At 33.3% G+C, this 132,971-nt stretch overlaps 3 protein-coding genes and 2 long non-coding RNA genes across 5 annotated transcripts; 3 read left to right on the plus strand and 2 right to left on the minus strand.

Moving 5' to 3' along the window:
• Positions 1 to 14,172: 14,172 nt before the first annotated feature.
• LOC131607377 (probable zinc transporter 10) lies at positions 14,173 to 15,448 on the minus strand. The gene is made up of 3 exons (XM_058879389.1): positions 14,861 to 15,448; positions 14,620 to 14,769; positions 14,173 to 14,526 (listed from the first exon to the last, which is right to left on the minus strand). The coding sequence occupies exons 1-3, from the start codon at positions 15,446 to 15,448 to the stop codon at positions 14,221 to 14,223; spliced, it is 1,044 nt and encodes a 347-aa protein (XP_058735372.1). The 3' UTR covers positions 14,173 to 14,220.
• A 13,047-nt stretch (positions 15,449 to 28,495) lies between these two features.
• On the plus strand, positions 28,496 to 29,233 carry LOC131605460 (uncharacterized). The gene has a single exon (XM_058877811.1). The coding sequence runs from the start codon at positions 28,496 to 28,498 to the stop codon at positions 29,231 to 29,233; it is 738 nt and encodes a 245-aa protein (XP_058733794.1).
• A 15,932-nt stretch (positions 29,234 to 45,165) lies between these two features.
• Positions 45,166 to 46,572, minus strand: LOC131602515 (E3 ubiquitin-protein ligase BOI-like). The gene is made up of 4 exons (XM_058874650.1): positions 46,314 to 46,572; positions 46,127 to 46,203; positions 45,859 to 46,027; positions 45,166 to 45,746 (listed from the first exon to the last, which is right to left on the minus strand). Exons 2-4 carry the CDS (start codon positions 46,180 to 46,182, stop codon positions 45,231 to 45,233), a joined length of 741 nt encoding a protein of 246 aa, XP_058730633.1. The 5' UTR covers positions 46,183 to 46,203; positions 46,314 to 46,572; the 3' UTR covers positions 45,166 to 45,230.
• A 19,136-nt stretch (positions 46,573 to 65,708) lies between these two features.
• On the plus strand, positions 65,709 to 66,176 carry LOC131607378 (uncharacterized). Its single transcript, XR_009285275.1, has 2 exons — positions 65,709 to 65,861; positions 65,939 to 66,176. It is a non-coding gene; the product is annotated as an uncharacterized LOC131607378 (long non-coding RNA).
• Positions 66,177 to 72,346: 6,170 nt separating this feature from the next.
• LOC131607379 (uncharacterized) lies at positions 72,347 to 72,853 on the plus strand. The gene is made up of 2 exons (XR_009285276.1): positions 72,347 to 72,511; positions 72,589 to 72,853. It is a non-coding gene; the product is annotated as an uncharacterized LOC131607379 (long non-coding RNA).
• The last annotated feature ends 60,118 nt before the right edge of the window (positions 72,854 to 132,971 follow it).

A 132,971-nucleotide genomic window follows, 5' to 3' on the forward strand; every position in this document is an offset into this window, starting at 1 on the left:
AAGCACTTTGCACAATCAAATAATTTCACACACATAAATATTCTCTAACATAAAGGAAATTAGGTTCAATGACAATAGCAATTCAGGGACACCCCCCTAGCATTGGGGGGTTTAGCCGCTCATAATATTCAAAGAAAATACAATAGGAAGATTAGACATTACAAGAAAATAGGATTGCTTTGATCTTCAATCGCAATTGCTCTTGAAGATCTCTATTCTCCAAAACCCTTGAGAGCTCTCCTCTTTCTTCTGCAATTCTTTCGTACGTCAAAAAGTGTCTCTTCCCTCTTCCCAATTAGGTTTTAGTAGTGTTGATTCAAGTTAAAAACATGCGAAAAGTCCGAACTACCCTTAATGAAGTTGAGGCCTTTAAAAATATAAAACTGGCAAAATTGCTCGCGCCTGCCAACACGGGCTGTGTCCTGTGACACGGGCACCCGTGTTGCCCCTCTGTCCATGTTATTTTCAAAATTTCCCCCCAGGCTTCCTGACACGGGCAGTGTCACGTGACACGGGTACCCGTGTCAGGCCACTGTTTTACATGTTTTCTTTGCTTTCCCCCAGGCTTCCTGACACGGGCAGTGTCACGTGACACGGGTACCCGTGTCAGGCCACTGATTTCTCCATTCTTTTGTTTCTTCTCCTGCTTCCTGACACTGGCCGTGTCCTGTGACACTGGTACCCGTGCCAGGCCACTGTATGCACCAAATCTTCACTTTTTCTTCGATTCATCTTTGTTCAGCCCTGCATTCTTCTCATGGACTTAAACGCATAAACCTGAAACACAATCACTACCAAAAACAAGCATCAAAGCATCTTAAAAACATGAGTTCTTAGCATCAAAACAAAACACACAACTTAAACGAAACTTTCAAAATAAGAACGAAAACTATAAATGACGGGCCATTGTGTTACCGAATTGACGAGATTTATGCCGAGAGATTGATGAAAACACCATACAAATTGGTGACCGATCAGATCCCATCAAATACGTGTTCGAAAAACCTGCTCTCTCTGGAAGAATAGCGAGATGGCAAATGATCTTAACAGAATATGACATTCAATACACTTCACAAAAAGCAATCAAAGGAAGTGTGGTAGCTGATCATCTGGCTCATCAAGCAGTGGATGATTATCAAGCATTGAACTTTGACTTCCCAGACGAAGACATTATGCTAGTCAATGACTACAAACAACCAGGACCAGAAGAAGGACCCGAGCCAGGATCCCGGTGGACTATGGTTTTTGACGGAGCTTCTAATGCACTTGGCAATGGCATCGGAGCTGTGATCATTTCCCCCGCAGGAGGTCATACACCATTCACCATGGTTGTCAAACTCGCGAGTAGACTCGTAAACTCGTACGAGTTTACGAGTCTAGGGAGCATAAACGAGTAGACTCGCGCATAAAATCATTTTTTGATAGACTCGAGTAGACTCGGGTAGACTCGCACAAACTCGTATAGACTCGCGAGTCTATCACGAGTTTACGAGTCTATAATTTTATTTTGTTTTTTAACCAAAAAGGCCCAAATTCACCAAAAGATTTTATTTTATTTTTATAAAAACCCTTATTTTGTTTTGCTTGTACGGAAATTAGAAAGTCTCTCTCCTAGTATCTTGTACGGTATTTCTATGGAGATATGACTCAAGAATTAATGAGGTTTGCAATTCATGTTCAAAGCTTAACTTGTAGCTCATATGTTTGTGGACGAAATTGGAGTTCCTTTAAAATGGTAATCAATTATTATTTGTTTGTTTATAGACTTGATTTTTATTTTTTTTAGAAACATTGAGTTGAATTGTTATTTTCTTTGCAAGTTCATTCAAAGAGAAGAAATATGTTGTATAAAAATATAATTTGGTTCATTTCATGTGCAATTTGAAGTTAAAAAGTAGAAAAGGAAAAGCAAAGAGGGTTGTTATTTCATTTGAAGATATTCATTTAGATGCTGAATAGATAACTAAAGATTCTAATGAAGAAATATGAAAATTGAATTTAATGTTGAACAAGATGATGTTATTATTAATAATATTATTGTGGAAGCTGATGTTGTTGTTACTAATATTGTGAAGTGGTGGCTGTGGAAATATTATATATATATATATATATATATATATATATATATATATATATATATATATATATATATATATATATATATATATATATATATATATATATATATGTATTTGTGTCATATATGAGGAATTTACAAGTTTAAAAATATAGGAGTGTGTCATATATGTGTCACTTACAGGTTTTTAAAAGTAATTTTTAAGTTTCCATAGACTAGTACGAGTTTGCGAGTCGAGTCTACGAGTCGAGTCTATGGACCATTTACGAGTCTGAGTAGACTCGCGAGTTTGACAACCTTGCCATTCACTGCCAGGTTATGCTTCAATTGCACTAACAATATAGCCGAATACGAAGCATGTATTCTGGGTCTTAAAGCTGCAATCGATCTAAGAATCAAATTCCTGGAAGTCTACGGAGACTCGGCCTTGGTAATCTACCAAGTCAAAGGGGAATGGGACACGAAGCACCCGAATCTAATTCCTTACAAAGAATATGTGCTGAGTTTGATTCCTTACTTCGAAGAAATCACTTTCGAACACATCCCACGCGAGGAAAATCAACTAGCTGATGCTTTAGCTACCATGTCATCCATGTTCAAAGTCAGGTGGGACAACGAGGCGCCTATGATCACCATTTACAGGCAAGATGAACCATCATATTGCAATGAGATCAATACCGAGGGAACAGAAGAAAAACCATGGTTCCATGAAGTAAAAAGATATCTCGAAGCTCGGGAGTACCCTGAAGGGGCATCCATTAACGACAGAAAGTTTCTAAGGAGATTTGCTGCCAAATTCTTTCTAAGCAATGGAACCCTATACAAACGCAACCATGACTCGACTTTACTTCGCTGTGTAAACAAGAAGGAAGCAGAACAGATCATGGAAGAAATACACAATGGTGCCTTCGGTACTCATTCCAGTGGACATACAATGGCTAAAAAGATCCTGAGAGCAGGTTATTACTGGTCTACCATGGAAACAGACTGCCATCGTCACTCCCGAACATGTCACAAATGCCAGATATACGCTGACAAAGTACATGTACCTCCAGTTCCATTAAGCGTCCTGACGGCTCCTTGGCCTTTTGCAATGTGGGGTATTGATATGATTGGAGAAATCAAACCTACTGCCTCCAACGGACATCGCTTTATCCTGGTCGCTATTGACTACTTCACAAAGTGGGTAGAAGCAGCTTCATTTGCTTCTGTCACCAAAAATGTGGTAGCCCGGTTCATCAAATACAATCTCATTTGTCGGTATGGCATCCCTGAACGGATTATCACGGACAATGGCACAAATCTGAACAACAGAATGATTACTGAACTTTGCACACAGTTCAAGATCAAACATCATAATTCCTCTCCATATCGACCAAAGATGAACGGCGCGGTGGAAGCTGCCAACAAGAACATCAAGAAAATCATACAAAAAATGACAGTAACCTACAAAGACTGGCATGAGATGTTACCTTTTGCTCTTCATGGTTATCGCACATCTGCGCGTACTTCAACAGGGGCAACTCCATTCTCCTTAGTCTATGGTATGGAGGCAGTTCTTCCAATTGAAATTCAGATTCCTTCCCTAAGGATTATGAAAGAAGCCAATCTAGACGAAGACGATTGGATTCAAACACGGTTGGACCAGATAAACTTGATTGATGAGAAAAGGCTCGCAGCTATTTGTCATGGTCAGCTATACCAAAAGCGCATGATCAAAGCCTTCAACAAAAAGTCAAAAGTCAAGCATACCAAACTGGTGGCTTGGTTGTCAAACGCATCATCTTACCACAAGGTGATCCCAGAGGCAAATGGACTCCCACCTACGAGGGACCATTCATAATCAAGAAAATATTCTCCGGCGGCGCCATGTTGCTTACCACCATGGATGGCGAGGATTTCCCACACCCTGTGAATGCTGACATAGTCAAAAAATACTTCTCTTAAAAAGAAAAAAAACAGCTCGCTAAGTTGAAAACCTGAAAGGGCAACTTAGGCAAAAATGAGCGTCTCGGTGGATTGAAAACCCGAAAGGGCGGTCCAGGCAAAAATTAGAGACTAAACAAATACTATCCCGGTAGGCTGAAAACCTGAAAGGGCGGCCTAGGCAAAAGTTAGGGAATGAAGCATACAACTATGTTCCGTTCAGCTGCCTACTCACCATCAAGATTCAACACCTCAAAGACACCGATCAGTCTAATCACTTTCTTCCAACAAGTGAGGGATGAGATGCTCGAAGACAGATTGGCAATAGCAGAGTTGAAACTTGACTGGATCATTTTCACATAGCTATTTATCTTCATAAATATTTTTCAAAACTTTCTGACAGTTTCCTACTTCTAGGATTGTTGTCTCCCTGTGCTAACCCGCCTATCATGGCTCTTTCCAATGCAGCTCTTTCAAAAATCACTATTTTCACTTTTTCTGTTTTAAATACGTAAGCGTCCCAATGATAATTTTGAATGAACATATGCATTTGAATGTGATTGATGTTTACCAGGAAAAACAGGAATGGCATTCAGGAAATGTCCCGATCATCTGGACATCATTCCATCAGAAGGAAATCACCAAGAGAAACGCATTTCTCAGCAAATTCCTCAAAAAGATTTTCTCTTCAAAAGAAGTCTTATTCCCCAGCAGGGTTGTTCCAGATTACTATCTTCAGAAGATGTGATCCCCGCACCCGGACTTGGTCAGATAGTGCATCGGAGGATTATGCATCTTCCTCATTCCCATTTGAAAGGGCATCAGAACTTCCAGTTACCTTTGGTTCCCCAAGCGGTAGTCAAAGATCCTTCGACGGGATACCCGGGTTCTCAAAGAATTTCCCCAGCCGTGGGTACTCAAGCAAGACAAAAGATCATCAACGATCACAATACATTCATGTCCAGCTGACTAGTGGGAATTTATTTTTCCAATTAGAAGCTTGACATCACATTCATACATTCATACATTCATACATTCATACATTCACATATTCATACATCATACATCATACATCATGCATCATGCGCATATTCATACACAGCATAACATGCATATTTCTCCGGGAATATCTCACATTTACATGCATCATAAACATTGCATATCACTAACTTGATTTTTCAGGTAGGCAGATATCTTCAACAAAGATGTTCTCAATCACATGCCGTGTTCACCTGAATTCCATGAACGGTTCTCTCAGATATAATCAAGCCGAAGATTCATTCTGATCACTTACCAACTCAAAAACAAGCGTTGCAGATCTAAAGCGATACCTCAGACGGTTCCAAAACGATCTAACGTTGCAGATCTAAAGCGATACCTCAGACGGTTCCAAAACGATCTAACATTGCAGATCTAAAGCGATACCTCAGACGGTTCCAAAACGATCTAACATTGCAGATCTAAAGCGATACCTCAGACGGTTCCACAATGATCAACTTCCAAAATCTAAATCGGAAAAACTTTGGACAAGTTCCGTAACGATTATCTTCCAAGACTTAAAGCGGTAACCTTGGACGGTTCCGAAATAGTCAACACAAAGACTTTCAAATCCTTCATCAAGATATAATCAATGAATTCATTCTGATGAACAAACCATCAACACATTCACCAGGTGGCATATGAAAGCCCATCTCAGGTAATGTTTCAATCTGCCAACAACATTTCGCAGACGACATTCAAATGCCACTTCCAACATCTCTTCTGATCAAGGTAAGTGCAAATTTTCAGGGCATCTAAATATTCAATCATCTTCTACCTTCAGATTTCATACAATCTCTTCAGGTTTAAGAAGATTGAATAGGGGCAACTGTTATACCCCAAAATTTGCCCACATATTTTTCAAGAAAACTCCAATCTGAAAATTAAGGGTCTCATATAATCATGGATTTTTTATTTCAACAAATATCCTGACATATGAAATACTTAGTTTTTAGAATTTTTCTTATACAGTAATTTGGCTTGCAGTTGAATTTATTCTTACGCAAACACCAAATACTGTTTATTACTTCACACATGCTATTTATTTATTTACAGATAAATAGTACTGACACAATTGGTACAGAGTTAAATCTTTTTGCAGGCGCAGAATCAGGAAACTCAGACTGTACTGGTAACAAGTAGATTATTATTATCTTTTGTTTCCCACTAATTTTTGTACTATATTCCATTATTTGCAAAAATCTTTTCAAATCTCTTTTTTCAAAAATCAAATCTCTCTTTTTCCAACACTATCATACACTTTCTTTCAAATCTTACTTCCACTCAAATTTTCCTTTTTGTACGGAATCACATCATTCCCCAACGTCTCTTTCCTTCTTTCCATTCTATAAATACCTCTCATTTTCTTCCATAAAATCTCACATCAAATTCCAACTCATCTTTCAAATTCCTATCTCATATCTATTTTCTCTTCTTCCCTAACAAGAATGGCAAAGTGGATAGAGACACTGTTTCTTACAGTCATCACCGTTGCTACGGTGATCATGACTTTCTTCTGCCTGCATAGTCCTGAAGAGTGTGGACCTGCAATGGTTGCACTCCCAATCATCTACATGTTATTGTTCATAGCATGGGTCATTAATCGTCATTCTTAAAATTTGCCGTATTTCTTATTTCTTAAATGTACCGTTTATTCGTCGTACTGTTCAATATAGTATGTGATATTTGTACTGTCAGTATTAAATGTTGTACTATTTGTCATAATATTGCTTAATTACTAAGATAATATTTTGTGTGTTTTCTGCCAGTCAAATATTCCTATTTCTGTGCATTAAATGATTTTCAGGGTTATTATCGGTAATTTTGCCCGCATACCGTAAATATTAGTTATTTATTATGTCTGTGTTTTTCTAACAAGTCATGTAAATAAACTTTCATTTTTCACATAAAACAAAAACAAAAAACAACAAAAAAGAAAATTAACTTTGACTGTTGATTTTTCACTCTAACTGCTACATCAATACCTGAACAGTCAGTCGACAGCCAAACTGCTGGCAGTACAATTCTCAGTGTTTTGTACCATCAATCAAATCAATCTTTCACAATTCAAAATTCCAAGATTTTTGTTCTAGAAGTCTTCTGAATATCAAGCGATTAGCAGAGACTCAACACTGCACAAAAATCAGGTACGCTTAACTATCTCCTACACAAACAGTCCCTAATCAGGGTTTTTCTTGTTTTTACAGGAGCAACAAGTTTTGAGAGCTCAAATGGATTTCATACACATCCATATATCTCAAAGTACCATCATACAAATTTTCAAACTTCAATTCACTCAGACGCACCGTCAGCAGCTCAAACAGTCAACAGACGACCCGTTTGACCAAAAAAGTCAACAGACAGTCAAAAATGAAATTTTTTGTCAAAGTCCATATTTTGTCAAAGGATTCATCATTTGATCATTGGATGATCATAATTCATCAAGGAAAGATCAAAAACCAACAAAACCCTAAGATTCAAAATTAGGGTTTTTGCCTGAAAAGTCAACTCAACTTTGACTGATCATAACTCTCTCATCCTTCATCCAAAAAATTCAAACCAAAGCTTGTTTTGAAGGAAATTCAATTATATTTCAAATGCCATTGATCCCATGGTCATTGGATTCACCATTTGAAAAATATGATCAAAGACATTACAGGTCATTTTCAAAGTCAACAAAAAGACACTTTTTTCAAAAGGACACACAAGGAGCTTCAAAAATCATTTTGACATGAGACCAAAGGCATTGGTTAGAGGACTCTTTGAGGTTTCCAAAAAGTGCAAGATCTCCTTCATATGACAAAAATTGAAGGATTTACACCTTGTTGAAGTTGGCTAAATTTTGGGAAAATACATGAAATCAACATTGTTCAAAATGGCATTTTTTCCAAATGGGGCCAAGTTTTCAGCATTCAAACATCATTTCCATGATGTTATGGGCCTCCCACGACCAAGACAAAGCCCACATCATTTTTCTCCATTTTTTGATTTAATTTTATCATTTAAGATTAAATTAAAAAGGAAAAAAAGAAGGATAAATCATAGCTTATTTTCTAAGCTAAAAGCTCACACATGTGGCTTAATTATGCAGCAAGAAAGCTGCAAGGAAAGGCTAAGGAAAGAGCAAGCCAAGGTTGCTTGAGTTCCAAGCTTGAAAGTCAAAATTCAACAAAAGCAATCATTGCTTTTAGCTTCAAATTTAAGCACTCCAAGGCCTATAAATGAAGCTGCATATTTCACAAACAAAGAGGAGCCAAGAGAGCACGAAAATTATAAGCAAAAGCATAGCAAGAAACTTCATAAATTCTCTCAAAATTCCACAAACTTTGTAATTTTCGTTTTCCATATTCCAATCAATATCAATACAAACAATCACTTCCAATCATCTCCTAAAGCAATATAGAGTAAGAATAAGCTCTTTGTTTGGTCCCATGAGAGTCGTAGCATGTGTATAAAGTGTTACATGAACATAACTCATAACTTTTGTTTTCGTATGCATGCTTAACTAAAATGAAATTTAACTATTTGCATGGACTCATGGCATGATATAGAGTAGGTTTGAGTGATCACATGCAAGCTTTAACGTGGATTTGAAGCTCCACCATTTTTTAGCTTCAAACATGTGAAGCTTTCGTTTTCCATGATAGAGGCTTCAAACGAAAAAACTAACGACGCTATCATGTTCAGAAGGGTCCAATTAGGTGATCTGGGTGGCCTTTGTTTTTTTTTATTTTCATTTTGTAGGTCGTTCAAAAGCATGGAAAAAGAAAGAAAAATCCGCAGGAAAATCCGCAGGTAAATCTGCAGCAAAATCCGCAGGTAATATGAAGAAGAAGATGAATAGTGAAGTGGAATCTTTGACCAGCACGCGTGGCAGATTTACTCCCTCTCATTCGTTGGTCAGCAGCATGTGGGTCCCATGTTGGACTCTCCAAATCAGCATAATCACATGTTGTCCCTCTATCCATGTGCATCATGTTACTTTAAATCTGAGCCACAAGATCTCCTAGTAATCTGATCCAACGCATCAAAAAAGCGCAGCCACACCATAACCCATCATAAATGACCACACATGATCACTGCTTTATTTATTTTTCTATTTTATTTTAATTTCTTTGTTAAATTAATTAAAAATAGTTTTAAAAATCCAAAAAATACACAAAAAATATTTTTAGACTTCTAAAATAATATATTATTTTCTGAAATAAAAATATTTTATTTTTCTTCAAAATTTCAATATTTTGCATAATTAATTAGTATATATTTATATATTTGCTTTTTAATTATTCTAACCAATCAAAAAATCATAAAAAAAATTGTTCTTTGTGTTAAATATTGTTTATATATTATAAACTAATTTTGTACATATTTTGAATAATTTTCTTTTTAAGTTTTAATTATTTGTATAATTATTTGCATAATTATGTTTTAATTAACTTAAATCAATTTCAAATCAATTTCCAAAAATTCCAAAAAAATTAGTTTTGTTTTAAAATTAATTAACAAATATTTTGTACATATTTTAAACTTAATTTCTAGGTTTAAATCTATTTTCATCTTTTTTTTCTTCATTTTAATTTAATTAATCATGCATTAATTATAATTAAAACCAATCATAAAAATTCCAAAAACATGCCTTTTATGTTTCTTGCAATTTAAAATTCCTAGATAAATGTATAGGATGTCAAATTCATGTAAATAGGCTAGTTTACATTTCCCGCACAATCGATGTAATAGCGTAGATTTACTTTCCGCACTTTACATTTCCGCACTTTAATTTCCAGCACATATAAACTGCGTGTATGTCAAAGATAAAATTGAACCGTTAGATCACTAACTTCAAAGATAAATATCTGAATCCAATCACAATCACACTTGCACCTCTTAAGGTAATCCCTTCTCATTCCTTTCAAAATCAAAGTCAAAATTCCACTGTTTTGAGTACAAAATCGAACCTTGCTTTTATATCCGGTGAAAGGATAGATTTTTAAAGGAAATAGGATAAAGACCTTACAACTCAGGGTAGACCTCCTAATTTGCTTGCTCAAATCAAAACAAACAAAATTCTCATACACTGTTGATTTTTCAAAACTTTCCAAAAGACAATACTTTGTATACATCCAAACACGGATTATTACAAAGTTAACGTTCTTTTCAAAAACATCTTTCGAAAGATAAACAAGCATTTTGTATACATCCACACACGGATCATTACAAAATTCAATTTACAAAAGTATTTGAAACCACATATGAGCAATTTCAGAGCAATTGAAAAGTGATCGAAAAACAAGTGAGCTAAGCAAACTTAAGAGCCCATGGATAACCATGGATACAAAGGGTGCTAACACCTTCCCTTTGTATAACCTACCCCCTTACCCAGAATTTCTTAAAGGTCTTTTTTCTGTTTCTTTTATAAACCTTTCCTTAATTGGATAAAATAAAAGGTCGGTGGCGACTCTGTGATATTTTCAAAAAAAAATGCGAAAGCGTTAAGCGACAAAAAAGAGTCAGTTCACGTATCTCTACAGATCAGAGGTATGGCCCGGTATTAAAAAAAATCGGAGGTCCACAAAATGCATATCCTTTTATAACATTCTTCAGCTTGGGTCTTGTGCCTTATGATTATCCAATGGTTTAAGCCCAAGGAACATGGTATACTCCTATATTTGCTAGTATTGGTACTGTGATAGTATGCATCGCATGGAGGAGACAACACGATTTACAAGAGACATGCGATAACTCCTATACAACATGTGGCAACACTTGCAACAACTGATACTACTTTTTCCTTTGACGCTTATCCTTATCCTTTAGTATTTATAAATCATCTTTAAATTCTTTGTTTGCAATTGTTCCTGGTAAGCTCTAACATTATCTCTCAAGTTCTACACCAACTTCTTCTGGCTTAAAACTAGCAGGGTATTGGTCTTATACTTCTTGTGTGACAAAACTAGTCAACAAGGTTACTCTTGCACATCAATAAACACATAAAAACTAAAAGAAAGAGCACCTAGTGTGTTTATCATTAATTAAGTTAAGTGTATATAAAACATAAAGAAGTAAACCTACTTAAACAAGACTTTGATAAATAATCCAATTATTAAGGGATTAAATATCTAATAGTAAGTGAGTTATCAGTCCATACACCAAGTATGGAGCTCGAAGAATACTCGAAAGGCGTGGGCGAGCTCAAACTAAACATAATATAGTTCAGAGATTGGTCCGCATTTGCTGACTCACCTACATATCATATCATACACTAGAAGATAGACAAACTTGGCGACTGAGATAAGAAGATAAGACCTTTATGGTCATAAAAATATCGCTCAGATTAGAGGACATGACCATTTAATAGCCATAAAGCAACAATTATTTGACAGGTTATACACACATGTACACGCTTACACACATACACAATGAACGAAGATAGGAGACTCAAATCTCATGTGACTAAGTTTCACTGGTTCTACACCAATGAGGTGGCAACAATGTATTTTTTACGAGTACAAGACAAAGTTTAATCTATGCTTAATACTAGGGGTATACATGGGTTGGGTAAACTTAGAAAACCCGGTCAAACCGACCCACAAAAATGAGTTGGGCCAAGTTATTAGGTGAACATGGTTTTCAAAAATAAAAATAAAGAAACATTCAAAACATTTAAATTTCATGTTAAAACCGAACTCAACCCATGAAACCCATGAGTTATTGGGTGACTATTTTTTTCTCTCTTTCTTGTAATAAAGTGTCTTTGATTTGTTTATATTTGGTTGCTTTAATTTTAGACTCTTGAACATTGGTTATTTTTTGAGTCGTGATTCTAACTTATTTAGGAGATTTTACTTTGATTATTTTGATGTTAAGGTTTGTAAATCATAAGTATTTTATACAATTTTAAGTATTACCGTAATGCCACTTTGACTTTTGCAAATATTTTTATGATAATTTTCATTATATGTTTAGACATTTGATACTAAAAGAAGTGCCGTAATAAGTTAAACCATTTTTTTAAAAAAAGTATAGTTGGAGCATTTTTCAAAAAAAATATGACATATTATTTATAATTATATAAAGGGTTAAATATGTTTTTTTCTCTATAAATATCTCAACTTCATTTTTAATCTCTATTAAAATATAATTAATATTTATCCCTACAAAAATTTTATGCATACAATTTTAGTCCTTGCTATTTTCTAAAATTTTGAAAACCGTTTAATAACCCTTAAATGTTCAATTTTTTTATTTGGGTGTGTCATATAGAGTTGTCAAAATGGGCTACACGGCCATAAACGGGCCAGTCCTGACAGGCTCTGGACTTTTTAGGGTTGGGTCAAAAAGGCCATGTGTAATATGGACTCGAGAATTACTATCAAAGCCCGGTCCTAGATGGGCTTCGGGCTACCCGACCCTAAATGGACTTTTTTTTTAAAAAATTAAAATAAAAACTTCATAATATTTATTATAAATTAAATTAAAAATTATATTAAATTAAAAATTATATTATTTTTAAGTACTATATTATCTCTTATAAATACTATAATGTGTTTCTAAATACAATATATGTCTAAATTGTATAAAATAATACTTGAATACTTAACATAAGAGAAAAATTAATATAATACGATGAGATAATGTTATTAATGTATAATATTTAAAAGAGAAAGATTGAATATAATAGAGATAAAATTTAGTGAGGTGAGAAAAATGAATGTACTATTCGGAGTAAGACAATATAAATATTAATATATATTTTTTAAATTTTTTAATTATGCGGGCTTGATGGACTACCCACGGTCCATATGAGCTAGTCCTAATGAGTAGCGGATTTTTCAAGGCTGGACTAAAAAGACCCTGAAAAATATGGACTCTAATTTTAAAGCTCAAGCCCTATAATTTTTTAGACCCATATAAACTAGCACATTTTGACAGCTCTAGCTCTAGCTCTAGTGTCACATATGGTTGGTTTCTATAAACTATATCTAATGACTCATACACCCCCTACTTAGTACTTAGTACTATCATAGGTAAGACTTAACTTGTTTGTTTGATAATCCAATTGTTTATATGATCAAGTGATCTATACCAGAAACAGAAACAATGTTTGTCTTGCTTAGATATTAGAATGTCCACGTACTTTAATACATATCAAAACAATCAAATTATTCTCAAATTCTTTGTTATCATCAAAATTAAGAATCATTGTTGTTCAAACAAACTTGATTCTTACACAACACTCATTTTCCTTTTGGAAATTTTACTAAATTGGTCTGCAAGAAATAAAGAAAGAGATGATCCTTCTATAAACACCATTCTTTGTAAGCACTAATAGATGATTTCTAACTGTAGATTGACATTTGTGTATATCAACATTATTGACATGTTTTGATGTTATATTTACTTAGAGTAAAAAAATGATACACAATTTTATATAAGTCTAATTTGATAATAGGTAAAACACGAGAGTTATAAATCATAACAAATTAATATAGATAGGGTCTTCTAACGAGTGATCAGATCACTAAGCATATTAAATAAAGAATGGTCTTGCTAACCGGTGCCCTCAAGGCAATGGTTAAGCATTCCTAAAAAAGAAAATATTCTATAGAAATTTTAATATTTCAATTTCTAAGACATTAAATATGCAGATTATCGAGATAAAGTTACTATTTTAAAGTTTTAACCATTGCCTTGAAGGCACTGGTTACCATTTCCCAATAAAGAAAAGATTCTTTATAAAAGTTATGATTTCAATTTCCAATGTATTTTCAATACTTTGATTACACATATTTTTAAAAAAACTTATCATTTTAATCATTTAAAAAGTGTCTCAAGAACACTGGTTAGTACTCTCTCTGGTTTCATTTATAAGAAAAGATTCTCCTTTTCGATACATTGAATAAATAATGTATCTGGACAACATATTGTCTAGATACATTATTTATTCAATGTATCTAAAAAGAAAATCTTTTCTTATAAATAGGACCGGAGGTAGTATTTTTCATATAGATAATAGAGCTAAATATCACTTTAATTTTCATTTATTTATTCAATCAAATATGAACACACCAAAGTGGTAAAACAAACTGATTTTACCTCACAACAATATGAAACTAGAAGTAATACATGAAAATTTAGACTATGCAAACTGTGAAGAGATTCTTAACATTACATCAATAATTTTAAGCCCATTTAGCCATGAGAGACATGCCCCCAGCACCAAGAAACACCGCAACATAAGATTTTAATTGAAGCTTAATACTACCCTGCATCCTCTTACTCATGAAATCAGCAGCAAGAAGATCAACCAAAGCCATGTAGATTAAAAGACCAGCAGATGATCCATTAAGCAATCCAACCGTTATTAACGCTTTTGGACTGTTCTCTTTGTAACTACTAGACATTGCAATTCCTATTGCAATTCCAAGTGGTGTTGTAATTGAGAAGAAAAATACCATTATAGCCTTCTTTACAAACTTGTACTCCGCCTGTATTTCAAGAGATCGAAACGCTTTTAATAATTTCACAATTATTATAAATAATTGATACTGTAAAATATTTTTACACTCTCATCATCGTACCTGGAGGATGCAACCACCAAGACCCATGCCTTCGAACATTTGATGGAAGCAAAGTGCAGCAACTAGACCTTTTATCGAGCATGTGTTATTGGAGGATCCCATGGCAAGTCCTATCACAATCGAATGAACTACTATTCCAAGTTCTAATACCTACGTTCGGACACGAGAGGTTCGGTAAGTAAAGTCTGATTAAAAAATTTGTTACATTTATAATATTAGGAGGTTGTATATATTATATTACCATGGCGACTACGCGATATCGTAGAAGCTGTGACTCCTCGCCTTCTGTCTTCGCCTCAAAATGGTGATGGTGACCGGCATGGACAGCACCCATCTCTTGATCTCCTCCACCTTCAGCCGGAATAATAACATTTTTCTTACCCTTTTGACTATAATAGCTAGTAGCCAAAGAATCCACCATCATTGTAACCACAGCAGAGAGCATAGCTGCGAACCCCGAAAACGGAAACTCATGCCACGGTTTCTTATCCAAACAATCCGACCACAACATGTCAAATGAATCAGGTAGTACGTGCATGAACCCGGTTCCAAGAATAATACCGGCCGCAAAACACTTCACAATCACGAATAAATTTCCGTCCGGGCTTAAAGCCGGGACGGAACGTGACACCAAGGGTAAGCTCACTCCAATCATGCTGGTTACTAATATTGCGAATATTGCTATGATTTTAAGAGAGAGAGCTTTTTCTTTGTTGTTGCAAGTGTTTGTGCTTTCGCTTTCACAATCAGCTAGGGCTTGTGAAGTGAAAAGAGTGATTAAGATGAAAATAATGGAGATTAATTTTTGTTTAGTTACTAGATTAGCCATTAATTGAAGTTTTCTAATGTGTAATGCTCACTGAGCTATCTTGCGTTGGTTTTGATCGAGTAATTAAGCTTCATTGTAACTGATATATATACAGCTGAGGTGCTAAAGTTTTAGTCATAAATATATAATAAAATTATTTATGATAATGTTACAAAACACCAACTTGGATGACTATACCGTACAGCATTTTTTTATCAAGAATAATTGATTATCTTACAAAATTAATCGGGTACGAATTAGTACTACGGCAAGGACCATTTATTAATTTACAGGGACATAAGGATAATATATAGTTTTATAGGATTGGTACAAGTAGTAGACATTTAGAGCTTAAGGTCTTCGGTTTCATTTTGATTCTTCTGTAAATAGAAAATTTGGTTAAAATGAGAGAATTGTTTGTCCCACGTATTATGTGACGAATATTAACCATAATTAAATACGTATTTAGAACACGATATAAAAATAAATGGGGAATTAGTCAACATGTATATGGCAAGCCCTAATGGTCAACAATACTAAGCAATTATAATTGTTAGGAGTGGGAGTGTAGTGATTAAGTTCCAACTAGATATGATAATCAGCCGGGTCAAGGGCGGGTTTAAGCAGACCTACCTCTGCCTCCACCCTCAAATTTGGTAAAGGATTAATAATTAGTGCCCCTCCCTGTTCTCAATGATGAATGGGTTTTTCCGTCCCGCATTTACCCCATCTACATAAAATATAATTTTTGTAAATGTATATTTTTTATTAATAATTAATCTTTAAACTAAATAATCAATTATTTTAAAATTAATTATAACGCTTGATATTTTTATTTAATTTGTATTTTCAAAAAATAAATAATAATTCTAATAAACATAATATTTTAACATTAAGAAATAGTAAATGAGTAATAAAATTATTAAAAATAAAAATAATAAATTAAAATAGATAGAAAGAGGCAGGGTGGATGAAGGCGGGTACTAGCATCCCCCACTTTGCCCCCTCATCCCCCACTTTGCCCCCTCCGTCGTAACTAAAAATCGGGTTTTCCCCGCATCCGCACCCACCCCAATAAAATCATAATTTCTCCGTTAATTTCTCCGTTAATTTGAACTTTAGTCGTCACATAAGTTGTCCATACACTTTCAGAGAGAAAGAGAGAAGAGAGAGTAATGTGATACATATAATAAATTTGTTAGAGCATCTTAATGTTGACTGGTTAAACAACCAACTAATTAACTAACTAACTAACTATAAAGCTACTAACAAATCCTAGCAGCCTATTAAGGATTAACAACTAACTTACCTTATTAATTCATAAACCTAAACATACATCGCATCAATCATAAGTATTCCTTTATAAAAACAAATATATCAATCTTCAAAGCCTATGATTGATCTATTATCAATAATGGACAAACTTGTTTATAAAAACATAATTATTCCTTTAAGTTGTTTTTGTACGATCCTTACTTCAAAAGCTCTTTATTATATCTTATTTCCTTGCAAAGCTCATTAAAATTTTCTAAAATAACCAAAATGCCTTTTTCAGTTTTTCTTTCACTAATATGTCTTGATCTAAAATATCATAGTTTGTTCTTTTCATGAAAGTCTTCACTAGATAATGATGCATGGCCAATAACAGTGGCACCATCTAATATATATAACCCTTATATCTTAAACCTGTTAGCCCTAATTAACCCACCTTGTAAAAATATTCAACACCTCATGATCAACTTTAATGCAACATCATAGACCATCAAACATATTCATAAACAATAAATTTTTCCTGAGTTCGAGAACCTATCTCACATTTTATAAAAGGAACACAGGATAATAGATCATTCTAAGTTTGACTGTACCAATACCATGAACTTTGCAAGCCTTATTGTCATTGAGTCAAAAGAATCCACCTGTTTTTAGTTCCAGAGTCTCAAACTATTATTTTCTTTGGAACATGCGATAAGATCTTCCTTAGTATATAAACCAACTCCTTTTCAGTCTCCACAATGGATTTGTTCTCTACAATTTACAATGGATAGAGTTGTTGTTTCAAAAATACTATGTGAACCAATTATTTGATCTTATACAATTATTCAAGTTTGGCCCACATAGAAGTTACATTCTCTCACTTAACTACTCTTTGAAATTTATCTCCAAGGCACAAGATAATGACACTTCTAGCCCTACCCACAATCTCATTCTTCTGTGCTTGTGTTAGACATTCATCCATCAATGCCTCGATCTTACACGCTTTTACACATTTTTGTTGAGTTAATATTTCTTGCATCTTCATGTTTCATAATAAAAAATTCTTGTATATGGAAAACGTCTTGCTATCCCAATTAAAACACATGGTACTCACTTGTAAACATAACCTCTATGCCTTTTAGTGGATGCCGCTTGTGAAATGAAAAGTTCATAGTGTGACATCACCTATGTTGACTTTATACTTATCAATCAATAAAATATTTTACCTATTTGTTTGACTACTTATTTAAAGGCAAAGTAAACTTAATGAGGTAGCTTATGTGGCAATTGGCATAAACAATGTAAAATTGATGCTTCATGCTTGTATGCGTGTCCATGTAAGGGTTTAAGGCATGATTAGAGCCTTGCCAAATAGGAGCTCGTGTTGAGTCTTGTTGGGTGGTTGTTAGGCACAAGTTTATAAATGCCACGTTGTCTGCTATGTGCCAGCCACAGTTATTAATCAGAAATTAAGAAAAACACCACAGGCAGCAAAACAACCTTTATTTTTTTTCTTGGTCCCGAGTCGGCTATTATTGCTGAGTTCATGACAGCTATTTTGTGTATAGAAGCTGCTGAAAAGAACAACTATAGGAAGTTCTGGGTTGAATCTGACTGCACTCTAGTTGTTAATGCTTTTAAGGATCATTATTTAGTCCCTTGGAAAATTCGCTCTCGCTGGCTTAAGTGTTTGGAATACACCTTGAAGATTGATTTTCTTTGCACTCACATTTTTAGAGAAGCCAATTTTTGTGCGGATTCTTTGGCTAATTTCGGTCTTACTTGTAAAGATATGCAATGGTTTAATTATGTCATTAAGGATATCAATAGGGATTTCTTGTTAGACAAGGCTGGTACTCCCAGGGTCAGGCTCTATCGTTAAGGGGTTTTGGTCTAGTCCCCCCTTGTGTAACCTGTTATTCCTTCTTTTTGTTTAATGATATTCCTTATTTCAGTTTAAAAAAAAAAACCTTTATTTTTTTTCTTCATGATTTAATATATTAGAGATAATTTTGGTAATTTCTTTACTGACCTCCTAACCTTCTTGGTCACTCCGGCGAAATTCCCAGAATGCCCCTATATTTCGGAAGTGCATTTCCGAAATCACTTTTTTTTAAAAAAAGTTGATTTCAGAAGTGCACTTCCAAAAACACAAAAAAAAATGTGTTTTCGGAGATGTATCTCCGAAAACACAAAAAAAATGTTTTCGGAGATGCATTTCTGAAATCAATTTTTTTTTTTTTGAAAAGGGGGTCTCTTCGGAGATGCATATCCAAAATATTCCAATTTTTAGTCTTGGAATGTTTCGGATATGCATTTCCGAAAAAATTCAATAATTATTAAAAAATTAAAATAAAGGAGAATCAATAGTATAATTAATTGTATTAATTAAAAGATATTATTAAATATATGTCATTATCAATAAAATATAATAATAATTATTAACATCTTTTTTTAAATTAAAATATTTTGTAGTTATTATTTATAATTAAATTTTTTCAACAATTTTTTATGCACTATTACTTTATTTACAAATAAATTATTTGATACTTTATTTTAATTCAATAGAATAGAATTTAATTTTAATAAAATTAAAAAAACAATGAGAATATTTTAAAAAAAAATTAAAAGAAACTTTTTAACTTTAATCTTTATTAATTTATTTTTTAACTATAATTAACTATTTAAAAAGTAAATAGTTGAATTATTAAATAAATTATTTATAAAATTGTAAATATTTAACTAAATTATTGAGATTATCTAAAAGTTATTACGTTAATTATAAAATAGCTAAATTATAAATACAAATAGTTTAATAGTTAATTACAAAATATAATTTTAACTTTAATTAAAATTTATTACGTTAATTATAAAATATCTAAAAGTTATAAAATTTATTAAAAAATACAATTAAAATTTTAATTTTAATAATTAAAACTTAACTCAAATTTATTAATAAATTAATAAAATTTAAAAATTAAATAAGAAAATTATTAAACTAATAATAATTTAAGTATTGATGAAATGTCATAAAAAAATCATTTGAAATACACAAGTGCACCACGTGAAACTTTGCAACAAAAAAAAAATTAAATTAAAATAGTAACAAATAATATAGAGAAATCAAAATTTATAATTTTTTTAATATACTAAAAATAATAGTTGATAGATTCAAAAGAATAAAGAAAAAAAGTATCAAAATGAAAAAATTTTATTAATTGATAGAAATAAAATGAACTGAATATGACAATTTTTGGGTCATTCTAATATAATAAATTCATTCTAATTTTGTGTATCATTATTAATTCAATATAACAAATTTCCAAAATTATTAACATATTTTTTTTATTCTAAAAGGAATGTACTTATTCTATTTATAAAATGTTTTATTTGATCGGTCCAAAATTTGAAATGGTTATTCCCTATAATTAAAATCGATATATTTGTCTTTATTAACTAATAAATAGTATAAATCTTTGAAGATCTTAATTTTAAACCACCATTTCAAAATAATTCTATAATTCAAAACTTCTGCGTTTTTTCGGAAGTGTACTTTCGAAATCCCAAAAAATGGGATTTCGGAAATGCATTTTCGAATTCTGAAAAAATTTTAAAAAAAAAATTATTTCGAAAATGCATTTCCGAAGTAAGGATATTTAGGGGTTTTTGCTGGGGGTCAGCCCCATAGGGAGGTGAAGAAAGAAATTCTCATTATTTTTAAGAGCTAAATCTACCATCCAATTGGTGAAACATTTGAGTCACGGTTCGATGATTAATTGATTTAATTGTGATTGAGTTGATTGATAATAGTATATGCTTATATCAAAGTTAGAGGTCTTTTAAGGTTATTGATGTGTCTCTCCGTCTTATATGGGTTGAAGATTGAGTTTAATCATGGACGTCCAAATAGATGAGTGGATTAAATTAAGAGACAAAGTGTGTCATTAACATTGAAAAGGATTAAATACATATTAGGAAGGACCAGTTATTATTAACTGCCGTTCGATTGGTGGGTTTGGTGGGTTTGCGAGTAAAGACATTAATACTTTATATTAGGAAGATCCTTAAGTCCCATATTGGTTGGAGATAGAATATTGAAAGAGTTTATATAGAGTGACATTCTTCACCTTACCAACAGGTTTTGTAAAGATGAGTTAGGTCAAACTCTAATATGGTATCATAGCCTATCGATTAGACCATGGGTCAACCACCGTTAATATCCACGCACCAAGCCCAAAAAGAATGTTAGGTGTGAGGGAATGTATTAGGAAGATCCTAAAGTCTCACATTGGTTGGTTGGAGATAGAGCATTGAAAGAGTTTATATAGAGTGACACTCCTCATCCCTGTTGCTTCATGGTGACTTTAAATACGTGATATTGATTATCTTGATGTTATATTAGACGATGACGAATCATATCATTTTCTTCTTTGTTGGTAAGACGATTCGATGTCCATACTAGGTTTCGGCCATGATAGACTCAGTGAGGAGGACAGGGATGGTTTTGAGTTTTAGAATAATTTCGTATTTGAACGTTATATAGTTGATGGAGTGTGAGGAGGATAATTTGGCAATTGACGTTTATTTACATAAGTATGTCTTATTTTATGCATCAAGTTCTTAGTTATTTATTCTCCTTTTAAACCTTGATGTTTTTATGTAATGAAGATGTCCTCCATCTCAGTGTTAGAAAAGAAAGGGTTGTACGAGAAGGCAAAGGCAAAGAGAGTTAAAAAATGACCCTTATGATTTTCTGACTCGTATTCTAAGAAAAATGAAACTCGTGGATAAGAGAAAGATCATTCGGGATACACATATCTTAGTCATGAGATCCTCGTTAAAAGACACATCTGTAAGAACAAGATTGGTTCTGCATCTGGCCTTAGGTTTTGATGACAACTTTACATGTTATCTTAAAGAACTATTGAATACACTAACGGTTTTCTTTCTAGGGTGTGATTGTTTCCTTGTAGGTCCTGACTCTGGTAAGAAGGCGTGTGATGTCATCAAGTTCTGAACTGTACACTCTGGAAGAATACTAGTGTTCTGTTACAATGGAAGTAAAAATTTTGGAAAGCTACTTATGCAACGGTTCTAAGAAACGTTAGTACAAGAGCTTTTGATCGTGACTTTGTAAGGAAGTTTTGGAGGCCTTCTAAAGCTTTACTTCTGCGTCCCATATTGTGAAGATGCTAAAGACGAGGTTCTGTTGAACAATTTCTAAGGATCTGAAGACATTTGTTTTGAAGACAAAGTGCTGAAGACTCTAAAGACAAGATTCTGCTAAACAAGCTCTGAAGACTCAAAGACTTAGGTACTGAAGATTCAAGTTCTAATCATCTACAACATGTTTCAATCAACATACAATCTAAAGCCTCTAAATACTTAAAAGATCAAGGACGGATTGCATATGATGATGAGCATAAAAATACTAACATAAACTGTGACCTCTACTCTCACAGGGTGGCGTAAGAATAGTCCAACCTGTACTTGTTATCTACTATTCTCACCATGAATGCTGGGGAATTTACAGCTGTACTTTGCATTTCCTATTCTACACTCTAACGGATCTATGCTTCTCTATAAAGTAAGCCATTGGACGAATTTGAAATCAACATGCCAGTTCTACAAAATTACACAAAAGCACTGCATAAAGTATGGTAGATAAATCTTTGTATTGTTTTGTATTTTAGCAAGGATCTTTTGTTCGTATCTTGCTTATCAACACTTTTGTGTTGTTGTACTGAAACATTGTATAGTCTACTAATTATAAGCATCTTTGTAATACACTCTTGTAATCAACTTGGTTGATTGTTTCCTTGGGAGACTAGGTGCTAGTCAGAAGCCTTGAGAAGATTGTGCTTGCGATTATAGTGGTTTCATGATAAGGATCGACTGAACTTGTTGGGGTTGTCAACAAGGTTGATCAGAAACTTATTGTGGTTGTTTCATAGAGAGACTAGGTGCTATTCAGGAGTCTCAAGAAGGCATTGGTTGCGGTCAATGTGGTTGTATGTAATCATTTTAGTTATAGTAGATTGAGTCCTTATTGAGAATGCAAAATCACATTGGTGGGTGGACTGAAGTAACTTTATTAACAGTGAACCAAGATAAAAATAATTGTGTTCATCTATCTTTATTCACTTGTTAACCTTGTGTTTTGAGTTGCAAAAAGATTAAATTTGGTGCATATGAATTCAAACCCCCCTTTCTTGTGTTTCTCGCACCTTTAATTGGAATTAGAGCTCCGGTTCTGGTTGTATACACTTAACCGTGTCAGATAAAGATTCAGACAAGTTTCAAAAACATTATGGTTGATCATACGCCACTACCACCACCAGTTATCAATGAAAGAAATCACTACAATGCTAAACCTCCAATCTTTGATGGAGAAAAATTTGATTATTGGAAATACAGAATAGAAATTTCTTTTTGAGCTATGATGTTGATTTATGAGATATGGCAGTTGATGACTACGTACATCCTATCGATGCCAGAGGAAACAAAGTCGAAAGATGAAGAATGAATGACCGACAAAAGAAGGAGTATAAGAATCATCACAAAGCTAGAACTATTATGTTGAATGCAGTATCCTATAAAGAGTATGAAGAGATAACAAATAGAGACTATGTCGAGTCTATATTTGAATCCTTAAGAGTGAATCATGAAGGTAATGCACAAGTCAAAGAAACCAAGGCCCTTGCCTTGATTCAAAAATATGAAGCCTTCAAGATGGAGGATGATGAAACAGTTGAGACAATGTTCTCAAGGTTTTAAACCTTAGTTCCTGGACTGAGTGTTCTGATCAAGGGTTAATCAACTTCATATCACATGAAGAAGATTATCAGAAGCTTGCCATCTAAATGGAGGCTTATTGTAACTGCACTCAAGCTTGCAAAGGACCTGAACAACACCTCTCTAGAGGAACTAGTGAGTTCTCTAAGAAGTCAGGAGATTGAGCTAGAGCAAAATGAACCTCTGAAGAAAGGAAAATCTGTTACGCTCAAATGTGTCAAAAGTTCTAAGAAGTCCAAAGCTCTTCAAGCTGAAGAGATTGAGGATTCGGAAGAAGATTCTGATGGAATAAAAAATGAGGCGTCTCTACTATCCAAATGGGTTAACCGCCTATGGAAGAGAAATAAAGTCAACAAGTTCAGAGGTACTAGAAGGAATTATGGTCGCTTCAAGTCTACTTCTGGCCAAAGGAAGTCTAGTGGCAAAGAGGTCAATTGTTATGAATGTAATGAGTCAAGACACTTCAAGTACGACTATCCTAAGTTACAAAAGAGCAAGAAGAAAGGGTTGATGACAACTTGCGAAGATTTTGATTCCTTAGAAGATAAGTCTCAAGAAGAGCAGGCCAACGTAGCTCCAATGGCTTGTGTAGGGACTTTAGAAGCAGAGATCCATTCAAAAGGCAAAGCAGGCTTAGAATTAGGTGAAGAAGAGGTAATCTTCAAAGAGGTATTCTCTAACTTGTCTCATTTAGAATTATATACTTCTTTAACTGAAATTCTGAAAAGACATGAGTTACTCAAGATTGAATTCAAGGAACTTAAAAAATCTTATGAATTTATATCCTCTGAAAAAAACAAGCTCAAGGAAGATCTTTTCATTCTAAGTGAAGAAATTTTCTTTTTAAAAGATGAGAACTCTGGCCTTAAAGGCACGAGGGCTCTTCTAGAAGCTTATAAGAGTAATGATGATGTCATTAAAAAAATGATAAAGCTTTTCAGAAGTTTCTAGCCAGAAGCATAGGGAGAAGCACAATGGCCTCTATGATCTATGGAGTGAGCAGAAATGTGACACATGGTATTGGTTATAACTCCTATGACGAATCTATTTCTGATAAGGAAGACAAACCTAATACCCTTCATTCTTATCTTGTTTCTGTTGGGTCGGTGCCAAAAGACAAAGGAAAAGAAAAAGAGAAATCATATTCTAATCCTAAGACAAAACCTTCTTGTTTCAAATCCTGTAAACATGACTCCATAGACATCCTTACCTTAAGTGCTTGTGGTGGGATTTAATGGAACACAAATATGGACCATTTGAGAAGTTTTGCCTTTAACATTGACTAAGGGAATGTCTTTCAAGTCGAGCTTACTAGTGTTATGTACGCGGTGGAGTTTGACGTTCATAAAATTGGAGGAATATTTGGTTTGAATCTAATTATATGTTGGCAGTGCAAGCTTTCTTAATTCTTTCTTTGGTGCCTTGGCAACATAAATCTAGACCGCTCAACTACATCCATCACACTACCTCCATGAGTTTCATAGTCTCTCGCATATTTAGAGAAATGAACTATTATATTGACAAACTAGTTAGCTTAGGCCTTATAATTACTTGGTTGTATACCTTGCATGATACTCTTACTATAGATTTCTTGATAAGCAAGTAAGGGTTACCAAACAGGACCGACCTACCGAGCATGCATGTTTGCCCATATTTTTTGCAAGCAGTGCCAAGGTTGTAGGCCCTTGCGCTTTACTGTGTATGGCTGCCCATTTTTTAGCAGGCTTTTGCGAGCATGGGCTTAAAATTTTTTTTTGTTGCAATTTTTAAGTTTCAGGGGTGTAGGATCCGCCAGGTCCGACACATCCTATCTTTATTTTTTGTGGAACAAAGCAAGATTTTGAGCTTGTACTCTCTATTATGTCCACTCCGTCATTTTTTTCCTTCAGAAGTTTATGAATCGAGATCGACATATTCGTTTGTCACTCATAAATCTTTATTTTAGGTTTAGATTCTAGTTTGGGTTTTGGCATATCCCTTCTTCGTCCTCTTGTGTGTTTGATTCTTTTGTATTTAATATATTCTTCGCCTTGAACTTTTGTATTTAATATACCGGATTAGCCATTAATTAAAGTTTTCTAGTGCGTTACATGCTCACTTACCTATCTTGTGATGGTTTTGATTGAGTAATCAAGCTTCATTATAATATATGGACATGCGGTGCTACAATTCTATTAGTCATAACTTATATAAATAAATAAATTATCCATGTGATGATACAAAACACCAACTAGAGTATTTTATAATAAAATAATTTGCATTTCATCATAAAACACCAACTAGAGTGTACAACAATTTTTTATCATGAAAATAATTTATATAGTTACAAAATTAGTCGTGTACGAATTGGTACTACGGCAAGAACTAATATTTAATTTACAACATGAATGAATATAAGGATAATATATAGTTTTATAGGATTGATAAAAAAAATAGTACGGAATTCGTTCTCTAACTTCTATACATAGAAATTTTTTAAATCTAAAGAGAATAACTAATTTTATATGTTGCACATATTGTTTGTTTAGTATGAGAGAAAAAAAAATAATATAAAATATTTTTACACTGTAAATTAATTTAAAAATATTAATATGATATTATTGAATATTATAATTTTATTGAATGATGATGTAAAATTAATTTACATTGATAATAAATTACTTTTAACCTCTTAATATCATAGCAAGGAAATTTATCTATTACAAAAAGTCCAACTTTATTACTCTATTAAATATTTTTTGATAATTTTACTCAAAAGATTCGTCTTATTTAAAATGTCTTATTTATAATAGGGAGACAAAATCGATAATTGGATAAATTTTGATTGAATATTTCTAAAATAATTTTATTTTTATTTTTACGTTATTTAAATATATATAACTATTTTGTTTTATTCTTAAAATAACTCACATTTAATTTATTGTTGTTTTAAAAAGTTAATGCGATCATAGTCCAACAAAATAGCCACAAATATATCTTTACTTATTTTAAATAGAAAATTGAGAGTTAAATAAGTTTTTAGTTCTTTAAAATATTTCAACCTTCATTTTTAAATTTAAAAAATTTTCTTTTAAAAAAAATATTTTTTTAATATTTTATGTGAACATTTTTTTGTCTCTCTAATAATTGATGTGGCACACCATGTGGCAGTGATAGCGTGGCAACATGCAGACGTATCATGTTACATGGTTAAATTCAACATCATACTTGAACTCATAAAAATTCATAGTTAATCCTAATCTAATGTCGTAACTAACGCATTATAAAAATTTTGATATGAAAAAATACATAAAAATGCATTGCAGAATTTCTGGTTATATTTCCTAACCTCAATTATATTTTAAAGAATACAGCATTCAAATTAAAACTGATTTATAACCAGAATTTCAAAAAACTTGTAGAATAATTTCAAAAGAGCATATAGAGAATAGAGAATATGGCAGCTCTATAGCACTATGGCATAGTGGAATTTTAACAAACCGCTATTATTCTGCTAGACATGATCTAATAATACAAAGTGTTGTCATATAGCGGCGGCATTAGCATTTTAGTATAGCAAAATTTGAACAAATCACTAATTTTCGCAATTAAGTGACAGCATTGGGAAAGGCTGCAAACTTTGTTTGTTATGGTCCTAAGAGTTTACTTAATACAAAAAGCATATTTGGCGATGAGCACGGCCAACATCCTACAAAATACAATATAATCAAATTTTAAAAACATTTAGTTATCCGTTATATTGATATCTACACAAAAAAACAAAGATCCTTTTTAGAATCTAAAAATATTTTAATGAGATGGTAATAGTCTCTTTTAACTTAATCAAAAATTGATGTGGTTAATGCTATCACATAGTGATTCAGGAGCAGCACCATGTTTAAAGGATTTAATAGTACTTTTGTAACTCTCCTCCCCAAGACATCTGAGGCTAAAAATATGAAAGACTATAGGCCTATAGCATGTTGCTCCATAGTCTACAAGCTTTACTCCAACGTTTTGACTAACAGGCTAGCAAAAGTGATAGGTTCCATAGTTGGGCTCAACCAAGCTGCTTTCATTCCAGGTCAGCAGATTCATAAACACATTCTCCTGGCATATGAGTTGATAAAGGGCTATACTAGGAAGCAGGGACCTCCCAGGTGCATGATACACCTTGACTTGCAGAAAGCATATGATATGCTTAGGTGGAAGGCTCTGGACACAATCCTTCATGAGGTAGGTATTCCTGACCTTTTTGTGAGATGGATTATGAATGGGGTGTCTACAGTGACTTATAGATACAATATAAATGGGGAACATTCTCAAATGCTTAGAGCAGCCAGAGGAATAAGGCAGGGAGATCCAATCTCTCCCTACCTATTTGTGATTGTGATGGAATATATGAGCAGACTCCTACATCAAATGCAACTGGAACCTAATTTCCACCATCATTCTAGATGCAAAAAGCTGGGGCTGACCCACCTCACCTTTGCAGATGATGTCCTACTTTTTGCTCGAGAAGACACTGACTTAGTCCAGCTAATGAAGCTAACCCTGCAAAGATTCTCTGACTCTGCTGGGTTAAGTGTTAACCCTATGAAATGCTTTGTGTATATGGGGGCTGTGGAGGAGCAAGCTAGGCAGTAAATCATGGAAATAACAGGTTTTAGAGAAGGAGTTCTACCTTTCAGATACTTAGGAGTTCCACTCACTAGCAAAAGATTGTCTGCAGATCACTACTTGCCTCTTATTGAGAAGATACTCAAAAGATTACAACACTGGAGCACAAGATTCTTAAGCATAGCTGGTAGAATACAACTTGTATAGAGTGTCAGCTTTGCTATAGCGAACTATTGGCTCCAATGCCTGCCCTTGCCCAAATGTGTGATCCAAAAAATTCAAACTGCCGGCAGAATATTTGTATGGACTGGGGGCACTACTCCCAGTAGGAAAAGCCCTGTTGCTTGGAAGAAAATATGTAAACCTCGAGCTAAAGGTGGGTTTAATGTAATTGATCTTGAGGGGTGGAACAAAATAACCATGATGAAACTTCTATGGGATCTGAAAATGAAGTCTGACTGCCTCTGGGTCAGATGGATACACTCTTACTTCATCAAAGGACATGATCTGTTTCATATGGACATACCAAATTCTGCTTCCTGGGTCTACAAGAGCATACTTAATACTAGACCTCACATTACAGATATACGTGAGCAGTGGGATAATAGTCTGGTGGCAAAGAAATTTTACATGAGCAAGATGTATAGAGGTTTATTTCAACTAGAGCCAAATGTTGTTTGGCACACTCTTCTGGTGGGCAATATAGCAAGGCCCCGAGCTCTGTTCTTCCTGTGGCTCACTTGCCATCAGAAACTTGCCACTAAATCGAGACTGAAGAAGTTTGGTATGGCTATAGACACTAAATGTTGCTTTTGCCAGGAAGAGGAAACTAAGGAGCATCTCTTTTTCTGTTGCGAGCCTATGATAGCTATCTGGCAGGATATCTTACTGTGGCTTGGGGTAACCCACACGCCTATTCATTGGCAGGGAGAACTTGATTGGATCATGAGATACTGTAGTGGAAAAGGTAAAAAATGTGGCCTAATGAAGATGGCTACTGCTGAAACTATATACTTCTGCTGGAAGTATAGAAATGACACATGCTTTGGGGATACTTATGATAGAAACATAGTTGTAGATAATATAAATAATACCTTCATACATAGAGGTTGGAGAATTAGGAAATATAGAGATAGTGTGGCTCAACTATTGATGTAAGAACTAGTGTGAAGGTTGGATCATTTTGATCACCTTGGGTTGTAACTGTTTTTTGAATTAATCCAATATTTTATTGATTCAAAAAAAAATTATTACTTCAAAATTATTTTATATAAAGGTAAAAAATTTGAGAGAAGTTTTGTTATCTATTATAATCTACACCAATTTAAAAAAATTGTCTCTACATTTGCACAACATAAACTTGTTTAAAATGGGTACAATTTTTTATGGAATAGAGAACTAAAATTTATCATGACGCAAGAAGAACATTTAATTTTTTTTTAATATTATTACATCAAATACTTTTTACAACCTATCTATTTATACATTTTTACAAGTTTATACGATTACTTTTTCATATTGTTTCAATAAATAAATTAACAGTACACACACACACACACACACACACACACACACACACACACACACACACACACACACACACACACACATATATATATATATATATATATATAATTGACTAAATATCAACTGCATCAGAATAAAATTTTTACAAAAATGAAATTTTAATATATATGAATATATATGAGAGAGAAGATTATTCCTTATTATTTTTAATTATTAGATTGAAAAGAATTAATAGTCAAAATATGGAATAAACTATAAAAACTTACTCTTGAAGTAAATATATCCCTTCTCATACTCTCTCTCTCTCTCTCTCTCTCTCTATATATATATATATATATATATATATATATATAAGAAACTGATGGAAGAAAAGATGAAATTTTGTAGCACAAGAAAGATATGACTCTTGAAGACTTATTAATAGTCATAAATGACTTATCTCGGACAAAAAGAGAAGGGAATTAACCCATATTGAATGACCTCAGGGAGAAATAGTGACACATGCATTTATGACTCATAAAACAAATTTACAAAAGTTGAATGTGCAAAGTAGTATATAAACGAATTATATTCCAACAATTAGGACATCTAAACATACATCACTCACAACAGAATAACCTTGCAACCCTAACCGACTAGCTCTGACAGGGTTATTGAATAGTGTACTCTACATGTCGATTTGGCACCCACCATGAGCTTCGGTAAAAACTTGTCTGAGCTACACACTCTCATTCCAACGACAATCCAACCTCATTTCACGATAACGATGGTTGCCACTAATAGAAACAACCAACCACAACCACAATAATGCCAAACTTCCATAGAAGAAACGTTGGCTGTTATGGAAGAACTATGTCACCAAAAAGAGACACTGCAAGATAACGTGCGAGATCTGCAACAACAACAACAACAAATGCAACCTATAATAGACGATCAAGAAGACCTACTAGACTGCTAACCCCTGTCTGTAGAGATTTAGGACGTACATATGTCATTGACAAAATTAAAATCGACCTCCCTAGATACGTTCGATGACATGAGTGATCATCAAGAATACATTATTTCCATCAACAAACAAATGGTCATCATTGGAGCTAACGACTCCCTAAAATGTAAGTTCATGGAAGGAACACTGAAAGTGGCGGTCCTTCGATGGTACATGAGTCTCCAGAGGCTCTCTATCACCAATTATTAGTACTTGACGATGAATATATGAAATTACATCTCGCTGCTACATCAAGAGGGAGACAATTCACGTCTCTATTACATGGTTTTGTAGCATATCCTTTAAGCTTTGGTTTGGTTTTAATTTATACCATTGAATATCCTCTTCAATTGCGCATTTCTGAATCGAGTTTTAGATTTGTATATTTTAGTATGCATAATTCAAACTGTTTGAGTTTGAGTATGGCCAATGTACTTTAAGTCAATTAGTTGATTTTTTGGATCAAGAACCATATTTGAGATCGGTTCCAGTATTACATCAGTGGAATCTAAAAATAACTTTAAAAATTGAAAATTTTGAGATTTTAGGCGTGTGATTCGAACCACACACCCTGTGAGTCGAATCACAAGTTGCATATGAATCAATCATGGAACACTATGACTCGAATTACAAGTTGTTCATGAGTCGAATCATGAAAAGTTGGTTTGCCATTACCTTGCTTGAGTGGAATCGTAGTTTGTTCTTGACTCGAATCAAGCTATGCATGACTGAAATCACATATTTTGCTTTGACTCACATAATAATGAAATGGATTTCTCATATGTATAGATCTCAATCCAAACTACTTTGCCACTTGACTCAAATCACTCATGTGCTGCTTATGATTCAAATCGAGCATGATTTTTTTTCACTTTTTTTGTGCTTAATCTCTAACACCTATAAAATCATTTTTCTCTCAAAATCTTTCACAATGTTAAAAAACACACATTTCTATTTTTGGTTTGTAAACTCACAAATCACTTGTTGTTTCATTTTTCAAAAGAAATTTGGATCTTTTGTGAACACTTACAAACGGTTTCTTTCATCTTCTACCTCATTTTTTTACATTGTTGCATGTATTTGAATATAATCTTTAAAGGTTCGTGATTGTTTAGGAGATTCATTTTTAAATTTAATGTTTATTAAATATTTGATTAAGATTTTAGAGGTTTGGAAGGTGTATGGTCCTGTGACTGGTTCTGACAATTCCAGTGGAAAAAAGGAGGTTTTTCTCTCTAGGTAGACCTTGGTAGTGCAGTGTGGAAGCCTACAAACAGGGTAGAAGTTCTTCTAAATCATCAGAACGATCAACACTCAAGATACTCGTAAAATAGAGTAAATATTATCGTAGCACAGAGACATAGGATGTGTTTCGTTTAGGGTAGATTGAGGAGAGGGGAGAGAAGAAAGTATTTCTAATTAAATGTATTTGGTTCCAATTTTATGAGGGAAGGGAAGGGGAGAGAAAAGGAGCAAAACCCCCTCCAAAACACATTTTTTGCGTCCCCTCCAAAACACATTATATTTACTAAAACATCCTCAATTTTATTTTAGTATTTTAAATTTATTCATTTTCTTCCGTTTACTACTTCTCTTTTGTGTGGTTTTTCTCTATTTCTTCAATCAATCTATTATAATTACCTTCAAAAATTTTTTTTCGTATTTTTATTATTTAATATAAATTATAATCACTTCATTTTTTTTATAATTTTTTATTTTTATGTTTATTAATATTCAATTTTTTGCTAATTTTGTTATCCTATTATATTTTTTACATCAAATTTAAACCATTCATTTTATATTTTTGTCAATTATATTGTAATATATACAATATTTAGTAATAAGTTATTTTATGTATTTTTTGAATTCGATGATTCATCATGATTTAATTTTTTTTATCAACATATAATATAACTTGTGTTGAAGAATTATATTACCAATCAAATGTACTAATTTTTTTTTAACATTATGTAGTAAGTAAATTTTTTAATCACTCAACAATATATATTTTCTATTTAGTTATTTATGCATATGTTATTACCAAAAAAATATTTATGGAATTTTCACTTTTTGAATATCATTTGACTTATATAAGATCATAAGGACAAAAATGTAAATTACTAATAAAATCACTCCCTTTCCCTTATGAATCAAACATATTTTGAATTAAAATCTCTCTCTTCCCCTCCCTTCTTTTGAACCAAACATATATATAATTTTAAAAAATCTCTCACCTCCCCACCCCTCCTTTCTCCTTTCCTTTATTTAAAACTCCCCCCTCATTTGTACCAAACAGACTCTTAGGAGTATATTTTTAGGGTTTGAAGATTCTAGAAGTAAATTCGAGTAAATATTTCGCATAGAGTTCAGTTCGTGAACTCCATACAAGTCAAAGATCCAGAAATAAAAAATTTATTTTTTATCGTTTAGTTTGAATATTGTGATTGTACAAACTCTTGTAATTTTCTCACAAATATAATTGGATGACTAACAATTTTCAATGGGCAGCCATTGGAGAATGGATTAGGAACAAAGCAAGAACGAACGTGATAAACCATTATAAATCATGGTGTACTCTCTTCTCTCTCTCTCTCTCTCTCTCTCTCTCTCTCTCTCTCTCTCTCTCTCTCTCTCTCTCTCTATCTATCTATCTATCTATCTATCTATCTATCTATCTATCTATCTATCTATCTATCTATCTATCTATCTAACTCCTTTTTAATTTACATAGAACATTACCTGATAGGCTTAAGAGACTTTTTTATTGCCTGAGGCCGAGCCTTTTTAACTAAACAAACCTATAAAAAGCTCAGGCCTTTTCTATTTAAAAAAATTATGGCCTGTGTAGGCTAGATCGTATGCCTCTGTTGGTCAGTCTGGCCTATTCCCGCCCATACATGTAACTGAATGTGTGTTGTTGATTTGTGTATAAATTATATCCTTGCATTCTTTACACTATTAATATATTTAAGCGTATTCTCACTCCTTTCTTGTTTGTTTTTTGTGGCCTTATGCAATGTTGAACAATTACTCAGGAGAAGTAAGTACTGAAGTGAGTTGGAAGATGACTTTGAAGTTCTTTTTATTTATTTATTTATTTATTTATAGGTTTTCTCTATTAGATGAATTTTTCTGTTATTTGTAACATCGAGGAACGAGACATTTAACTATTTTGAGTTGATGTTGAATTTTGTTAATTTAAGAATTTTAATTAAAGAGATATTGAAAATGTATGTTATTTATTTGAGTTCCGATACAAGTTTTGAAATTATTCAGAAAGTGTGCATGTGTGTTTGACTAGCATCCTAAAATAATGATTTTATTCTTTTAAATTAAGAGTCGGGGTTTTAGGGAGTTACACCCCGCTCCTGGAGCCGCAGTTGTGAACCACCATCGACGCTGTGGGTGGAAAAACGGACCGACCACCCCGCCTTAAGCCCGTCAAAAAGAGAGCGGGGAGGACAGGTCCGCCAAGTGGAAATGAGAATAAAAATCTATCCCACCCCGACAAGGTGGCAGATTAGCGGACAACTTTTTACCTTTCAATTAGATTTTTCACTTATTTTTTAGAATAATTTTTTATAAAGGATTTTTTAACCAAATTTTACTTTAAAAACTATTGCATATATTCACAAATAAATGTATATAATAAAACCATAAAAAATTGGAATGACTAGAATTAACTAAAAAATGGCGGGTTTAAGGCAGGACAGTTTGAACGAATAGGCGGAGCGGACTTTGGCGGGTGGCGGGTTTTTGCGGGGCAAGCTTCGGTAGGTGGCGGGTTTTTATGGGACAAGCTTCGGTAGGCGGCAAGGCTAAAATTCCAACCCAATACTTCATTTTTTGGCGGGTGCGCGCCGGCCCTCCGGGCCACGACCCATTTTGCCACCCCTAGCCGATGCAGCCCCCTTACTTGATTTTTCTGGTTTTTCTATTTATCTTATTTTTGACTTTTTGACCTTTTCATTATTTTTGCGCTATTGAACAGATCTATAACTCAGTGACAAACAGCCATAACAAACATGGTACAATTATTTTAATTTTATACTTTTGTCTTATGGCACCACCACTGTTCATCAATCAACACCAAGGCATCAACAAGGCAAACCTGTTTAGGAATTATACAATTTTATATGGTCTCGCCTTATGGTGCGCGCAACTATCGATACTCAAACAACTTTGTCTTATCAAAGACATCAATTCATAAACACACCAATATACTTGGTCAATGATAAACCAAAACTCAACAATAACAATAACATATCACATCATACTAAAAAAGAAAAATATTATCATTGATCGCCTCAAAGGTTTTGCCTAAACCTTTTTGGTCACAAACATCAAACACAAGTAAAGGAAGGAAGAAGGCAGGAGGGTAAGAACCCCTCATTATCCCTCTATTTAGTCACTGATACATAAATCATTCCCCCTTACCTCGAATTTGTAGATCAACAAAAGTTTTAGATTTTTCCTCACTCTCTAAGGTTTCTCGTATGTCTGCCTCTTTTTCCAAGTTTTACACGTATGGTACAAAACTATACCTCACTCTCTATATTTATTTACCCTAACATATCCTAATTTCTTTCCACCCCTCAATTCTCTTACACCCCTTACTTCCCAATTTTAATAAAAATTTTATTTTTCTCCCAACTATAAAATATCTCTAATTTTCTATTATTTTATTATTTAAATAATTCAATTAAAATTAATAATAATTCTAATTATATCTTTACCCCCTCCTCAAATAATTAAATCAATCCATCTAAATTATACTTTACTAATAACCCATAATTTTTCACTTGTACATTAATTTTAATATCATAAAACTCTAGTAAAAAAATTTTAAATTAATTAATTAAACTAAAATACTCAAAACTCCATTAAAAATAAAATATTAAAATTGGAGTGTTACAAAAACAATCTAACCGTTGAAAACTCCTAATATAATATCTCATCCACTATTATCCTAAGTTCTTAATCTATCAATTTAAGATATCTTTTTATTGGATCAAAATTTGTGACTTTAGCGAGATCTTGATGTTTATCTCAAATTGCTAAATCTATTTTTTACCATCCTATTTATTATTGATGATTTTTTAGTGGACAATATCGTAAAACTATTTTTACACTTTCTATGTTCATTAAACTCCTAATATTAAAGAGAATGTTAAAGTAAAATCTATAGTTGTCATTCTAAGTGTATATTTGGTTGCTCTCGTGTAAAATTGATTATGTTTTTCAGAATTGATTCTATTTAAAATCAACTATCTACCCAATACTATTATGTTGCCCAATCTTACTAATATACCCTTTCTTCAAATATTTTTTACACTAACAAAAGGCTATCTAAGTAATTAACAAAATAAATATTGCTCAATGCCATTTGTGTGCTTCTCATTGGTCACTTCTAAAAAGTTTTGTACTTCCATTTCACTTTTGAGCAAATTTCGTTTCCCTCCAATTGATATATACCCACTCCTCTGCAAAACAGAGCTTCACCATTCAAAATTCAAAATTCAAATAGTTTCCCTCCTCTCTCACTCTTCAATCATTTTCTCTCTCCATCTTCCATAAGCTCTTCTTTTTCATTCCCATCTTCCGTAAGCTACTCCTCTCTCTTATCCTTCACCCAAATCACCATTTAAAGAATTAAAACCATTGGAACCTTCACACTCTCTCTTTGTTTCTCTGCTACTTCACTCTAGAAAACTTCAAATCTTATCTCATCAAACCTCATTTTTTGCCAAGGTTCTTTCTTTTCTCCATTCATTTCCTCTGCAACTCAAGAACATCTATATGTGTATTTGCCTATTCATTGTTCTTTCATTCTTCTCTTCTTCTAACATTCTTTCTTCTTATCACCATTCTTACTTCTGCATTCATTTTCATCATCTAAATTTATCTTTATTTATTGTGTTTCATTGGTTATCTTATCATCCATATGTGTTAGTAGGGCTGGAAAAGAGTCGAGTTGAGTCGAACTCGCCTCAGCTCAGTTCAACTCGTTAAGAATTGGCCGAGTTCGAGTTCGAGCTCGAGTTCATGACGAACTTTTTTTTCAGCTCAAACTCGACTCGCTAAGAATTGGCCGAGTTTGAGTTCGAGTTCGAGTTTATCTCGAACTTTTTTTTTAGGTCAAACTCGACTTGTTAGAAGTTCACGAAAATCTCGATTCAACTTGTTAGGTTCAACTCGCTTATTTCACGAACTTAAAAGTAATTTTTTAAAGTATATATATATATATATATATATATATGACATTTTAAATTAATATTTTTTTAATTAAAAAATATAGAAATAAAATAAAAGTTATAAGATTAGAATTTATACGATGTTAATTTTATTTGTAGAAATATTTTGCTCACTAGAGAATATAAATTATCAATTAAAACTGTTAGATTAAGATAAAATATGAGACTAAGATTTAAAGAAAATATACAATCGAGTTGACTCATGAACCTAACGAGTCGAACCATGTATAGTTCAAGTTCAGCTCATTTAGTTAACGAACTTAGTTTTTAGCTCATACTCAGCTCATTTGGTTCATGAACCTAGTTCAACGATTTAATTTTCGAATCGAGTTTCAAACTATTTTCGAGTTAGTTTGGTTCATTGCCAGTCCTATGTGTTAGTTTAGGATAAACAAAGAGTATAAAAAATAGGTTTTTATTTTCATAGGAGCAATATTTTTTATGACACTTCGTTGCTCCTTTATGTCTATGTTGATTTGATATTTTCAGTGACCTCCATTTTATGTTCATTGTTTCATATTTTTCAGACCGGGTATTTGAAAGAAAACTGAAAAAGCATGGGGGAGAACTCATAATCCATGTTTAAATTGTAGGTACTAATTTGTTTCTATTAAACCAAAAAAGCAAGGATGAACTAAAGAGCATATCATATCCGTGTTTCTAAAGAGTGGGTACTAATTTTTTTTCATTGATGAAATATTTTTTAAATACTACTTAGCATTGGTTTCTATGTTCTGCTCTTTGCATTTGTTTTTAAGTTACATGCATAAATTGGAAATCTTGTCCTACAAAACTCCATAAACTCCAAAACATGGAAAATATTTGGCAAAGGAGTTTTAGTCCTAAGTAGTTTTTATAACACCATAATGAAAACATGATAGAAAATATGCATATATAAAAGTAGCATGGAAGATATGGCAAGGAGTTATAGTCCTAGGAGGCACATTTGTTCTAAGGTTGCTAGCTTTTTGTGTGTGTGTGTATATATATATTCTTTTTATCTTCTTCACATCTACTATAAAGCTGATATTGTTTGGCTTAAACGCATCATATTGTAACAATTTGCTGCCAACAGTGTTTGTAACTAACACTCTAAACTCTAACTAGAATAGTTTAACTCTGTTATATGTTTGTCAAGCAAAAGCATAGCTTAATTCTACTATATGTTTGGCTGCACTGTACAATATATATATATATATATATATATATATATATATATATATATATATATATATATCACTACAAAAAAAACTCAAATTTGCCAGGTGGAAAGCACCCCGCAAATGTAAATATCACCCCGCAACACAATAGTTGCAAGGTGACCTACCCACCCTGCAAAAACGATAGTCGCAACTTTTTGCCAGGTGATTTGCACCCCACAACTTTGCCAGGTGCTTTTCACCCGGCAACGTTGCCAAGTGTAAAGCACCCCGCAAACACGCTTTCCAAGAGTTGCAAACAACTTCGTTTCTTGTGACAGCTTTGTTCAGAGTAGGTGCACAGTTGAGCCAGAGCAGGGGTAACAGTGACTTGCGGGGTGAAATTCACCTAACAATATTTGAATATTCAGAAACTTGTAGGATGCATTTCACCTGGCAAATTATAACGTAGATAATAAAAAAAATCTATATTATTTTAAATATTAAAATTAATATTTAGAATAATATAAATATAATAAATAATTTAAAATATAATAATTAAAATTGTAAGTACCCATTACAGTATCAACACACTTTCTATACTCACAATTTTTTTTCTTTTTTTTTTATAGATTTGTTTATACTGAATCAATGTGTTTGAAGTGAATCAAACTGGTTACAACAATTGCACGATAGACAGTGCCGTTGGAAATTGATCTAGTGGAAAAGATTTCATTTTACTGAATAAAACTATCAGATATTATTTCATTTGTGGTAATGGCCAATGCTTGAATGGAATGAAGGCCATTCACAAATCAGAATCATATAAATTTCATATTCTAACCAAAATTGAGAAATTCATTTAACTAAATGAAACTGCTAAATAGAGGTAGATTCACATTTATATACATACAATGAAATTAGGATTATAAATGAATGTTTGAAATGAAGACTATGAATAAATGCCATTGCAAATTATAATAGCAGACTAGTAGTGTTTACCTATAAACCAAGTCGTCAACAACAACAACCAAAGTGTTGAACAAACAAAATATCATACAAAATTTAACATATAATAGCTAAACGAACTAGTTCTAACCAAAATCAATTAATATTCTAACACTTTAACATATTTATAAACAGAATCATATAAATTTCACCAACAAATTTCTAAAATATCATACTCAAATCATTTCATTCATATAATCAATTACAAAGAAATTAACTCATATGTGTACCTTAATAATGGATTGAAGGTAGAAAATGCAAAGAAATTTGAATGTAGCAACTGAAAGTGTGTTGATTTGTAGAAAAAAAAAAGAGGGTTTTAGGGTTTATGTGTGTGGAATATGTTGGTGTGTTGGTACAAAAGAAAAGAAAGAGAGAAGGTAAATATGTTTCTGAAATTTTACGTTCCAGATCTATATTTCCCCAATTCTATTAGAAAACTTGCGAGGTGCAAATCACCTCGCAATAAAAAGAGACATTGCACCTTGCGACGTGCATTCCACCCCGCAATTAATTTGTCTGACAAACTTACCTGGTACTCTGTGCTATCATTAATTGCCAGATTTACTTTTTTTCAAAATTTTCAAAAAAACTTTGCGGAGTGGCTTTCACCTGGCAACGTACAAAGACGTTGCAACTTGCGGGGTGTTTTTTACTCCGCAACATTTGTGTCAGTAAAAGCATCATATGGTCACCTACCACCCTGACGTTTCAGTAAAAGCAATTTTTTATTTTCCAACAACTTTTTTAAAACAATGTTGCGGGGTGTTTAACACCCTGCAACTTTTTTTCCAAATTTTCAAACTTTCTTCCCTCCTTTGCGAGGTGGAAAAACATTAATATTTAATTTTCCAAAAAAACTGAGTTGCGAGGTGTTATGCATCCCGCAAGTGCAATAATTTGCAAGGTGTTTTTCACCTGGCAAATTCACCCAGCTAATCAGCAATTTTCTTGTAGTGTATATATATATATATATATATATATATATATATATATATATATGAAAATTTCGTGAACTGCGTCATATTGAACATAGAGCCTAATTGTCTCAATTACTAGCCGGTAAAGTGTAGCCTAACTTTTTTTGTAGTTCAGTCTAGCTGTTGTTGTACAAGAAAACCAAACTTTTGTTGTAATTTTTTAATATTATAATGCCTAGCTGGTGTAGTTGTTTCTTGCTAAGAAAAAAATCATCATGCTTTTGTTCCCTGCTGTGAAAAGTAATTCTTATCCCTGATGTTGACATTGATTCATACCCATGCTGCTTACATTATTTCTTATTAAAAGAACAAATTCTTTGGATATTAACTTAATTTCTTTATTTGTCAACAACAAAAACTACAAATAAGATGTGTGAATCACTCAATCTTTCGCAGAGAAACGGGTCAGGAAGATCTCTGACATTTCCTTGCTACAAGTCTTTTAGGCCCTCATCTTGTGTTGCAACGCATGATGGATAAGATATTGAGCTCCAATTTTGATGGTCTGCAATTTTAAATAGAGAAAATGATGTAGGATCAATTTATCATCCACTGCTATATTGCTTATGCAATTCCGTTATTTCAATTCTTTTAGTTCTATTTTTTGTCGATATGTTTTCATATGCATATATGAATTTAGCATTAAAGAAACTGGTTTTAGTTAGATGGCAATTAATCCATGAACAATCACTATGAGAACAACATTAGATGGAAACGCTTTTGTTGGAATGAGAAAATTTGTTTGAATTTTAATTTAAGAAATTCAAGAAAACAACCTTAAAAGATTTAATGGTTGTAGTTACTAGATCAGCTATCAGTTTTCTTAAATCCAAAATACACTATTAAAAACTATAATATGTTTTTCATCTTCAATATTTTTCAATATTAAATTAATACAAATAACCTATTAAATTTTACTATACAAAAATAAATGTCATCTTTAATTAGGCAAAAATAATGGTGCATGAAAAAAATTCAAATTTGAAATTATAGTGTATAACACAAAATAATATAAAATTTATTTTAGTTTGTCAAATATATTAAAAATATAATAATTGACAAGTAGTTTAATTTAAAAAGATGTGCATTAAAAATATTAAAAGTTATCACTAACACAACTAACTTTTTATCTTACGGGTCACTATCAAATTATTACCTTTTATTTGAAGACAAAATTCTTATTTCCAAATATTAGTTTTTTTATTCTTTTCCAAGTGACAATTTTTTTTAATTATTTAATACAATTGAGTTTATATATTAATTTTTTATCTTACATTTATATAATTTAATTTAAATTCACATATGTATTTAAATACATCATTTGTCAAGTTTATCATTATATTTTGTATAATTATATTATTTGTTGTAATATTTTATTTTTATAATTTTTTATAATACTTTTTCAATAAAAATAAATTTTTCATATATATATATATATATATATATATATATATATATATATATATATATATATATATATAAAATTATTTAGTCAACATTTAAATAAATTCACCCGTGCTCCCGCACGGGTATCTTACTAGTTAATATTTATAACTTTTGAATCTAAACATGATTTTTACATTGAAATAATTTATCAAAACATAAATTAATTTGTCTTCAACTCAATTTTAGTTAGAATCAATTTTAAATAGTGAATTAACTCAAATTCATTTTTTTTTTTCATTGCAAAATTGAACACGCGTTAAAACCAGTTAAAAAATAAATTTGAGTCTAAAAATAATTGTTACAAACAAACTACAAAATTTTCTTTATTTCAAAATGAAATTTTAATCCATAACCATCCAAGTTGTCAAAATCAATTGTAATGTTTTCGGTGTACCATATATTGGTTTCTTGGGCATGATCATTATTCTTAACTTGTTATGTATCTGTCTCTATGTCTGTCCCTAACTTGGCTTGGCATTTTCCATTTAATGGACGTGGTTCTGATACAAATCTACAATAAACAATAGTAGTAGGGCATCATTTTTGTATAAATGCTACCATAGTGGGAGTCCTGAAAAAGTGTCAGTATATGTATTTTAAAGAGCTGTGTGATTGTGATATGTCAGGCACAATCTCCCGTTAATGCCCAACAACACATGTAGTATGTACCATTGGTAACCTTATATTGCTTTGGACACTTTTTCCTATTTCTAGTGCTGCCACTTTCCATAGACTTAATTGGAAGCATCCTAGCAATAAATTAAATTCTACCTCCATTATGGAGGAAAGGTATCATCATGGGGTCCCCTTACAAATTGTTGAATATGTCCTCATCTTTTATATTGGTTGTTCTTTAAGAAATGTTTATATTTTAATGTTTCAAGTATTTTGAATTGGGATGAAGTAAGTAAATGTAATTGAGTGTTGAGATAATGTTCATAGAGGATTGAAAAGCACTTGAAAAGATGTGGGATGTGTGATGAAACATAGAACAATTGATTTCTTTATTGTGGCAGAATCGTGCATGTTGGATCACCTTGAGTCTTCTTAATCGTAGAGTGATGGACTGTGTGGCAGCCTAGGATAAGGCCATGGTGTAGGCAAGGACAAACACACGTCTAGATGTATGGGGACACGTGCCTCACTATGTTTCAAACTAAATTCGACTGGTTGTATTATCCCGGCACTATGTTTCAAACTAAATTCGACTGGTTGTATTATCCCGGCACTATGTTTCAAACTAAATTCGACTGGTTGTATTATCCCTACGCCGTCTATAATATTACTCCCGAGCAATTCTTGCATGGACACGAACCTAAATTCATATATTTAGGAACAACCAATAAGAAGAGAGAATTTAAATTTATTTAAAATTTAATTTCGTTTTTAATTACCAATATGGAGGGTGGTTTTGATAATGGAGGAAAGAGATAATTTTGGTTTTATTATTTAATTAATAAAAAAATGTGATTGATTGTGTGTAAATGCAGGTGTTATAGCTGTGTCCATCTAAGTATTTTCCATTACTCCCATCCTATTTATAATTTTTTTTTGAATAATATAGTATATATATTTTAAGTCTTTAGATATATTAATTATTCAGAAAAATTATAAAATAAATTCTTGTTTATAAATAGAATCAAAGAAGGTATTATCTTAAAATAATAATTGTTATTAATATTCATGAAAACAGAGAATGCATTATGTGTATCATACAAAATTAGGAAGATATTTTTTAAATTACTTGCATAACAGATAAATAATAATAGAACTCTCGGCATTAATATAAAAAAAAATCTTAAGTCTTGATCATTATATAAGTAAAAATTATTATTACATTTGTCCATAAATATAAGATTCTATAGAATAAATTGCGAGAATTAAAAAACAATTGTAAGAGTAATAAATTTATTGATTATTCAATATAATTTTATAAATTTATCTTTAGGAGAAAGAAATAGTTAATGTGTATGTAAATATATTTATTATATATTAATATAATTAAAGATATGTTTAAAAAAAATTAATTAATTCACTTTAAAAGTTGAAGATTGTATCATAAAAAAAGGGCACACGAATTTTTTTTAGATGATCTTATAATTAATGACAGGGTAAATTCTTAGACTAATTAATTCTTGTATTACTATTCTATTCTTAATTTAATTCAAAAGTATTTAAAATTGTTAGTGATTCATCAAAAATAATTATGTTAGTTTATAATTGTGATCGAAGGGAAGAGAATCATTTATTATTTCCTATTTATTAATTGTATACAAATATTTAATACAAATTGTAAAAAATATACAAATTTACAAAGATATATGGCTACAAAAATTATTAATATAATTTGAAATTTAAAAAGAATCTCTTGTAACCAAAAAAATAAAGAAATTTAAAAAGAATCTTATTAAAAGCGACAGAGAAATATTCAAAGTGTTATATTTAAGAACAGAGTATATGGTAAGTGTTAACCTATTTAAATTTTCAATTAATTAACTTTAGGATTAAAATCAATAAACTGTTACAGTACTATTTTTTCAAAAGTATTGCGCACTGATAATAAAACCGTGTGGAATATGAAAAATTATCAAACCGTGTGGAATATAAAAAAAATCCAAAAACGACAGAGACTAGTACTAGCAAAAAGAAAGACGCAAGGGGAGAAAGCATCCCTTTAATGGGCGCAGCGGCACAAGAAACAAAACGGTGCGATAGCTTACTAGTATGGGCATTAAAAACTTTTTATCCATCGAAGCCCGTGTTATGATGTTTACACATCTCACCAATCTGCAACAATCAACACAGACTTATGTTGAGTTTTCTTTTTCCTATGTTTGCTTTCACTTTACGAGGATTTTAGGTCTGTCCCAACTCAACTTTAAACACTTTTCATTATGAAAACAAACAAAAGGAAAACCACTCATCACTATCACACCCGTTTCCTCAATGGATGCCTCTTCATAGCCATTTCTTTTCCTATCACCTCTTCTGCTCTGTTGTTCCCTTTTCATTCATATCCTCCACCCTTTATTCCATTGGACAATAAGGATTCTCTCTTCTTTCTCTTCCTAAAGTGGGAGACACGTCTCTCTTGCTTCCTGCTTTGTTTTTGTTTCCCATTCTATCTAACTTTTTTACTGCATCACTATTATTCTCCTACATTTTTTCTATAAAAATATCACTCTTCTCCTTTACTATAATGCTTAAATTTTTATTCTAAATGAGCTAACACACCAATAATATGATGAGACAATAGATAGTTATGCAGAGACATCAAACTGTTTAATAGATGATTGTACATAGACGTCATACTAGTACCACTTAATTGATAATTATATAGAAATATTAAACGGTAAATATAAGTTCAAATTTTCCGTATCCATTTTTGAATGGTAATAAAATAAAATTCCAAATTCAACTTTTTCCGAGCATTATGCTTCAATGTAAGCCTATCAATTTTGAATAGGACAAAATCTAAGTAAATCAACAACAAATAATAACAAATACCGTATCAAATATTTCGGTGGAGTTATAAATAAATCATCAATAAATAACAATAACCGTTTTTTTTAAAAACAACTCACCACAACCGTTTTTACCAAATCCAATTTCAACAATTTTATGCTAATCCATTTTTAACCATTATTTATGCTAATATTTGCTGGCACTTTTCAAGTCGGTCGTTCCATCGGTTATTAAGTAATTAAATTGCATCAATGAATCAAAATAAAAGACTACAAAATCAAAATCATGAATTCAAAATTCAAAGTTTCCCTAACAAAAAAAATTGATACTAAAGTATATTGAATAAAGTCATTAACAGAAATTAACCTGAACACTAGCATTAACAGCAGAAGCACAAAGAGGGCAATTGAGAATCCCGGACCCACAAACTGTACACAGACACAAATGCCTACAAGGAAGTAAAAGCAATTCTGACCTATTTACCCCACATTGCTTGCACATCCATTTTCCCGCCACTTTTTTCTCAACCTCCACGTGGCAGTTACTCCTGCAACTAGATTCCGCTTCTTCCGCATCATCGCAACCGTTACGCTGCTGGTGGCTCTCGCTATCTTGCATCACTTTTTCCAATTCGATACGTAACGAATTTACAGTAGTTTCGTTCGTCATCGCCATCTCCCTCCAAATCTGATTCTCCGATATTAACGTTTTCACTCTTTCTTGAAGCATTAACTGCACGTTTGCAAGGTCCTCGATCGCTTCGTCTTTCTGCTTCAGTTTCTTCACCATTGAATCGTGGATCACGCACTGTAGCATTCTTGCTTGCTTCATTGTTAGCTTGTGTATTTCCGTTCGCAAATTCTCCGTCTGTTATTCAAAAATTTTGTGTCAGTTGTTGTAACTTCCTGTGAACAGTTACTACAAAAAAAAATTAAAATTAAAAAAAAAAAAAAAAAAAAGAAAAAGAAAGAAGGATTACATGTTGTGCGATTAAAGAGTTGATTTCGGATTGCTGTGAATTGCGAAGATGGAGAATGGATTGGTCAAGAAAATTTGATTGATTTGGGAGTTGAAATTTCTGTTGTGGTTGAGGTTGAGGTTGAGGTTGAAGAGTGTTTGATTCGGTTGTGGAGTTTCTGAGTCGTTTCCTAGAATCATGAATATGGAAGGTAAGAGTAGAATCAGGTTTATAGGTTGAGATTTGTTGATAGAAAGGAAATTGATGAAAAGGTGAGAAAGATTCATACATTGTTGAAGGCTGCATAGGCATGGCCATATCGTAGAACGGTTGATTGGATCTCATGGTAGGTAACTTGTTATCTCTCTGAAGAAAAAAAGATGAAAAGTTTAAACCATGTAACAGAAACTTGAAGAAGAAGAAGAAGAAGAAGAAGAAGAAGAAGGTAAAGAATGCGTTGTAGAATGATAACTAACCGTTGGCTGGTAACTGTGGAGGAAGAGATTCTGAATGAAAGGGGTTTGTTGCGTTGTATTTAAGAGTTTGTTGGAGGAGTTTTTGGTGTGATATTTTCGGTGACTATAGAGACAATTTTGCAGGAAAAGAAGAGAATTAGAATATGAAAGGGTGAGTATACTCGTGAACCACGGAATGAATGAGTCTAGTTTATTTAAGGCTTTGGCTCTTGTTAGAGATGGACAGAAAAGGTCAAAACTTGTGAAAATTTCTTTTTTCCTTGATTTGTGAGAAACCTAATCTATATTTACTCTTTTATTTTATGCTATCATAATGTACTTTTATTTCATATCATTATAGGCTTGTTGTTTTTTGTTTTTATGGAGTAATTATGAATCAATTTATACAATTTTTTTAAACATAATCAAGGGCATTGATTTCAGATAACATAAAATAACGTATTTTTTTAAAAGATATTTTTCAAAAATAGTTTTTATAGAAAGTTATTTAAAATAGATATAAATTTCAGTGATTTTTTTTTAAATAATATAAAAAACTATAACAAAAGGATATAAATATAATATCCAAAATAATATTTTATATAGTATTATTTAAACTAAATTTGTATTTATTATTTTATTAATTTTTAGTTTTTTTACTAAAAATATAAAATACTATAAAAATTAGTTTTAAAAAACAAATGTGGAACAAACTGACGTATATTTTAACAATAAATTAGTGTAAATGTTAAGGGATTTAGAGCTTTAAATAAGTAGTTACCTATTAGGGATTTTACATTTTAAAAATAACGGATTTCAAACATGTGGACATGTGGGGTCCACGTTATTTTTTTATAAATTCTTAATCGTTACTCTTTCCAAATATTATTATAATAAAAACTTAATATTTTTATTTATTGAATAAAAAATCTATATACAAATTAGATATATTAATTATTATAAGATTTTAATATATATTGTTTACTTATAATATATTTTTATAGATATTTTTTTGTAGTTTTGAAATTTTGAAATTAACAAAATTTGTTTGCTCATTTAATTTTACAAAATTATTTCATTTACAAAATTTGTTTGATTAATGGTGTATATTTTATTTAATGACATATTTGTAACGTTGTGCAACTTTATAAATATATATATATGAGACGACTCAAGTGAAAACTTGGTTAAGAAATGAGAACAATTAATCTTAACCAATCAATTTCGATTCATTGAAATTGATGGATAAGATTGATTTTTCTTTCCATAGTCCTCTTTACTAGTAATATATATAATCTTCAAAGAAATTAATTCACATTTATATTTTAAGAAACAAAATATTTAATTTATTGTTTTTTGGAAATAATGAAAATTGATAGAAAATAATTCTAAAGATGATATATTTTATTTGATAATTAATCTTTGAATAAATATTATCATACTATCACAAATTTAATAATATATTCATCCAACAAATTATTTACGGCTAATATAGTTATAAATATATAATTTATTTATATTTTAAAAATAAAAATTAATATAATTATGAATCAATAAAAATAAAAATATTATCATATATTAATTTGTATATTAATAATATTGTTATATATATTATAATCCTTAGTATATTTATATGAATTGTTTCTTTATAGAAGAGTGAAGTCCTATTTTAGTCCCTTACAAAAATTGTAGAGGTCAGATTAGTCCCTGAGAAAAAAAAAAGTTTCTGTTAAATCCTTTACAAAATTTAACCAAGCCATATTAGTCTCTCAACTAACATTTTTTTAAAATTGGTTTTTTTGTTACCTTTGAACCGTTACTGGACTGCTAATAAAGACTCATTTTAGTCCTTCACAAAAAAAGGAAGAGTCCAAATTAGTGCCTAAGAAAAAAATGTCTATATTTAATCCCTTACAAAACTTAATCAAGCCATGTTAGTCCCTCTTTTAGTATTTTTTTCAAATCATTTTTTTTAAATTGTGACTGGACTCCTATTTTACAACTGTTGAATTGAAATTATTTATGAAGGGATTGTGGATAAATCATCGCAATACCACTACGTTCTTTTCTTTGTTTGGTTTATTATCAGTCTTATGGGTGGGTGACTATGGTTTTTGATGTTATGTATTCTTGTGTATTAGGTGTCGTTAATGTTTTAGTTGTTAATGATCTTTTAGGAAGGTTTAGTTTTGTTACTAAGGTGATTTAGGATAATTCCTTGCTTTTCTAAATAATACTTGTGGCGAAAATAATACACATGGTATGTTGGAAGAAAATTGGTTTATACCATATCACTTAGGTTTTGATGATAACAAAATATTTAATGAAGGTACTAACATATGTTTAAGTGTGCAAGATCATTAAGTCAAAGAATTTATGGGACTCTAACTCTGATAGGAACATATGAAGAGAAGCTTGAGACTCAGATTATGAAATATCAGAATATGATGACTCAAATTTTGAATGATAAGATTTTAATGTCTCACATCTAGGGAACCCAGCTTCTGGTGGAAACTTAGACTCTGAAGACCATGTGCAAAGGAACTCAACCTCTGACCTGTACTCAATTGAAAGCAAGTCTATTTTGTCAAGTCCAATCATAGTTTAAAAATACGAAAAAAATCGTTTGAAAAAAATATTAAAAGAGGGACTTACATGGCTCAGTTAAATTTTGTAAGGGATTAAATAGAGATTTTTTTCTCAGGGACTAATTTGGACTCTCCCTTTTTTGTGAGGGATAAAATGGGTCTTCACTGGTGGTACAGTCACGGTTCAAAAGTAAAAAAAAAATCGATTTGAAAAAAATATTAGTAGAGAGACTAACATGGCTCGGTTAAATTTTGTAAGGGATTTAATATGGACTTTTTTTTTCTCAGGGACTAATCTGACGTCTAAAGTTTTTGTGAGGGACTAAAAGGGGACTTTACGCTTTATAGAAATACTAAATATTTTCAATCGTATATCATTATTTTAAAAATACAACAATTCAAATATTTTCAGGACCGGTCCCGACTTTTTAGAGGTCCAGGACAAATAAATAGATGGACCCCTAACCAAAAAAAATTAATGTTTTACTCTCCTCTAAAATAAAGAAGAATCTCGGAGACAAGATCAAAAATACGAAGTCTTGGTTGTTTCTAACCATAAAAGGAATTTCAATGCAAATAAGTAGTCATATGCAAATCATTAAAGAATTTAAAATCGAAATATGATTAACTGAATTAAGAATGAGAATTTTTTAAGTGTCTTAATTGCTCTAATTTCTAAGCAACATCCACCTCTCAAAGAAATAAAAGTGGCGTTTTTTCTTGCTTTAATTGTAGAAAATCAAATGCTAGAAAATATAGGAATAAACTTAAATCATATTGTGGTCCTAATATGCAAGTTTACCTAATTGATAAAAAGATTATTTCTATGATAAAAAAATAATAAATCAAAGCATAAGTGATAATAAATTTGATTTCATCATAAAAATTTGATAACAAATGAGTTAATTGTTGATAAATTTTATATATTTAATTATAAATATAAATAGTTTCTGAATTTTACACTATAGTAAATTAAAATAAAATTATAAGAGTTACAATAAATAACTATGAAAAATAAAATTTGATTATAAATTTAATTGATTATATATATAAAAAATTTAATTAAAATTTAAGAAATGTTTATTGTCACAAAAATTATATCTTTTTAAAAGGATGACTTTACCTCTCTATTATTTCTAAATGATCCGTAATCAAATATTAATTAAAATTATATTTTTTTAAAGGATGACTTTACCTCTCTATTGAAATGAGAATTTGCATTCTCTTATCTAATTTGTGAAAAGAGAGTATTTATGTAAAAAATTAACGTTTTTAAAATATGAAAGTTATCCAAGTTATGAAAGAGGGTATTCTAAGTGAAAATTTCTTTATACATTTCCCTATCTTTTTGGTCACCTCTGGCGAAAAACCCAAAATACCCCTAACTTCGGAAATGCATTTCCGAAGTCACTTATTTTATGAGAAAAAAGGTGGTTTCGGAAATGTACTTCCGAAAATATGTTTTTTTATGAAAAAAACTGATTTCGGAAATGTACATCCGAAATAATGTTTTTTTCCAGAAAATAGGTGAATTCGGAAGTGCATATCCGAATTTACCCCCTTGGAAGAATTCGGAAATGTACTTCCGAAATAAGGTCTGATACAGAAGAAAAATAACAAACAACAACGATTCGATTTATTTAAAGGATTAAGATTACAAAGATCACATTACATAAAATTAAAATTACATAAAATTAAAATTACTTATTGTTAAACACGGGTAGGTGAGGATGAGTCAAAATTTTGATAACGTCGGCCCCCGATCTTTGAAGTTTCGCATCCGACTCGATCGAACCCTTCGAAGAAAATCGGTCGAAAGTTGACCACAAAACCTCCAGATCCTCGTCGTTCTTGACTTCAAATGGGGTGAACTCAACGTCTCCCTCGTCGTTAAGCAAAGGCGAGCGGTAATCAAGCTTGACAACCTTCCGATTTTCCGGATATTGCAATAGCGTGTTGAGCGACGTTATCAGTTTCGCAAACGGCGTGTCACGCGATAAATCCGAAATAACATTCTTCTCTTCGCGGGAAAACCGACACGCCATTGGATGCCCATGTAGCTTGGCATCCAAGGCATGATTATGAATTCCACAAATGACGCTTAAACGCCACAAATCATCAACCCTCCGAGTCACGCGCAACTTAAACGGACACCCACACTTTCTCGATCCCGTGTCTTTGTGTTTTAGCAACCGGTTTGTTGGTACATACCTCCCACCCCTCTCACAATTCAAAACGACAAAAGCTTTCCGTCTACTATTTCCATTGTCGGACCTTAAAATAACAATGCCAAATTCAAGTTTACTAGCTTCGCTACGAACCCAATCAAGCAATTGTTCACGACAAGCGAAGCTCCGATCATTTGTAAATTGTTGTCGTACATCTACCGCATCGATCATGGATTTAACATCGTTAACCAGATCGTTATTAACGTTGACATATTCTGGGACTACTACGTCATCGTCGACAATGTTGTCCGGATGCACCATACCTAGCATATGCAAAAATTAGCGAAATTGGTCAAAACTATTTTTTTACTGCCAGACATAATTTCGGAAGTACATTTCCGAAATTTGTTAGGTAAGTTATTTCGAAAATGAACTTCCGAACCATCGCAGTTTTCTTCACAGAATGCACAATCAATGTAGTGAAATAGGGGATGAAATGAGAGATGTTTACCTCAAATTGTAGCTTTCTATGCTCCCTTTAACGTGATCAACGGTTTGAAACTTGATTTTGAGACGAAAAATGGATTGATATTGATGGAAGTTTTGGAGAGGGTTTGGGTTTGTTTTGGAGAAAAATGATGAAATAGTGAATGAAGGAAAATGGTATATGAACACTTTATTTCGGAAGTGCACTTCCGAAATAATACCCGACTGTTAAAACCAACGTATTTTTGAATTTTCATGCATTTCAAAAATGCATCTCCGAAAACACCAATTTTTTGTGTTTTCGGAGATGCATTTCCGAAGTCTGAAAAAATCTATAAAAAAAATTACTTCAGAGATACATCTCCGAAGCAGGGGCAAATTGGGGTTTTCGCTGGGGGTCAGCCCCATAGGGAGGTGGATAAAGAAATTTCCTTCTAAGTTTTGAACCGATACCACTAGGATTCTAAGAAAAGTGTTAGCCGCTAGGCTACAAGCCACGAGATGTTAGATATTTACGCTAGCCATTATATATTTTATTATTTCAGTGTTATATTTTTTTAACTACACCTCTTAAATTTGAGGCCCCTATTTTTTGAGGTCCTAGACTGTAGGCCTGCTTGCTCGGGCCCAGGGTCAGCCCTGGATATTTCATTTCTTAAAATATAACATATCTTAAATTATAGAAAAGTTATATAAATTACAAATATAAAAGACATTAGAAAGAGAAATCAACAATTACGTTTTTAATTTCTTAAAAAAATTGTGATTTTTATCTAAAAATTACTAATATAATTATATTATAATTAAAATATTATATATTTAGTTCTATATAAAAAACAATTAATATAATTATATATTAATCATTGGTTCGATAACAACAGTTTCATCGATGCCAGTGCAAGGGGCTATACTTTCACCATAACATGGGGTTCACCTTTCAACTCTTCTAGGTCACTTTTTAAATTAGGTTCGATGCCACCTCCATGGTATTATCAATATGGCATGCCACAGTCAATGATGGTTAGCCTTCAGTCAAACTTGTCAACATATGTTGATAATACAATGGTTAGGGTGTAACACCCGTATATTTTTAATTTTAATTTAATTTGGAAATTTAATTAAAAATTAGAAGTATTATGAGTTTTATGAAAATAATTGGAGAAAGATGATTTATGGCATTTGGGCCATGCGAGAGGTTAGCAAGGGAGGGGGTGTTGTGTAGTAAAGCCCGTTAATAAATTAAAATATTACTTTTCATAAAATAATAAGGAATTGGGAACGAAAGAGCAGAACGTGAAAAAGAAGAAGTTGAAGGGAAGAGCTGAAGAACGTAAAGAGGAACGGAAGAGGAAGAGACCAAAATCAAGTATTTTGCTAAGGTAAGGGGGGACTCTCCGGTTAACATTTTTTTATCGTGTTTGGATAGTAACATGGATTAGGGATATTGTCTAGGTTAATTGGATTATATGTTAGGTTTAGGGAGGTTATAATTGATGAATTACATAGATTATTGGTTAATAATGTGTTGTTTTGATGTGTGATGATGAATAATGACGCAATTGATGATTAGCTGTCTGTAAATGATGTTTAGAATCGATTTTGGACCTAGTAGGTGTGAGATCGCAGGGTCTGTCGCAGACCTGAGAATTGGTAAAATCGCAAGTCCGCTAAGCGGAGGGGGTCCGCTAAGCGGAGGACATGGCCTAGCTAGTTTCTGTTCAGGGTCGCTAGTGGTCCGCTGAGCGGAGGTCTGAAGGAAGTTCGCTTCTGTCTAACGTAGCTAGTGGTCCGCTGAGCGGACCTTGCTGTGTAGAAAATTGTCCAAACTAGAAAATGACGTATCTTTTGAACCGTTGGTCTATTTTTAGTGTCGTTTTGAATACGGTGAACCTCATGAGATGACCTATGTGTATAAATGATGAAATGAGGTGTAACTCGAATTATTTTGAAACATGATTTATTTCTTGACGAATGATGTATTATACATATATGTGATGAGATATGTTTATTACATGCTATGTTTGAAGTAATATTCGTGTGATGACTTATGAATTGTATGATGATGATAATTGGATGATATTTGAATGATGCTAATATATATTTAAACATACTTGATGATGATGATGATGGTGATGGTGATGGTATAAGTATGTTATATATGTTGCATTCATTCATAGTCATTGTTGAGGGCTGAATCCTGATGATGAGAGGATTCAGTGAAGGGCATAATTCCCATTGTGTGGAATTTGTGCTGGCAGGGCCGTATCTTGAAGATGTTAGATCGGTCGGTGGGTTATTCCCATTGATGATGTTTGGTACCACATGCATAGTGTTAGTTCATTCATATGCATGATTTTCTTAACATGATTGAATGCGTTTCAGTGTTATGAAGTGATGATGTGTTGGTTGTGTATTTGTGGAGTTGTCTGAACTATAATGCAATTGGGTGATTAATATAACTATGATGTGTTATTATTTAAGATGCAATATTATCTGTTAATTGTGATGAGACTCACCCTTACACACTATTTTTCAGATTAAGGATAACGGCTTCGACTTGGTGAGGATAAGCTCATGAGTCTTTGTTTAGTTAGCGTCAGGTGTCATGCTCTGATAGATGTAACACTGGGGAACATTATATTTTTGAAATTGATTTAATTACATTGTTTGTAATATTTTGGCTCATATCTCCCAAATGAAGCATTTTTGGCCTTGGCTTTAGAAAGACAAAGTTGTAGAGAATTCAATTTCCTTCAAAACAGGCTTTGGTCGGGAAATTTATGATGTTCCATGTGAAAATTATGGTTGGTCAAAGTTCAGTTGACTTTTAGGTCAAAAACCCTAATTTAGAAACTTTGGGTTTTGTTGATTTCTGAACTTTCCTTGATGAATCATGATCAATCCTTGATCAAATGATGAATGAAACTTCAAAATGTCGATGTTGACCAAAAATCAGGAATTTTGGCTGTGGTTTGACCATAGTTGGCTTTTAGGTCAAATAGATCGACTGTTGACCATCTGAGCAGTTGACTGAGCAATCTTATGAATTAGAGCTTGAAACTTGGCACGAGGATCCTTTGAAGCATATGAGAGGTCATGGGATCCATTTGAGGTCTTAGAACTTGATTTGATCTTGAGAGAAGCAAAATCCTAGTTGGAGGCTTGTTGCTTAGGAGAGAGATAGTCAGACTTATTTCTTAATGATTGAGCCAAAATATTTTAAAATATGATGGGAAAATTTTGGGGTATGACACCAGGACCAATGTAAAAAGTACTTTGTGCACTAGTGAGTCTAAATATAACTCCTTTTTTAGTAGAGGATATTACACCTTCTTAGAGTAGGCAACCCTAGTTAAACCTGTAATTTCATATAGAAAAGAAAGGTATTAGTAATTGAATTGTCACATTCATGGAATCAAACAATGAATTCAAGGACCACCATAAATCCTTCAACCCTAGTGGAACCTACATTATCATATTCTTCACACATAAAAATCGATATCCTTTGTATGATATCACAAAAAATATTAAAAATGTCAATACTAAGATAAGGAAAGGCAGGTTGAATAAAATGGAACAATTGATTGCCCCATCTTGTCCCAAGTCATCCATCATACATGCACTATATCCGTTTTAAATTCCCTCACAAACACGCACAAACATATGAAAAGGTATGTATAGGAAAAGCAAAAAGTAACGTGTGGTGTGGCATATAGTAAAGAAAATGTTAATGCAAAAAAGTAAAGTGGCATATAATATAGTAAAGAAAATATTAATGTGACATATAGATTCTTATTTTATTCACCTCTCATTTCCACTGCTGCGACTTTGTTATTATCGATTGTTTCCATTCTCAACATGTCACATATTCCTTTAAGTCATTCTTATCGATTGTTTCCAACCTTTTAAGAATATGAAATTTGGTTTTCCAACCTTGATCATATCGACAACTCCATAACCTTACCATATAAACAAAATGTGGTTGCTTATTTTCTTTTGCATGTGGGTTTGAAATTCGTATGGAATCAAACAAAATTCCAAGTGTCCTAATCCAATAAGTATAAGTACTTTTACTACTTTGAATTGGATGTCAAGAATCCTTAACGTGGAAAGATCGCATACATCTTTTCAATTGGCATAAAATAGAGATTTTCCTTATAGCTTCCAAACAACATTTTAACTTCTACTTCTAGAATTATAATATAGTTTTTCTCTCTCAAGAAACATCAACTGCCACTAATCAATTGTTTGCTTTTATGTGAATGCGTGTGTGAAAGATAAAGTTGGATTTTTTTATGCCAACCAAATTGGAAAATTTATGTGGTGGTGATTCACAAAGTCCTTCAAGAATCCGTGTGTTGTACAGTGTGTATTAATTTGATGTTGAAATAAAGAAAGAGAAAGAGAATGGAATTTTCATTAATATAATTAGACAAAAAGGATGACTATGGCTCTTGCCAAAGATAACCATGCATGGTGTTTCATGTGAAAATAATTTTTAAAATATATATATTTAATTTTTTGTTTAAATATATATAAAAATAAATAAATAATATTTTATTAATAAAGTGGTAACTAAATATAGAAAGAAGTATTTGGTTACAATTTTTATGACAAAAATATTTTAAATATTTAAAAATCGTCACCAAGTATAGAAATTTATAAATAATATATAGATTTATAGTCACCAAATACTTCTTTTTTGTCATTATTAATATTATAAATAAAAAAAGTGTTTAAAATTTTGGTGACTATTATAAATAAAAATTACTATTTTTATAATTTTATTCAAAAATATTTAATACTCATAATTAATTGATTTTTTTTAAATATAATTTTTTTTGTAAATCGACATAAAATTGATAAAATTGATTTAATAAATTAATTGTAGTTAACAATAGTTCTTAGGCTCTGTTTGGTAAAATTAGCGGTTGGGTGATAAGGTAGTTTATGACTGATAGTTTATAGCTGATGGCGGATGACTGAGGATTGATAAACTAATTAAAGTGTTTGGTAAAATTAACGATTTAAGTAACTGATAAATATAAAATGACATAAAAATATATTTTTTAATTAATAATTAAATATATATTTAAAATAATTAAAATTTATAAGAGTAATAATGGAAAAAAAAAATGATAAGCTAAAGCTAAAATGCTATTTAAAATAGAATTTAGAAAATAAACTATAAGTTAGAAAAATAAGCTATAAACTTGTGATGAAAATATCGTTATCAAACAGGTTTTTTATTATCATACGAACTTCAAATCTATAAACTATAAGCTATAAGCTCAAAATAGGACTTGCCAAATAGAGCCTTAATCATTACAAGAAATAACTAATTTTATTTATAATTATTTTTACTTATAAATAATAATAGTTTTGAATTGTAGTTAACAATAGTTCTTAATCATCACAAGAAATTAGTAATTATTTGTAGTTAACGATAGTTCTTTGAGTTTTTTTTCTAAAAACTAAATGTTTTTTTTTATGATAAAATATGTTTTTTTTAATATTTTATATTAATGAAAAAACAATTATATTCTCAAAAATAAAAAATGTATTTAATAATATTTTTATAAAAATATTTTATTTTGAAAACATGAAAAATACAAAAGATACTCAATTGCAATTTTCGTAAATATCATTTTAAAGCAAAAATTATTAAAAAAAAGAGAGTATACATCCTTAGCCGTTTCCATCAAGAAAAGATGAAATTCAAATAAAACCGCAATTAATTAAGCTGGCCTAGAAAATGGACCAAAAGAGAACAATAAAAGAGAACCAAACTGATGGCAATTGCTTTGTGTCACTTTGCTACAATTTTTCTTTTGTAGACAAGCCAGATGAGCACAATAGCTAAGAATTTGTGCATATTATACAGATAAGGTTAAGAAAAATAATACAAATTCCTAGTGTTGTCAAAAGGTGGACCAATCTTAACATCTATCTCTTATTGTGTGATGTAGATGGATGATTGCTAATTTTCTGTCTTTTTTCTGAGTTTGAATCTGCTTCTCAATTTATGATAGCGTATTTGATTGGCTTTAATGATGAAATTAATAAATTTAAATACATTTTGTTAGCTTAATACGTCCTGGTTTATGACACAGTTTGAATACTATATTATTGGATTCTTTCATAGACTAATCACATGGTTTAAGATAAATTATAAAACTCGGAAAATTGTTTTGTTAGAGTTTCAGTTTGTATTGTTAGCGTGGGGATGGAAACAATATGACATATTTGCATGCAAGTGTCATAAGCTTAATAAACATTAATAAGTTATATAAAATAATGAAAGTAGGAGGGGCTTAAATCATCATGCATGTTCAAGACATTTTTATATTTATTTTACATGTGGTAAAGTACAGTGCAACATGCATGTAGAAATTTTCAATTGTTAAAATTGCTATAATATTGTTAAAAAATTTCAATAGTATTTAAGGAGGCATTTCGCGATTGTTGGCAATGTTAAATTATAGAAACACATTCAAAAAGTATTTTAAGAAATATTTATAAGTTTTTTTTGGTTTAAGCAAGATATATGGATAGGAGTACAAAGGATAATCAATCTTATTACAAAAAATTTAGAGATATCTTAAGAACGAAGAAATTATCAATCAATAAATTTAAGATAAATAAAACAAAGAATTTTTTGTTAAACTCGTATAACTTGCAATTGAGGTAAGTAATATTTTCTATAAAAGACCATCTTGTGTGTGAATTGTCTTGACAACAGATAACAATAAATTATTTTGTCTTGTTTTTTTTAGACAACAATATTTATATATTATATAAAAAAGTATTTTCAAAAGCAGTATTTTTAGTGAGGATGCAACTATTTAAAATTATAGTTGACCACAATTCGTCTGATGATGGGGAAGAGGAAGAAATCAATAGTGCAGATGATACGAATACTGATGTTGAAGTTGAAGTTGAAGTTGACACTGATACTGAAGCTAGTGATGACACTGCTCCTTAAGATCTTTTCTCGTTAAATGCCCTTGATATGTTTAATATTCTAACTATATGCTACTATTGGTGGGGCTGTTTTTTTGTGTGTGGTTACTTACACACCCTGATTTGTCCTATTATGGCTAAAAGGGGGAGTAATAGGTGTGTGTGATTTTACACTAACCACTGACTGAGGGAGAAAGAAATAGGTTCTTTTTGATGTGTTGCTGATTAATTGTTGTTGTTGTTGAGGGGAGTGTTTTATTTGTCTTTAGCAGGTGTGAAGAGTTGGATTGGCATGTATGCAGTGATGTCGTATACCAACATGTCTTGATATCATACTGGTTGGTTGGGAAATTACATCTCTCAACTTCTGAGTAGATTCCACTAGACAACTAACATGTGGTTGCATGTTTGTTTCTGTTGCATCTTTGATTGTAGAACTGCTGGTGTGTATTCTCTACAGGCCTGAGAATTGTTTGGGTGTTTGATTTATTTTCATACACTAGTTTGATAAGTTGTTTTAGCCAAAATAGGCCAAAGGAGGAGATTGTTAATTTTCTGATTTTTTGTTGGCATTATGTTTGGTAAAACTAACTTATTTGAAGATGTTGAAAAAGATGCCCTATCTTCAACTAAGAAGACATGTCGAACAAAGATGTCCTATTCTGGATCATTCGACATTGCGTCCAAGACAGTTGGGCTGGGCTTTTTGGATATGTTCGTTACAGTTGCATAAGATTCAAGGAATATTATGCAATCATATGTGGCTCTTAATTTGAGGATAAAAGATTTTATCTGTTTTTAACATATTTGATTGGTTTCTAAATTTTGAGAAGATCTAGGAAACTAATATTTGAATCCCTATCTTGATGGAGAAGATTGTAGAAGATTTTATGGAGGGCCCTGCAGCTATTTGAAGCTCAAATCCAGACCAGAAGATTATTATATATAGCAAGCATCAAAACTATTACTTTGTGGAAACTTACATTGTAGTTTGTGTTAGGGTTTGTGCAGTCTTGTCTATTGTGAACCACTCCTATATCACATTGATAGAAGAGTTTGGTGTTTTCATCGAGTTGTAAGTTATGTGTTTATTCATAAGCTTTTAAGCATTGAATGACTGTGTTTTAAAAGTGAGTCTTCTAATATTTGTAATTGTATTGAGGGGGATTTGAGGTGGGCCTCATACCTAGGTGAGTCTTAGGTAGAAGTTAGCATGGGTAGTGATTAAGTGAAAAGTCAGTAAACCAGAGGTTTTTTACGTGTAAACTGGAGGTTGTTTGCATAGTACTTTGAATTGACATTATTATAATGGACTTATCCCTAGCTTAGTAGCCCCCATAGTAGATATTGTTGATACCGAACTGGGTGAACAATTACTTGGGTTCTTTAAAGTTTCTACACTTTTATACCTTGTCATTGTGTGTGTTTGGAAAACGATGTCTCGACATCTTTTAGGATATCTTTAATCAGAACGCCAAATGTTTAAAAGTGTCTACAACATTCCGAATCATTTGATCAACCATGGACTTTTGAAGATCAAAATCATGAATATGAGATTATTGAAGTCATTTGATCAAGAAAAATCAAGAAAGCCGATCAAGGAATCAAAAGTCAAAGATTAAGGTTTTTACTTTTTTTCATAAAGAAATCACATGTTTGTTTGCTTAACTTTGAAAGTTCATAACTTCTTCAATAAGTAACCATTTTTTGTGCTCCAAAGCCTCAATTGAAGAGGAAGTCATGATCTATATCTTTGTCCATGTGAAGATTTTTCCAAAAATGAAAGGATTTCAAGTTATGAAGTTATAAAGTTGTTGACTTTTTGAAACACTTAGAAAAATTTCATGAAGGCAGGTTTGTTCTCTAAAAATAAGCAACTTTGAGGCCAATTTCCATCAAGATCCTTTGGGAATTTGAGAAAACACCAAACATGAAAGTTGTAGAGGATGTTTAGGGCTTTCTAAAAAGTATAAGAACTCCTCCACAACATGTTCTAAAATGGATTAGGCACATAATTGAACTTCAATTAAGCTTGCACAACAAGTTTAATTGAATTTGGTGTTTTAAAATTGGACATTTCTTCACATTCAAGCAACTTGCTTTAAACATAAGGTTCTTTCAATGCATGAAGCTTTTTGGAATGAGACCAAATGCATTTGAAAGAGGACATTTCCAAATTTGTAATGTGACTTGAAAGTTTTCATTGGGCATGTTGAGCAAAATTTTATGTTCCTTCAAAGTTCAAAAAAAATAGTGTACAAAACACATAGCCATTTCAGCATTTTTTGACACTTCTAGGCAATCCTCCTCAACCTTAGGCCCCAAGCAATTGGTGTGTACGTTTTGAGGGATCTTTAGGCCATTAATTCTCCTCATTAAGATGAACATGATGCAAAAAGAATCACCTCCATAGGACTCGTGGATTAAGAGATATGAATTTGGCAACTTGGGCAAATATAAGGCAATTTTGCAAGGGCATTTCATCAAACACTTCTAGGTATGACTCAAATGAACACTTTAAAGCTTGAATTGATCAAAAGTCCCAACATGAAAGTTGTAGAGAATGGAAAAATAAGCTAGTAGCCAAAAGTTATGCGAGAGAAAGTTAAAATTCAGCAATTTAGTCCTATGTTAATTTTTTTGCACACAAGGCATGCTTTAGGCCTAGGCATCCAAAAAATGACTTGTAATGTTTTCCACTCTTGCATGATCCTCCACTCAAAATTGGCCATTGACCCTAAAATATGAATTGAATTAGACTCGTTCAAGATTACTATGCAAAAATAGTGGGCTTAAAATGATAAAATTTAAGCAAGTTATTATTCTTTGAAGTTGACACAAACTTATTTGAACTTTCAAAGGAGAACCTATAATGTTTTCAGATCTTTGATGACTTTCTTTACAAAATTTTCTCTTGAATTATGGAGAAAAGTTGTTGATGATGTCAAGGAGAGTCATTTGCAAAAATAAGCACTAAAAAATGTTAAAAATTGAAAGAGTTATGCCCTTTTGATCATAGGATCAAGAACTTGCCAAATTAGGTCAAACATCATAAATCAACTTTGCATATATTGAACTTTTCTTGAATTATAAGGCATGAAAAGGTACATAGGACCTTGAAATGATGTTATCTTGGAGCATACTTGATGATAAGGCCCATAGCTTAATAAAACTAGTTGAAGAAGGCATGGAAATAAACACATGAACCTATGGAGTTTATTGAAGAATCAAGCCACATGATCTTGAGATGAAATTGATCAAATGAAGTTGGAATATACTCAAGACATGACACTTTTAGAATGAGAATGTTTCTTTGAATTTTAAGCCATTGAGATTCAATGGATAACCAGTTGATTGAGAGTAGATCCTCAAAACCCTTGTTTAGGAGAGGAGATGAATACACTTGGCTCAACACCTATAATGTATAGAGCTTTGAAGGCAACAAGATATCTTTTTGTATTTTGATTAGTATAACATAGAAAGAAGCATTCACAAGACAAAACTTGGGTGCTTGGTGATTCCCCCAAAGGTAAGATGAGCACAAAGCTAAAAGTGAAACTCAAGATTGTGATCTTGATATGTGGTAGGAATGAAAAATGATTGGAGAATCTTAGGGTCAAAAAATAGGGTATGACAGATGCCCCTACTTAAATTTCTTCTATCCGGGAATATGAAGATTGAAATCTTCGTCTCAACATGATCGAAGGAATTTAAATATAAAATGCATGATTTTTGGCTCTAAGATGCCATGTGATGCTCATGAATGTATTGGATATGGTTACCTTCAGAAGGAAACACAACACCACTGAGGAGAGAAGGATGGACTCCGTCGGGGAAAGAATACTCCACTAGGGAACACACCTTGCATAGATGTAAAAACTTAAAATTATCACCGAGTCGTAATCGATGTAAAAAATATAAAATGTTAAAAGAATAATAATCATCACCGAGTCGTAATCGATGACAAAAACTAACAACTTTCACTAAAGATAAGGAAACAAAGAATACACCACCTTTCACTGAAGGTGAACTGGTGACTTTCACTGAAGGTAGAGGAATATCTTCGTCTACATCAACTTTTCACTTGGAGATGCAAGAAGAACATAATAAGAACCTAAATACCCACTTTTCACCTGAAGGTAGAGGAATAACTTCATTTGAACATCAACTTTTCACTTGAAGATGCAGGAAAACTTCATCTGAACATCAACTTTTCACTTGAAGATGCAGGAGAAAATAATAAGACCCTGAATACACACTTTTCACTTATAGGTACAGGAAAAACTTCGTCTTAACATCAACTTTTCACTTGAAGATGCAAGAATAATGGGATAACTTCTTGTGAACATCAACTTTTCACTTGAATATGCAGGAAAACTTCATATGAACATCAATTTTTCACTTAAAGATGCAGGAAGAAAATAATAAGACCTTGAATACCCACTAATTCTAGTTTATTTTAATTAACATTTTTTTACAAATCTATAGACTTTCATATTTTCTAAATAATATAACGATATGAATTAACTTTATCAATAATTAAAATAATTTACGACATAATATTATGTTCTTACATATGTCAAAGAATAAACCAACCAATCAGGATTCCGAATGCATGTTTTGGATTAGTAATTTTTAAATAGTATTTAAAAATATAAACAAAAGTTATTTTGATATTTTGAACTCTATATTCGAACTTGATTAAGAAACATAAAAATTGGAATGGTGCTCCTAAACATGACAACACAACTTAATACCAAATCATTGACAATCCTTGTTTATGACGAGGGATAAGAATAATTCAGGTCGAACTACAGGGGTCTATAGTCTAAAATATTTAAGGTTAGTTCAAGTCAGGCCTATTTGATAAAAAAAGTCAAGTTTATATATATTTTTTAAAAAGCTCATTTAATTAAATAGGCCAGACTTAGGCTATTTAACAAACCTATAAAGTCTTATAAGCCGATATATATATATATATATATATATATATATATATATATATATATATATATATATATATATATATATATATATATATTAAAAATAGTCTAAATATGTTGGCCTATATATGCATATATATTAGAAAAATGCTAAATAGATTGGTCTATATATGCATATGTATTAAAAAATGCTAAATAGGCCGGCCTAAATATTCATATATACGCCGACCTATAAGACTTCTTAAGTAATATGAATTAATTGAAAACCTTAATGAGAAAGATACTTTTAAATAGCCTTTCAGGCCAGGCTGAACTTTTGAAAAGGCCAGGTCAGGCTGAAAAAAGAGCCTATACTAGGCCATAGGCCAGACTCAGATCTTGTAAGTTTATCGTAGGCCAGACTCAGGTCTTCTAAAGCCTAGTCTAGCATAGCCTAATTCCACTCCTATTTATGACTAGCCCTCACTAAAGAAACAAAAACAGAGAAAACTAAACATGGCAAGTTCCATGAGCAACTCCCAACTTAGATACCTAAAAACCTTGTGCCATGCTAATATGGATAGATCACAAACTAGGTAGGACAACTTGACCCGTTTTCAATGAATACCCGTAAAAAATTATCTACAACGAATAAGATAAAAACTCAAAAAAGTGGGTACGAATATGGATACAAAAAATTATCACTAAAATAAGAGAGTATGGGCGAGGTATGTATCTTAGTATATATATTTTTATTTATGTTATTATATACACATTATGTTTATCAATTTTATTAAGTTCATCACTATTAAACTTGTACACATATTAATATATGTGTTTGTTTATTTTTTAATTCAACTATAACATTCTTGACATTTTTTAATATTGTTAAAAAATTTAAATGACATGATAAATTGATCGACAATTTTTTATTATTAAAGTGGATAAATGATTATGTGTATGGGTACTTAGCTACTTATAGGAAATGAGTGTTGGAACATACACAAAATTTATGGTGAATCAATGGAGGAAACATGGTCATTGGAGAAGATGAAGTGGGAAATTAGAGAGAGAGAGAGAGAGAGAGAGAGAGAGAGAGAGAGAGAGAGAGAGAGAGAGAGAGAGAGAGAGAGAGAGAGAGAGTAATCGAGATAAGAATATAATTTGGCATTAAACAATCAGTATTACAATTGAGGGATATTTTTGAAGAAAAAGACATGTTTGCACGATTTAGAGAGTGGATCTATATAGTGTGTACTTGATTATATAATGAGTCCATTTACTTGGTTTTTTGGTTTTATTTTCAATTTGGATTAAGCCTAAGGAGATCCTTGAATCATGATTTGAGCCATGGAATCATGTTTTGACCAAAAGTCAACTGCCTTAGAGAGTTGGGTCAAAAACCTTAATTGTGTACCATATAAATTTGAAAGTTGCTGATCTTGAATTGAACCATCCTTGGGCTTGGATATAGATGAGGGGAATCACATGAGAATATGAGAATACTTGAGGTCCTTTGTGAGCCTCAAAACCCTAATTTGCCTGAGCTCCTTGATCAGTCACCTATCTTGTGAAACAAGCAACAAGCAAACATAATATTTTTTGTATATTTTTTGTTAGCAAATGATGCATTTATGAATGATGGCAATGATGATAATGAAAATCACACCTTTTCAAAATGAGGTGGGATCTCAGGGTCAAAATGGGTGTACAACACGCACTTCATGATATCACCTTCATCTTGGGTAAAAAAACATGATTTGAAACCAAATCAAACATGCATGCAAACGATTAAAATATTCTTATTTTAAGAATGCATCAAATTAATTTTTCATAACTCTACAATATAAATAAATTTGTAACACAGAAATTAGTTGTTTTTTGTATACTTCTCTCTTCTCTTGCCAAATCCATACATGAGTCATATTCGAAACTCCTTGTAAACCAAGCTTTAATTGATGCTCGTTGAGTGAACATTCAAAGGTGAATAGGGGGCCTGTACTTTGATCTTAATAGATTGAAATGTGGGGATGTGGATTCTTTCAAAAATAAACTAAGAGACTTTGTGTGCTCCCAAGTTCTCATGAAAGGTTATACAATAATTAAAACTATTAAAAATAATAAGAATGAATTCTGATGATGGATAAGTTTTCTAATTTATCTCCTAATTAAATGTATTAAATGGAAAAATACACAACGCATTGATGTTCCTAAAAGACATTTTATCATATTTAAAATTTAGGACTTATTTTTCTAAAACTCTATCATTCCAATACATCAATATAAATATCTATGACTGAAGCATGAAATTTTAATTATAAGCAATACAAGCTAATTCTATTTGAAACATACAAATGGGAAAAAATATCATTAAGGTTTTCAAAATTGTTTATTTTGTGATTATTTTTATTTTTCTATTTCTTGATGCAAACGAAGGTTACGGTAAGCGATTTTCTAAAACTTTTTAAATTTATTCATTTATTTTCTACTGATTTAGTACATTAATCTTTCTCTCTCAGGTATTATTACAGTTACAAATGTTCCATGTAAAAGTCGTAAAGATTGTCCTATAACTGTGTGTATTTTTGGTTTAGCACGAAAATGTAATGGATCAGGTTTTTGTATATGTACTTCAAGGGCTTTCCAATAATTCAGTTTTTATTTAATTTTTATTATTTTATGAAACTTGTAGTTACTACTTGTACATTAGAATTATATAAATAAAATGAAATACAACATCAATGACTATTTTATCAATTGTCTTCGTTTCTCTTAATTTTGAGATATTATCACCACCATTTCTAATTGCCTTTTCACTTCCAATGCTTAATAGATTTAGTTTTGTAGCACTTTAAAAAATGTGATTATTATGTTTATTTTCAAATCAAATAGCCATTTCAAAAAATATGTGATTATTATGTTAATTTTCATTTAGTTTCTAATTAAATTTCTTTAATAAATTTCATAAAAAATGAAAAAAAGGTCAATTTAACCTTTAAATTTTAATTATCACTATATTTATTATTTTATTAATTTTTACTTTAAGATTTAAGTCCACTCTACTTGATCCTCTCCCATGCCTCCTTTGCAGTAAAAGCATTCCCAAAATCACAAGCAACCTCTCTAAGATTAGATCAAAGTCTCCCAAGCATGCTTAAAGCTATGTACTTTGTTATGGAAAACCAAAATTCTTATTTCTTCACAATCAAGCAAAAAAGTACAACTATCACATGGGAGCCCAATTGATCAGATTTCTTCTCCCCAAATCCTAAATTGTGCCTATAAATAGAGGCCCTTGCCTCTTGGATCAAAAAAATCAGAATTCTCCAAGTCCCTACCTCACTTGAAAATCTCGTTTTTAACCATTTGCATTTTTTTAATGAATTTGAGTTTCAAAAGTTCTGGGTGTGAACCAATGGTTTAGACAAATTCTAAATATCATTTAGAAATTGTCCATACCTTCCCCAACCTCTCAAAGGACCCCTAACAAAAAATCATCATTTTCACTCTATTAAAGGTTCATTCAAGGTCGTAACTTACCAAAATTCAGATCATACACAAACCTACCAAACTACCACCCCAAATAGTTTCTATATACCTATTAGAAGCTATCCAAACCATTAAATTGGATCAGTAACCCCTCTAACACCAACTTCCATTTTTTCACTCATCACTTGCACTTAGAGTTGAGTTGAGCCATACAGATCATTTCAAACCAAAACAAACACTCAAACACCTCATATATTAGTTATAGAAGCTATCCAGATCAGGAGATAGCATCTGCAACATCTTTTTCATCATTCACCATTTTTGTTTGTTCATGTTTTAGGTGGTAGTCGTGTTTGGAGTTGCAGGCATCCTCAGCTCATTCTAAGCATTCCATTAGCTTCAGGGAAGTCAAAGCAAGCTATCCAGGTCATCAAATCACTTCTGGAACTCCTCTAAGGCACTCTATGATTTTTCAGTTCATAGGTAAGAACTTCAAATTTTGCTTATAGACTCATAAATCTCCAAACATGAAATTTGTAGATCCTGATCAAACAAACAACTTATCACATTGCAACTTGTGGCTAAAAATGATTATTTTGAGAGATATGGAATTTGTAAGTGTTTTCACTTAGATTTTCCCTCACTTTATGGCCATTTTTCTCCATGATCCAAAAAGAGTTTGAGGAAACTTTTAACAAGTGGATTGAAGTATGTAGCAAGGGATTTTCAAAGATATCAATAGCATGGAATTTCATCACTTGAGCTAGGAGATATGATTTTGTCAATATGGCTCCATGAACACTTGAAAATGAAGAAGAATGTTAAGAACATGAAGAACCAACTTGCAATTTTGTTCAAATCTAAATAATCTTCCAAGTACAAGCACTCTAATTTGTTCAAGGCACCAAACTCAGAAGATTACACAATCTTTTAAGCTATGATCCAGATGTTCTAAGCATTATCCAAGCTTCATGCCATTTATGTACAAAAGTCACCACTTCCATTATAGAAAAGCATGGCTTTTGCAAAGTCCACTCTCCTTGAGCCTCTCCCATGCCTCCTTTGCAGTAAAAGCATTCCCAAAATCACAAGCAACCTCTCTAAGATTAGATCAAAGTCTCCCAAGCATGCTTAATGCTATGTACTTTGTTATGGAAAACCAAAATTCTTATTTCTTCACAATCAAGCAAAAAAGTACAACTATCACATGGGAGCCCAATTGATCAGATTTCTTCTCCCCAAATCCTAAATTGTGCCTATAAATAGAGGCCCTTGCCTCTTGGATCAAGAAAACCAGAATTCTCCAAGTCACTACCTCACTTGAAATTCTCGTTTTTAACCATTTGCATTTTTTTAATGAATTTGAGTTTCAAAAGTTCTGGGTGTGTACCAATGGTTTAGACAAATTCTAAATATCATTTAGAAATTGTCTATACCTTCCTCAACCTCTCAAAGGACCCCTAACAAAAAATCACCATTTTCACTCTATTAAAGGTTCATTCAAGGTCGTAACTTACCAAAATTCAGATCATACACAAACCTACCAAACTACCACCCCAAATAGTTTCTATATACCTATTAGAAGCTATCCAAACCATTAAATTGGATCAGTAACCCCTCTAACACCAACTTCCATTTTTTCACTCATCACTTGCACTTAGAGTTGAGTTGAGCCATACAGATCATTTCAAACCAAAACAAACACTCAAACACCTCATATATTAGTTATAAAAGCTATCCAGATCAGGAGATAGCATCTGCAACATCTTTTTCATCATTCACCATTTTTGTTTGTTCAAGTTTTAGGTGGTAGTCGTGTTTGGAGTTGCAGGCATCCTCAGCTTATTCTAAGCATTCCATTAGCTTCAGGGAAGTCAAAGCAAGCTATCCAGGTCATCAAATCACTTCTGGAACTCCTCTAAGGCACTCTATGATTTTTCAGTTCATAGGTAAGAACTTCAAACACTAACTCTCTGATTTAAGCATCATTTTCAAAAAAAGCTCGATACCATTGTGTTCAGAATCACGTAGGGACAAAAAGCCCTCAATCAATTGTCATTTATCATGTATATATGTCATTTAATTTGATTTTGAAATTCTAGGGTTCTTAACATTTTCTGAAAAATTCTTGCTCTATAGTTAAAATAAATCTACATAAGGCACATATCTGAGCTCGTGATTAAATTTCGCACAACTTTCATGTTTATAACTTTTGAAATGGTTGAGAATTGGTGAATCACGATTTGAATAGCCATGGATGTTGTTGTTGTGTTCACGTTGCTGGGTTGAAGAAGATGAGTTGAAAATTTAAAATATGGCGCGTGTTTTTAAAATATATTAATTGGTTTTCATTTCATTAATGAATAACCGTTCTAGCACAGTTGGTAATGTGAGTTTGTGTGTTGCACGTGCCTAAGGTCTGGGGTTCGAATCTCCCTCGCCCCAGACCTTTTTGCTATTTTTATTTTTTAGGTTTTTACAACTTGTTATGTGTTAAAACCAATTGGGACACGTTTCTAGTCACCACACGCGCGCAGCTCAGTTGGCCATGGTTTTGTGCATTGAGTGCAAGGGCGTGGGTTCAAACCCTAGTGACTACACTCCTTTTTTTATCACTTGCCTGTTTTAGTTTTTTATAAAACTTCAAAAATTCATAAAAAATAGAAAATAGGTCTTTTTAACTCCTTCTTTTTTTGTGTGATTTATTTATCTTGTCTATTTTCACGCCATGTTAAAAAATACCAAAAATATTTAATATTTTATCATTTAAAAATTAAATCAAAAACACGTCTTTTTTATTGAAAAATCAACTAAAAATCTTTTGTTTTGATTATTTCCTTAATAGAACTTTATGCATGTTTTGTAAATATTTGTTTAGGGATAGAATAGGATGTCTTTGAGTTCTTCATGTACCCTTATACCATTTCTCTTAAAGAAATTTATATTTAACAATTAAAATTAATTAGGTTTAGGTGTTTATGATTAAACCCTAAATTGAAATCCCTAATTCAAAAACCCTAGGTTTTAAACCCTAACCCAAAAAGAAACATGTTGGTCTTTGTTTATCCACGATTAATTAATTTTGTTATCTTGTGCATACTTGTTGATTTTAATCCTTCTCTTGTACTTAATTTTTTATCTTAACCATTATCTTGTTAATTTCTTATCACATGTTATGTATATATGTTGTTTATCTAGCCCCATGTTTATTCATCATATCAATCATTCATATTTCATACATGAATTTTAATCCAAGGGTTTAGATAAATTCATCTCTCTTATTTATTGATTATCATAATCGCTTGTTTGTTTGTGTCACATGAAATCACACACACACACACACACACACACACACACTTGAGGTGCCCATTGTTGAATGCTTAAGTTTGTTATTTTTATCCAAACGGATGGGAATGATATTGACTAAAATTTTCAAGGTACTCAAACTCCCTTTCCAATCTCTTTTATCTTATGTTTAAAGTATTGTTAAAGCTTTTTACCTTGTCTTTTAATTGGTTTAGTATTGTTAAAGCTTAACCCAATCCTTTTATTTTTGAAACCTTGGTACTAAGAATAGAATTATTTCCGGTGAAACTATTCTTAGTCCATTGACCTTGTATTTTAAAGCTTGGTCCTCTTGTTTTGAAACCTTGGTATTGAGAATAGAATTATTCCTGGTGAAACTATTCTTACTCCATTGACCTTGCATTTTAAAGCTAGGTCCCTTTTTTTTTTTATGTTTTTAAAAATTGTTAAATATTTTAAATCTTAACCTTTTAAAACTTGTTAGGTATTTTAAAGCCTAATCCTTTTTCAAAATATTTTGCTAAGTTAAAGCTTAACACCAAAAAAAATTTGGGCACTTTGGCCCCCTTTTATTTTCCTTTTTAAGAGGAACTACAAAAGCTCTGACTTCCCTTTTTTTTAAAAAGGTATGTAGGCCTAAGATGCGATGTCTTATCGAGCTTACTTTCAAAAAAACTTATTTTCCCATCCCTACCCTCTATTTTAAACAAGTTTCACATATGATTTACAAAATACATGACAAACAAAATAATAAAATTTTCAAAGAGGTTCCCATGGAGTACCATGAATATGAGGGGTGCTTAAAACTTTCCCCTTGTATAACAAACCCCCTTACCTAAATCTCTGATAAGTTTATTAGTTTTGATTTTAAAAACTTATGTGGGTTTTATTCGCTCTTTCTCCCATTCCTTTTGGAAATAATAAATCGCGGTGGCGACTCTGTTTAAAACAAATGAGCTAAGTCTTTCCCATGACTTTAGTCTCACCAATTTCACCGCTACAGAAAAGTGGCGACTCTGCTAGGGATACTGATCAAATTATTAGGGTATCTTTGGAAGGGTTGACTCTTCCTTTTTTTTTTGTTATTGTTTGCTTTTTTACTTTTTGTATATATACATTTGTCTTTTATTGGGTTGTATTGGGAAAGGCCTTATTCCCCTTGTGGTGAGATAAATCCTGATCCGGATTAGAGTGAAAACTTATGATAGGAGATGGTATAGTCATTTTGATCTCGCGGGAGTAGTCCCAAAACCTTAATTGTGTCTCAAATAAATTTGAAAGTTGCTGATCTTGAATTGAACCACCCTTGGGCTTGGATATGGATGAGGGGAAACACATGAGAATATAAGAATACTTGAACTCCTTTGTGAGCCTCAAAACCTTAATTTTCCTGAGCTCCTTGATCAGTCACCTATCTTGTGAAACAAGCAACAAGCAAACATAATCTTTTTTGTATATTTTTGGTTATCAAATGATGCATTTATGAATGATGGCAATGATGATAATGAAAATCACACATTTTCAAAATGAGGTGGGATCTCAGGGTCAAAATAGGTGTACAACATGCACTTCATGATATCACCTTCATCTTGGGTAAAAAAACATGATTTGAAACCAAATCAAACATGCATGCAAACAATTAAACTATTCTTATTTTAAGAATGCATCAAATTAATTTTTCATAACTCTACATTATAAATAAATTTGTAACACAGAAATCAGTTGTTTTTTGTATACTTCTCTCTTCTCTTGCCAAATCCATACATGAGTCATATTCGAAACTCCTTGTAAACCAAACTTTATCTGATGCTCGTTGAGTTAACATTCAAAGGTGAATAGGGGGACCTGTACTGTACTTTAGTCTTAATAGATTAAAATGTGGGGATGTCGAATCTTTCAAAAATAAACTAAGTGACTTTGTGTGCTCTCAAGTTCTCATGAAAGGTTATACAATAATTAAAACTATTAAAAATAATAAGAATGAATTCTGATGATGGATAAGTTTTCTAATTTATCTCCTTATTAAATTTAATATATGAAAAAATACACAACACATTGGTGTTCCTAAAAGACATTTTATTCATATTTAAAATTTAGGACTTATTTTTCTAAAACTCTATCATTCCAATACATCAATATAAATATCTATAACTGAAGCATGGAATTTTAATTATAAGTAATACAAGCTAATTCTATTTGAAACATACAAATGGGAAAAAATATCATTAAGGTTTTCAAAATTGTTTATATTGTGATTATTTTTATTTTTCTACTTCTTGATACAAACGAAGGTAACGGTAAGTGATTTTCTAAAACTTTTTAAATTTATTCATTTATTTTCTATTGATTTTGTATATTAATCTTTCTCTCACAGGTATTGTTACAGTTACAGATGTTCCATGTAAAAGACGTAAAGATTGTCCTAAAACTGTGTGTATTCTTGGTTTAACACGAAGATGTAATGGAGCGGGTTTTTGTATATGTGTTTCAAGAGCTTTCCAATAATTCAGTTTTTATTTAATTTTTATTATTTTATGCAACTTGTAGTTACTACTTGTACATTAGAATTATATAAATAAAATGAAATACAACATCAATGACTATTTTATCAATTGTCTTTGATTCTCTTAATTTTGAGATATTATCACCACCATTTCAAATTTCCTTTTCACTTCCAAAGCTTAATAGATTTAGTTTTGTAGCACTTTAAAAAATGTGATTATTATGTTTATTTTCAAATCAAATAGCCATTTCAAAAAATATGTGATTATTATGTTAATTTTCATTTAATTTCTAATTAATTTTTTTTAATAAATTTCATAAAAAATGAAAAAAAAAGGTCAATTTAACCTTTAATTTTTAATTATCACTATATTTATTATATTATTAATTTTTACTTAAAGATTTAAAAAAATTCAAAAAAATATTTTTAATTAAAGAAAACAATAGAAGAAAGAAAAAAAAAGAAAAAGATAGTCTTATAACCTCAGTTCTATTTATAAAATATATGTAATGAATAAAAACTTAACATGGAATCCACTCATTTATAAACAACCACAATAATGTCATTTATAATAACTCCTCTTGGATGTCCATCAAAAATATTTTTGTTGGACCCTAATTTTTCATCCTAAGATTCCACCTCATTTGCATTGAATCTTAAAGAGTGTGATCATCATTATCATCATTCATTCATGCATCATTTATTAACCAAAATATACAAAGAAAATTGTGCTTGATTGTTGCTTGTTTAACAAGGTAGGTGACTGATCAAGGAGCTCAGGAATATTAGGGCATTGAGACCCACAAAGGAGCTCAAGCTTTCTAATTTTCTCAAGTGATTCCCCTCGCCAATATCCAAGCCCAAGTATGGTTCAAATCAAGATCAACAACTTTCAAATTCTTCTGGTACATAATTAGGGTTTTTGACCCAATCCTTTGGAAGTTGACTTTTTATCAAGACAAGGTCATATAGCTTAAAAAATGATTCAAGGATCTCCAATACCTCATACTTCAATTAGTTTGTTCTTTTACTCACACTTTGGTTTTAAATCTTATATTTTGACATAAAACTTACATTTTTCTCTAACATATTTGAAAACGTGACACCAACACAATATGAAATAGGCTTGAGGAAAACTTTGTCAACATTATTCATCAAAGCATTATATTGGTCAATCAAAATTAACATGGTAAACGTTTTTGGAGATTTCCAAACAATCACGAGACATCTTTAATGCTAAAATGACATTTTGTTCCTTCTCAAACACCGTATAAGCAAATGAAATTGAGTATTTCATCTTAGTAGAAGTGGCACTTATAAACTTTACAATTGTAGAAGATTCATGGAATATAATGCAATCCTAAGTAGCACTTAATTTAAGGATAAAGTATTTTATCTGTTTTCAACATATTTGATTGGTTTCTAAATTTAGAGAAGATTTAAGAAACTAATATTTGAAGCCCTATCTTGATGGAGAAGATTGTAGAAGATTTTATGAAGTACCCTACAGTGATTTGAAGCCCAAATCCAGACCAGAAGATCGTTATTATATAGCAAGCATCGAAACTATTATTTTGTGGGAACTTACATCGTAGTATGTGTTAGGGTTTGTGCTGTCATGTCTATTGTGAACCACTTCTATATCACATTGATAGAAGAGTTTGGTGTTTCTATCGAGTTGTAAGTTATGAGTTCATTCATAAGATTTTAAGCATTGAATGACTGTGTTTTAAGAGTGAATCTTCTAATATTTGTAATTGTATTGAGGGGGATTTGTGGTGGGCCTCACACATAGGCGGGTCTTAGGTAAAAGTTAGCACGGGTAGTGATTAAGTGAGAAGTCAATAAATAAGAGGTTGTTTACGTGTGAACTAGAGGTTGCTTGTATAATACTTTGAAATGAAACTATCGTAGTGGACTTATGCCTAGCTTGGTAGCCCCCATAGTAGGTATTGTTGATACCGAATTGGGTAAATAATTACTTGTGTTGTTTAAAGTTTCCGCACTTTTTACCTTGTCATTGCGTGTATCTGGAAAACGGTGTCTCGACATCCTTTAGGACATCATTAATTTGAATGCCAAAATTTCACATAGTGTTTCACAAAAAAAGGATCTTTATCTGACATAGTTAAGTGTTTGATAAATAATCAATACCAGAATTAGAGCTCTTTTTGATGAGGGACAAGGTCCCAAACGCCATTCCTTTCAAATTGATTTAATTCAACTTGAGATATGAATGCAAAGTGATAACAAGAACTACTTATCTTAGAGAGAGTAGTTACTCCTTTGGTGATGTCTCTAAGAATGTTGTCGATTGGATGGTCCTTGGATGTTCTCCACTCAAGGGGAAGATCATCCTTGTTATTTTGACTTTCATCCTTATCCATTTCATGGTCGTCATCTTCCTCCTCCTCCTCCTCCTCCTCCTCCTCAAATTTTACCGATTTAGATGATCAATTCCTTCTCCAGTACTGTCCTTGAGTATGTCTTTTGTAAATGAATCTATATCATAAAAATAAATACCTTTCCCAACAATTCTTAGAAAAGACTCATCAAAAGTAACATGTACCAACTCTTCAACAATAAATAATCTTTTATTATACACTCTATACACTTTACTTGATTAAGAGTATCCAAGAAAAACATGTAGATACTATTTAACTATTAATTAACACATATAAATGGCCCATGCATTAATGGTTATGACATGCACATGTAAATGGACATTTTTTTATGATTTCACATCAATAAGCATGCATACACACATATGCAAACATAAGATATTAATAGTAAGGTATACATGTGAGGATATTAAAGTGAGGTCACTACAAACGTATAAGTTGAACCACACTTTGGTAATCAATTGAAATTTTTGAAAATGAACACTCATAACATTTATCACACATCAAGTAAATCACATACTTTTTTAGGAATAAACAAGTGAAAGAAATGACTTGCGCACAAAGCTAAAATTAAAATGATATAACCTCATCGTACGAAAGATGGAGTATGCACAAGCATTTCATAAGGAACTCTCGAACGAAATTTGAAACAAATGAAAACAGTTACAAAAAAGCTTTTAGACATCAACATTTTCACAACTTTTCTCTTTGTCGAAGTACCATATATCTTTTACCAATTTATGGATACTTGTTGTTGCTTCCTAGATCACAAATTCCTTCTTAATTGCCACAAAGTAAATGGGTAGGGAGATGTTACCCATCGTATGCCTTGATCTACCATAAATGAGAATCCATATTCTCTTATAGAGCCAAAACATTTTTTCTGCAAAATCAACAAGAAATACTAGGTACCCAATTTTCATTGGGTCCTTGAGGGTAAGTGAAATTGTGGTTGTATTTAGGAAACCATTGATAAATGCCCTTAGGGACTAAAAACCTCATGAGTTTGTGTTTAGCAATGATATGGCCTTTCATACAACAATTGTGATAAGTAAAATTGTGAGAAGAATGGTCTTTGCACTTTGGATTCTTTTCAACCAAAATTATACTTTTTCACAAACAGCCCTGTTTCTTCATCATACAAATTCTCATTGTCACTTGTTTTAAGATCACTTTGCTCATTTCTTGAGGACCTCGACCTAGAAGCCTATAGAGCAATACACTTCTTTTCTACCTCATTGTCTTTACTTTTCTCTTTCCTAAGCTTATTCTCATGCTTTTTTTCTTGTTTCTCTAAGCAAGTGAGTTCTTGCTCATGTTCTTCAAGCTTTGCTAAAACAATATAGTGGGGTCAAGTATGTTGAGATTATTTACTTCCTTGATCGTCGTAACCTTTGGTTGCAAATCCTTAGTAAGACACCTTAAAACTTTTTTAGTAGCAATTGCATTGGAATTTGGATTCCCAAGTTCATTTAAACAGTTATGAGATGAGTGAACCTCTTTTACATTTCGAAAATGGTTTCACCATACTTAATACGAAGTAGTTCAAACTATTGATTCAATATGTTAACTCTAACTTGTTTGACTACATCAGCTTCCTTATGGGCAACTTGTAATGTGTCCCACATAGCTTTAGCGGTTTCACAATGAGAAACATGATAAAATTCATCAACATCGAGAGCAGATACGAGAATATTTTGTGCTTTCCAATCATAACCCACTTCTCGTGATCATTGTCATCTCATCGTGCTTCCGATTTAGGTATGACAATTCCATAACCATCAGTCATAGTAATTTGAGTTGGACGGTTTATAATAGCGTCCCATACACCCTTATCATAGGAACTTATATTAATGTGCATATAAGCTTTTCAAGAACCATAGTTCTCACTAGTGAAAATAGGCGCTCTATTATACGCCCCTTTAGGTTAGGTTGCCATTATCTTATAAGTGTTTCAAGCACGAAATGAACTAGAGCTCTTGATGTCACTTGTTAGACTATGAGACCTTATCTATAGGGGATGAATAGATCCCCTAATTCAAAATTTAAGTTTTAAGATTTTGGAAAAGAGTTTAAACTTTGCCTAGCGGAAGTTTTGTGTTTAGATAGAAAGTCGTCTAAATCAAAAAAATTATTGGAACTCGGGTATGCACAACCGTGTATGGTATGAAAATGAGACAATCAACGTTAAAAATTGAATTCTCAAATTAACTGTTCAAGTAGGCACAAGCGAATCAATTTCCAACCAATTAAAACACAAATCTATAAAGTGTCAAATTATCCAACACTTGGTGTGCGGTTGATTTTTCAGAAATTTCTTTCAAGTTTTTTGATTGCAAAACTTTCAAGCTTTTACAATCAAAGTGATTGAAAGACTATCAACAACTCAACAATGATCAAAACAATTTCCTAAAATTTATTACTAATCAATCTCTCAATCTACGTGCTTAATAATTTGATAATGGAAATTTAAATGCAATAGATAAAGATAAAGATATATATATATATATATATATATATATATATATATATATATATATATATATATATATAGAGAGAGAGAGAGAGAGAGAGAGGACACGGGGAGTTGTTTAGGCAGTTCACCAATCATCCTTGCTAGGCTATATCTTCCTCCAGTTCCAATTTGGAATTAAGATAAATTCTTACTATGTAAATATATTGGTTTTACAAGAGATTTAAGCAACTCAAACCTACAAACTCTGAGTTTGTTGTTGACCCTTACAATGTCTCTCCCCTTGATCTTGACTCGATCAAGTCGCCCAACAATACCAATATGATTCACTGTCGTACACTATCCCTTTTCAAGAAACTACCATTCTTCAAAGATTTGACTCAGTCAAATACAAATTATGAATTGTTGTCACCCGATAATACCAATTAATTCACTGTCTCACGCCAATCCTTTGCAAGACACCATCGTTCTTAAAAGCTCTCACTCGGTCGAATCCAATTGCGAATTATCGTCACACAAGATTTACCAAATTAATTTACTGTCTTATGCTACTCCTTTACAAGAACCTCTCGTTTTTCAAATCCTTTCACTCGATCCAATCCAATTTACATGGTCATGTCCAAAACCTTCAAATCCCATTGATATTGAAGAAAAACCCTGGCTTGGTTTTCTCGGTGAAATAACCCCAAAATCCAAAACTATCTTGGAGGACAGACACTTGCTTTTTCCGGATGAAACCCCTTATGATTTTCAACCCAAACTTAAGTTACAACCAACCTAAATTGAATATTATCAACCAAGTCTAGATGGCACCCAAACAATAAATGATTATGTATACTTTGTTTATGTGTATGCATAGATGAGAGGATGAAGATGATGAGCAAACTTAGTATGTGTTTAAAGTTCCATCAAGTTAAAAATGATGCATGTATGATTTATTTATAGTGGTGCAAGTTGGAGGCAAAAGGGAGACCCAAAAATATGAAAAATAATGCAAATTTTCTAAAAAAACAACAGCATGTGTCGACACATGTAAGTCATGTGCTGACACATATAATTCATGTATCGACCTATGTAATTCCATGAGTCAACTTATAACAGGTTATGTGTCAAATTTCTTTTACAAAAGCTACATGCTTTAAAACTACAACACACGTGTTGACCTGAAAATCGTATGCGTCAACACTTAGAAGCAATATCTTCAGTATGTCTCAACCTAAAATGTTGCTTGTGTCGACACATAGTTACAGAAGCCACATGCTTAAATATAACAGTACATGTGTCGGCTTGTACCCTGTATGTGTCAACCTGTACACCTGCTTTTTGAGTGAAAATTGATTTTTCAACTTATTTTTGATGCTATGTAATTCATTTTTAATGCATGATATCTTTTTCAAACATGTTTTAGACGCATTCTAAGATCCCTAATGCATAGGAACACATAATGACTTGGAGATACCGTTCAATGTATATAAATGCTAATTGTGTCCTAAATTTTGACATCATGTAAAATATCTAATGGGTAAGTGCACTCATAGGATATTTATTTCCAATGAAATAGATTTTCCTTGTATAAGAAGTTTCCTCAAGCCAGACGTCCTTTCCCAAACTCAACAAGGCCAGCCATCCAAAGCTACAAACTTGATGTTGTCCTTACCTAATGTAAGTTCTTTGGGTTTTAGGATTGACAACAATTTTGCTAAAACATGTATCACTGCCAGATGTTGGACACAATATCGTGATATCTTGAACAACGATCATAGCAGGAACTGAACTACTGTTACTTTCTTGGCTGATTTGATTTGATTATGTGAGATTCTCTATGGTTATATCTCATTGATTTGCGTAGGCCAAGAAGACTTTATTTGAAATATTTGATTTAATCTCCAAATGTGCATAAGTTTCTAAAATTGGATATTGAGATAATTTAGGAAACATGTGATGTTTTGTTCCAAGATTCAAGAAGATTTTCTACATAATTGGTGCAACCCTCAACTTGTGGATCAATACAAATTTGGGTAAAGAAGTCGAAGCCAATGGACAACGAGGAGTATATAAATGAAGACTTAATCCTAATGCGATTTGTCTCTTCACAACTTTGTAAAAGAAAAAGGGAGTTTAGAGTCTTATGTTTTGAGAGTCATTTTAGTGTGATGTGTTTTGTGTGTGTCACTCATGTATCTCTTGATGCATTGAGCTTTTAAGCAAGGAGTGAATTGTGTGTAATATGAAGTATGTTCTTTTGTTTTTGTCCTTTGTTATTTGTCAATGAGGTGATTGGAATTGAGAGCGTATCTCATATCTAGGAGAGTCCTAGGTAGAAGTTACACAAGGTAGTGATTAGGCGAGAAGTTGTAAAATAGGGTTGTTTATCTTTGAATTAATACTATCATGGTGAATTTCCTTCCTGGATTGGATGCCCCAGAGTAAGTGATGTTGCACCGAACTGGGTTAACAATTGACTATGTTTTTTTATCTTCTGCAATTTAACTCTTCATACTTTATAGGTTGGTAAAATTGTCCTGTCAAACAGATAATGTCTTAACATTTGTCTTGATAACGTGTTTTAATATTAAGACATCAGTTTTGACATCTATTGTAAAGTGCCATAATTTCACCTAAGTCTAAATATGATTCACTCTTAAGCTAAGCCACACGTATTGATGTGTCTCCAAATCTCGTAACACCAATAAACCTTATAGACACAATTTTTTCATCTAAAGACAACAACCTATCAGTGGCTATGGGCTTTCACCAAAAACATGGTTTTGACTTCCATGATACATTTTCACTAGTGGTGAAATCCACTACCATTTGAATCACACTCACTCTAGCAATAACTTGTAATTGGAAGATGCAACAAATAGATATTAACAACCATTTCCTCTACGTGACCTCCAAAAGGAGGTATACATGCAACAACCATCGGGGTTCCTTGAAACAGACGCCACCTTATTTAATCAACTGAAGAAATCTATCTATGGTTTAAAATAGGTGTCTCATGCATGGTATGAAAAGCTTCATCACGCTTTGATCCAGTTTGGCTTCATCTCAAGTCAATATTATCATTCTCTCTTTATATATCGTCCATCATCTTAATATCAAAATGTATGCAATGGTTTTTGTAGATGATATATTACTTAAAGTGTCATGATCATCTCTACTCCATAAACTCATTAATCGCTTGCATACTGCATTTGATCATAAAAAGCTAGGGATTCTTCAATATTTTCTTGGAATTAAAGTTTCCTATCATACTAGCGGATCCATCATTCTCCCACAAGAAAAATACATCTTGGATTCTCTTGCTAAGGTCAACATGATTGAAGCAAATAATGCAAGTACTCTAATGTTTAGCACCTCTAAGCTAAGCAAGCATGGAGATGATAACTACCTGATTATTTCCTTTAGAGATCAACAATTGATGTGTTACAATATGTTACATTAACTTGTCCAAACATTGCTTTTAGTGTCTAAAAAGCATGTCAATATATGTGTGAACTAACCTTTTTTGGGGTTCTAGATACAAACTCATGATAACTTCTTTCAAACCACCATGCGTTTGAGGGGGAGTATTAGGTAATAAAAGTTAGTTAGGAAGTTAGTTATGATAGTTTCAATAACATAACTAACTTCTGTCCATAAAAAGTATAAATATGAATGCCTTAACCTTCATTCATGTAGTAAGAAATATTCATTCAATAACAAGCAAAGCTTGATTTCTCTCATCACCCTTCACCACTTTATAGGTCAAAAAATATAGGTGTGTATGTTACCACTGCAAGGGCAGGGGCATTTAGAGGCCTTAGTAGGTGTATAATAAATATTTGTGGTTAGGGCTTGCCCACGACGGCGAGAAGCACTATATGGTGGTGTTTATGATGGTGTAGAGTACCTGCTCACGTGAGGTGAGAGGCTCTGTATTTATGTTGAGTGCTTAGGTATAGGCGTATGAGTTAGGATTTGTCCTTTCTCCTGTTGGGGGAAAGGTATTTATAGAGACTTGAATCTAGGGTTTCCTTGAAAAAGATCATCTCCCACCTAGTCAATACTGGACCGTTGAATCCTTATTTTCAAGAGGACTCCCCTCTAGGCGATAACGGAATATTTAGAAGGAGAGGCAGTACCTCAGGTGAAATATGATCGCCGCTTTTTCTATAGACGGCTTATGGTCATTACTCTAACTAGATCCTTTATAAATATAACACTACAACCATAAATGCTCTTCTCCATTGTATCATGAGTTATTTCTCATTAAACACTATGAGTATGTTTATGAGAATGTGGGTGCTAGTATAATATAAAAATTAGTTGGTTAGTTTGTTAGAAAATGGTTAGTATGTTCATTTTGATTAGTTAATTATATAGTTAGTTGAATTTTGTTATAACTTAGTTACTTTGTTAATGTCTTATAAATTCCATATAATTTTTAATTTTTTCAATGATGTAATACCTTTTTTTTTTAAATATAAATTTTTTGATGATTTTTTTTCATTTATAAATTATCAAACTTCTAAAACTACTTTATATCATGATTTTATAAATTTTTATAAAATATTAGGGGAACTAAAAAATTATTATTTTTAAATATAAAAATTAAAAAAAAATAAAAAAACTATAATAGATGATAAAAAATAGGGTTAAATATGTTTTTGGTCCCTATAAAGATTTGATACATGCAGTTTTAGTCTTTGCTATTTTTTAAAATTTTGAAAACTGTTTAATTACTCTTAAACTTTTAAATTTTTTATTTTGTTTTTTCATACGTGTTTAAAATACCATAAAATATTTCTTTATTAAATTATAGAATTTTTTAAAATGAGAAGAATTAAATATGATTTATTTAAATTTCAAAAGATAATGACGAAAGTAATGCAAATTTCAACTTAGAAATCCAATTTTGAGTTTTTTTTTTTCGAAAAACTTTTTATAACCTTCTAAACATGTTTGTAAAATAATCATTCAAAAATACACATCAATTTAACGACAGAGACTAAAACTACGTGTATCATAATTTTGTGGGACCAAAATATGTCATTTTTTAATAGAGATCAAAAATATAATTTATTAATTTTATAAGGACAAAAAAATATATTTAACTCTAAAAAATAATAGATTTAAGCTGATAGACTAATTGTGCTGCGTGCTTAGTATTAAAGTGAAAATGTAAAAAAGATTTATCATCATCTCATCTTTATATTCTTGAATGTTGTATAATAAAAACTATAATATTATGTTTAGAAACAAATAAGTGTGCCGATGCACTTGTGAATATTGATTACATTATATTTTACAATTTAGCGTTTGTCTTCTTAATCAGTTGGAGTAATTTTATTTTTTTGGGTTAAATGCAATTCCCCCTGCCATTAGGGCGTGTTTCAGAATTGCCCCCCTGAATATTTTTTTTAAAGATCACACCCTTATAAAAATGAAAACCCAGTTTCACCACACCCTTTTACTACCAGTGCTGACTCGACATTTGACCATTGGATGACGTGGCAAAGAACCAACTCTGACTGTGTTTTCTTCCTCGTCCATTTCTAGGGTAAGCTTCCTCCCCCAATTCGTACGAGATTCATTTCCATCCCTTTGCTTACTCTGTTCTTCCTCGTCCATTCAATTCGTTCATCACAGAGCCATGGTTGGAAGCAGTTCACGCACGAGCACGGTTGGGTCAGTATCATCGCATGATTTTCCCAGATGTGAGTGTGGTAAAACGATAAAGATATGGAGAGCCAACACAGTGCAAAACCCCAATCGAAAATTCTGGAAATGTCGAAGCGCTGGGGTGAGTATGTTTATGTCATCATCTAATATTGATTTTTCTATATGCTAACTCAGGTTCCATCTCCTTTTGTGAAGACTGGGAATAGCTGTGAACTTTTTCTATGGGATGATGAAATACTCCATTTCAGCAAAGGAGAAACTGTCACTTCACCATTTTGTAAGAAGTGTGAATAAAGGAAAAAATGCAGCTTAGGATAGCACTTGTTGTGTGTTGTATGATTGTTGGTTGTATTTACAATTTCATGTAATCTGTCTAATTTAGTTAGGGTTGAATGATGTAATTTTCAATGACGTGTAAGAAGTGTGACCGAAACTGGAATCAGTGTCAAACAAATTGGAGAAAGCGAAGATGAAGGTTGAAGTTCAGAAAAGGAAAAACATGCAGCTTAGGATAACACTTGTTGTGTGTTGTATGATTGTTGGTTGTATTTACAATTTCATGTAATCTGTCTAATTTAGTTAGGGTTGAATGATGTAATTTTCAATGATGTGTAATATAATTGGAAACATGTTTTTAATGGAAGTGCTTCTTGCTTTTTTTAACATTTGGTATCAATTTGCTGAGGCACACTACTGCATAATTCTGTAATAACCAAAAGCACATATGTGCATAATTCTGTAATAACCAAAAGCACATATGGTGCATAATTGAGTTGATACCAAAAACACCAAATGTGCATAATTCAGTTTACATGCAAAAGCACCAAATGTGCATAATACAGTTTACATCAAAAGCACCAAATGTGCATAATTCTGTTTACATGAAAAGCACCAAATGTGCATAATCCAGAAAACCACCTAATGCACAAATGTGCAATTCAGTCAATACAAAAAGCACATATGTAAACAGACATAGTGCATAATTAGTTCATTACAAAAGGCACCAAAATGTGCAACAGACATAGTAAATAAACATAGTAAACTACAAGTCATTGATAGACTTCTTTTTTGGGGTCTTCTTCAAATTCTTCTTAGGAGTAGTCTTCATCTTCCTTTGTGACTCATTGCTATCTTCTTCTTCTGTTATAAAAAATGGCTGTTCTGGTGCAGACCCAGGGCCTGTGAAAGGTTTTGGTTTTTTAAACCAATTTTCCTTAATTCTCTCACTGACCCTCTTTCTCATTGGTTTCACTTGAGCTTTTCCCTTGTTTTTGGCACTGACTTCAGCTGGAGTTGGTTTGACTTGAGCCTTTCCTTTGTTTTTGCCACTGACTTCAGCTGGAGTTGCTTTGACTTGACTGATTTTGACTACTCTTGGTCTTCCTTCACTTGGATTGACTACTCCTGCATTGCCTTCACTTGGATTGCCCACACCTGCACTGCCCTCACTTGCATTGCCTTCACATGTTCTGACCTCAGTTGGATTGGTTGCATTGACCTCAGTTGGATTGGCTGCATTGACCTTAGTTGGATTGGCTGCATTGACCTCATTGACCTCATTTGTGTTGACTGCACTAGCACTTGGAGTGTCTACACTTGCATTAGTAGCAGTCCTCAATTGTCCTTTTTTCTGCAACATAATTACACTATCAGTAGTAGAATTTAAAGCATAAAGCAATATCAATATCCATTAAGATCATACCTTTCTTTTCAAGGCACTTGGATCTTGCACCTTGCTCTTGCATGACTTAATATTATGCCCAATCTTGTCACATCTAGTGCACCTGTAAGACACACCAGGTAGCCTCCTCCTAGCACCTTCCTCTCCAGTTTCCCTAATCCTCAATTTCCTTGGTCTACCAGGACCCTTTTTATAGCCAGGAGGCAAGAGATCTTCACTTTCAACAATAGGCCACATGTCCTGTCCATTTATAGGACTAATAGGAAACCCATAGCACAAAGCATATTTCTCCCTACTATAACATTCATGAACAAACAACTCTGGATTTTGCTGTCTAAATCCTAAGGCAGCAACAACATGCCTACAGGGTATACCAACTAGCTGCCAAAAATTACATGAGCATGACCTTTTAGCTATGTCAACTATAAATTCTTGGCTGTTATAAGCATGTGTGACTTGAAATTTTTCCCCCATTGCCCATGTTGGTAACCACTGACCACTCATAGCTACCTCAGCATCTAGTCTCCTCCTAGGGATTGGCATGATTTTGTGTGGCCATTTATCAAGTTTCAAAGTAGATTGGCTACACCTATTCATTAGATATTTCCTAATCCACTCACACATTGTCAATATTGGTTTATCCCTAGCACATAAGATTGTTGCATTAAAGGATTCAGAGATATTATTCATTAAAACATCACACCTAGGATAATAGCTGAAAGCATGCTTACACCAAGATTTGGTATGCACTCCCATTAGCCATTCCCAAACTTGTGGATCTACAGCCTTTAATGCAGTCATCTTCTGCAAGAATGCTTGATGGTATATGGCCTTGGCTGCTCCTATCATTAGGTCTCTTATAAGTGCTCCTCCACCAAACTTTTTCTTGAAATTTGCATACAAATGCCTCAAGCAAAGTTTGTGCTCAATTCTCTCAAACATTTCCTCAAATACAGCCACCAAACCCTACAACAATGATAAATAACACTGTATCACATATTTAGTTTAAAAACAAAACTAAAAGTATATAATCAAATGTTGGAGGCAATACCTTTTGCTGGTCTGAGATAAATACATATCTCTTCTCTATTCCAATATCTTCCATCAATAGCTGTATAAACCACTTCCACGATTCTTTTCTTTCTGTTTCAACAACCCCAAAGGCCAATGGAAAATATTGATCATTGGGGTCCCTTCCCACTGCTATCAACAACTAACCTCCATACTTAGTCTTCAAATGACAGCCATCCACCCCAATAAAAGGTCTACAACCATGTATGAACCCTTGTTTACATCCCTCAAAACAGAAATAGAAAGAACCAAACCTTGGTTGGATGGAAGGTGATGGTCTCTCAATGTTGATCTTTACAGTGTTTCCAACACTCACCCTATGCAATTCAGCTGCATACCTCCACAAATTTGAATATTGCTTGTCTGCATCCCCTTCTATCATTTGTCTTGCTATCATTTTTGTTTTCCATGCCCTGCCAACAGTGATCCCCACTCCATAATTCTGCGTCATATCTTGAATAATATCACTGATCCTCAAGTTGTCACAGGCCTGCATTTTCTTTACAACTGCCTTGGCCACCCACTTTGAATTTGTAGTTTTGTTATCCAAAACCCTAGCACATGTGTGGGTGTCCTTTATAGTCTTTATTGCATAAGTGTGCTTGTGGCCCACTTTGGAACAAAGCATTAAAAAACCACACTTGGCTTTACATTCAACTCTCACCCTATACCCCTCATTTTTTACAAATGTTATTTCCCTACCATTTAAAACTGTACACTCACGTATAGCCTCCCTAAAGTCATCTAGGGAAGTGAACTCCATACCCCACTTAAACTTAAAATCCTTTGTAAGTTGTTCTTTCTTGAACTTTTCAAACTTAGGCTTTTTGTCATCTTCTGAGTTATCAGGGTCAGAACTATTAAGCTCTTCACTAAGGTATTCCTCCTCCTCATCATCATCATATTTCTTCTTCTTTAGACATGGTAACAAGCCTGCAATGACTGGACCCTCCCTAATTGGTACAGTTACATCAATACCATCAAGATCATCAAACCCATCAACAATAGCAGTTGCCCTTTCATCCTCACTATCATTAAAACCTTCAACAACCTCTTCATCACTAACCTCTAAATCAGACACAAACTTGGGGGTGACACCAACTACACTTGGATCATGTTCCACAAAAATTTCCCCATCCACTTGCATCGCATAAGCATATGCAGCAAAATCATAGGCATCCCCGTCATTTCTAATCTGAAAGTAATTAGGGTCTATGTCAACTATCTTGGTCCACAGCCTAAAAGAACCTTCTAAGTACCCCCGCCCAGTTACTAAGTTAAGAACATGTGACATTGTCCACTCCTCTATATGTTCCCCAGAAATCAGAGTAGAAATACCACCCCTATAAATCGTTTCACCATTATTATCAATAAACTCTCCTCCATGTCGAAACACAGTATTAAAAAGTACATTGGGCTGAAATGTAAAACGTAACGTAAGAAAAAAGTTTGCAAACCATGATACAAGCAACTTACAGACATCGATTAATGGAACTAACCTCTGAACATTCACCCTTGTCGTCCATTGATTCGTCTTCCTCCACTTCCTTCTGCTTCTGAGTCGTCTTCTCCAACACAGACAATGAACCCTAGAATTTCTATTTCACGGGGGTAAACATAAAGGTTCACGAATTTTTTTAAAAAAAAATTGGTTCTTTGCCACGTCATCCAATGGTCAAATGCCCAGTCAGCACTAGTAGTAAAAGGGTGTGGTGAAACTGGGTTTTCATTTTTATAAGGGTGTGATCTTTAAAAAAAACATTCAGGGGGACAATTCTGAAACACGCCCTAATGACAGGGAGAAATTGCATTTAACCCTTTTTTTTTAAGCTGGTGTTTGTTTAGTTTTTTTTTTTTCCTCTGACCCACTTTGTAATAAAAAAAATTGTATCATATAACTTCTCTCTAAAAAAATCAATTGTTAACACAAATAGGTCATTGGTTGTGAAGTTTCAAATAAAGGATAATGATAAATTCCTTGTCTCTTTCCTTAGAGTTTCTTTTCATAAGCAAGTATAACTTTATCAAGTCCAATGATTTGTTAACGGATATGGTTTTGAATTTTAATTATTTTAATGCATTCTACTTTTACAACAGCAACTAATCTGCTTCCACAAGAACCCTTCAACAAGCAATAGATTAGTTATTGCATGCTTTTTTCTTAACAAAAGTAGTCCACCTTTATAAATTTATATGAGGATGCAAATTTGTCTTTTTCAGTATCTTATCTTAAACTTATATTTTAAAGCTTTCATTATTTTTGACTTTCTACTTCGAATAAGTTGCGTTTATACCACACTAGTTGTCACCACATATATAAAATTTTGAATGTAACTTTTCATGCAAGGAAGCAATTGAAAGCATTTTGATGAGAACCTTGTTAGGTGAAACATCCACGGGAAGACAGCGACAAATAACCTATTATCCTTAATATTTAATTATCCAATGCTTATTTTAAAATGCCGCCTTAACTGATGATGATGTTCTTTTTCTTTTATATATTTGTGTGATTATTTGTTAATTATAATATAAACCTATGATTTATCACCAGAAAGAAAAACATCAATTTGATGGCTAAGTTATCATACTTTCTCTCTTCTTTTGTTTTTTGTTGTTTGATAACACACATTCTTATTTATTTTTGTACCATAAAAACATAATAAGTATTCTTTAGACAATTTTTAATTGATCGCGTTAGTTCATGAAATAAAAAAAAATTAATTTTATTGATTATAACACTACTAGAAATTGTCTTTTTTCCTGCGGATTTAAGCTAAAAATTCATAGGAAATCCGTTTTCTACGGTTTTTCTGCCGATTCTTGTCCTCAGCTAAAGCTTTCGTGGGTAATAATAAATCCATAGGTAAATCTCCAGGAACCAAAATCCGCAGGTAAATCTCCAGGAAACAAAATCTGCAGATAAATCCCCAGGAACCAAAATCCGCAAATAAATTCCTAAGAATCAAAATCTGCAGGTAAATTCGCAGATAATTTATATCGAAAATAAAAAAATTAAATTAATTTTATTGATAAATTGTGAGTGTTATTTTCCTATGCAATAGAAGTGAGAACAAAATTTAGGTTTAACATAACATAAATAGAATTAATATTTGAAAAATTAAAATGTAATATATTATTAAGGATCATGCTAACGAGTGCCTCGGGGCACTGGTTAAACATTCCAAAAAAAAGAAAATATTTTAAATTTAATGCATCGAATACACGCAATATTTTATAGGAAAGTTAATTATTTATGTTTTCAATGCATAGGATACATATATTTTAGATAAAACATTTTACTTTATTAAACAATATTCAACTTACCTTTTTAATCTCTTAACAAGTGCACCAGAGACACTTGTTAGCATTACCCTATTATTAAAACTATATGGCTGTCTTAAATCATCAGCCCAAAGTTTCACAAACATAACTACTTATTTCATTATAATTATAACTTAGTATAGTATAATTATAACCATTTAATTCCAATTTAATAAAATACCAATGCAACTAAAACAATATAATTATATTAAAATATCATTACACGTTACTAATATAAACCGAAAAGTGGACATTTTGCTTCAAACTCAAATATCAATATACTAAGTTTGTCAAACACTGATTCAAATATACAAAGTCAATTCAGATATCAAGTTGACATATGCGAATAAAATCTTAAGATGATTAATCCATTACCCTTGAGTGGAGTTACTCATGGATAGGATATATCCAATTAAAAACCATTTATTATAACTGGACTTTGAAACTAATCCACATAACTAGTTTTAATTTCTCAAAAAACGGTCATCTGTGTAAATTAGAATGTTACAAAAATGATTACCTTAAAATCTTCCTTGTGTATGCATAGACTAGAGAATGCCGTAAATGATACTATTAACAATTTTTTACTCTAAATCTCAATAAATTTTTTAGTTAATAACTTAATTAACCAAGTTAAAAGCTATGTAAAAGGCCATATACACAGATTATCGAAAGATGTGGAATATTTACCTTTTTCCTTTGTTGATACATCTCCTCAAGAAGATTTAAATCTTCTAATCATTTGTTTAAGGTAAAAAATAGAATTACCTGAGATGGTCCCTGCTATCAATTGGCAGCACATCCAATAACGAAAATAAATAATGGAATACTTGGTAGTAACAGAGAAAGCCACAAACACATACACCAATCCACATTTCTTATATGTATGAATAGTTTGATATTATTTAGAAACAAGGCTAATCGAATTCTTCAAAACAAAAAAAAAGCAATTCAATAACTTATATGAATAGTTTGATATTATTTAGAAAAAAAGGCTAATCGAGCCACATTATATTTATAACTACAAGAAACACTGCAATGAAAGATAAAGTGGGAATTCAATTACAATGAAACAAGGCTTTCTTATATAAATAGTTTGATATTATTTATAAAAAAAGGCTAATCGAACCACAATATTTATAACTACAAGAAACACTGCAATGAAAGATAAAGTGGGAATTCAATTACAATGAAACAAGGCTTTCTTATATGAATAGTTTGATATTATTTATAAAAAAGGCTAATCGAACCACAATATTTATAACTACAAGAAACACTGCAATGAAAGATAAAGTGGGAATTCAATTACAATGAAACAAGGCTTTCTTATATGAATAGTTTGATATTATTTATAAAAAAGGCTAATCGAACCACAATATTTATAACTACAAGAAACACTGCAATGAAAGATAAAGTGGAAATTCAATTACAATGAAACAAGGCTTTCTTATATGAATAGTTTGATATTATTTATAAAAAAGCCTAATCGAACCACAATATTTATAACTACAAGAAACACTACAATGAAACAGAATGTGGAAATTCAATTACAATGAAACAAGGCTTTCTTATATGAATAGTTTGATATTATTTATAAAAAAGGCTAATCGAACCACAATATTTATAACTACAAGAAACACTACAATGAAATAGAATGTGGAAATTCAATTACCTAATCATTAGTTCATAATAAATCCGCTTCAACTCCAGTAGAGATAGAATGTCTGTAGGAGCCTCTTCAACCATATTTTCGCCTTGGCACAATCAAACCTACACATTCTTTCAATCGGAAATCTTCTGTTTCTCTTTTTTAGCTGGAGCATCATAAGGTTTCCTAGGGTCATGATGCGGTTTTCCCCTCTTCTCATTCAAACTCTTGTAATGAGCCAAATGAGCAATGATGTCTTCATAGATCCAACAGTTGTTCACCAACTCCGCAAACCTACGGATTTGTTGATATCCAATCGACCGTTTAATCTTTAGACACAACCCACTCTCAAACTTGATACATATAGAAAACTCAATCGTCTCCACGAACTTCACAAGCTTCACGAACTTAGCAGCATATTTGACAACAGTTGAATTCCCTTATTTCAGCGCAAGCAACTCTGTAACACCACATTTCTACCCGACAAATAATATAAAATCAGAGTTACAAAATTTCTTTCATACATGGGATGCTACACTTTCAACTTAAGAACAACGATATTCAATCACTTGTAATTCAGATACATAACACATAATTTCGGATGAACCGATAACAACCTGTTTAGTCTTTTAAAAATAAAACAATTTTCTTTACTACGCAGCGGATTCATAAATTCAACTGAAAATACCAAACATCTTATCCAACTCAAAAACAACTTTAAGACATCAAGCCTTTAATGAAAACAACTTAAAAATTCAGCAACATAATAAAACCAACAATAAAGAAAACATGCGCTCTTCCCCCCGAGTGTTACGTATCAGAGCGACGACATCGACTCGAACTAATGAAGGTAAGCAACCTTCACTTTGGATCACCTGCGCGTTACCAACATAAGGGTAACATTCAAACAGAAGGGGTGAGATATCGAACCATATAATTCAGTGTATGATAAACAATATATTATATCAGATTATATAAAATCACCGCTTCACAGCTTATAACAACATTTATCACAACAAATCATCAACATAATATCACAACAAAATCATCAACATATTATCACAACAACTCAAAAGATGCAACTTGAAATGCGACTCGTTACAATGCACATGCATGTGGTACCAATGTAGCAAATCTCCCAACTTAATAACGGAGCAAAACTCCTAACTTAATAATTTCCAATTATAAGAGGCATCAACAAGGCATAACCCTTCATCGCAGTTTGCCAATCCAGACCATCGCAAATATGCAGGTATTGACTCGATGAAATGCGACATCACAAAATGCAACTTCAACAACAACAACTTAATATCAACGAGGCAAAACCTCCAACTTATATACTGCCAATAAATAAAGGCAAATCATTAACATCACATTGTCTCAGGTTTATCATTATAACTGTTTCATCTTCATCATAACATCATTACAACAACAGCGCAACATAATAACAACAGCAATAACAACTACACTGGCCATAAGCCTACAACTTGTTATTTGCCAATAATCAAAGACAATTCAACAACATTCGACACCACCTAAAATTTCATATTTTCAGCAATTGTACAACACACTGAATCAACCAAAATATGCTACAAATATTCCGTAATTATTCAGACGATTCAACTATACCGGCCACTTAATTATCGATTAAAAGTTCAATTATTTCTACTTTTCACTTACGTCTGTTGTCAAGTATCTATTAATTTGTTGAATAATTTTCTGCTACATACTGCTATTTAAAATTAATCCCAATCTGCTACTGATAGTTTCACCAATCTTCTACTATTGAAATACTCTGCTAATTTTTGTCACCATTTATCTGCTACTGTCTACTAAAGCATGGTTTCCATAATCAATTAATTAAATGTGTCCATTACATATTACTACTACTACTACTACTACTACTATTACTACTACTACTACTGAGTACTACTTCATGCATTATTTAACTATGTCACTGATACATGCACCTAGCATTAAATTAAACAAAGTATAAAGGTTATGGTGGTCCCCACTGTACAAGGGGTGACCGCCCCTCTCATGCTACCCCAGGGAGCAATCGCTCCCTTTCTACTTCAAGGGGGTCGGCGCCCATTCTTCTTCTTCTAAGGGGTGGGCGCCCCTTGTGTCTCTTTTTTTTTCTTCTCTGATAATTACATAGACTTATTTGATTCACCTTCTTCTTCCAACATTACCTCTCCTACTTATTCCCAGCAACAGAGTAATTACGATATATTAAAATTTAGGACATTCACAATTCCCAATAAACCACAATTAATCACAGTCACAACAACACGATATTTATACCACATCAAGATACACAATATTCACAACTAATTCATCGACGACAATTAATTTTTCAGGATCAACCACAACAATCAAACACAACCAGGAGCAATTTTACAAACTCAATCCCACATACTATTCATCATATACCATATTATAGAGTCAGAACCCCATCCTTACCTTGGACTGGAGACCGCTCTATTCTACCGGTTGAACCTAGCTTTCGCCGTTTTTTCCTCTTTCTCTACAACTTCTCACGAACCCTTTTCTCCACTTCTTTCTCCAAGACTTTTTCTCTCTCATTGATAAAATCTAACCCTTTTACTACCACTTCTAATTCTATTTTATTCATTAAACCTCATAATTTTATTTCTCTTATTGGTCCTACCATTCAGACCTCACCTTGCTACTCACAATTACAAAATAGGCCCAATACAATTAACATAATATTATTCTAATACTATTTCTACAACTTAATTAATTAATTAAGTAAATTAACAACAACACAACTTAAATCAACAATCCACAACTCGACAGTTTAATCGAAAATAATTCAGAAATGCTTATATTAATATTATTTCTAATATTAATAATACTAAATAATTCTATTAGTAATCTACCGACTAATTAACTAAATGATCAACTTAGCAACACAATGCAACATATAACAACTTATCAACAAATAATCGGAAATAATTTAATTAAATTACGGGTGTTACAAACTCAATCTCTTTCTTTCCTCGGACATCTTCGGGGAAATATTTTTCTCATGACCTCCCTCGTGAACACAGTCCAAGTAATCACCTCACCAACGGCCTCCAACCTCTAACAAGTGCCAATCCACCAGTCATCAGCCTCTCCAGCCAGTAAATGAGTACCATACTATACCTTCTGCACTGCAGAGCAATCCATCACTCGGAAAATCCTCTCAATCTCTTTGAGTCACTCCCGTGCTCCATCTGGATCATATCGACCTCTGAAAGTAGGCGTATTCTCCCTCTGGAACGTAGTGAACCTACAAGATTTGTCATTCCCACCAACATTAGGCTGATTTTGCACAGCCTGAGCAACAGCCTGCAAAGCAGCAACAATCGCAACGTCGATTCTTCCAGCCATACTCTGTTCATACCAAAATTGGCACCAAAGTTAAAATAACTATCAACAGTATTCAACTGTCACACTACAGACTCAATAACCTGGTGGGACGGACCAACATGCTCTGATACCACTAATTTAACATCCTTCTAAACCCACATACAATATTTGCAATATAATACGAATTAAATCAATTAAAACACTTATCAAGGGTGTCATCTTCATAAAAACTTCACAATAACAAGTCCTGCTCCGTAACACGGGTTTTCAAAATTATTTAAAAACGATACTTCTTTAACACAACAATAATAACATCAATTTCTCGCAGCGGAATTTATAATTCAAAACATCTTATTAAAATACTTCAAAGAAACTACACACTTCATCACTCATAAGTCATAACCAATAATTAAGTACCATGAAAGGCAACTCATCATATTAAGATAAATAAAAGAGCATATTAGTTCCAAACCAAACGATCTCAACTCCAATGTTACGTATCAGAGCAAGACCCTTTTTATTCGACATAAAGCGCTAAAAGACTCCACGAAGCTATCCACTAAGCTTCAACGAACTAATCCTGATTACCTGTGCGTTACCCACGCGGAGGCAACATTCAAACAGAAAGGGTGAGTATTTCATAATTATTATAAAAGACATAAGGAATAAATATAGTAGTTGCACGACAATTATCAACAATCACACACACACACACACACAGATATATATATATATATATCAATACATGCGTATCCTCATACTTCACATATCTACTCACACTTTCACATCATCATCTACTCATAACATCATCGTATAATTCAATCACACTCATCATCTACATTTCATTCACATCACGAATGGTCAAACATCACACAATCAAACATTATGCAATGTCACTAAGAATGCAATGCAACATCATTGACTCATGCATGTGGTACCAAAACTTCGTCGATGACTCGGTCGTCATTCTCCAAAGATCCCCACCAATAGGATCGGTTCCCGCTTGAAACCAGAGCACTTCATAATATTTCACCCAATCCACACTATGGGATTGAGGCCATCACTGAACCAATTATCCTGCAGACATCATTGGACTAATGTCCCAACATATGCTATGAATGTATGATGCATAACGTCATAATAATCAACGACCACGGCTAGTCAAAATGCATCATCATTCATTTACTCATCATATCATACAATCGACTCAATTACACCAACATCACAATCATTAAGACAACAACATATTTAAGATATCACAACCGTCAAAACATTGTCATCTAATCCATGCATCATGGCACAAACATCATTGTCGTACTTGACTTCATCTCATCAACCTTCTGGTTTTCCCGTGACAATTGGGGTGGTGGTTCTAAGCCTATGAATTCTTCTTATGTTTTCACCATCTTTGAACTCCCTGTCTAACCAGCGCATCAAGGACCTCTTGAGATTTTCTATGGAATGAAAGTTCCAAATTTTCATGTTAATCGGTGAGAAAATGTGAATAACGGTGGATGAATAGAGGTATATTTATAAAAAATAGAATAACACATGAGTCGTCTCCATATGGCTCCTATGCACAAAATTTGTGCATAGACGTCATGGAAAATGACTAACCCTAATTGCCTACTATACATAGGCGCCATGGGGTATGACGCATACTCCTAATTGCTTACATATAGACGCCATAGGAGGTGGCTCCTACACTTGGAAGACCCTCAATACATGGTTATTTATGTAATTTTTTAAAATTTTTTATAAAAAAAAAATATGGTTATTTAAAATAATTCTAACGTTGTCATCTTCATTAGTGAGTAAAAATATGTGATTATTTTGGTGAAAAAAAGATATATAAATAAATAATTATATTTTTTACAAAAGTTATCTTTGTAAATATAAATGTTACATGAAATGTATTAAACTAAAAAAATGATACAAATAATATTTTTTGAATTAAATTACGCGTGTATAATAGTAATGAAAGCATTAATTTGTCTAAAAATTAATTACTTTTGCTTAGATTTCATAAGCCATGGCTGAAATATTAAGGGGAGAACTGATTTTCTTCACAAATTAAAAAGAATGTGAAGATTTCCATCATGAATCTCCAATAAATGATTACATAACACTAAAATGAAAAATGAATTAAGTAAGCCCTAAATTTGATAAACTTTCTGGAAGTCTCAACAAAAGCATAATATGATGCAGTTTTGCAACACTGCGTCATTAACATCAAAAAGACACTATATCTGAAGAATAGAACTGTGCTGTTCATACAAAAGTAAAAAGCGTTCATACATAAGAGTTTATATCTCACTGCTACCACCGGTCTGCGCCATTTTCTCGAAGAACTGCATCAGAATATAAGAAATTGGTCATTACCACATACATATGAATGCATCAACTTTTTAAAACTGCTTCGAGCAAGCCACTTGAACCATACAGTTTACCAATTCTAAACACATTAGTGAAAGTTAAACCTAAGATTATATAGTTAATTTCATTTATGTTTTCATTAGTAACTATACAAAAGTATCAAGAAAATAATAGGGAGAATTCTTAAACCAAAAACAAGATTTCAGTATAATGCATGTAGTGTAACTAAGTACATAAACTTCAAACTACAGCTATGAAGACAGACCTCGCGTGCTATATGCACAGCCATGTCTGGTGCTCAAGTCCTGGTTGGCATCACATAACTGAGAGCATATCCAACCAGGCAATTTGGATATATTATTAGCATGGGATGATGTTGACTCCAAGATCGTGAGTGAATATTTTAGAGAACAACATAGTATGAAAAGATGTCAGAATCAATTGCGCCCTAAGATGGCATGGCTACATGAAAAACTACAATAAGGAAAGAGCTAATCACACAAAAACAAAATAATTAGAGGCAGAGGAAGGTCAAGAAAAGCTCTAAGAAACCATTTACAAGGAGTTGGATCCAAATGGAGTCTCCAATTACTTAGATTTTTGACAAAACATACTGAAAGCATTTGATCCATATAGCTGTTGGGGAAATATAATTTTTTTCAAAATCTCTCAAATAAGCTGTCAAAATAGTGTTTTAGGCCCCAAAAATAAGATGATGACAAAACAACCAATGTAAGAAAATGCTTTATCCAAGAGGAGTTGCAAATGTTAATTATAATATAACCAATGTCAGGAAGTTTCAGCTATATTACCCCGCAACTGAAAAAAAGATAGCACCACTTCCACTATTACAAGCATCACGGTAATTGGCAAGAGCTAGTTTGGTTCCTTCCACATCTTGAGTCTCATAAAAGAGGGGTTTATTCTGCGATATATCCTGCAAAAAAAAATTGAGCTTTTAGCAACATAAAAAGTAACTGACACTATTTATAAAAAAGACTTAACAAGTAACCGATACTATTTATAAAAAGATTGTGGAAATCAATGAATTCAACTAGTTGTTTCACATTCAAAACTCCACTTTCATTCCACCTACTGAATATATCTTCCATATACGAGTAACTGGGGAAGAAATATACAATCACATCTGGAACAAATGATGACACGTCCAATAAGATCCTTCCATAATTACTGAACACTTGATGATCACATCTCATATCAAATTGGGTGCTGACTGGGAGCTGATCAGTGGGACAAGATAGAATTAATCACTAAAAAAAAACAAATGAGAAAGCGAAAAATCATTTTTAAAAGCGGATATTGAAAATGTATTGACAAGATTTAATTAAAATACCTACCATGGGTAAGAATCATAGAGCGTATGCAATCTCCTAGTAAGGATATATTAAAACTTACTGACAACAGGGTGGAATTTTAAAAGACGAGGGTACAAATCTATGGGGCTTAATGTGTCAGATGTAATCACAAAAATATATTATTGATCTAAATATTTTTGTATACAAAAATTTATTATTTTATTCAGATATTTTTGTAAATGATACCTAACATAAATAATATTTGTATATGGAAAAAATCTATTATTGATCTAAATATTTTTATATACAAAAAATGGTATTATGATCCAAAAAAAATTTATTCAAAAATGGTATACGGGGAAAAATCTATTATTGATCTAAATATTTTTTTATACGAAAGTATACTATTCATTCAAATATTTGTATAAATGATACCTAAACAAAAATGATATTTGTATACGGAAAAAAATTATTATTGATCTAAATATTTTTATATACAAAAAATGGTATTTATGATCCAAATATTTTTTATTCTAAAATGGTATACGAGAAAAAAATATGTTATAGATCTAAATATTTTTATATACGAAAGTTTACTATTGATCCAAATATTTTTGTAAACGATACCTAAACATAAACAATATTTGATACGGGAAAAAATCTATTATTGATCTAAATATTTTTCTATATGAAAAATGGTATTTATGATCGAAAAAAATTTAATTCAAAAATTATATACAGAAAAAAATATATTATTAATCTAAATATTTTTATATACGTAAATTAACTATTGATCCAAATATTTTTGTAAATGATGCCTAAACATAAATAATATTTGAATACGGGAAAAATCTATTATTGAACTAAATATTTTTATATATGAAAAATAGTATTTATTATCCAAAAGTTTTTTTATTCAAAAATGGTATACGGGGAAAAATCTATTATTGATCTAAATATTTTTTTTATACGAAAATTTACTACTCATTCAAATATTTTTATAAATGATACCTAAACAAAAATAATATTTGTATACGGAAAATTTTTATTATTGATCTAAATATTTTTATATACGAAAAATGTAACGACCGTTTTTCTTTAATTCCTTATTTTATGTGAATTAATTGTGAACTATGTGTTAATTATATGCTTGATTGATTTTATGTTGTTTTATTTGGGAATTATTAGTTTATAATATAAGATAGTAAGTGTGATTGATAATTGGGCCTAAGTTGGTATTAGTAAGTGAGGGGTGTTAGTTAGAGCCCATTAGTAATTTAAGATAGTAAGGGTTTAACTAAAACTAGGGTCTTAGAGGAAATAGAAATTAGAAGTTCATTTTGGGGTTTTTGGTGAAAGAAGAGTAGAGTGAAGAGAAAGAGGAGAATCTCAAGGTTGAAGATAGAGTTGGCTTCAATCCAAAACCTAAGGTAAGGGTGGGATTCTTTCATGCTAAAGGGATGTATGATGATGTTTTGGGTGGGGTTTTGATTATATGTTGTTATTCATGATTGTGTAGAAATTGAATGGAGATTGTTAGAGATTATAATTGACTTCTATGAAATTGTGAATCTAAGCATGATTGAAGATGTTATGATGTTAGAAGACCCATAATAGGTGTTATAATTGTGACTATAACATGTATTCTACTGATATTCGTGATGCTTGGTGTTTTCCAACTTGATTGGGTTGAGTTTAGGGGTTTTGAGATGGGTTTCGTATGCTGTTTTCTGTGTTTTGGGGGTTTCTGAAATCGCCAGTTCGCGCCGCGAACCCTTGTGCGCGCCGCGAACCTCTTGACAGAAACTTGGGGAAAACTGGATCTGCTCAGTTCGCGCCGCGACCCCTTGTTGGCGCCGCGAACTGCTTGGCAGAAAGTTGGGGATTTTTGGATTCGCTCAGTTCGCGCCGCGAACCCAGTTTTGCAGAATTTTTCCTAAACTTTGAAATGATGTAACTTTTGAACCGTAACTCCTTTTTAAGTGCCGTTTGAACCTATGCGAAGCTATAATTGAGACCTTTCTAATGAATATGATTTAGGAATGCTTATAAACCTTTTTGAATCCTTCTTTAAATGTATTTGTTTAATGTTATGATTTGTGTGGTGAAGTGGTGTGTTGTTGTATGATGATACAACGTAGCGACGTGATTGGGAAGAGGTGAATTACTATAAAAGTAATGATGTTTAGTCGGTATTTGTGATGTATTTGTGAATGTCGTGTTTGTATGGATGTTGCATTTAGTGAGTCACATCCATTGCATAAAGAGACGGTGGCCTTAATGGTAAAAAGTGACGGTGGCCTTAATGGCAATTCGCGACGGTGTGCCCAATGGCAAATCTTGAGACGTGGGAGTTTTACTCCAAATAGTACCACATGCATTTGCATAAGTCGAGTCACATGTGAATTTCATTCGAGTCTTACTTGATTATGATGTGGTGACTTGATGATGAGATGTTTGTTGCGATTGTGTGGAATTTTACTTGCGAATTGTATATGTTATCATAGTTGAATTGATGGCCTTGTTATCGTTCCTTAAGTTGATTATGTGTTGTGAAATCATTGTATTGAGTATGGGGATGAGAAGTGGTGACCAATGTATGATCTTTTCTCTTGCTTAGAATATTATCATACGTTTCTTTATAATGAATGATATCTCACCCCTTATGTTTGAATGTTACCCTCCGTTGGTAACGTGCAGGTAACGACGTGGAGTAGCCGTGTACCTTATAGCTCGAGTCGGTGTGTCAATGCTTTGATACGTAGCACTCGGAGGGAATATTTGCGATACTTGCTTGTGTCTTGTTTTATGTTGTTTATCTTTTCTTGAACTTTGATGTCGTGTCTTGTGGAGACGTTTTGGACACATTGTGCCATGTTGGCAAAGACATATGTTGATCTAGATATTATGTTGTTATTTGGATTGCGCTGCAATATGATGAAGTTGTTTGGATTTATATGTTCGATGAATTATGAGTTTCCTCTGATATAAGTGTTATGTATCCATGTACTTTGAGCATGAATTGTAGTTTTGTTAGTCGAATATGTGATGCCTCAAATTGTTGCTTGTTTCGATGTTTTAATACTCTGATTTCTCTTATTATTTGAGGGGTGGATTTGGGGTGTTACAATAGTGGTATCAGAGCAGGTCGGTCTTGTCCGGCCATGTGTCGTGTCGTAGTGTGGTCTAACAACGTTGTATTGTTGTTTTGTGCTGATTGCTTTTGTGTTGTAGTGAAGAATTGAGATGGCGGGGAGGAATGATGCTGCAATAGCTGCTGCTTTGGAAGCAATGGCTCAAGCTTTGGGGAACCAACCGAATGATGGGGAGAGTGATGCTTCTCGGAGTTTGGCTACCTTCCAAAGAGAGAACCCTCCTGTGTTTAAGGGAACTTATGATCCTGATGGCGCATTGACATGGCTTAAGGAGATTGAGAGGATTTTCCGTGTCATGGATTGCACTCCTGAACAGAAGGTTCGGTATGGGACTCATATGCTAGCAGTTGAGGCGGATGATTGGTGGCTAGAGACCCGTAGGAGATTGGAAGCGAGTGGTGAAGAGATCTCTTGGATTGTGTTTCGTATGGAGTTCTTAAGGAAGTACTTTCCGGAAGATGTCTATGGCAAGAAGGAAATTGAATTTCTTGAGCTAAGTCAAGGGAACAAATCTGTTGTGGAGTATGCTGCTAAGTTTGGTGAATTGGCTAAGTTTTACCAATACTATGATGGGCCGAATGGTGAGTTTTCCAAGTGCATTAAGTTTGAGAATGGGTTGCGTCCGGAGATCAAGAAGGCGATTAGTTACCAGAAGATTCGTATCTTTGCTGATTTAGTTGATTGTTGTCGGATCTATGAAGAGGACAACAATGCTCATTATCGTGTGATAAGTGAGAAGAGGGGAAAAGGTTATCAAGGTCGTGGTAAGCCTTATGAAGCTTCGAGTGGAAAGGGTAAGCAGAAAGTTACTGATGGCAAGAGAACTAGTGGGGGAGATGCACCTGCTAGTGTTACGTGCTTCAAGTGTGGCAAGGTTGGCCATAAGAGCACTGTGTGTACTGCTGGTGCCATGAGGTGTCACCGTTATGGAGAGATTGGACATATGTCACCTGCTTGCAAGCATAAGCAGATGGTGTGTTTCAACTGTGGTGAAGAAGGACATATTGGAAGCAAGTGTCAGAAGCCAAAGAAGGAGCAATCTAGTGGAAAGGTGTTTGCCTTGTCGGGAACTCAGACCACTAGTGAGGATTCACTCATCAGAGGTACTTGTTTCATTAATAGCATTCCTTTAATTACTATTATTGATACCGGTGCTTCTCATTGCTTTATATCTGCTGATTGTGTTAATCGATTGGGTCTTGTGTTGTCTGCTATGAACGGAGAGATGGTTGTCGATACTCCGGCTAAGGGTTCGGTGACCACTTCTCTTGTGTGTTTGAAGTGTCCAGTGTCGATTTTTGATAGAGACTTCCTTGTTGATTTTGTGTGCTTGCCGTTGAGAGGTTTGGATGTGATCTTAGGGATGAACTAGTTAGAGCATAGCCGTGTTCACATCAACTGCTATGATAAGTCTGTGAGGTTTTCTTCTTCTGAAGAGGAAGGTGTTGAGTTGTTGTCCGCTAGACAATTTCGTTTGTTAGTAAAAGAGGATGTTCAAGTGTTTGCTTTGGTTGCATCAATGTCTGTTGAGAACCAAGCGATCATAGAAGAATTGAAGGTGGTGTGCGATTTTCCTGAAGTTTTCCCTGATGAAATTCCTGATGTACCGCCTGAGAGAGAAGTTGAGTTCTCTATTGATCTTGTACCTGGTACTAGACCTGTGTCTATGGCACCGTACAGGATGTCTGCATCTGAATTGTCTGAATTGAAGAAGCAGTTGGAAGAATTGCTTGAGAAGAGGTTTGTGAGACCCAGTGTGTCGTCGTGGGGAGCTCCAGTGTTGTTGGTCAAGAAGAAAGATGGAAGTATGAGACTTTGTATTGATTATCGTCAGTTGAATAAAGTGACAATCAAGAACAAGTATCCACTTCCAAGAATTGATGACTTGATGGATCAATTGGTTGGTGCTCGTGTGTTTAGCAAGATCGATTTGAGGTCGGGTTACCATCAGATTAAAGTGAAAGATGAGGACATGCAGAAGACGGCTTTCAGAACACGTTATGGACATTATGAGTATTCCGTGATGCCCTTTGGTGTTACTAATGCACCTGGAGTATTTATGGAGTACATGAATCGTATTTTTCATGAATATCTGGATCGTTTCGTGGTGGTGTTCATTGATGACATTTTGATTTACTCTAAATCAGAATCAGATCATGCTGAGCATTTGAAGTTGACATTGCAAGTCTTGAAAGAGAAGAAGGTGTATGCTAAGTTATCCAAGTGTGAGTTCTGGCTGAAGGAAGTTAGTTTTCTGGGGCATGTCATTTCGGGTGATGGCATTGTCGTCGATCCGTCTAAAGTTGATGCCGTGTTGAGATGGGAAACTCCTAAGTCGGCTACCGAGATTCGAAGCTTTTTGGGATTAGCCGGTTATTATAGAAGGTTCATTGAAGATTTCTCTAAGTTAGCCCTTTCGTTGACTAAGTTGACTTGTAAGGGTAAGGCTTTCGTGTGGGATGTTTCTTGTGAAGAGAGCTTTGTTGAGTTGAAGAAAAGGTTGACGTCGGCACCGATTTTGATATTGCCTAATCCGGAAGAATCGTTTGTGGTTTATTGTGATGCTTCTAAGATGGGTTTAGGAGGTGTGCTCATGCAAAATGGTAAAGTTGTTGCTTATGCATCGAGACAGTTGAGAGTTCATGAGAAGAACTATCCTACGCATGATTTAGAACTTGCTGCTGTAGTGTTCGTGTTGAAGATTTGGAGACATTATCTCTATGGTTCTAGATTTGAAGTCTTTAGCGACCATAAGAGTTTGAAGTATCTGTTTGATCAGAAGGAATTGAATATGAGACAACGAAGGTGGTTAGAACTGTTGAAAGATTATGATTTCAGTTTGAATTATCATCTAGGAAAAGCTAATGTTGTTGCTGATGCCTTAAGTCGCAAGACTTTGCATATGTCGGCAATGATGGTTAAGGAGTTGGAATTAATTGAGCAATTTCGAGATATGAGTTTGGTATGTGAAGTGACTCCTACGAGTGTTCGATTGGGTATGTTGAAGATTAACAATGATTTTCTGGATAGTGTCAGAGAAGCCCAGAAGTTGGACATGAAATTGGTTGATTCAATGATTGGAGTCGACCAAGCTGAGAATGGTGATTTCAAGTTAGATGCGCACGGTGTGTTGAGGTTCCGTGATCGGATTTGTATACCTGATGATGTGGATTTGAAAAGATCTATTCTTGAGGAAGGTCATAGGAGTAATCTGAGTATTCATCCCGGAGCTACGAAGATGTACCAAGATTTGAAGAATTTGTTTTGGTGGCCTGGAATGAAGCGTGACATAGCTCGATTTGTGTACGCATGTTTGACTTGTCAGAAGTCGAAGGTTGAACATCAGAAGCCTGCTGGTTTAATGCAACCGTTGGAAGTCCCGGAATGGAAATGGGATAGTATTTCCATGGATTTTGTGACAAGTTTGCCGAATACCATGAGAGGACATGATTCGATTTGGGTGATTGTTGATAGGCTTACGAAGTCGGCTCATTTCATACCTATTAACATCACTTATCCGGTTTCGAAATTGGCGGAAATTTATGTCCGTGTGATTGTGAAGTTGCATGGTGTTCCTTTGTGTATTGTTTCGGATAGCGATCCGAGGTTCACTTTAGATTTTTGGAAAATTTTGCAAGAGACGTTGGGTTCTAAGTTGAGGTTGAGTTCGGCGTATCATCCTCAGACCGATGGTCAAACGGAGAGAACGATTCAATCTTTGGAGGATTTGTTGAGATCTTGTGTTCTTGAGCAGGGAGGTACGTGGGATACTTATCTTCCATTGATAGAGTTCACATACAACAATAGTTACCATTCGAGTATCGGTATGGCACCATTTGAAGCGTTGTATGGTCAGAGGTGTAGGACTCCGTTGTGTTGGCATGAAACGGGTGAGAGCGTAGTACTTGGACCTGAGATTGTTCGAGAAACTACCGAGAAGGTTAAGTTGATCCGTGAGAAGATGAAGACTTCGCAAAGTAGGCAGAAGAGTTACCATGACAAGAGGAGGAAAGATTTAGAATTCCAAGCTGGTGATCACGTATTCTTGAGAGTTACGCCGGTTACCGGAGTAGGGAGAGCCTTGAAGTCGAAGAAGCTCACTCCTCGTTTTATTGGACCGTATCAGATTTCAAATAAGGTTGGTAATGTGGCGTATAGGGTGGCTTTACCGCCTAATCTTTCGCATTTGCATGATGTGTTTCACGTGTCGCAACTTCGGAAGTATATTCCTGATCCTTCGCATGTAATCCATATGGATGATGTACAAGTGCGGGATAATCTCACGGTGGAGACTATGCCGATAAGAATTGAGGATCGAGAAACGAAGGCGCTTAGAGGAAAAGAGATTGCTTTGGTGAAAGTCGTTTGGTCGGGTGCTACCGGTGAAAGTATGACGTGGGAATTGGAGAGCAAGATGCGCGAGTCGTATCCTGAGTTATTCGAGTGAGGTAATTTTCGAGGACGAAAATATTCTAAGTGGGGGAGAGTTGTAACGACCGTTTTTCTTTAATTCCTTATTTTATGTGAATTAATTGTGAACTATGTGTTAATTATATGCTTGATTGATTTTATGTTGTTTTATTTGGGAATTATTAGTTTATAATATAAGATAGTAAGTGTGATTGATAATTGGGCCTAAGTTGGTATTAGTAAGTGAGGGGTGTTAGTTAGAGCCCATTAGTAATTTAAGATAGTAAGGGTTTAACTAAAACTATGGTCTTAGAGGAAATAGAAATTAGAAGTTCATTTTGGGGTTTTTGGTGAAAGAAGAGTAGAGTGAAGAGAAAGAGGAGAATCTCAAGGTTGAAGATAGAGTTGGCTTCAATCCAAAACCTAAGGTAAGGGTGGGATTCTTTCATGCTAAAGGGATGTATGATGATGTTTTGGGTGGGGTTTTGATTATATGTTGTTATCCATGATTGTGTAGAAATTGAATGGAGATTGTTAGAGATTATAATTGACTTCTATGAAATTGTGAATCTAAGCATGATTGAAGATGTTATGATGTTAGAAGACCCATAATAGGTGTTATAATTGTGACTATAACATGTATTCTACTGATATTCGTGATGCTTGGTGTTTTCCAACTTGATTGGGTTGAGTTTAGGGGTTTTGGGATGGGTTTCGTATGCTGTTTTCTGTGTTTTGGGGGTTTCTGAAATCGCCAGTTCGCGCCGCGAACCCTTGTGCGCGCCGCGAACCTCTTGACAGAAACTTGGGGAAAACTGGATCTGCTCAGTTCGCGCCGCGACCCCTTGTTGGCGCCGCGAACTGCTTGGCAGAAAGTTGGGGATTTTTGGATTCGCTCAGTTCGCGCCGCGAACCCCGTTGGCGCCGCGAACCCTGTTTTGCAGAATTTTTCCTAAACTTTGAAATGATGTAACTTTTGAACCGTAACTCCTTTTTAAGTGCCGTTTGAACCTATGCGAAGCTATAATTGAGACCTTTCTAATGAATATGATTTAGGAATTCTTATAAAAATTTTTGAGTCCTTCTTTAAATGTATTTGTTTAATGTTATGATTTGTGTGGTGAAGTGGTGTGTTGTTGTATGATGATACAACGTAGCGACGTGATTGGGAAGAGGTGAATTACTATAAAAGTAATGATGTTTAGTCGGTATTTGTGATGTATTTGTGAATGTCGTGTTTGTATGGATGTTGCATTTAGTGAGTCACATCCATTGCATAAAGAGACGGTGGCCTTAATGGTAAAAAGTGACGGTGGCCTTAATGGCAATTAGCGACGGTGTGCCCAATGGCAAATCTTGAGGCGTGGGAGTTTTACTCCAAATAGTACCACATGCATTTGCATAAGTCGAGTCACATGTGAATTGCATTCGAGTCTTACTTGATTATGATGTGGTGACTTGATGATGAGATGTTTGTTGCGATTGTGTGGAATTTTACTTGCGAATTGTATATGTTGTCATAGTTGAATTGATGGCCTTGTTATCGTTCCTTAAGTTGATTATGTGTTGTGAAATCATTGTATTGAGTATGGGGATGAGAAGTGGTGACCAATGTATGATCTTTTCTCTTGCTTAGAATATTATCATACGTTTCTTTATAATGAATGATATCTCACCCCTTATGTTTGAATGTTACCCTCCGTTGGTAACGTGCAGGTAACGACGTGGAGTAGCCGTGTACCTTATAGCTCGAGTCGGTGTGTCAATGCTCTGATACGTAGCACTCGGGGGGAATATTTGCGATACTTGCTTGTGTCTTGTTTTATGTTGTTTATCTTTTCTTGAACTTTGATGTCGTGTCTTGTGGAGACGTTTTGGACACATTGTGCCATGTTGGCAAAGACATATGTTGATCTAGATATTATGTTGTTATTTGGATTCCGCTGCAATATGATGAAGTTGTTTGGATTTATATGTTCGATGAATTATGAGTTTCCTCTGATATAAGTGTTATGTATCCATGTACTTTGAGCATGAATTGTAGTTTTGTTTAAGTCGAATATGTGATGCCTCAAATTGTTGCTTGTTTCGATGTTTTAATACTCTGATTTCTCTTATTATTTGAGGGGTAGATTTGGGGTGTTACAAAAAATGGAATTTATGATCCAAAAAAATTTTATTCAAAAATGGTATACGTGAAAAAATCTATTATTGATCTAAATATTTTTATATACGGAAATTTACTATTGATCCAAAGTCCAAGCATGGCAGTATTCATAAATGTTGTTCCAATAATATCGCCATCTCTATGATAGCGGGAAGTACCCAAAGGCCTCAAGAGGGAAAGTTGTTGTATGAATCCACACCAAATCTATCTTGAAAAAAATATCAATGCCCAATTGATGCTGCATTCCATATAGACTTAGATATTTTGGGATATCCCAAACCCCCAGTGTTCCATGCTAAAATTAAAACGAGGTGGGATTGTTATACGTGAAAACGGTTGGCTTTGAATATCAAAAGCTATCATACAAATTAGGGTTTCATATACACGAAAGCATAAGCAATTTATAGTCTCTTCAAAAAGAAAATCGTCATTTGAACATAAAACAACATTTGGCTCAGGCATATTGAAATTCAAATTCAAATCAGACCAAGCATTTTTCTCTGAAAGAAAATAGTTCCGAATGAATTTCATTTGTATTAGTTGGATTATAAAAAATCACAATCAATATGTAATCAGAAATGAAGGAATCATATCCAAAACTATATTGTGAGTTTGTAAAGTGATTACTGACCCTAAAATTAGGGGTGGCAAATGGATGGATTGGATGGATACAGATTGGATGGTTAATGGATGGACCAAACCAATCCACTAATCCATTATCAATCCACTAAACTCTCTTAATAAAAATCCAATTCAATTCATCCATTAAAGAATAAAATTCATCCAATCCATACATCCAAGAAATAATTAATAAATTCTTAATTTCTTTTAAACTTCATAAAAAAATAATTTAAATATTCTAAAATATTTTTTTCGTTCTTCCGAAAAAACTTAAATTTTCCGTTTTTCTGGAAAAAAAACTCGACGTTTTGGTTTTTCCGAAAAACTTGATTTTTCGTTTTTCTAAAAAAAATCGATATTTATTTTTCCGAAAAAAACTCATTTTTTCGTTTTTAAAAAAAAAAACCTCGATTTTCAAAAAAACTAGACTTTTCGTTTTTTTGAAAAAAATTGATTTTTCCGTTTTTTCAAAAAAACTTGATTTTTTGGTTTTTCCAAAAAAACAGGATTTTTTTTTTCATTTTTACGAAAAAAAACTCGATTTTTTATTTTATGGAAAAACCTCAATTTTTTTCGTTTTCTTGAAAAAAACTAGCCTTTAAGTTTTTCCGAAAAAACACGATTTTTTTGTTTTCTTCAAAATAACTCGATATTTTTTCGAAAAAACTCGATTTTTAGTTTTTTCGAAATAAACTCGATATTTCAATTTTATGAAGAAACTTGATTTTTTGTATTTTCAAATTTGATTATTTAAAAAAAAACTATTTTTATTTATTTTTTAAATAATTTAAAGTATAAAATAAAATTAATTTATTGGATTATCAAAATGTGTTGGATGGATTGGATATATCCATTTATATAAATGGATGGATTTAATCCATCAATTAACTTATTTTTTATGTGGTGGATGGATTGGATGGATTTTTAATGGATGGATTTTAGCTTAAAGGATCCAATTGCCACCCCTACCTAAAATACAGTTGAGTCCAACATACTCGTGTGTGAGTGGATGTAGTGGGGTTCCAGATGTAAAATGATATAGAAGAACCATTGATATCATAGAGGTCTGGGTCATAGATACAAACTAACCCATTGCAAGAACATGAACACAAAACTTGAGGAGCAGAGAAGCGCCGTAAAAAAGTTGGAAATGTCTGAGTTTCATTATGGAGAGAGTTTTGGTAATCCACTATTGAAAACTTGTTAGGGTGATACATCATCAAAATTCTACTGTTATTTTCAGTCGCCAATGAAGTTTCATAATGAAGATCTACGAACATGTGACTTGAAAGATTCCTAAACCAAGATTTTGATAGAATTTTGGATCTAATTAACGACTTGACAGGCAAATGCGCAAACAGTTGTACAACCAAATCTTCCGAGACATACCCGTCGCAGGCAGGGACAGGTTTTCCCTTCTCCATTTTTCTTCTCCCAACTCAGACAACATGAAATACACTGACCTATGTTCATACACTGGCATCTTTCAGGCTTCAGCAGTCAAGGTTGACATCAATGACATGTGGGTTGCAAAACTCTAAATTATTTACCTAAATTATCTTGGAGAATTTATAAAATGACACTCATAAAAGTTTATGAAAATTAACATAAACAATTTTAAAAAGTTTCTCAAACAGTATTATAAAATTTATGTCAGTGAATAAGTTCGAATAAATCAATCCAAATTTGTGAGAAATTCCGTTTCTTTTTAATTTCACATGCTACAAGAACAAACAAGAAAAATACTAAAAGTATCTAATATAAAAATCAAACTCAACCAATTGTTCAACTGTTAACTTATCTGATTTGATTCAAAATATTCTTCGCTAAATCAAATCTAGCATGAGGAAAATTATAGATTATACAATAATAAAATTTATTTTATAACAATTCGTGCTTGTGGAACCTATGAGCTTCCACTTCATGTACAATGTTACAACCAGATTTCTCTAATGATTGTTGAAGCTCTAGAATATTTTATTATTAATGATCCTAATAAAACATATAAAAGAAATCAAAAAGTCATAATCTATTATGTTCAAACTACAAAATTAAATTATTACTCTCTCTCTCATAAAATATGTCTCATTTGAGCAATGCACAGTTTTTAAGAAAATATTAGATGTGTTGGTTTTGATGCTAAAACTAATTTCAATCACTATAATATCCTTATTAATTGTAATGAATAGAGTTATTTAATAAAGTGAAGGCTAATAAATAGGGGTATAGTAGTGGAAAAATAATAATTGTTGCATTAGTAATGTAAACAGACAATTATCTATAATATAAGAAAATTAGTGATTCTGGTTTTTATAAAATTACACATCCTTACTTTTTTTTTACACCTATTAAAATTGTTGGTTTTTTTGTCTATCCACACAATTGTCCATTAAAATCTTAATATTTTATTCAACTATATTATACCTTATTTTCACCATTCTTTGTCTCTCTCTTCACCTTTTCTATTTTCTATCATAATCTCTCTATACTCCATTTTCTCTTTATAAGAAAAATAGTATTTATGATCCAAAAAATTTTAATAAAAAATGGTGTACGGGAAAAAAATTATTATTGATCTAAATATGTTTGTATACAAAAATTTACTATTTCATTCAGATATTTTTGTAAATGATACCTAAACATAAATAATATTTGTATATGGAAAAAATCTATTATCGATCTAAATATTTTTATATACAAAAAATGGTATTTATAATCCAAAAAAAATTTATCCAAAAATGGTATACGGGGAAAAACTTATTATTGATCTAAATATTTTTTTTATCCGAAAGTATACTATTCATTCAAATATTTGTATAAATGATACCTAAACAAAAATGATATTTGTATACGGAAAAAAATTATTATTGATCTAAATATTTTTATATACAAAAAATGGTATTTATGATCCAAATATTTTTTATTCTAAAATGGTATACGGGAAAAAAATCTGTTATAGATCTAAATATTTTTATATACGAAAATTTACTATTGACCCAAATATTTATGTAAACGATACCTAAACATAAACAATATTTGTATACGGGAAAAAAATCTATTATTGATCTAAATATTTTTTTTATATGAAAAATGGTATTTATGATCCAAAAAATTTTAATTCAAAAATTATATACGGTAAAAAATCTATTATTAATCTAAATATTTTTATATACAAAAATTTACTATTTATCCAAATATTTTTGTAAATGATACCTAAACATAAATAATATTTGAATACGGGAAAAATCTATTATTGAACTAAATATTTTTATATATGAAAAATGGTATTTACTATCCAAAAAAATTTGATTCAAAAATGGTATACGGGGAAAAATCTATTATTGATCTAAATATTATTTTATACGAAAATTTACTACTCATTCAAATATTTTTTATAAATGATACCTAAACAAAAATAATATTTGTATACGGAAAATTTTTATTAATGATCTAAATATTTTTATATACTAAAAATGGTATTTATGATCCCAAAAAAATTTATTCAAAAATGGTATACGTAAAAAAATCTATTATTGATCTAAATATTTTTATATACGAAAATTTACTATTGATCCAAAGTGCAAGCATGACAGTATTCATAAATGTTGTTCCAATAATATCGCCATCTCTATGATAGCATAAAGAAGGGAAGTACCCAAAGGCCTCAAGAGGGAAAGTTGTTGTATGAATCCACACCAAATCTATCTTGACAAAAATATTAATGTCCAATTGATGCTGCATTTCATATAGACTTAGATATTTTGGGGATATCCAAAACCCCCAGTGTTCCATGCTATAATTAAAACGAGGTGGGATTGGTATACGTGAAAACTGTTGGCTTTGAATATCGAAAGCTATCATACAAATTAGGGTTCCATCTACACGAAAGCATAAGCAATTTATAGTCTCTTCAAAAAGAAAACCGCCATTTGAACATAAAACAACATTTGGCTCAGAAATGGAGGAATCATTTGTATTAGTTGGATTATAAAAAATACAATCAATATGTAATAAAAAATGGAGGAATCATATCCAAAACTATATTGTGAGCTTGTAAAGTGATTACTGATCCTAAAATACGGGTGGCGAAATGGATGGATTGGATGGATACAGATTGGATGGTTAATGGATGGACCAAACCAATCCATTAATCCATTATCAATCCACTAAACTCTCTTAATAAAAATCCAATAAAATCCATCCATTAAAGAATAAAATTCATCCAATCCATACATCCAAGAAATAATTAAAAAATTCTTAATTTTTTTAAAACTTCATAAAAAAATAATTTAAATATTCTAAAATATTTTTTTCGTTCTTCCGAAAAAACTTAAATTTTCTGTTTTTCTGAAAAAAAACTCGACTTTTTGTTTTTCTGAAAAAAAACTCGACGTTTTGTTTTTCCGAAAAACTCGATTTTTTGTTTTTCTAAAAAAAATTGATATTTCATTTTTCCGAAAAAAAACTCATTTTTTCATTTTTCAGAAAAAAAAACTCGACTTTTCGTTTTTTTGAAAAAATTTGATTTTTCCGTTTTTTCAAAAAAAACTCGATTTTTTCGTTTTTCCAAAAAAACTGGATTTTTTTTCATTTTTACGAAAAAAACTCGATTTTCTGTTTTTTGGAAAAACCTCGATTTTTTTCGTTTTCTTGAAAAAAAAACTCGCCTTTAAGTTTTTCCGAAAAAACTCGATTTTTTTCGTTTTCCGAAAAATTACGATTTTTTCGTTTTTTTCAAAATAACTCGATATTTTTTCGAAAAAACTTGATTTCTAGTTTTTTCGAAATAAACTCGATATTTCAATTTTATGAAGAAACTTGATTATCAAAATGTATTGGATGGATTGGATATATCCATGTATATAAATGGATGGATTTAATCCATCAATTAACTTATTTTTTATGTGGTGGATGGATTAGATGGATCTTTTAGTGGATGGATTTTAGCTTAAAGGATCCAATTGCCACCCCTACCTAAAATACAGTTGAGTCCAACATACTCGTGTGTGAGTGGATGTAGTGGGGTTCCAGATGTAAAATGATATAGAAGAACCATTGATATCATAGAGGTCTGGGTCATAGATACAAACTAACCCATTGCAAGAACATGAACACAAAACTTGAGGAGCAGAGAAGCGCCGTAAAAAAGTTGGAAATGTCTGAGTTTCATTATGGAGAGAGTTTTGGTAATCCACTATTGAAAACTTGTTATGGTGATACATCATTAAAATTCTACTGTTATTTTCATTCGCCAATGAAGTTTCATAATGAAAATCTACGAACATGTGACTTGAAAGATTCCTAAACCAAGATTTTGATAGAATTTTGAATCTATTTAACGACTTGACAGGCAAATGCGCAAACAGTTGTACAACCAAATCTTCCGAGACATACTCGTCGCAAGCAGGGTCAGGTTTTCCCTTCTCCATTATTCCTCTCCCAACTCAGACAACATGAAACGAGTGGGAGCTATTAATCCAACGTATTACATTTAACCCAAATATATACGGGTACTTCCATCATCTAATGTTTATATAGAAAATCTTATTGAGCTCTAAAGATAAAATTTAAAATCTCTTAATTCACTCAAAAAGTTGTTGGTGTAAAAATTCAAATGTAGTAAAGTTCTACCAATAAAAATATACAAGTGATTAGTGAAATTATCGATTCATAAAAATTTCAATTATTGTATCAAGACTACAGAAATTATATTATAATTCCTATCCAATAAAGAATGACATAATTGTAAAAAGTGAGTACGCATAGTGTAAATTGATTTTTGTGCAATTATTTGAAAAATTCAAAAGCTAACTAACAGTTAAATATTCTAATACGATAAATGATAGAGCATGGAATTATTTAGATTTAAATAGAATGAGGAGTAACATGTGTAGTATTTTATTTTGGTTTAGGCCCTTATTCTCATTGTTGTTTATTTTGGTTTTAGGCTTTTTTATCTTACTATCCACTATTATTATTATTATATATATGCACTCATTGAGAGAGGACAAAATTATGAAATGAATGAAAATGTTATCTTTATTTTAATTTCTTTTAGATAGCTTTTTTTTAGTATTTTTTCTCTTTTCTATTACAAACCCTAGTTCATAGTCTTGATAGAAAAATCTTCCTATCAATAAATTATTAAGTCCACTTTGATTCCTTTACCCTTTTTATTTGGTTAATCCCTTCCTAGGCCTATACGGATTCTTCTTATATCATAACTATTTTATAAAATTGTTGTGCATGATGTCTCGTCACACAATTTGCCTCATATGTTTATAATTCTCCAATGCATTGGGGGAAATCGCAACTGAAAAAGGTATGATCAAACATAAATATTTTTCGACAACTATGCATATCTTTTTTTTAGGTGAATATAAACAGCATTCCAACAATATTTAATTCCTATAGCATACTTTATAATTAGTTCTCAAATTCTATCTAGATCGATTTCTCCAAATTCATAAATAAAAAACATTAAACATAAAATATTATTGAATAACTATAAGAAACAAATCATTACAGAGAACAGATCTAAATGTATCACATAGTTCACATATATAAGGACAAATTCATCTAAGGGGAATTAATCTAGGGAAACTAGGCATTCATCCTTAAAGAAATCATGGTCAATTTAATATCAGAAAGTAATTAAATCTACAAACAATAAGAGATGAAACCCCAATGATTCATTGATTTCTCCCTGCTCCAACGCCTCAGAAATGTTATTTTTTTCTCATAAAAATTGGAACTCTAACAACTCAATGTATTTGTCAATTCATAGAAAAAATTATGCTTTTCTTTTTTATAAAATCGTGTCACGTTCGCTCTAGTGGTGCAATGCGATTTTGCAATGTTACCGACGTGCCAACCTTCCGATCCTAAAAATTGCGTCGCACTTCATTTTTGGTGTGCCTCTATTTTTTCGGTGCCGATTTATTAATTTTATTCTCCAAATTGCGTAGCTCTTCTTGTCTAGTGCAATAGGATTCTGCCCAGTCTTGTAATTTCTCTTCTTTTCCCCTTATCGTTATGTACATGTCATATCCTTCCTCCATGATCATAACTTCCATAATGAAGTACCATTGAATTTGTCTTGTTATGATGATTTTGGTTGGGCCAGTCTTTTCCATAATTCTTGGAAATTTTATCAAAACCTACAAAACTTTTACAAATTAAAAAGCAAAAGCACCTAAAGCAGATGCAAATTATACTAAAAAACATGCAATGAAGAACTATAATCAGAAGTCCCTCGAATTTCTAAAACTATCTTTCAACTTAAATATTTATTGTGCATTTGTCGAGGCGCAAAAAATACTTGAGCACATAAATAGTCGAATGACAAAGAAGTCTCCACCGAAGTTTATTTTTAAAAGGGAAAATATCGATAAAAACCTAAAAGAACAAAAATATGGTAGTCGCAACCAAATTTGGATTCAATAGTCAATTATGTGCGAGGAAAGTATTAGCACCCCGCGACATTCGTTGTAAACAACGGTTATCTTTAATTAGTTTTGCAAAATATAGTGTTAGCCTCAAAGTGTTCGATTTCTCCTAATTATTATAACATTTTTACAACGGTGTTCTCAATTTTTGGTAAACTTTGGAAATTCGTAAATTTTGGACCGTAACTCCGTTTGGGTCGCCGTTAGAAGCGTTGGGGAGCTAGCGTGATAGTATCTTCAATAATAATGATTCTCGTACCTAGGATTGATTTAAATGATACATGGTGGTGATTTCCGAGAGACTTAGAGTATGGATTGAGGAGACGAGAAGATTTTAAGCTTAATTAAGTATTGTTGCAATTTGTTTGGGGCGAGGCCAATTATGATATGTTGTAGATGAATGGATTGAAGTAAGGAGAGGTAATGGTATTATTGAGATTATGATTGAGTTGAGATACGGATGTGAAAATGTATGGATCCTCGATGTTGTGAGGTTTAGGAGGAAACCAAGGATTTATAAACAATGATGAAGTTCTCTACATGGATACAGACTTCAATTGGAACACAACGAATTGTAATGTGTTGGGTATGCTATCATTTCTTGAGTTAGAATGAACTTAATGTGTGTATAATGTTAAGTGAGTGTGATGTAGACTGTGCAATATGTTGGACGATGGTGTCTAATGGACAAGATCGAATGAGAAAGAAATTATGGAAATAATTGTAAACCTCAAAGGAGATTGTTGGATTATGGTGCTTTAGGTGACTTGATTACGAGTTCTAAAGGAAATATATTATAGTTTGGTAACTATGGTTTAAACTCCATTATGATTGTCGGCTATCTATTGACAAATTGAGGAACTGATCACCCTTAATCTCTTGTTGATAGTATACGGGATCGTATTGGATGGGATAGACTTGTCTTGCTAGCTTGATAGGGTGTAAGGTGATTGATGTTCTATCGTGAGGAGGTCGTTTACCAAATCGTGTGAACCTAATGGAGAAGTGGCTAGGAAGGAAGTAGGACTTATTGAATAGTTCGGAGGCTTGAGTGGTATGCGAGCTAACGCCGCGGGTTGGAAAATTGGGAATATCAAATGTGAACTCTGATTTCTGGCAGATAGTAAAGAGAGTTAGGAGCTTGATGTGAAACTTGTAGATTTGGTAGTCGACAGAAATTAAATGAGAACATTGATTTTGAGATAAATGATTAGAGTGGTACAGCTAATGCGTGATGTGGCAAAGTTGTAGTGTGGTGTGATGACTAACTTAAAGGTGTTCGTTGTAAATTGTTGTGATATCGTAAGATATGTTTGCATCGAATTGGGTTGTGTGATATTATAATGATTTTTTTGTTGTTGTTGTGAAGTTGTATCTGTTGATTATTGGAGACAATGAGTAATACTGTATATAATATGACAAAGTCTGGTTATGTGGATGTTACTATGAGGATGACATGACGTTGTGAGTGATGTTGTTGTAATGATAATGTGATGATTTACTATGATGTTGTATATCCAAGTATAAATGTGCTATGTTGATGATTATCAGGTGGTAGAGTACACACCTGATTAGCCGAGGACAAATTTGTGTGTGTTGTTGTTGTTGCTACTTGAAATGCCTTTACTTTGAAATATTGTTAAGTGGTTGTTAGGTCAGCTAAACTGTTATGTTGCGAAGATGTTGAATGATTAGCATGTGCATTCGATTGGATTGTTTTGGTGTTATCATTATATTTGTGGAAGTAGTAGAAGAAGTATTGTTAAACATGACTTGGGAGTTGGAAGGTAGAATACTAGAGTGGTATCTAAGAGTTGGTTGCATCGGGTGAATTTTCGAGGACGAAAATATTCTAAGTGGGGGAGAGTTGTAATTCCCCGAATATTTTGTTATTAATTTTAATTATTCATTTTTGATTTTTTTTTCTATGAAGTATGAAGTGGTTGGGAATTATTGGAGTTTAAACTATTTTATTGGAATTAATTAATTAATTAATTAGTATAATGAGAATATGAGCATTGAGCCTGTTATGATGTTGGGAGTAGCATTAGTGGGGGTGTAAGTTAAGTCCATTAGTATAATTTTGGGATTTTAAATTAATAATTTTCTGCAGTTAATTGATATTTCGTGTGTCAGTGTTGCGTATAATGCGATGATTTTGGTGATAATTGATGAGAAGGTTATGGGGATGATAATTCAATAATTTGTAGAATATATTACTATGATGTGATTTTTATTGTTGACCTGAAATGACAAGATTATTGTATAGGCTTATGTCTTATTGTTCATGATGAATGAATGTTGTTGTATTATGATATTGCTGTGTGATGATGATAATTGTTCGCCTTGATTGGAAAATTGGTGAAGGCTTATGCCTTGATGTTTCATAATGAGGTTGTTGCTGGTCTTGATTGGCAATTGTTGAAGGCTTATGCCTTGTTATTTCATTATGACGATGATGATGGCCTGGAATGGCATAATTGTTGAGGGCTTATGCCTTGTTATTGCATATTTATGCTATCGCACGTAGATGTCACATACATTACATTGTTGAAGGCTTATGCCTTGTTGTTGACCTAGATTGGCACAATGTTGAGGGCTTATGCCCTGTTGTTGAAAGCTTACGCCTTGTTATTGCCCATTATTTGGCATTTTAGAGAGGGCTTATGCCCCGATAGTACCACATGCATATTAGGGAGTCGGTTGCATTGCATTATCATGGTTATGATAGGATTAGTGAATTATTTATTGTTGATGATTAATGATGTGTTGTTGAATGATGAACGTTGCTAATGTTGTATGGAGCGGTGAAATTATGTATGATCTATATCTCCTATATTATTTATCATGCATTCCTTTATATTGTAAGATATCTCACCTCTTCTGTTTGACTGTTACCCCTATGTTGGTAACGTGCAAGTAATCAGGAATGAAGGCTAGTTACCTTCAAGTAGATTGAGTCGGGATTGTCGCTCTGATACGTAACACTCGAGGGATGAACCTTATTATTTGCTATTTGTTTCTTATTGATATTTTAATTGCTTATTGAAGTATGTTTACAGCTTGAAGCTGAATTATTGGATTAAAATGTCATGATGTTCCTAGGATTGAATATGTTGAATTCCGCTGCGTAATTGAAAATTGTTTCACTTTGGAAATAATATCGTTTGAAAAGTTCATCTGTTTATATGTGTTATGTATCTATTATGATTAAGAGCAATTATTTTTGTATTATGAAGAATGATCGGAAAAATAGCAAGTGTACTATTTTCACCGGTGTAGTTATAATGGGTTTTACCCCAAGTATCGATCACGAGGATTGCGTAGGAAACACAAGTTATTTAAGTCAATTAAACAAAAGAGCAAATAGGTGTTTTGTTATAAAGCAATAAGTAAATTTAACTAAAAGAAATAATAAAAATAAGCTGAAATTAAAGTTTGACTTTTTAGATGTAATTTGAGGTAATGCCAGGGTAGGTGTTTGATCTTCCTTATAATGACTCTGTAAAAAGATCTCTTCAACAAGTTCATAGAATGCAACTATTTGTTCTTAAGGGTGTTTCCCTAAGTCCTTAGTGGAAAACCTTTTGGTTTGTAATCCTATTGCCTAAGTCCTTAGAAACAAAGGTTTGTAAACCAAAGATGTAAATAATCAAGAATGTTCAAATAACCTTTCGGTATCCCTAGTCCTAGGTGATAACTACTAGATCAAATTGTTTAAAAACCTTAACAACCGTAGTCCTACAAATTGTTAACCGTAGATCAATCTTTGTTTTTCCGACAAAGAAGGCATAAAAACATTAAACAATCAAATTGCATAAAATTAATACTTGATTAACGAAATACGGAATTCAAAAGTCATTACAATTCAAATCAGGGACACCCCCCTGGCATTGGGGGGTTTAGCCTCTCATAATATTCAAGAAAACAGAATCAAAGAGTTTAGACATTACAACAATTAAGAGAACTCGGATCTTCAATGGTGTCCACCGTTGAATCTCTTCGTCTTCCCAATCCTTGATGAAGCTATCTCTCCTTTCTTGTGAATTCTATCGTACGATCCAAAAGTGTCCTTCCCCTTGTCTCTCAAGCTCCTTTTAATCCCTCTAGGTTTTCAGATTTCAGCCCCAATGCCCAAACTGCCCCCGGACTTTAAAAATTGGAAAAACCACAAATTTAGAAATCCTGCCCGCACCGCTGACACGGCCGTGTCCCTTGACACGGGCAGACCGTGTCCGCTTCTGGTCTGGGAGATACATTCTTCTTGAGGCCTGACACGGCCGTGTCAGGTGACACGGTCAGACCGTGTCCGCCTCTGCCCATATGCTTTTTCCTTGCTTTTTGCTTCTTTCTTCACATCTTTTGGCCATGCGATCTTCCATCACTCTGAAGCTAACCTGAAACCATTACCAAACGAGATCAAAAGCACCTAATTGACAATGAAAACGCCATAAAAATACATTGCTCATAAAATAACTAGAATTAGATGAATTAAAGAAAAACACTTAAAAACAACCACAAAGTGTTACCAAGAATGGCGATCTTATGCCGAATGTATGACGAAATTAAGTAGAAATGGTGACCGATCACAACCCCAAACTTATCTCATTGCTTGTCCTCAAGTGATGCAAGAGATCAAACAGAGGTCACCTTAAACTTTTCTTTTCCACAACATAGTCGATGTCTTTCGCAACTTACTTCTCTTTCTTGATTAGGCGTTCGGACTTATCGAACCTTGTTGTCCATCACACTTCACAACAGAGTGTATTTCACCTGCAAACTTTTCACACTTCTCACATTGTCTCTCAGGGTTAGAGTGTTTTTCGCTCAACATCACGATATGCAATATCAACCCTTGACTTTGCATGCATCCTACTTTCACTACACAAAGAGAATTCACACACTTTTGAGGACTTTTTAGGTTGTAACGGGGTTGAGGTGGAAGGAAGGATAAACAAGAGATTGATATGCAAATGGTTTATGAACTAGCACTTATGTTATTTCTCTTGTCTTTGTGTTTGATTTTGTGTGAGGGGGTTTCTTCTTAGACTCTCCTTTTTACCTAATTACCGGGTAATCAACATCGTTCGAGTCTTTCAAATCTTTTTAGGCAAGTGTTTCAAACTATTTTTTTTTTCTTGTGCTTTACACATTTTTCTTATCTTTTTTTTTCTTTTTCATATCACACTTGCCCTTTTATTTTCTTAAGCACCACCCCAAACTTACGATTTCACACATGTTCAAAAGAAACAATAATTACACAAGTGCCGAACAAAAATGATAGAATTATGGTCAAGGATGTCATGTGGATTTAAACAAACAAGGGGGAATGGCTCAACGGGTTTAACGAGGGATAAAACAAAAATAAATGAAGGACGGAAAGGCTCTGGGGAGAACAAACAAGTGCCTCAGTGTGTGATTTCATATTTGTACTGTGTCGGCAGGACAAACGCAAAATTAGGGAGATAAAGTCATACCTGATTTCACTCTCATGATGATCTTTACATATGTTTGGCTTTTTATGTTCCTCACCATGTAAGCTAAGTTTGCAGCTTCAACACACCCTTTATGTCATGTGACTTTCCTTTCCGGCTCGATTTCACCACTTACCTTCTCAGTCCAGTTCTTCAAGTTGCGTCCGACACTTTCGGCTATGTCCACTTCCAAAGTACCTCGAGAGATTAAGTTCAGGTTGCACCTTTCATCCACTAACTACCAATCATCATTCATTTGGCATCCATCACTCAATCTATAACACAATGTCAACATAACACACAAACAAAAACAAAATGGAAAACAACTAAAAGCAAATGCAAAGAACCCCTCCCACACTTGAACTAAACATTGTCCTCAATGTTTTAGAATCAGCCTCAGAGAGGTTGCTCACAGAGGTATTGCATTCCAATGATCACTTCCTAGATTCCACTGGAGATGCTCTCTTTTATTTCCTGAAAATAAAACAAACAACCAGAAAGATTTATTATTAAAACCGTGGGTTGCCTCCCACGAAGCGCTTCGTTTAACGTCGCATGGCTCGACGGTCCATTACCCTCTTTTATGGAGGGTATTTCCTTTTCCAAACTTTGTTGCTTGCCACTTCCGCAACTGCGAACTCATGAAGATGAAAAGCCTGGATAACTTTTCTCTTCAATTTGCTTCCCACATTTTTCTCGATTTCCTTAGCTTTCTTAGGACTTTTGGCGGCTACATAAGTTGGTTCCAACAGAGAGGCTATGCTTAAAACTTTTTCTTGGAGATTTTTAAGATTTTTGTCTTCTTGTTCACCTTTCGTCATACCAGTTGAAGTTTTCTCATTCACATCTGACCTATGTTTCCTGACTCCTAACATCTTCAAGGTTACTTCTTCATCAAATGATTTCAGCGTTAGCGTCCCTTTTTCAATGTCAAAATTACAGCGGCCTGTCGACAAAAAGGGTCTCCCAAGAAGGATAGGAGTTTCTTCATCTTCCGGAATGTCCATGATGTGGAAGTCAACAGGGAAAACAAACTTATCAACTTCCACTAGTACATCTTCAGCTACCCCATAGGATTTCTTCACGGTGTGATCGGCGAACCTTAACTGTGTCTTACTTTCATTAATCTTTTCTAATTCAAGCTTTTTGAAAATAGATAACGGCATTAAACTCACACTAGAACCAGAATCGAGGAGTACCTTTTTAAATGCTATATTCTTGATAGTGCATGGTATCGCCACCGGCCCAGGGTCTTTCCTCTTAATGGGGATCTTTCTTGCTGAAGAGACTATACCACACTTCTCGATTACACTTTTTGGTTCTCCTCCTAGTGATTTCTTTTTCGCCAACACCTCCTTCATAAATTTCTTATACAAAGGCATGTGCTCAAGTGCTTCAAAAAAAGGTAGATTCACCTCTAACCTTTTGAACAATTTAGTGAACTTCTTAAAGTCTTTCTCTTTTGAATTCTTCTTTGTTACTCTTGAAGGGAAGGGTAGTTTAATTTCCGGTTCAGCACCTTTTTTAATTTTTTCTTCAGCTGGTTTAACCGGTGGTATCACCACTTCTGGCTCTCTTGGGTTCTCTCTTATTTCCAAATCTACCTCTATCACCATAGGGTCATCTATCTCTTCTTTTTCTTTTTCCGATTCTAACACCTTTTTACTCCTTGTTGTAACAGCATTGATCTTCTCTAGATTCTTTTGATCTTTCACAGTTTCGTTCGGAAAGTTTCCTTGTGCCTGTAGAGTGAGATGTTGTGCTATTTGACCCATTTGAACTTCAAGATTTTTGATTGAAGCCGTGGTGTTCCTGAGGTTGGCTCTTGTCTCTTCTTGAAACTGAGAGTTTTGGGTTGCCACTTTTTCAAGAGCAATCTCCCAATCTTCTTTCTTTGGTACCTGTTGTTGAAATTGTTGAGGATGATGTTGGAATTGTTGTTGATATGGAAGTTGTTGTTGTGGAGGTCTGTGTTGTTGTGATTGCGCTGGAGTTTGAAATTGGGTTGATCCTTGCTTTTGAAAATTTCCTTGTTGGTCCTTCCATGCGAAATTAGGATGATTTTTCCAACCCGGATTATAAGTATTGGCGTAAGGATTATTTTGCCTCAACATATGAATCTGTTCCACCTGTTCCTGCGTTGCCACACAATGCATAGCAAAATGCGGTCCACTACATATTTCACATACAACTGAGTTCGCTGGTTCAACTTGTGCTACTTTTTGTTCACTAAGATTCATCTTCTTCAGTCTTCTTTCTACTTCAGCTGCAATTTGGTCTTCCATTTTAACTACCTGATCAGCAAGCTTCAAATCAATTTTACCTTCAGGTTGGCTCATTGCACGGTCATATAACTCGATGTGCTCATTAGCAGCAATAGCTTCTATGATCTTCTTGATACCCGTGGCTGTTGAGAAATTAGTTGAGCCACCGGCAGCCGTATCAATAAGCTGTTTTGTCTTGATTCGGAGACCATTTACGAAAGTCTGCATTTGCTCGGTTGGGTCCATATTATGAGTGGGACATGCAACCAAACATCTCTTGAACCTTTTGTATGCATCCCCCAACGATTCCCCTTCTTTCTGCTTGAAGTTTACAATATCATATCTTTTTCGGATGAAAACTGATGCGGGGAAGTATTCGTTCAAGAAAGCGGTTTCCATCTGTTGCCATGTTGTGATGCTTCCAGCTGGAAGTGAGTAAAACCACTCTTCCGCATCTTCAGATAAGGTAAAAGGAAACATTACAAGTCTCTTAGCTTCTTCAGAATGACCCTCAATCTTTAATGACGTTGTTGTGGTGAGGAATCTTTGTAGATGCTTATTTGCATCTTCATTGATTCGTCCTGCAAACGGCTTGCTCTCCAACTGTCGGATAGTTGAAGGATGAAGTTGGAAGTGTGCAACATTGACCGGTTGGTTTACAATGGTCATTCTTCCAAGCGGTGCATTGGCTCTTCCATAATCACCCAAAAGTCTCTCTGGAGGAGGTGGATCAGCTGCCATAGTTTCAGGCTCAGAATCTGACTGCTCGGACTGAATAGATATTACTTCTTCGTCTTCTGATTCTGAAACTACAGGGGAGTCTTCTTTCGATGCCAGTCTTTTTCGCTTGACTTCTCGGAGTCGTGCTCTCAATAGTCTTTCTGGCTCTGCGTTAAAAAGAAGTTCAGCTGAGGCCTTACCTCGCATACAAGATTAGAAATCGATTAGTAGAGAAGTAAAAAAAATAAAGTTAAAATAAGCAAATAAAAATTTCAGCAAAAAGAATTTTAATTGCAGAGCAATAAAATTTTAATTGACTAAAATAAAACTTATATTTTGGCAATCCCCGGCAACGGCGCCAAAAACTTGATCGGAAAAATAGCAAGTGTACTATTTTCACCGGTGTAGTTATAATGGGTTTTACCCCAAGTATCGATCACGAGGATTGCGTAGGAAACACAAGTTATTTAAGTCAATTAAACAAAAGAGCAAATAGGTGTTTTGTTATAAAGCAATAAGTAAATTTAACTAAAAGAAATAATAAAAATAAGCTGAAATTAAAGTTTGACTTTTTAGATGTAATTTGAGGTAATGCCAGGGTAGGTGTTTGATCTTCCTTATAATGACTCTGTAAAAAGATCTCTTCAACAAGTTCATAGAATGCAACTATTTGTTCTTAAGGGTGTTTCCCTAAGTCCTTAGTGGAAAACCTTTTGGTTTGTAATCCTATTGCCTAAGTCCTTAGAAACAAAGGTTTGTAAACCAAAGATGTAAATAATCAAGAATGTTCAAATAACCTTTCGGTATCCCTAGTCCTAGGTGATAACTACTAGATCAAATTGTTTAAAAACCTTAACAACCGTAGTCCTACAAATTGTTAACCGTAGATCAATCTTTGTTTTTCCGACAAAGAAGGCATAAAAACATTAAACAATCAAATTGCATAAAATTAATACTTGATTAACGAAATACGGAATTCAAAAGTCATTACAATTCAAATCAGGGACACCCCCCTGGCATTGGGGGGTTTAGCCTCTCATAATATTCAAGAAAACAGAATCAAAGAGTTTAGACATTACAACAATTAAGAGAACTCGGATCTTCAATGGTGTCCACCGTTGAATCTCTTCGTCTTCCCAATCCTTGATGAAGCTATCTCTCCTTTCTTGTGAATTCTATCGTACGATCCAAAAGTGTCCTTCCCCTTGTCTCTCAAGCTCCTTTTAATCCCTCTAGGTTTTCAGATTTCAGCCCCAATGCCCAAACTGCCCCCGGACTTTAAAAATTGGAAAAACCACAAATTTAGAAATCCTGCCCGCACCGCTGACACGGCCGTGTCCCTTGACACGGGCAGACCGTGTCCGCTTCTGGTCTGGGAGATACATTCTTCTTGAGGCCTGACACGGCCGTGTCAGGTGACACGGTCAGACCGTGTCCGCCTCTGCCCATATGCTTTTTCCTTGCTTTTTGCTTCTTTCTTCACATCTTTTGGCCATGCGATCTTCCATCACTCTGAAGCTAACCTGAAACCATTACCAAACGAGATCAAAAGCACCTAATTGACAATGAAAACGCCATAAAAATACATTGCTCATAAAATAACTAGAATTAGATGAATTAAAGAAAAACACTTAAAAACAACCACAAAGTGTTACCAAGAATGGCGATCTTATGCCGAATGTATGACGAAATTAAGTAGAAATGGTGACCGATCAAAGAAAATGTGACATCCTGGTTTCAAAGAATTGTTTTAAATAAAGATTTTAAACTCTGATTTTATTAATATTATGCGGGGTAAATCGGGGTGTTACAAGCCTTATTCTAACTTTCTTCCCTCTTGTTTTCTTCTTGAGTCAATGGAAGCACTTCATTGCAATAAGGCCATTGTTGATGATTAGGAGCCCCTGCACGGAAGCACTTTGTTCTTCATCAACTATGTTGGACAGAAGATGTTTCAATCTGTTGGCTAAGCACTTAGTTAGAGTCTTCATAGTGATATTACAAAGGATGATGGGACGGAAATCCTTCGGGGAGTGGGGGTTCTTCTCTTTAGGGATCAAGCAGAGACAAGTCTTGTTCAGGGCTTCAGGGCTACGACCATTTTTGAGGATGTCAAGAGAAATCTTTACAATCTCCTCACCTACGATGTGCCAATACCGTTGATAAAATAAAGTAGGAATTATGTCAAGCCTAGGCGCCTTTAGGGGCGCATCTGAGTAATGGCCCCCATAATATCAAGAGGGTCAAAAGGTCTGCTGCACCTTTAATACCACTCGAGGAAAAAATGTCATCAAAGTAACTCCTGAAGGTCCTTTCAATGTCATCTTCCTTGTTCCACCATATACCATTAGAATCCTTAATTCCCACAATGGTGTTTGTCCTCCTCCATTGAGACACTTTCCCATGAAAGAAAGTTGCATTCTTGTCCCTATTTTTAACCACAAAGCTCTACTTCGTTGGCTCCAGATTATCTCTTCTTTGGCCAAGAGGTCGTCCAATTGCTTGTTCAAATGTTTCATCTTAGAAAGCTCATCAACAGAAGAAGCCCAGAGACTCGTGTCGTTGATTTCGGCTTCCTAGGCATGGCAACAATCCCCGTATCTGCGGGTACCCACCCTAACCCGCCCCGAAGTTGAAGGGGAAACCCGCTTTGACTGGATTTGGGTTTGGGTTTTCCCTGATAATAAATTATGGGAACGGGTCGGGTAATTGGGACATTAGTACCCACCCTGAACCCGCCTCATTTATTTCATTATGTATATTATTATACATTTTTGATAATTTAGAATATTATGTGGTCAATATTTTGATTTGTATTTATTATTTAAATATTTGAAATGTATGTATGAAATTTTTTGAAATTGTTTTATCTTATTATTTATAATGTAATTTGATTTTGGAAAAAATAAGTATTTCTATTTAAAAATTTGATTACACTAAATGGATGGTGGCGGGGCGGGGATACCTGAACCCGTTTAAATTGAATTTGGATTTTAATTCTCCATCCGCATTTGAGTTTGGGGTGGGAATGGGGATTGTTTAGGAATTCAGATTTGGGTTTAGGGGAGGTAATAACCGTCCCCGACCCGCCCTGTTGCCATGCCTACTGCTTCCACTTTTAAGATCTCTTTTCTGATATTGTTCTTGTGGTACTTTTCGAACAAAGGACCCAGAGCACTGAGGTTTTTTATTTTCTCTTCAATGTAATCATGAGGATTGGACCATTCCCTACGAGTTTCTTATTCGCATATATCATCCTTCGTCCAAACTTCTTCAAATTTGAAAACAGACCTTCTTTTCCACTGTAAGTGTTGATTCTATGCCTCTTACTCAATTGCCATAGTAGCGTGATCAGAGCACCTTCGTGAAAAGATATCAAATTCTAACTGTAGAAAAACTATTCAGAAAATTCATATTGCCCCAACCTCTTTCGAGTCTACACTGAATGTTTTCAGGTTCCTCTCTACCATTTGACCAGGTGAATAATTTTCCTTCATAACCAAGATCAATAAGTTCACATTCTTCCACTGCTTCCTTGCCCCCACTCTAGTTGATAGCCAGATCTGGTGTTTCCCCTCATTTTATCAGCAACACGAACCACATCATTGAAGTCACCAAAATAAACCCACATACCTTTCGTGGGCCTCAAGCTTCTTATGAGTTCCCGAGTTTTCTTATTCCTTTGTTCCTCCGGCTACCCATAGATTCCAAATAAAAGGGCCTTTTGTCCACTAGTCTCATCCTCAAAGAAAGCCCCAGTGTGGTGGAGGGAATGCGAGGTAATAGTATTCTTGACTTGAATTGTCCATAAAAGAGCAAGGCCACCTGCCTTTTCTCTACTATCACCAACACAGCTAACTCCCAATCAAAAATTAAAACCATATTTCAGTCGGATCCTATCCATTTCCACTTCTCTAAGCTTTGTCTCCATGAGAAAGACCACTGCAGGATTTTCAATTTGTGTGAGCCTTGACAAGGCTCGAACTGTATGGAGATTCTCTAACCCTCTAAAGTTCCGACTGAGTATTTACATTTGGGTAGGAAGTGTTGGTCATCCAACAACACCTCTGGTAATTTCTGAACATTGCTTTCACTCACAACACTTGTTTGTCTGCGTTTCTTTCTGTCGCTACCACGAAAATCAAAAGAGTCGCCACTAACATATTTATCCTGAAAAGGAAGGGTATGCCAGCAAATCACAAAACAAAACAACGGTCTCACGACCAGAGAAAAAGGGTAAGGGAGTCGGTTACGCGAGGGGAAGGTATTAGCACCCCTCGCGCCCATCGTTCTCGATGGTATCCACGCTTGTGTCTAAATCTATGGGTGTGTAAGCAAATTGCGCTAATTTGAACTAAAATGCATGCAAAATGTAGGAAAAAGAAAGAGTTATACTCGCACGGGCCCTACCCCGCTGCCTACGTATCCTTTTTGAGGAATCAGAGGTACCGTAGCTCGGCTAACTAATTTCTGTTTTGTTTTTGTTTTTTAGGTGAACAAGTTACATTCACACTCCGCTGCTCGACCTTTGGAGACTTAGGCTTGCGAATGGAGCGGAAATAACAAGCTCTTAAGAAAAGAAAATCAAAGAGTGTGGTTTGTGTTTTAAAGAATGCATGAGGAAAACCTAAGCTAAGGGGGAAAGCTTGCTACCTAATGTTATCATACAAAGGGTATAAGTCTAAACTAAACTATAAACCTACGGGGAAAAGCGAATGCAAATAAGAATATCACACAAGCGAGCTCTGCTCGTAAAGCAAACAAACCAACGGCACTGGCTGAGTGGTAGAAAAGCGGTCCCGCCATAGCCAAGGGGAGCGAATCACCCGAGTCAACCAAGCATTAGACCTCGCGGAAATGATCGGGTCATAGACAAGAGGAGCGAGTCCCTCTCAGCAACCAAGCCGTCACGGATCCAAAAGGAAAACGGTGCGTGCGTACACCATGTGTCAACGTCGATCAACGTGAGCTATAGGAAATGCGGGGGTCCGATTGCATGAATCGTTTTCCTGACATACTCGATAACAAGATCTTGTGTTGGTTCAGAAGCAAGCAACGCGTAGCGTGCGTATACCGAACGGACTCGATGAGACTGGGAGGGGGTTGATTGCTAACCCTTTACGCATGCCTTCCATGAGGACTTAACAGAGCGCCATATAGGTCTTATTACACCGTGACTCCCTTCCGCAAAGCACAAATATAAACACACCAACAAAAACAGAGTCTCTTTTGAGGACTTGTCCAGATGAATGTCTAAGTCCTACTTCTCATGTTAGAGGATGATGCGGGAAAGCGATAAAGTGCGAGAAAAATAAAATGAAACGGGATCAATACCAAACGGATGATGATCCGTAAACTGTAGCGACGAGAGAAAGGAAACTAAGGATCCCGCGAGCGAGCTAGCAAAGCAAAAGCAAATAGTCAGCACACCGATTAGCCGTGAAAGCACACAAAGGTCGACATGCGCGTCGAGCATAATCACAATACACCTGCAAGAGGAACAAGCAAACCAAGCAAGCAGATATAAAGTAATAGGAACGTGTCTCCAATATGAGAACACGATGCGAGTGAATGAAATCGTGTCCTACAAATAAAGCGGAACACTCACGTAATAAGCGTCGATCGACGACTATCCAAAAGCCTTGCACACTAGCACACAAGTTAGAGATAACAATATATCGCAATCGGAATTGCGTTATTATACTACAAACTAAATCGAAAATGGATAACAACATAATATGCGGAAACACGAAACAAGTAAACCAAAACTCAAACAAAACAGCAATGGCACGCGTAAGAAAATATACGAAAACATGTCGAAACACACATCAAAACAAACGACAAACACACGCGAGTAAACGCGCAAAAAAAAACACACCGGAAGCGAACCAAAATACAATCATGAAGGATATAAAATTTAGTAAGATAAACCAATCCACAAGAAAGTACATTTCACAAGCTTTTCAACGATATAAAGAACACGCAAAACGAAGTTACGAGTCAAAAGATATGAATTTTTGAAGTTGAAATCAAAGAACACAGCCGTAACCGGTTACGGCTGGGAGCGTAACCGGTTACGCTGCAATCAGTAGCACAAACAAAGCAAAACACAGGTTCGTAACCGGTTACGGCCTGGAGCGTAATCGGTTACGCTGTGCACAGAAGCAAAAGGAGAGGCAAATACGAGTTCGTAACCGGTTACGGCCAGGAGCGTAACCGGTTACACTGTGCACAGAATTAGTCTCAATTTGCACAGCATTATGAACATCAAGCAACCACAATTAGGCATCAATCCACATAGATTTCAAGTCATCATCAATAATTATCAAGCAACGAATTCATGCAAGCATTATCACGAACACATAGTGCACCAAACTTGTATCAACATGCAATTGCAAGCAAAGTTTCAATCTAACAACTTGAATCTAACATTTAATCATCATCAACATCAATTAAGCATAATCAACATCTAGATCTAACATTCAAATCATGTTAACATCAACAATTAAGCACTTAATTCAAGATTTGAAAGCTTACCGGATGACGATCTAAACCGACGCGCGAACACGAACACGACACGAATGCGAACACGAACAAAATTGAAAAGCGAATCCGGAAGGAGAGAGAAGAGATTGGCGCGCAAGCTAATGGAGATAGAAGAGCGAATTCGAACTCGAGATCTTGATCTTCAATCCATGTTGTTCTTGAATTTGATGAAGATCAATGAATGTTCATGAGGATTGATGAAAGTTTTATGTGATTTGTGATTTTGATCCAAGGGAATTGAGAGAGGATTGGGAGAAAGTGTTTATGAAGATTTTTGGTGAACTCAAGTTATGAGAGAATGTGAAGAAAAATAGTTTATATAGTGTGAGTGATGAAATGTCCAAAACGCCCTTAATTATCTCTTTTTTGACTCGTTTTCGAGGAAACGCGAATCAGTGCGAAGTTTGAAAGCAGGACCGGCGTCAACTCGAAGATGACTAAAATTTTGGATCGTAGCCGTGAGAATCGTCTCAATCCGATAAGCGATGAAGAAATTACGCGCGTTTGAATGACGAGAAACGCCAATTCATCTAGCGCGACTGTGCAGAATTTCGTGCGTATCGCTCAAAGAACTCGATAAAACTCCATCTTCGGCTCAAAATCTGAACAAGCATTTGTGACGAAGAATCGAAGCTAACTAAATTTCCAAGAGAATGCCGCTGGAATGGACTTCATACGATAAAAATCGAAGAAGTTATGAATTTTCAAACTTGGCGCGACATACTCGAAAACACACTTTTCACCGAAAGATTACGACGTTCTTCAAAATGTTGGGAGTTTTCAGTGTAAATTGGTCGACGGTCCGAACATATGAAATCTTGGTAATAATGGCACGGAGCTCCAGTTAAATTTTCGAGCGAATCCGACTAACAGATTATGAGATATGAATTTTCTGAGATCCGAAACCCTACATTCAACACCATTTTTCTCTATAAAAATCCAAACAATTTGCCAATTTGACAACCTTCCTCAAAGAACTGGCTCCCGAGCCGAACACGAAAGTTGTAGATATCGTCGAAACGGTGGGGGCCACGTGAGAATTCAGCTCATATCACTTTCCAAATAGGACTTGTGAATTTTCTCGTATTTTCACTGTTTAAACCATTCTTCGCGTCGCACTTCCTTAAAACCACAAGAACTCTTTATTATTTTTCTTCAATTTTGAATGACAAAATAAACGTCGTTAATAACATATAGCTCAAATAAAGAGGGAAAATTTTGGGGTGCATCAGCTGCCCCTATTCAAACTTCTTGAACCTGACGAGGGAGAAACGAAAGTTTCGAACCGTTGAGGTGGAAGGAGATTGAATACCAGAATGAACTCGAAAAATTGCGCTCTTGATAATTAACTGATCCTAATTGCAACAAAAAAGACCAGGCAACCCCATTGCTGAGGGAAAAAACTTCAATTGATCTGGGCACCAAGAGAAGGTCCGACCTAAAACACTCCATAATGCATCTCCATAATGGTAGATCGTAAACTCCGATCTAAAACACTCCATAATGCATCTCCAAACTAGATGATTGTTCTTCTCTAGAAACTATTTCAAGGATTAAGAGGTTTACATTGAAGTTCCAAGGACCCCCGCTTAAGACCGTATTCACATTCCGCTTAGACTAAAACCTGAACAAGAATAAGTTCTTCCCCAGATTTTGAGCTTCAACGTTGTGCTTGATACACCAAGCTTGAATCGTCGTTCCTTTGAAAGCTGTACTGTTGAAAGGGTTGTTCGTCCACAACTTTTCAACGAGAGTTCTATGGAAGACTCCGTCTCCTAGCTCCGCCTTTCCATTAACTGTTATACCTTCTTCTTCCTCCACAAACAACAGAACATTCTTCCACCGCTCCATGAGACACCCCTCAAACCATAATAACACCAAACTCCATAAGGATACAACGGCAACAAATGGGAGTTTGAAAAACACCAACAATTAGGCATGGCAACGGGGCGGGTCGGGGACGGTTTTTACCTCCCCCAAACCCAAACCCGAATCCCCAATCAATCCCCGTTACCCGCCCCAAACCCAAACGGGGATGGGGAATTAAAACCCAAACCCGTCTTTAACGGGTTCGGGTTGGGTTCGGGTATCCCCGCCCCGCCACCATGTATTT

This window comes from Vicia villosa, linkage group LG5 (assembly GCF_029867415.1).
Source record: "Vicia villosa cultivar HV-30 ecotype Madison, WI linkage group LG5, Vvil1.0, whole genome shotgun sequence".
NCBI lineage: Eukaryota > Viridiplantae > Streptophyta > Magnoliopsida > Fabales > Fabaceae > Vicia > Vicia villosa.

What these genes read in the sequence shown, in the direction of transcription:
- LOC131607377 (XM_058879389.1), bottom strand. Translation starts at nt 15,448, where the DNA reads ATGGCTAATCTAGTAACTAAACAAAAATTAATCTCCATTATTTTCATC. An exon ending in GATATCGCGTAGTCGCCATG is followed by an intron (nt 14,770 to 14,860) that starts GTAATATAATAT and finishes GTCCGAACGTAG; the next exon opens with GTATTAGAACTTGGAATAGT. An exon ending in TTGGTGGTTGCATCCTCCAG is followed by an intron (nt 14,527 to 14,619) that starts GTACGATGATGA and finishes CTTGAAATACAG; the next exon opens with GCGGAGTACAAGTTTGTAAA.
- LOC131605460 (XM_058877811.1), top strand. Translation starts at nt 28,496, where the DNA reads ATGATGAAACTTCTATGGGATCTGAAAATGAAGTCTGACTGCCTCTGG.
- LOC131602515 (XM_058874650.1), bottom strand. Translation starts at nt 46,182, where the DNA reads ATGAGATCCAATCAACCGTTCTACGATATGGCCATGCCTATGCAGCCT. An exon ending in CCTATGCAGCCTTCAACAAT is followed by an intron (nt 46,028 to 46,126) that starts GTATGAATCTTT and finishes TCATGATTCTAG; the next exon opens with GAAACGACTCAGAAACTCCA. An exon ending in ACTCTTTAATCGCACAACAT is followed by an intron (nt 45,747 to 45,858) that starts GTAATCCTTCTT and finishes TTTGAATAACAG; the next exon opens with ACGGAGAATTTGCGAACGGA.